At 38.5% G+C, this 144,179-nt stretch overlaps 1 protein-coding gene and 1 pseudogene across 1 annotated transcript; one reads left to right on the forward strand and one right to left on the reverse strand.

Annotated features, from left to right (window-relative positions):
- The first annotated feature begins 10,490 nt into the window (after positions 1 to 10,490).
- On the forward strand, positions 10,491 to 86,084 carry kita (KIT proto-oncogene, receptor tyrosine kinase a). Its single transcript, XM_028802231.2, has 21 exons — positions 10,491 to 10,597; positions 37,421 to 37,687; positions 39,808 to 40,092; positions 42,095 to 42,234; positions 46,709 to 46,871; positions 47,867 to 48,053; positions 48,766 to 48,881; positions 48,966 to 49,080; positions 55,340 to 55,536; positions 56,110 to 56,216; positions 56,316 to 56,442; positions 56,897 to 57,001; positions 57,277 to 57,387; positions 62,986 to 63,121; positions 71,430 to 71,542; positions 74,589 to 74,716; positions 74,945 to 75,067; positions 75,329 to 75,440; positions 75,612 to 75,711; positions 83,125 to 83,230; positions 83,944 to 86,084. The coding sequence occupies exons 1-21, from the start codon at positions 10,534 to 10,536 to the stop codon at positions 84,106 to 84,108; spliced, it is 2,967 nt and encodes a 988-aa protein (XP_028658064.1). The 5' UTR covers positions 10,491 to 10,533; the 3' UTR covers positions 84,109 to 86,084.
- Positions 86,085 to 88,054: 1,970 nt separating this feature from the next.
- On the reverse strand, positions 88,055 to 115,562 carry LOC114652824 (uncharacterized; annotated as a pseudogene).
- Between the last annotated feature and the right edge of the window lie 28,617 nt (positions 115,563 to 144,179).

Here is a 144,179-nt window from a genome sequence, read left to right on the forward strand (position 1 = left end):
CGTGGACGAAAAGCAGGGATTTATGAATGCAGTACTGACGCAACAACATGGAGATAAACAAAGACCGGTGACTTATTTTTTCTAAAAAAAACTGGATCCAGTGGCCAATGGTTTGGGTGATTTTGTGTGTTATAGAGTGTATTAAAGGGATCCCTATGAGTATCAGAATGTACTCTGTACTTTGTCAAATGTTACAATTGAAAAATGGAGCGCCCTCAACCAGTTACGCAGTGGTCCAAGGGGACCGCCTGCTGGAAGCAAATCAAATTTCATCAAGCTAAGTGCACAAAACAGCTGAACTCGTAGCACTCACTCAAGCATGTCAGCTGTCCGAAGGGAAGATCGTAACAATTTATACAGATTCCAGGTATGCTTTTGGAGTCTGCCATGATCATGGAACACTATGGAAATTAAGGGGATTTAAGACCAGTACTGGAGAGCTCTAACTAAAAACTGAAAAAGATAATTATCGATTTGTGTAATTGGTTTAGCGCAAATGAATGTCTCCACTTTTGTTTAAGGCTTGTAAATATACAAAAATATTTTTCCTTTTAAACCCTGATCAAGTTTGAAGGAAAAATACTCTTTTAATAATATTACATGAGAAGGGAGACAAGTTTTTTGGCGATAAGTGGAATGTGTCTAATTGTGATATGAATGGAAGTTGTGTATTTTAGGTACTATAAAGGAAGAGCATGGTGACGCAGTGGTCAGCACACTTGATACGAATAAAGGTTCAAGCACGTATGTTTTCCTTGTTAATAATAGATAACCTTTAAGCACAACTTAAGACCAGTACTGGCAAACCCATCCAACATCAGAAATTGATCGAATCTCTTTTAGAAGCTATAACCAAACCATCGAAGCTAGCGATTGTTAAATGATAGCTCACACAGGATCCTGTTAGCAAAGGGAATGAATTAGCTGACCACTTTGCTAAAGAGGCTGCATATAATAACACACCAATTTCTTTATTCCAACAGAGAAATGACCAGGACCCTGATAATCAAATTATTTCTTTACAGAGTGCAGCCACGGATATCGAAAGGAGAAAATGGTCCAAAGAAGGGTCCCTCTCTGATGGAGTCTGGACTCATAAACACACTAACAAACCTTTTCTCCCAAACGCCTCTTTCCCAGGAATGGCAAAAATCGCCCATGGCCTCGATCACGCAGGAAAAGATGCCATGGTTCGAGATGTTGAAAAACATTGGGAAGCTGTAGGTTTCTCTACATATGCAGAGCAATTTTGCAGATGCTGTGCAATATGTCAAAAGTTTAATGTGGGAAAGGGTACCCAGGTAAGTCCCGCCGTTACCCCTAATCCAATGGGTCCGTTTGAACACCTCCAAATGGATTTCATTGAACTAACCCCGTCTAAAGGGTACCGATATTGTCTTGTGATTGTCGATGTGTTCTCCCGATGAATAGAGGCTTTCCCTTCAAAACACAGCGATGCCAAAACAGTAGCTAAAGCACTAATTAAAGAGATTATTCCAAGATGGGGTATCCCTCAAAAGTTACAAACAGATAATGGCACTCATTTTGTGAACTCCATTATAAATAAATTAACCACCTGGCTATTGTGAATACCATCCCCAAAGCGGAGGCATCGTAGAACGATGCAATGGCACTTTAAAAAGCTAAACTCGCAAAAATTTTGTGAACAAACTAATTTATCATGGCCGGATGCACTACCCTTAGCTTTAATGGGACTAAGGGGACGGACACACCGACAACTGGGACTATCGCCGTTTGAGATTCTGACCGGACGTCCCATGCCCGTTGGCATGGTTGTAATGTGAATTTGCATACTGTGGACAATGATTTTCTCTCTAGTCTTGCAGGTTTGCAAACCTCGTTGAAGGAAATCCACCAGCAGGTTCATCAAGCCTGGAGGACCAGCCCCCTTTCCAAGGATTTACCAATTCCTTTGGGCACCTGGATCCTGGTTCGAGATACTCGGAGGAAACACTGGCATCAGCCTAGGTGGAGAGGACCATTCCAAATTCTTCTATCCACACCACACGCCGTGAAAGTTGAAGGACTGCCTGCCTGGATTCACGCCTCACATTGCAAGAGATGGCACCCTTGATTGCTGTGCTACTATGTTTTTCTTTTCCCTTGTCTACTGCCCTGGTCACCTTGACTTTCCCGTTGGGAATTACCACATCAGTGCAGTTTGATTTCTGCTCTATTATCAACTGTGGGACTGGTCGACAAGCCCAGTGGACCGGATCTGACAAATACGTGTGTATGAGGGGAAGTGACTGCGACAACTGGCAATGGGTTTTTGCTAACACTGGAACTGAGGACTGGGGTTATCAACCTTTTGAGGCCCAAAAATACGGTTTGAAAAATCGGTTTTCTATCATAAAAGGACATGCCTCTCATGAATGTGCTGACAACCATTGTAACCCTTTGATCATCACTTTGAAGAACCCCTCTTTACATGACTCAGGTATCTATGTATTAGGGGCATATGTATCTGGAACAGACCCTTTAGGGAGATTTCTAATTAAGATTGACAATCCTGTTACTAACGCCCCTCATTCTCTGGCACACACACCCATTTCCCCAACTTTTGGTTCAGATTTTTCTCCTGTTTATGATTATGAATATTTCCACCCTTTCATCCACTTTTTCAGTAGAAACTGGTTATGGAGATCAGAATAGATGGTTGCAGTGGGTTCTCTATTCAGCTAAGTAAGTTAATCGTTCTCATTGTTATGCGTGCGCTGCAGCCCGTCCCCATTTAGCTACAGTCCCTTTCCCATTATCTAACATTTCTGACCCCGTGGGGTTGCCCTGCCTTCTGTACTTATTCACTACTTCCAAGACATCCCTCTCTGGTTCAAAGTGTTCTAATCTATCTATTCTTTTTCCCCCCACCCGTCACATGGATACCCCTATGTTTCAAACTCACGAAGGAAATTATGCATGTTTCAAGTCTTGTGGAGCAACATGGGTGGGAGAATTGCCATTTTCTTTCTGTTCTCAGACTTTTCAGGTTAACTTTTCTCTGAACACCGTTCTGTCTTCCTTTTAGACTTTTCAGGTTCCTTTTAGACTTCTATCCTTACCTCCCTCTCACTCCCCATATTATTCCACACCTCCTTTTTATTTCCGACATACCCGCTCCCTTTTCCATACGCCTACTAATATCTCCTTACATGGCCCTGGAGTATACATAGATGCTATTGGAGTCCCTAGGGGTGTCCCAGACAGATTTAAAGCTAGGGATCAAGTCGCGGCCGGTTTTGAATCTATCATACCCCAAATTATTATTAATAAGAATGTAGACTGGATTAATTACCTTTATTATAACCAACAACTTTTCCTTATCTTCACCAAAGATGCTATTGAAGGCATACATGAACAGCTTGATCGTACTTCTCTGATGACTTGGCAGAATCGTCTAGCCTTGGACATGTTACTTGCCGAAAGGGAGGTGTCTGTGCTATGTTTGGTGATGCTTGTTGTACATATATTCCAAATAATACCGCGCCAGATGGATCAATAACTCGTGCATTGGCAGGCCTCACTGCTCTCTCTAAAAGAACTTTCCACTAATTCTGGCATTACAAATCCTTGGGATCAGTGGTTTACATCCTCCTTCGGATCCTGGGGACAATGGATAATATCTGTTTTCATTTCTTTGGTTGTGACATTTTGTCTCCTCCTCCTGTTTTGGTTGTTGTATTATCCCTTTGTTTCGCTATATAAATACTTTACCGCCTCTATGGAAAGGGCATATATGCTACATGAGGAGCGCATGTCTCGTATAGTTTCTTCCATTTTCTCTCCCCCTTCCCCTTCATCAACCATTTCAAGATAGAATTATATAGGCCCACATCATTTTTGTTCAAAAAGGGAGGAGTGTGAAAACATAAAAAGATGTAATTGAACAAAATGTATGTGTGTACAGAAAATAGGACAGAGTGATGAAACTTGTTTGTGTTTTGCGTACGTGACAAGAAGCATGTATACTTTCTGGAAGTTTTCTTTTGATGATGTGTGTGACAAGAAAATATACCTTTAGGGTAATGACTTTACAAAATTGGAAAAGTACAATGAGTCAGGATGCTATTTTTTGCTTACGTGGTCAACGATCAGGAGATTAGAAAGGTATAAAAGAGCAAGGACATCTGCGCTCGAGGCAGAGGAAGCGCGGTGTCCTAGGACTGTGTTTCTCTGACATTTTACCCTTGCCTGGTATGTATTAATAAAAGGTTTTGACTAATTTTAATTTTCTTCTCTGTCTTCAGTCACAAAAAGTGTCCACAATACACATGTGGAGAAAGTTAAAGGATATGAAAGTAGGAAAATTAGAAAATATAAAAAAGTAAAGATCGCAGTAGCGCAAACAAACAAACTGCCTCATTTAACTATGCACCAGTCCAACTTTGGTTTTGCACAATAATTACTATACTATTGCACCTTAACACTTAATTCTACTTTATTCACATAATTTTACTTATTTATTATGTTCTACTATACTGTTATCTTTCGATCTATGACTTTTTGTTAATCTAACTGATATTCTTCTAACTTTGCACAGTTTTTGATAAGCGGATCAGGATGCATTTCACTGCGTATTGTCCTGTATAACTATGCATGTGACAAATAAAGAATCTTGAGAATTTCAAAAACGGAGTTTACCGCACATGCATTTATTGGTTACTTTGTTAATGTATATATATTTATCTGTCTGCTTATTTAAACACCTAAATTTACCCCAGGAGTCAAAAACGTTCTGTCTAGCCCTTGTACAAAAACCTAGACAAAAGCTGGGGTATCACCTTGGTAAACCCATGTACTTTTGGAACTGAGAGAGGAAAATAGCACGACTTTACAGACAGGAGTCCAATGCAGAACTCTACTTACTTTGTTACTTTGTAAAAAAAAAATATTAAATGCTGATGATGTAGATTGTTTTGTCTATGCTGAAATTCCAAACAGAGAAACCTATCCTGACCTCATTAAAAAGATTCAGCATATTGGGACTCGCAAAATTACAAATATTGTTTTAACAAAAGTTCTGAAATAAAAGTGAAACTAATGAAATAGCAGCAATTCAAAGAAAAAACAATCTTAAAAGTGTGTATCTGGAAAACCAAATACGGGGGTTGGCGAGCGAAGCAAGCAGGGGGCGAAGCACCCTAGTTTTAAAGAAAACAAAGACACCATACACCATACAATTACAGTACTCATTTATGTTATTAAATTGTGACTGCTTCACAACAGAACAAACAAAACTCCAGCAAAAATAAATTCCAGAGAAAATAAACCAAAGAGAGCTCACTGTCTCAAGTAAAATGTAAAATTTCTTTGTCCTAGACTAAACTGGCCACCTAACTGCTTCCCGGGAAATCTGTAGTGTATTATAGTGGAGGATGTTATTTTTTGTGTTTAAGATAAATAAACTCAGGTCAGATAGTGCAATTATTGTGTTTTTTCTCATCTTTCAAAACTCATTGTACTTTGATACTATGAACGTTTTGACTTGCTTGCAAATAAAACACTAACAGAAAGGCCCAAAAATATCATGGAATCTAAAAAATGACAGCAATAACATTATGGTGCAGATGATTTTATTCTTATTTTTATCTGGATATATCTTTGGTAATGCTGATGTCTCCTGTCTACTCCGAGGTCAAGCTCCAAAATCAGGGAGGATAATCTGATCATACTGGGCATAGTGCCATGTGCCCCCAAAAGACACCAAGAACTGAAATATGGTAAGCAAAAGCCAAGTGATTATCACAATTCTTAAATAAAATAGTAGCCTCTCCTGCAACTCTAATAAAAGAACACTCTCATAAATCAAAGTGTCTTCAGGTTTTGATATAAATACTGGAACTAACTGGACAATATTTGCAGACATATCATTCCAAAATTTTCATCCTTGATCCCTGGAGAGGTGCCCCATCCAGTGTTGCTTCCTATCTTGTGCTCATTCCTGCTGATATAACCTCCAGAATGGATTAAATGGGTTGAAGCACATTTTGTCATTTTTTTGTATTTAAAATGAATAAACTAAGGTCTGATAATACAAGTATTGTGTTTATTCTCATTTTTCAGAATTCATTGCAGAATTAACTAACGGAAGAGCCCAAATGAATCATGGCATCTGAAAAGGGCAGACAAAACATTATGGCGCAAATTATCTTATTCTTATTCTAATCCTGACGCCTCTCAATGAAATCATTACACATTTTACATTAATGTATTGATAGAACACTTACAATTGCATGGAATTTGATTTAGAAAACATTTAAAATTTCAACATAAGCATATAACATTATGATAACTTTAACCATGGTTTTCAAAGAACTAACCGATGCTAACCCTGAGAACAAAAGGGAGTATGAATGGGAGTCTTATTCCTCTCCTGAGGTGTTTATCATGGTTAAATTTCTATAAATTAGTCAATCAATTGATCAGTCAATTTGTTAGTCTTTATTTTATACAGAACACATCCTCATCCCAGAAATATGCATGTTAGATTAATCAACAAAACTAAATTTGCCCTATATGATTGACCATAGATATGTGTATGTGTGTGCGTGTGTGTGTGTGTTTGCTGTTGATTGGCATCTTCTTCATTATTGTTTAGTGTCTTCCACCCACTGCTGCTAGGACTGTCACTTGTACTGTGCAACCCTAAACTGGATAAGCACTAGATGAATGGATAGATGGATGAACTTAATAGTGCTCACAATCGGAAGGTGCTTTAAAGAAGTACAATGAAATGTTGCAAAATGCATCTAACATTCACACCACATACATTCTTCTTTACCCTCCAAACTACTCAAAGTAAAATGAACAATGCTGATTATTTTGGAATCCAGAGGCATATGTTGAAAATGCAGAACCAAAAATGTGCTTAAACAATTAAAGACATGAGTTATGGAATTAATAATAACTCAAATGAAAATTAGAAAAGGAAGACCCTACAGAGACCATAGTTTATGAAATGATTCATACAGTTCTATTGTACAAGGATAATCACATCTATTGGCTATTGGGGAAACAAGTCCAGTTTAAATAAGCTTTCGAAAAGCACAAATATGGCACTTGAACAAGTTTTTTGACAAAGTCTTTAAAAAAGAGACTGTTTGTAAGCAGACACACAGCCTACAGGCTACTTTGCACTTTGTTTCCAAGGTGCTGCAGCTGATCTGACCAGTCTTGCTTGCATACATATGAGCAATGTTTTTTCTGCTGCCATGCCTTCCTGCAAGAACACTGTAAAAACCTTTTTTTAACAATACACAACAAGCTGGAAAGAAATCACATTTAATAAGATTATGAGATGATGACAAAGTGCCACTCTGCAAAACAACAACAGAAAAAGGTGACATGGCATTCATTCAAGCAGGTGTTACTTTTTGTCTCACATATGGCTTTGGATGAAATATGATGCACTCTGCAAGCTTTGTGTAAACTGTAATTCAGCAAGAATGCAAATTGTGATATCTCTGGCTCACTACATTCTAGAGCTGCAACAGGTTGTGTGTGACTTGCATAGAGAAAAATAGTCCAGAGTTGTAAATTTGGAGCCTATCCAGACAATATTTAGTACGAGGCTGAAACCAACCTATGTTTAGGTGCCAGTCTCTCTAATCACTTATACACCCACACACACAAGGCAAATATGGAAAGGCATATTAAACTAAAACAAATTTTTTGATGTGGAAGTACTGTACCTGAAGAAAAGCTCACACTGATGTGGAACGAATATACCTACTCAACACAGACAAGAACAAGGTACAGGATTCAAACCCAGGATTCTGGATCAGTAATACAGTAGGAGTAACCATACCCAGTTAACAACCTGGCCTCTTACTTTTTAAAGGAAACAAAGAAGCATGTAATTAAGGCTGCATTTTGTCCAGGTTTCAAAATACAACAAGTACCATATATTCCCTAATTAAATTAAATTAATCATAATGCAACTTGAATGATGCAGGATCGTTTGCATTGATAAAGGTCAAGTGAAATTTTCTAGTTCTCACTTGTTTTTATTATCTGTTGTGACATCCTTCAACCTATTTTCTTTCACATTAAAAGTGGAATGAGGATGAAAGTTGAAAACAGACTGTTGTATATAAGCCTTTATACCATAGTCCCCCTGCAAACAAAGCATTTTGTCAGTTTACAGTATAGCCACTAAATTAATAACTGAAAATGGAAATGATCAGATCTTTAGAAACTTTGGAGATTAAATTAAATGTGCCCATTTTTTGAAGGATGCCCTGAGAAAATACTAAAATATCTGAAATATTCCACTAAAGTTATTGAATTGTTTCAGTTTGTGAAATTTTCTTGTTCTCTACATATCTGGGTGGTTCAGTTTCCTTTCACTGTCTAATGCTAACTTGGCCCAGTATAAATCAGTGAATGCCACCAAGGTGCCACAATAGTTAGCCCTGCAACATCACAACTCCTGTAGACTAGGTTCAGATACCAGACAACTCAGTGTTCACAGGAAGTCCACACATATTCCATATGTCTACCTGGGTCTTCTCCAAGTACTCCAGTTTTCATTATTTATTAGATGAATTGTGACCTTGGCCTGGATAACTGAATGCATTCCCTGTGATGGTACCCCTAGAGGCTGGTTCCCTCCTGATACCAAGAATTGGAAGGGTGGTCTTATTTAATATATGTATTTATTTAACTTTAATATATAATTCATTCTTAATTCATAATTAAAATGTAGTTGTACATATTGCATTACTTAATAAATAATAATGCATTAAAGGTTGTGATGCAAAACCCTTTTGATATTGTATGTTGTTTTTCTCTTCCTCCACTTATATTTTGGTCAAGCTCCTACACATGAAACAATGCTTTTCCGACCTATTAATTATGTCATCTAAAAATATAAGTGCAATGCACAGGTTGTGCCCATCGGTTATGTGGCAGAACTTGCATCCAAGTTTTTAATAGATATATTGGGCGTCCTAGACAGTTGAAACTACCATTAAAAAACTTCAACTTAATTGATGCCTGGAATACATCCATCCCTTTTCTTGTCCTGCTTACCACGGCTAGGTTGCGGGGTAGCTGAAGTCTCTTTCAGCAATTATCGGGCACACAGCAGGAACAATCCCTGGACAGGGTGCCAGCTGATGCCCAAAATATTCTGTAAAAATATATCGATTTTAAAGGAAAAACAGAAAATTGAAATGTCTTTTCCACTTTTGTTATTAAAAATTAGTATGGTAGTCTAACGCACTATTGATATTGTGGTGCAACTGTAATACTCCTAATCAACATGCAGCCTTAATTAAACCAACACATGGATCATCTCCTTTAAAATATGTAAAAAGGAACTTTGTTGCATGCCATTATTATGCACCCACTATAAGGCATCATTACAGATTTGTGACTCAAAACAGACAAATTATATCAAGCATTTGTCATTTACACTGAAAAAACTTAAATCTAAGCAAGTGAAATGTTTGTATATCAAGCCATTAATTAATCTTGTTTTCTTTATTGTAAGATTTGACATATCAAGACATGTGTTTAATAGTATGTTGCCTATTTAAAGAAATAAAATAAATTTTGCTTACCCCATTGGCAGAGTCTCTCTATCTGTTTTATTGGCTAAATAAAAGCAAAACAACTCCTTTTATCATATTTTTTTCTTGTTTTTCCAGGTATATTATTTGCACTGTGTAGGTGTTATGTTCTTAGCTGACTTTTCATGAACAGCACTGCACATTAAAAATTGGTACATGTTTGGGAAATTAATATTGTGCAGTTGGTAATTTTGTTACCTGCTCACAACAAAATTGACTGTTAAAGTAACATTTACCAAGTATACATATTTTAAATGTACACTTTTAATGATTAACATGATGATTTTTACAGTGTCCTGCCTAAAGAAATAGGGGTAGAAGGACAGGCAGAAGCATATAAAGATTAAGATAACTTTTCTTGGTTTTATGATTGTATTTTTTAATCTATCGTACACTCATTGTCATTGACACGTTTATAATAGTTTGATAATTATAAAGCTGGCCTCAACAATCACTTTTAAGGTAGCAGTTATTGCCCAACGCTTGAAATATTTTTGTAAAAACACGTTGTCTTTCTTTATTTTTCAAAAATTAGACAAAAGACTTAAAACACTCTAAAACATACTCTGTTTATCTTCTCGTAATTTATTAACCTTTAAAAGCGATGTTCAGCACTTTCGTATTTAATTTATGTCGCATGCTGTGGTTTCAAAGTCATTTTTAGCTGGGCTCGTTGTACGAATAAATGCTTACAAAATCTGCAATAAAAGTTTCGTAAACATTTGCAGTATTGTGAGTTGTTTGATCAACGGTCACTGACATGATTCTTTGCTTTCAGTTTTCATAGCTACGCTAATCAACTCCGCCCCTTTGATATGCTAATACGAACGGCGAAGAGCCACGCGGTACTTGTTTTTTTTTTTTTTCTTTTCTTTTTCCAGCCCTCTGTAGTACTGGCTCTCACAGTTCCCTCAGTTTGCGAGTGCACGTCAATGGGATGGTAGCAATGAAGTTCCCTCTGGGCTTGATTCTTTCCTGGACTCTGATAAACCTTTACAGCGGTAAGCGTTGCAATTTTTATTATTTAATTTATTTATCTTTTCAAAGTGTTTACAGTACAGTTTTTTTCTCTTTTCTTTATTGTGCTGGTGTTGTTTTATGCACTTGTGCACGTTATGTCGACATTGGCAGTCAGAGGCATGGGGGGTGACTATTACTGAGTCTTCGTGAGGTATGGAGCACCGAGTCACTACTGCCGAGTCTATGTTTGGGTCTTGGACATTTGGACACACGTGTTATTAGCCACTATAATAAAAATATACCGAGCTAATAACGTCAATGTTTATTTCGGAAAACGCGTGCAGATTGTACACTCAGGTCCCACTCCACCAAACTTTTGCTATTAAGTGTTATAGGAATACGGCGCTTGTCTCGGTGGTGGTTTCGCTGTCCGTTTGATAGCCTTTTGCCTTATTGTTGAATCTTACATTTTTACAGTGTCTTCAAATGTTGCACTGGGACTGGAGTTGCAAAGAGGTATCGCCAGGGAAGTTAACAGATCAATTACAGTTAGTAACATGATTCAGTGACTGGGTGAAGTGATGGTGCTCGCTGGGATCGTCATAAACGAATTGTTTTATTATTATTATTATTATTCCGACTGGAAACTTAACAGGGCTTCTGTTGAACCGCTGCAAACTGCACTAAACGGCGCGTGCCACTCTTTGTTTGTGTTGTCACAGTAACGGAGAGGCTATTCCGGGTTTGGGCCAAAAGGCGGCGGTGCACGAGCGCAGTTTATCACTATCCAGCATTCTCGTCGTCCCGCAGTGGTAGTGATTTGCTATGGACACTTTAACCCCTCATTCTCATCCACTTCTTTCCGCTTAACATTTAATAACAGTACACTTTGATGCCAAGCGCTGAAAACAAAACTTAAATGGGTTGAGTAAACCCATTATTTTGTTAAGTAATTATTTTATTATTTTTATCCAGTATTTTGCATAAGCGAATTGAAGACAGTGGCATCTATGATTAAAGTGAAACAGAGTTGGCATATTTTCAATGTTGTTATTAAATAATACCTACGGAAGGTGTGTCATCACAAATCTACTTTGACCCCGTCGTAATCAGCCCCACTTCAAAGCGATCATTGGTAACTAGTTTAAATCCTGTGCATCACATCATCCCGGGTCCGAGTATGAGTCCTGCTCAAGTCATTGTCTGTTTGTCTACGTGAGTTTTCCGTGGGGGTTCTGCTTGTCTTCCACATAACCAAAGCCAGAACAGATTGAGTACATTTGAGACTCAGATTGGCCTGTCATAAGTGTATGTTTTTAAATATGATTCACTGCGGAGTAGCACCATGCCAGATTTGGTTAGTCTCCAGACAAGGGAAGACTGCAAACTCCTCACAGACCAGACTAGGATATACAATGCACCTGCCCTAAATGCTACATCTCCATAGGACACCATTTTAAAACAGATCAGCAAAAATCCTATCAAATGAAATAAGCAGGTTTAAAAAGAATGCCTGGATTACATAGAATAAAATGTATTGCTGGTCATTACCCAAGTAGAAATTTGTTTGAATTAATGAATCTTCTTAAACTTTAACTATTTTTGTGGGCAGGGTCTGTATTCTGTTAATTATCACTCTTATAAAACGAAGAAGAGGCATTCTAAGTGAAAGTAAATATCTTTATTAAATACAGAATTAATATATATGTATACAGAACAAAAACTAGTAAAGGGTGCTTCAATGACAGAAATAGTCAAATAGTTATGAAAGTAGTTTCACAGACTGAGGTCAACCTAAGATACATCCTTGTGTCCCATAGTTACATTTCAGGACCCTGGTATTGCAAATAAAATTGAATGTGTTTATATATAAAGTAATGGATGGCAGACAGGGACTAGTGCTCCTGCTGGAATGGACTCCTTTTCTCGGACCTGGCAAATAGATATTAACAAAGGCAGGAGGTCTCCTGCCTACATAAGGATCAGGGCATAGGATGCTATATGAAGAATGTGTATGCTGGGATCTTGGCAGGAGTCAATGGAGGAACATTACCTTGCCGGGAGGCCAGTTTAAAGGAAGGATAGGGGGAGCTAGAGTATTACATGTTCCCCCAAACTGCTAGATGGCAAAATCCGTGGATGCATGTACATCAGTAGACACCTGCAGGGCATACTGGGAGATGTAGAACTGTACAGCTGGCCTGTGGAGGTCCTGGGTACCACCAGGGAGTCTTTAGGACTTATGATTGACCTGGAAGTACTTCCATTGGGCTGCGCCATGGTACCGGAACTTCTCCCGGGTCCGAGATGAAAGGAACCACCTTACCACATCCCGGTGAGTTGAAGTCGGAAGAAAAGGGGACAGCGTTCACTTGGCGGTGTGGAGGAGAACAAAAAGAAAAGAGGTATTACATGTTTCATCAAGTTCTCATCTGTGCTTAATCACATTAAGGATTGCTAAGTTTTGGAGCCTACCACAGCAACTGTGAGTGCAAGGCAGGAGACAGGGCAGGGCAGCACTCCATCACAGTGCCCACTCATGCACTCATCCATAGTAAGTGTCACACTGACTCGGAGAGAATGTCTAAACACCACACAGATGTCTGTATATGGGATTCTGTGCCACCAACAATTTATACATATACTGTATGTGTATCTAAATTTACATTAGATGGATAGTTTTGAAATCTGTTATATCTTAGATGAATTTAAGTTTTTGAGCATTCTATATATAATTATACTGCGTCTCAATCTAGTTTTTTTTCAGGATAGTTATCTACTGCTTTTTATGAGTGAGTAGAAGGACATAATTAATATCTGTGTGTTAATATTACTTTTGATTTTTAAAAATATGTTATAATCACATATATTATTGGGGGAATACATAGATAAATTAAATTGTGTGTTTTAGCACGTTACTTGTTAATTTACTGTAACTGTAATTTTGTGTAGGCTAACATTAAGTCTTGTCATCGGTTCATTTGTTAATTATAGTTTTTATTTATTCTGATTTTAAATGAATGTGTACATTAGTGTTTTGGTAACTAGGCACTTAAAACTATGTATGCATTCTACATTCTATATTTTCTATTAACTGTTAATAAGACATTCCCAATTTTGTCATTTAATTTGGTCAGTATTTGAGATAGATTTTGTAACTATGATTACTTGGCCATGGTTTATGTCTGGTTGCTAATGATTGCTGAAATGGTCATGTTTGTGTTTGTACAATAATACAAACTGCATTTATCTTTAGGAAAGTGTAAGATGTGAGGTTGGGCTTTTATAGTGAAATGCAATGACTGGTTGAATTAGCACAATAATGAATTGCTTATGCATTCCTACTTACGTATTTGCTTTTCTTGCTGTGTTAAGCCTAATACAAGTTACAGTAGTTGATAAATTTTATAAAATGATTGTATAAATTCTTAGAGCTTGCTAAACATCTGAGATGCAGAGCTTTCTTCATTTTAACTTTGTCTTTATTCTAGACCCTTACTCTTCTCTCCTACATCAGCCACTTATTCCTGTTTTTATTTCTGGTTAGATAATTAAAAAAATTCCCATAACTGTAAGAATAAGCTTGTTTGTATTTCATTTACTAGCTCTGTATTGTGTAGAGCTTTTTGCCCAGTGAACTGACTCGACTGACATTTGATATTATGGATGGTAGATGTACCATCGAAACTGTGAAACATCCTTCGGTTCAAGCTATTAATATTTTAGAGAGTGCTGGTCATCATTTATTAATTGAGCTGATCGCTAAAAAAGTAATTATCTTTTTTGTTTCTTGTGTCAGAAGGATAAACGTTTACTGAAACAATGAAGAAGTAATTATCTTTTTTATCTTGTATCTGAAGATTAGAAATTCACTAAAAATAGATGATTAAGATATTTTTTACATCTTAGATGTACTTGGACAATGTGATTTCTGTCTCAAAGTAAACTCAATGATAAGCAGCTGTCATATGCATTTTTACACTTATTTTGCTGCTGATTTATCACATTAATCACATTAATCGTGATTTTGATTTTGGTTTATGAAAGGCATGTCAGATGCTGAGAGGTAGAGAGATTTGTGTTTCATTTTGATAGATAGATTATCCTGATTCACTAAAACCCTGTTTGTGCCTATTTTATTTGTATAAACCACAAATTAGAACTGATCCATTATTTTGTTGGTAAGACCACCGGTCCACTGCCTTAGGAAAATGTAACATTTGTGTTCAAGAAAGAGGAGCAATATAATGGTCTTGCATGACTGCTTTCCTTTCCATCACATTCTAGAATTTCAGCTTACAATGAACCCAGGTCTTGTATTTCACTGTTATTGAACCACTATATATACGTCTCAAACAGGTTGAAAAAACGTGGACTGATTTTAATTATTGTTTCTACTGTGATGTAAAGTATTAAGTTTTGTTTTTGTTTCTGAGTGCTAAAAAACTAATAGAATTGTACATGTTCCACTTCTACACAAAATGCCTATCTTTCACAAGCTAGACATTTTCACTCCTCAGTGCCCATATTTAAGTCTTCCCTTTTTGAAATAAAATTGCAAAGAACAATGTACACCATCTATAGTACCCATAGCACAACATTCTGAGAATCCAGTGTAGCAGCTTTGGTGGTGAAATCCATATGGGAAAAATTGATTAAAGAGTAAATGTGAGCAAATGTTGTGAAGAGTAGTGAACAAGTGGCAAGCAAGCAGTTTCATATAACTGAAGAGGAACTAAGTAGGAAGGTAAGCAAGCACAAAGGTAGTGTTTTGTTATGAGCAATGCAAACTAGTTGGACTAGTTTGTGCATAAAATTATCCCAAAGTCATATATGATCTTTTGAAGGTTTACAATCAGAAACATTACAATAGGGTTATATATTATCTCAAGTATTAATGCTTAGAACACTCATAATAAAGGAAAAAGTGAAAATAAAGTTGTTAATAAACTATAGTACTTTTAAAATAAAAATCCTCATCAAGCCTGCAGTGGACAAGCTACTAAACAGCCTGCATCCATTTATTTGCTAATTGTGGTCAGGGCCAAAGAGGGTAGGTGACCATCCCAGGATCAATGGCAATAAGGCCAGAGTCTATTCTAGACTGTCACAAAATCAGTAGGTTTCAGTATTAGAAATACTTCTTACTTTGGGTTAAGCTTTCAGCTTGAATTACTCTGTGTAGTTTAAGCATGTTCTACTAGGTGAGTTAACCTCTGCACTTACATGAATGAGGAATAAACCTCAGAGGAAGCAAGTTTGAGAGAAGATAGTTTGGCAAGCTAAGGATATAACATAGTATTAGTATAGTAATACTAGCCATGTGCGCCCAACTATGTTGCGCATGTTAAAGTTGTCTGTGAAGGGTTCCCTGTTTAAACGCGGCTGCCAGTCGTGAACTGGGCCCTTCGTCGCACAGCATTATGATTTTTTATAAGGGAAACAGAATTACAAAACAAAACCCTTGGACATTGATTCGATAGGAACAGCCTACTCAGAATCACTGTCCGAATAGTAATTATGTGGTGGTGGAGGAGCATTTCTGCTTCTCTCCATTCACAGTCCGTCTCGTTTTCATGATGCTGTCGTTTCCTCTCACGATCTCTTCTCAACCTTTCTCCAATCTGGCAGGTTGTTTTGTGGCAATCCAAAGAGTAAGGCAATATACACGGAGCAATGGTTATAAAAGGGGGACACATAGGTATCCAGGCTCTTTAAAGCATAAATAGGGATCACTTCACTGACATGTGAGCAAGCCACGGTACAACTGTGAGACGCGCAGCACTCGCCGGCTACAACATAACAATAATAATTTCCGGAACGTGCTGTTACGTTGTCATTCATTTTACCCACTGTCTTTCTTTCATTCATATGTTACGTAGGCACGTACCTTTTATCTTCGGCAATCTCATTCTCTAACCAGGCCTCAGGAGCTAACCAGCGTAACACTGTCCACCACCCCTTTTGTTATTCCGGCACATTGTTGACATCCGTGAGTAACAACAACGTACTAAACTGGAAGGTGGTCTACGCATGCGTGGAATTCGCAGACAAACAAAGATCAAGATCCAAATGAAGATTATATATAAAGATTAGTTAATTTAAAGCACAACAATATGTTTAGTTTGAATGTCTGTGTTTTGAGGTGTGACTGGAGTACTACAGTCTTCAGTAGTATAAGCCTGGAGGAGATTCTTAATGCAATGCCTAAGTTTTAGCTGTCTCTCTACTGCCATCTAGTGCTTCTTCTTCTAATTCATTTGCGGACAAACAAAGATCAAGATCCAAATGAAGATTATATATAGAGATAAACATCAGGTGTTAAAAAGCAATTAATCATAGCATAAGAGCAATTAAAATAAAGAAAACTTAGAAAATACATTTGAAATTGTGCACTTTAAGCAATGACACATTGTAATATGTTTCAGACAAGATAGTGCCACAATTAAATAGTAATGGTACATTAATGTGTAGTATATTTTGTAATCTTTGACTGTTTACATCTTATAACAGCTAATCATTTAACAGTATACTTTAATATAGTCAGTTGTGACTGTCCTTTTAGATGTACTTTAAGCAGCATATTTCAGTAAACGTACGTAAGAAAGGCATCAAACCAACTGGTAATAGTAGCTGTACTTAAATTGTGTTAAGCTCCTTAATTAGCAGTTGACTAACTTACAGAAATTGCTACCATGCCTACTGTGGTGGTTTGCTTAGAACAGTGCTTTCCTAGTTCAGTCCTGATTGACCCCTGTAGCTGCACGTTTTTGTTCTAACCAATTACACAATTTGGGTCTTTTATTTCTACAATTGATCTCATTGTTTGATTAGATGGTCTTTTTTCTTTTTCATACTTTGCATTCAGAAAAAAATTGATCTCATTGTTTGATTAGATGGTCTTTTGTCTGAATGCAAATTATGAAAAAGAAATTGAGGGCAAATAACATAGAATGATGAAGGGCAGCAGCTCCCTCGGTGTCAGAGCCACTAACATTCTCATTTGTAAATAATATCTTAAATTACTAGAACACTTGGAAAAGTAGAATGAAAATCACAATAATGGTAATGATGATGAAAATCTTAAAATTTCTCAAAGTAACATGCAGAAATGCTTTCTGCATTCAAATAAAAATTCAACAAAACTAATTCTAACTAATTTATATGTTTTTCTATACCAGATCATAGAAGCTGAAAATAACAGTTTGCTTAATTGAAGTTGAGTTTAATTAAAAAAACAGAAATTGTTTATAATTGATCCTGCAGCCACAGGGCTTACACAAGACAGAAGTTGGGAACCACTGTACTCAAGGTTGCTAAGCCCTTCTGTGGTGGTAGCTACCACAACACTTGGCTTACCCTAGATGGGTAGTACTTTATATGGGAAGTACTTTAGTTTTGTAGGTTGAGAGCATAAGTGAAATCTGATATATGCTTTCTTTTCCTTGGGAATGCCATGTCTAGAAAAAAAATAACTGATAGACATGGTACTAGTGTTGTATAAACAGAGTATAAGAACATAATGACCTAAGACACAGCGAAAGAACATACTAAAATTTCTTTTATCTTTCTCAATGACACTGCTAAACCATGTATTTTCTTAGCTTGTTTTCTTTTAAACAAGGTGCTGGCACTTTAATACTTCACATTCACTTAAAAAGGGGGCTTATGAACCACTGAGCTAATTGTACAATAATAATGACTGCAAACAGATTGAAATCAATGACTGATCAAATGGTGCTCCTATTGTGGTGATAAACATATGATGATCCTACTATATACTAACATAGCTTGACCACATAGATACCATGGAAAGTCGTATCTGGGTAATTGCAGTCCTAAACTAACAGCAGAATACAGTAGATGTTAGCTTGTGGTTACATATTGCAAACCGTGACATGGTCTTGTACTTCTGTAACACAGGACACACAAAAGCAGAGCTATACATGCTAACTTGGTTGTGCTATTTAGACATGCGGCAGCATATTTTCAGATTCTGAAGCTAGTTATTTGAACTTACAGAGAAGACATACAAGCTCTACAGAGGAAGGTTCACAGCTTGGAACTGCAACTGGCCCGGTAGTTCAAATGCTAGAACACTAACTTTGACTCACTTGACAGTTTATCTGCTTTAAGAAGCATGTTTTCTTAAAAGTTGTTGATGTTTTTGTTGGCTGTCGCTCAAAATACAGTAGGTGACGATACAGAGAAGACCAGTTAGAAATACGCTCTTCAGTGTTATCCTGGGCAGCAGTTCCAATCTTCATGTCTGTGGCTTTTACTTTGTTGTTGTGATTGTCAAAAACTGGTAGTCTGTACATTCAGATCGTTTGTGGTGGTTTAAGGAGACCTACTTCCCTGTGAAAATATATAAAGGAAACTACTATATTGCAAAGGTTCCTAAAAGCTAGTATTTATGTATTATTAGAACTAGCCAGGAGTTTGTGAAAATGACAGGTTTGCTAACTGATTACTTGAGTAATTGAGTCTTGTTTTACCATTCCTGACTACGTAATCAGTAGTTCTACTAGTTTCTGTTTACCCTAGTAACTATGGTGCTGGACTGTAAATCACAATGTTGCTGCCTAGTCTAGTCCAAACCACTGACTCATTGTCCGACCCTTAGCTTATCACTTAAACCCCCAATTCTTTAGTTGTAAATACATATTGAAATTATTTCCACCATTATGATCTGTATTTCAAGGCAGATAAATGGAATGAAAATAACATTCATATTTTTATTTCCAGACATATGCCTTCTTTTTTTTTTGTTCTTTATTTCGCCTTATACGATTTCTTGTATTAGGAATTTGTTAGTTTTCGCATACCCCTTGGAGTCAGAGCGCAGGGTCAGCCATTGTACAGCGCCCCTGGAGCAATTACAGGTTAAGGGTCTTGCTCAAGGGCCCAGCAGAGTAGGATCTCTTTTGGCAGTGACGGGGATTTGAACCGGCAACCTTCGGGATACCAGCGCAGATCCTTAGCCTCAGAGCCACCACTCCACAGCTGTTTGCACTTTTATACCTGTAGCATGGATTATAATGAGACAAACATTTCACATCACTGTGTTAAAATGTGGCCCATCCTTCTTCATCTATTTCATTTCATACCTCATTAAACACGTACAAAATACTCTTCATCATTTCATTATTTGTAAAATGCTGTAAATTGGCAGTATCTTGTGAGTATTTGGACATAAATCCAGCTGACCTTCCATTACTATAGACATATTTTAAAAGCAGCATGATTAGTTTGTTAAACACTATGCAACATGGTGCAAAAACTACATTTGTGGTGTTATTTATGAAGATTTGTGATTAGATTGTCTATGCATTAACTTGATGCATTTACAGTTTCCATCTAAATGGATGTTGTGTATGAAAACAAAGTATAATTCCATCTTCATTTTATCTTGCAGCAACATAAGTGTTGCTGTTTTTATTCGCTGTAATGATTGGGTTTTTCTAGAAAAGCTAACAAAACATAGCATTGCTTGTTTTATCCATTTTATACACTGCACATTTCCAAAATACTGTCCTCAAATGCAGTGTGAAATGGATCATTATTTTGCTGACAAAAACATTTCTTATTGTTTCCTTATAGCATATTTTGTTACAAGGTTAGCAGTGTCTGAATTTGGTAAGGAAATGGTAGTAACTATGTTAAATAGGACATCAGAAGAAACTAGGGGATTTTTTTAAACATCGTTTTTGTTTTGTTTGTGTCTTTTTTTACATGCGAATAACTGATATCAGTCAAATAAGGTACACTCTTAACATTATAACATTATTTATTATCAGAGCCATTATAAATACATTTCTTATTTGGATAGAAAAAGAGCCGATGTTTACAGAACGATAATCTGTGCTTTCCTTGAAGATTCTATGGAGTAAGCATAGAATACAATCCATTAAAAAACTTTTTGATAATTTCTCATTATTTTGTATATTATCCATAATCATTCACTAACCAAGTATGAATTGCCATTTTGCAAATGTAAGCATTTTTAAATCTATCAACTGAAAGAAAGTAGATCATTTTAATTTTGCAGAGTTGCAGGCTTACTGTACGTTTCAGCTTACAATTTAGTATTACTGCCACAACAGCAGGTTTAGTCAGCTCTACGTTCATTTTAGTTACTTGTTGCAGGAGACTGAGGCCTTTTCATGCAGTGGTCCAGGGGCACAGTGAAGTGTAGGTTAGGTTTGTGGTAATTAATTTATTGCTCACTCACTATGTTTATTTTACTTATAATTGATATGATTTAAAACCTCATTTTCTATCTTACTTTAGTCTGATGTAAATTACCTTTTATTATGAAACTCAGTTTACTTAAGTGTATATAACAAACTTTCCCAAAGTAGGATTTGGAAGCATTCATCTTGTTTTAGCATTATTGTGGGTTATTATATTTAATGTAGTTTTATATGATGGAAGAGCAAACAAATCCAGTATAACAAAAAAAAGAATATATGAAGGAAACTTGGCACTTAAAAATAAACACACAACCATTTGAAAGTAACTTTGTTCTCTGTATATGGGAAATTAGCTATAAGAAAAAGCACATCTTTAAATTTAATGTAAACCACTGGGGCATTTCAAAAAGATTACTAATTAGTTATTGTTACTATATAGGCATGACCAGTGGTGAAAAAATTAAATTGTGAGCCAGGTGGGTTTATGTTCTATTACTGATTAATTATCTAAATCCCTAAGAAGTACTTCATAGAGCAATTAAAAATACTTTAGTATGGAGCTGACTGTGCAAGGTGACATATTGTTAGTTGCATGAAAAATACTATAGATGCAGTTAAAATATATAAATTGAGCTGACTGTTCCAATAAGGAATTTTGGCAGTTGTTTGTGAACATGTCATATTTCATAAGGTTATTTACACAGTTTGTTAAAAAGAACCACTTTTGTCTACATTTTCAACAATATGACCTGTTGATGAGAAAGCTAGGTTTGGCACTGAAAGCTGCATTCAGTTTTTTCCACAAGAGCATAGTAGATTCTTTAGTTTTTAATGGATTGTGAGCAACCATATTTTTGTTCACCATATAACTGTTTTGTGCCATTTCAACATGCTTTCTCTCTGCCTTTACCACCTTTTTGTTTAATGGAAAAAAGGTTAGGGTAGCATGGTGAAGCAATAGTTACCATTGCTGCCCTGCAGCTCCAGTGGGCCTAGGATTTTATCTCCTGCCAGATTTCCATCTCTCTGGAATCAGCACATTCTCTCTGTGTCCATGTGCATTCTTCCCTTATGACCCTGATTTCCTTCCATGTTTCAAGGATGTTGACTGGTGTCTTTGTGTTGTTCCCGTTTGAGCGATTTTGGCCAATAGTATTAGTGTTCTCCACAGGGTAGCAAATAATTTTTAAGGAGCATTTTTTACCCCACTTATTGAAATAAAGATACATTATATAACCAAATAGGGGCATTGTGTAAAGCATATAAAATAACATTTTACCATATCAGAATAGTGAAGGTAAGTTATCTAAATTTGTTAATAGCTGAACAAATTAAAAATTAAGAACTGTGCAGACTCAATTTCCTTTCATTTTTAAGAAACAATTTTTTGAAAGCTTAAAATAATATATTGGTTCCATCCATCCATTCATTCATCCATTGATTTTCCTAACCCTCTTATCCAGGGCTGGGATTTGGAGAAGCAGCAGCTTATCCTAGCAATCATTGGGTGCAAGGCAGTCAATCAGAAGAAAACATGTTGTTTCATATAAGTTGATAATACTTAAAGTGTTTCAGACTCAGGACGAATTTGCTAAAGTCAAATACAGTGCACCATAAACGGTCAATTGTCACTTGATAGTTTTAATGCACATTACAATTACCACATTAATTTTGCTAAAGATACACTATTTATTTTAAAAGTGCTAAAGTGTTGCTGGCTTTGTGTTTAAAATGCCCACATTTCAGCCAGTTATCCACAACAGTCCATTAGACATGAAGATACTATAACAGCGGGTGGGATGACAGCAGTGATGCGCTTTAAGTGGCACATGTCACTGGCTGCATGGAATTAAAGGACTACAATGACCAGAGTTAGTCTCTCCAGGCTGACATCAAGAGGGATAGTGAATGGTAAAGGATGAAATGAAGAAAGAAATAATTTGAAGGCGTGTTGAGTGAGAGGAAGAGGGGGCAGCATAAATTTATTACTTGGCAGCATGAATTTATTACTAAATAGGAAAGTAACTACACTGAACAATGCAGCCACTGTGGCCTTCCAGTATCTCAGTTTGACTCCCCTATTATAGAATTGTTTATAGTACGGCATACACATTTACTATAAGTAACATTAGAGTGTACACCATACTAAAAAAATTATAGTAAAACAGAAATGATCTGTGAGCCTGTGCCTTAGAAGTGGATTAGAAAGTATGAATATTGTTTTTCATTATACCTGTTAGCTCAGTTTAAAACCTTTATATATGCTCACATACAACAAAGTTAACGAAACACTACAAGTTACTGTCTACAAGAAAGTGAAATTGTGTTTTTCATGGTTGTAAATTTAGACGCATAGCTGTGATCATTTAGCAATGTAGATGTCAGGAAGCACCCTGATTGTTATAAATACATAAAAATATATTTAATAGATTGACATATCACTTGGCTGTTACACTGCATGATCACTGTCCTTTTTGTGATCCTTTTGCCTAACATTTTTGGACCACATGTAGTCAGTGGATCATATTTCCTTAACTATTGATGTAAGTTTTGAACTTGTTAGATGTGGAAATTAACCAATTCATAAACAATTGACATGTAATACTTGAAAAGCTACATATCCTTTATATTTTCCCCCTCCACTACATATCCTTTACCAGCAACCCCATGATTCTCGAAAGAATCGCAAATCCAAGACTGGCAATCACTTTCTGTTCCCTCCGATATTTGTAGGGATGAAATATCATGGAGGGTGGGTGCGTCCACAGTGCCACTCACAGTATGGTGGCAACGTTGACGTACGATTCTGCTAGTCATGAGGCGTGTTTCAGAAGCGCGTTGTAGGCGCCTTCGTGTATTGTTTTTATCCATGCAGTCTCGCTTTTGGCAGCGGTGGTAGTGTGAACGACTTGCCTGTTGCCTCTGGCATCTGTGCATATATACTGTACAACCCAGCGTGCACGCGGCACTCATAATAAACGCTTTTCCAGCAGGGTGATCTACCACGTCCGCATCACAATTTATGTACTCCATCAGCGACTTGTAGTTATCAGCCCTCAGTGCAGGTTGGTTGTTTTTAATCCATTGGAGATCATGTGATTGTGCTCGAACGTAAACATCACCTATGTATTGTTGAGTTAGCTTTCCCGCATTGATTAATGGATTAAACTCGTCTCTCACTGAGAGTCTGTAGAACAAATATCCTTTCATTGATACCAGTGATCTTCTCTGTGCTTGATTTGTTTTATATCTGCAAATTCCAGCACTCCATCCTTCCTGGCCAGTTGGAAACAAAATGGGGTATGTCAAAGTATCAAGTTTAGGTTGGTTGGTTCCATCAGGACATAAATGCATGACAATATCGCGGCGAAACGGAGGCTCACCGTCTTTACTTTGAGACACAATTGCCACTTCATTAACGATGGGAACATTGTATCGTCTTGGATCCTGTTCTTTGTCCTTTATTAGCACTACAGTCATCCCTCACCTATCGCGGGGGTTACGTTCCAGAGCCCCCCGCGATAGGTGAAAATCCGCGAAGTAGCGACCTATATTTATTTTATTATTTATACATATTTTAAGGCTTTATAAACCCTTCCCACACTCTTATAAACCTTTCTCACTCTCTTGTTAACCTTTCCCACACTCTTATAAACACTTCCTATGCTCTTAAACACTTTCTACATTCTTAAACACCGCAGACCAACACTGCACACTGCACGCAGCGATCAGACGTCGGTGTGTCTGCACTCGCTTTGTGAAGGGGGGCAGCTGAACTCACACTGAGCAGAAATGGACTTTGTGCTGCTTCTGCCAAAATGCCTGCTTGTCGCTCTGCGCGTTCAGAAGGAGGAGGAGGAGTGTGTATGTGGGGGTGTGAGGGCTGAACGCACTGCACGTTCAGAAGGAGGAGGAGGAGTGTGTGTGGGGGTGTGAGGGCTGAACGCACATTCGCTCAAACCCCCCCACCCCGGAGGCGCAGTACGCTCCTGCTACTTCGCATTGTCAAGGGGGTGGGGAGCTGAATGAACGCTAAGGAGAAGTGTACTTTGTGCTGGCTTTGTGCTGCTTGTCGCTCTGCGTGTCAATAATTTTAAAGCGTTGTATTTTCCTGTCTCACTGTCTTGTCTTGCGTGAAGTTAAAATGTTTTATAATAGTGAGATGTTACTCATATTCTTAGCCCGACATCCACATATCATATGTGTTAACAAAGTGTGTTTTATAAGTTTACATGTGTTTAAAGCATGTGGGATGGGTATTTTAAGGCTTAAACTATAAAAATGTTTATTTATATGGTCTTTCTATATTGCGGATTTTCTCCTGTTGCTGATGGGTCTGGAACATAACTTAAGCGATAGGCGGGCAATCACTTGTATTTAAAAACCCGCGAAGTCGTGAATCCGTGAAAAGTGAACCGCGAAGTAGCGAGGGATTACTGTACGGCAATTTTAGTTGGTGCCACACTGTCCGCCCCTGCTTTTGTAATGGCTTCTTTTTCAACCTCATGTAGCATTTTTATAGAGTTTGCTAATGGGTGATTGTTTATGACTTCAGCTACGTTTCTCATTATTAGCTCTGTGCATTGCTTGTTTTCAGGAAGGTTCATTCGTTGATAAACTGCGTCATCTAGATCTAACACATACATTTGGGCACATTTGCGGTGGCGATTTGGCTCAGGGTGCACTGTTTCAATCGGATGCAATATTTGTCCACACACGCGAAAGCAGTATGGGCCATTCCCAGGTGGTGGCTTGATATTTACCCCGGTAGATGCAAAGGCAAATGAACTATTGTAGGATGTAATGCATTCCATAAAGCTTTTACTTATCCAAAAGGAGGCAGCTTAACTTGACCTTTTTGACAACAACGTGTAGCCCTTCTGCAGTTTCTTTTTGGATCCGTGCCTCTCTTGCATGTAGTGTTTCAGAAGCGCGTTGTAGGCGCCTTCGTTCATTGTTTTCATCCATACGGGCTCGGTTTTGTGTTTCGTTTTGGAGCCGTGACTTCTTTGCTTCTGGTGTTTGTGAGGCGCGTTGTAGGAGCCTCCGTTTATTGTTTTTATCCATGCGGTCTCGTTTTTGTTTCTCTGGTACTGAATTACCGTTATGTGATTCAAACATGCCACACAGACTGCAGGCACAGTGGATTAGAGCAAGTTTAGTTTACAGGTTGTGTTGTTTGGGCGCCACCTACTGACTCTGGGAAACCGCTGCGTTTGACTCTGGGGCGCCACGGCGCAGTGCGCATGCGCTTCGGTGCGTCCGCCGTGCATAAATTAAACTGTGGTTTAGTAATATAGATATTTTTCCTCTCCTTCCCTTCAGAAAATCACCAGAAGGACTGGTTGTACTGAGAGGGCAATCTTGTAGCTAAGTACAGCTCTAACACCATCCTCAAGTTTGCTAACGATACCACTGTAATAGGTCTGATCAGCGAGGACGATGAGATGGCCTGCAGGGAGGAGGTCAGACTTCTGGCACAATGGTGTCAGGACAACAACCTCACTCTCAATGTTAGCAAAACTAAGGAGATGATTGTGGATTTTCCCAAACAGGCAACAGAACACAGCCCCATCTACATTGGGGGTGAGGCTGTGAAGCAGGTCAGCAGCTTTAGGTTCCTCAGAGTCACCCTCACTGATGACCTTAAATGGGCAAGTCACACTGCGGCAGTAGTCAAGAAAGCCCAACGCCTCTACTTCCTCAGGAGTCTGAGTAAGGCCCGGATGTCCCCCACACCCCGGTGCAGATTCTACAGGTGTACTTGTGGAATCCATCCTGACAGGATGCATCACATCCTGGTACTGCAACTGCTCAGTTTAGGACTGCAGAGCTCTGCAGCGTGTGGTGAATACAGTACAGCACACAGCTCCCTGCGATCCATGACATCCACACTACACACTGTCTCAGGAAAGTGAACCGTATCAGGTGGGACCCCAGCCACACTGCACTATCACTTTCACCCTCCTCCCATCTGGGAAGCGACTAAAGTGAATTCGGATGCACACCTCCAGGTTCAGGAACAGTTTCTCCCCAACTGAAATCAGATTCATGAACAATCAGTAACCTTGTGTCACCTCCACTGCTACCTGCACATATACTTATGCCACTGTCTCTATTTATTCCTAGCATTCTGGTTTTATTTATTTACTTATTTATATTTATTTATTGTGTGTTTTTTTGCTTATGTTCACTGTCTGCGGGGGCGCATGCAAGCAAGCATTTCATTTTACATGGTACTTGTACTTGTGCACATGACAATAAATAATTGAATTGAATATACTGTAAGCCCTGTAGTATATTCAAGGTAATTTTCAAGCATGCATCTCTATTTTGAGGTAATATAACTGCAGATCTGTTTAATTTGGGGCCATTTGTGCTGTTTGCCCTTGATCACTTGTGACAGTGGTTCTCTAATCATTGACTGGTATCCCATTTGGGGAAAGGTTTTGCCTTGTGCCCAATACCATTGGTATAGGATGAGGTTTCCTTCAACCTTCGAACAAACTTAGAAAGTTCCAAGGACAAACAGACTGAAGTTGAGAATATAAGACGCTTTTTGAGAGAAGCGCATTGTAACATGAGTATTTTATAATGAAGTTTATTAAAAGAGCCAAATCATTTATAGTTTACTACTCTTTACAGCCAATTGGCCATCGCAGTATTAAAACTGAAGGAACTTTCTGAAACAATGAAAAAATAGTTTTGTCTTTTTTTTTCTACCACATAGTTGTATTTAAACATTGTGAAAGTTAGGGGATGCCACTGAGCCTCAAACACTAAACACACACACATAAAACAGTCAAGGGGATAAAGGGGAAGTTTATTACAAATACCTTAAATAAAATTGACAAACACGTGGTATTCTTCCTTTTCTCTCTGTTTCTCTCTCCGCACTACTACTCCTCCAAGATGAGTGTTGCCTGTCTCCGCTCCCGGCTCCGACTCGCCTGGATAAGGCAATGTGGTCTCTTCTATGGAGGACTCAGGAGTATTTCTGGTGCCAGGGCTTCACCCACTGGAAGTACTTTCGTGCCTTACAGGAGTCCCAAGTAGTACGGAGTGTAACTCCCTGCAGCACTCCCTAGCGGCACCCACAAACCCCGGCAGGGGTATGCTACCAGACTACAATTCCAGGTATATTAAACAGGAACTATTGCTCTCCCCTGTCCTTTTTTGTTATGGACATCTCAACCCGATAAAGACTCCAAACCAATTTCCGGCTGGAATATTGGTCCCAGCATGTTGTCCCTTTACACTTTATATGAACCCTGATTATTGCTACAATCTGTAAAGGTTAGTTAAATCCTAAATTATATACATAATCCAACAAATTTAGTTAATCTCCAAAACAATGTATATAGATAGATAGATAGATAGATAGATAGATAGATAGATAGATAGATAGATAGATAGATAGATAGATAGATAGATAGATAGATAGATAGATAGATAGATAGATAGATACTTTATTAATCCCAATGGGAAATTCACATTCTCCAGCAGCAGCATACTGATACAATAAATAATATTAAATTAAAGAATGATAATAATAATAATGCAGGTGAAAACCAGACAATAACTTTGTATAATGTTAAATGTTAACGTTTACCCCCCCCCCCCCCCCCCCCCATGTGAAATTGAAGAGTCGCATAGTTTGGGGGAGGAACGATCTTCTCAATCTGTCAGTGGAGCAGGACAGTGACAGCAGTCTGTCACTGAAGCTGCTCTTCTGTCTGGAGATGATACTATTTAGTGGATGCAGTGGATTCTCCATAATTGATAGGAGCCTGCTGAGCGCCCTTTGCTCTGCCACAGATGTTAAACTGTCCAGCTCCATGCCAACAATAGAGCCTGCCTTCCTCACCAGTTTGTTCAGGCGTGAGGCGTCTTTCCTCTTAATGCTGCCTCCCCAGCACACCACCGCGTAGAAGAGGGCACTCGCCACAACTGTCTGATAGAACATCTGCAGCATCTTATTGCAGATGTTGGACGCGAGCCTTCTAAAGAAGTATAGTCGGCTCTGTCCTTTCTTGCACAGCGCATCAGTATTGGCAGTCCAGTCTAATTTATCATCCAGCTGCACTCCCAGATATTTATAAGACAAATATGATCATTTGCCACATGTCATTCAACACATAATTTAATTAACGTCGCATACAGATTATAGTTTCCAGATGTTCTTTGGGTTATAAACTTAATCCCAGTTTTTGGACATTTTTAATTAAGGATTTCTGAAAAATCATTATTAAAAGCTAGGGAAATGGAATTTCTTTCTATATCCATTTAAAACTAAGTGAAGTATCTACAATAACAACTTGTGTTCATGGTGATAAAAAGAATTCAGGAATTTCTTTTATTTGTTTCTTGTATGTATTCAAACAAACACCAGTGGTTTGGTTGTGTTACCTTTTTGCATCTTTCTCAATTCACTTTTCTCATCTGAAAGAAGTGTTTCAATCTGAAAGATGTGATATGTTTAATCTACAGTCACATACAGCTAGCTTCAGTTTTGCTCATCTCCTCTATCTCAATTTTGATTGATGCAAAACAATGAGTGTTTGTAAAGATCCCTTTTTTCTACCACAGTTAATCTGTGTCATTATGGGAAATTATCCTCCTTAGCTCAAGCTAAGCTCCTCACCTTGTTATGGAAAGAGATCTCATTAATTTGGTCTATATTTAAAGATGTAAATGGTGAGTAATTATTAAATTGAAAGCATACTCCAAGGACTTGACCTTACTTCACTAACAAGGCCCTAAACAATGTCCGCAAAACTGTTGTTATTGCTGTCAGAGTTGGTCAATCTTGCAGTCACCTCCTTCCTGAAACATAAAGAAAACCCCAAACTTGTTGATCACTTCTCCTAGGGCAGCTACACACCCCACACACTAAAGGAACTAGCCAGTCTTTTCCAAAAGAGGACTTTGACTTCAGAGGCACTTGTTACTATGTTAGCCATATGCAGTAAATCACAGAGATCACAGTTGGCTAATTCCAAAAAGATAACAATCAACAAACAGCGGAGATGAAAACCATAGGATCCCTATACTGGATAAAAAATCATGAAGCAAGAGAAGAGACAAGGCACAACTTTGGTGACTTCCAGTATTACCAATTTTATGGTTTTGACTTACATTGAGAATACAGATACAACCCTTGGTCCACAAATACAGTGGCCAAAAGATATACATTAGTATCTCTGGAATCAAACTCGCTTGAAATATCTCCCTCAGTATACTACAGGATACATGGTCAGAAACTTCTTCTAATTTCATAAACCACATGTAGACAGCATTGGGAAATTCTCATTATTCCGCAGATATCTGTGTAAGGGTAAAGAGGTGATCTGGGCTAGGGTGGAATCCTCATTGTTCCTCCTGAATCTGAGGTTTAAATATCAGTCTCTGTTCTAGTACACTGGAATAGGCTTTTCCAGAGACACTGATAAGTGTTATACTTTGCAATCGGAACACTTTCATTTCCTTCTTTTTGAAAATGGTAGCCACCACTATAGTCTGTCGGGCCTACCTTCCATGTGACATTGAAGAAGGTTATTAGCCAAAACACCCCTGTAATATCCAGTGCTTTCAACATTTTAGGTTGAATCTCATCTCATGAGGTACGGTACCCTTTTTTAAGTATTCAGTCAGTTAAAACAAAATTAGCAATTTTGCTGAGCAGTTAAAAAAATAAAGAGTGGTTTTATTGTAAAGACTGTGTTCATAATAATATCCAGAAACAAAACATGGTCTTCTGCAACTTTGCCGAACTTTTAATGTTTTCATATACAAAGGAAAAATCCTAATGCCTACTTTTATTCACTCTAAGTACTTATGATATGGAGTGCACTGTATGCAGTTTATTTTTTGTAACCTCTGTTGTTTCTGGTGTGAGTAACTTGTGTTAATAATCCAAGACTGCCTGGACTACAGTAGCTTTGTGTTCGGCTATGTCTTGGCAAAAATATATAAAAGAATGAGAAAATCATCTTTAAAAGCAGTGTGTGAAATGGTATCACAGGGTGTGTTCATTACATATGACATAATTTTATGCCTCCAGATATAAGGCAAATTGATGCCACGCATGACATCACCTTCAAGATTCTACAAACAAAAATGTTCCAACATCACTAGTTCATGTACATATGTAATGAAACACTGGGTGTAAACATTTAAAAATCTTAACTTGTTTGACCTATTTCATTCCACATTACTAATTTTTTAAGCCTCTTACATTTTTAAAAAGTGTTTAGATTTTCTAGAAAATAAATTAATTAGATGCTGATTATTTATTTTTCCTAACAGCACCACAACTGATTAAATACAATGAAGTGTGTTAGATTGGTAAAGGTTTGCTTGATGGTAATATTTTGAAAATAATTTGAGTTATGGGTTATTTTGATACAGCTTTCAAAGACCATTTTTAACAACCCTCACTATACAATAAGCTGTCTTTTTTATATCTGAACAGCTTGTTTTCATTATGCTGGGTTTTTACACTGGTTGTTATTTGTTATAGTGGTGTCATGCCTAATTTCAAGCTTAAGAATCTGTGTTGTGGTTTCAAAAGGCCATTATCTTTCTTCTGCTAAGTGTAAGAGATCAGACCACGATAAAAACTTCGGGCACCCCCCCATATAACTGGAATGCAGCAAAAATAAAAAAAGGATTAATTGCAAAAACGCCTTTTCAGATGTTGGTTCCAAAGTGAACAGCCTTCAAAATGGCAGAACTTCTGGTTGTAAGTCCTTCTGGTAGGAAAAGGCGGGTCCAGGCAGTTGCATACTGGAAGTGACATCAGAGATATTACAGCTGTCAATCATTTAGTCTGCAGAGAGAGTAATAGAAAAGGCATTAAAACATAGCACCAGCCCCTGAAGTGGGGGTAGGGGGAATAATTATAATCACCAGAGTCCTTGAGCCATCCATCCATCCATTTTCCAACCCGCTGAATCCGAACACAGGGTCAACCTTATCTACAAGCAGTTCATGCTGTCATATTAAGTACATGTATCTAAACTACTGCAATATGTTGACACCACTAAAAGACTAACCTTATCTACAAGCAGTTCATGCTGTCATATTAAGTACATGTATCTAGTTAGTTGCGGTAATAAGAGCGTAGAAAGCACAACGTGTCGAGCGTGTGGTCGTCCAAGCGAGAGCGCACCTTCATGCAGAGTACACCAGCTGCTGAGAAAGCACGCTCTGCCTCCACTGAAGTAGGCAGCACAGTCATCAGATACTGATACACTTGTTCTAAACAATGCCCGCGCTTGCCGTTGCTCTGAAACACCGCCATTTCAGCTTTTACTGATGCATCCAGTTTCTTGTCATCATTCTGTGATGGCAACTTTCTTGGCACAGATAATGCGGATGCAACAGACTGACGCATTGCAATTTCAAGTTGCTGTTCAAAGCTGTTGTCTAATGAAGTGCAAGCTGCAGCAATGGCGCCACCTTAATTATTTTCAACTATAACTTTGTTACATCTTGATCGATTTTTACACTTTTACACGCTATATATGCGAGCTTGGCCGTTCCCGTTCACCCGGGAATTTCAGCAGTTTCATTCCCGGGAATGCCCTAATTAATAGAGCATGAGTGAAGCAAAGAACTTTTATGTGACATTTTAAAAATCATATATAAGGCTGTATTTGTGGCACAGTGGCAGTTAGGTTCTTAGGGACTTGGGTTCAGTTTCTGTTGCTGTCTGTGTAATGTTTGCACCAAACTCTGGAGTTTGGTATTGTGTTTATCTTGGTATTTTTATTTCCTTCTGCATCTCAAAGTTGTGCATCTGTATATTGACCAAGTATGGAGGAGTGTTAACTGTTCCCTCTGATTGTCTAGTGTCTGGTGCAGGGATTGGTTCCTTTCTGTAACCTTACTAGCTAACTGCTTAATAGAATCGAAGGATGAGCATTGAGGTATGGTATCTTGTCTTGTAATATGAAAAAATATGAAAACATTTATCATCTTTAATCTAAAAGTCTATAATATACATGCTATAACTTAAGCAGTAAAATGTTAAAAACATATCTGATAAAAGATTTAACTTAACTTTGTAATATTTAACTTTTACCTCTGCAGTTCCTTTGGTCTTTTTGATGATATTCTTTTCCTGACATTACTACAGTTCCTTTATCTTCATATAATCATTACTCTGCTACTTAATTTGGATTTAAGGTTATTTGCTTTGCATTGTATAGAATTGTATAGAATATTGTGAAAGTACTCATGAAACATTTTAAGACTTGATAGTTCTGTTATTTATGTACAGTCAGGTACATAAGTATTTGGACATTGACACAATTTTCATAATTTAGGCTCTGTACACCACCACAATGGATGTGAAATAAAGCAATCAAGATGTAATTGAAGTATAGACTGTAATCACCTTTAATTCAAGTGGATTAACAAAAATAATGTATGAGCTGTTTAGAAAAGACAGACATTTTTATACATGGTCCCCATATTTTCAGGGGCTCTAAAGTATCTGGACAAATGAACATAATCATAAATATAATAATCATTTTCAATACTTTGTTGAAAATCCTTTACAGTCATTGACAGTCTGAAATCTAGAACTAGGGTTTGTAGTAAATAATCAAGCCACAACACAATAAAAAGGTTTGGGGCAGCCTCCCGTATAATTGAAAGTTGGCTGGAGATACAAAAAGTTTAAGGAAATGGTCTTTACAGACAAGAGTCCAAAGCAGAACTGAACAGGTTAGGAAACATGGCGGATATATTGTTGAAAAACAGGAAGATGAGGGATCTTGGGACCGGAACTGGATATGAGGTTATCGGGCTGTGACTTCTTGAAATGTGGAAATTACGTCATTAGGAGGTGGGCTCTTCTGCTGGTCTGGAAGTGACGTCTTCTGGGGTGGAACCGAAGTGACATCATGGGAGCCAGACGGAAATTCCTGCATTTTGTCTGCGGGCAGATAAGGGAAAGGATTAGTGAACTCTGCCGCCCCCTGGGCTGACCGGGAATTACCTTTGTTTGAGCCCTTTAGCTGCCTTCCATGTGGACGTGTGTGATAGGATATATATCAAAAAATGGTGTTAAATTACAAAAACTACTTTTTGCTAATCAATACAAGTACACTGCAACCAAGCAAAGCAGCACTGTCCATGTACTGGCAGGCATCTCCATCTCTGCTCGCTGGCTCCTTCTATATGTTATATATAAAAATATAAAATTAAAGATATAGAAGGAGGAACTTTGGCTGAGAATAGGGAATACGGATAGGACTTACTGCCCTTAATTTAAATCTTGTTTATTTGGTATTAATAGTTGCGCCCCTCACCTCCCAGAGCGAGGGACTGGGTTGGACGGCAGTCGTGCGCGGAGGGCAGAACGGGGTGTGAGGGGAAGGACGCCCAGTGAGGACGATGTATTGATGGGTGAACAGTCATCTCTTAGTCATCGTTCAGTACGCACTGTCTGCTCATGTGCCCGCCCCCAACTCCTCACCTGAATTGCTTTCGTCTGTGTACAGTCCACATGCACTTGTGAGTCACATTGACTATTCATTTTCCAAACACTGCCTCAGTCGGTTTCGCATCTGCTACAGTCCACATGCACCTCTGAGCCACGTTGACTTTTCATTGTTCTGTTTGTCCGGGCCGGGTGAGGTTTCCCATGTTGAGTCTAATTAAGCCAAAGGCTCCACACCTGGTGGTGCCCTTCCGTCAATTCCTTTAAGTTTCAGCTTTGCAACCATACTCCCCCTGGAACCCAAAGACTTTGGTTGCCCAGTGGATCATGGGAATAACGCCACCAGATCGGCAGTCGGCGTTGTTTATGGTCGGAACTACGACGGTATGTGATCGTCTTTGAACCTCCGACTTTCGTTCTTGATTAATGAAAGCATTGTTGGCAAATGTTTTCGCTCTCGTGCGAATTGTTGGTGGGCGGGGCTCTGTGAGTTGGTGGGCGTGGCTGTCTTGCGTGCGTCTTGCTTGCCATGGACTTAGTGAATTATATATATACAGTGATCCCTCGCTATATCGCGCTTCGCCTTTCGCGGCTTCACTCTATCGCGGATTTTATATGTAAGCATATTTAAATATATATCGCGTATTTTTTGCTGGTTCGCGGATTTCTGAGGACAATGGGTCTTTTAATTTCTTGTACATGCTTCCTCAGTTGGTTTGCCCAGTTGATTTCATACAAGGGACGCTATTGGCAGATGGCTGAGAAGCTACCCAACTTACTTTCTCTCTCTCTCTCTCTCTCTCTCTCTTGCCCTGACTTTCTCTGATCCTGACGTAGGGGGTGTGAGCAGGGGGGCTGTTCGCACACCTAGACGATACGGACGCTCGTCTAAAAATGCTGAAAGATTAACTTCACGTTGCTACCTTCTGTGTGCAGCTGCTTCCTGAAGCGACATGCTGCACGGTGCTTCGCATACTTAAAAGCTCAAAGGGCATGTTTTGATTTTTGACTTTGTTTTTCTCTGTCTCTCACTCTCTCTCTCTCCCTGCTCCTGACGGAGGGGGTGTGAGCTGCCGCCTTCAACAGCTTTGTACCGGCGGTGCTTCGCATACTTAAAAGCCAAACAGCCCTATTGATTTGTTTGCTTTCCTCTCTGTTTCCTTTGAAGAGGAATATATGTTTGCATTCTTTTAATTGTGAGACAGAACTGTCATCTCTGTCTTGTCATGGAGCACAGTTTAAACTTTTGAAAAAGAGACAAATGTTTGTTTGCAGTGTTTGAATAACGTTCCTGTCTCTCTACAACCTCCTGTGTTTCTGCGCAAATCTGTGACCCAAGCATGACAATATAAAAATAACCATATAAACCTATGGTTTCTACTTCGCGGATTTTCTTATTTCGCGGGTGGCTCTGGAACGCAACCCCCGCGATGGAGGAGGGATTACTGTATATATATATATACAGTAGATGTTTAAGTTTAGCTTCTGTTAGTGAAGCATCACTACTGGAATACAGGAAATGCAGGAAGATTAACTTGCTATTTTTGAAAAAAGTTATATTAAAACTGTTGAATCTTTTCACATCTTGTCATGTCTTTGTTTTTTGCATCACATTATGAATGTAATATCGATAAGAGTATCAATAAGTATCAGTATCAATATTGATATCAATAAAATCTTAATGATACTCATCCCTATCTGTAACCCTTTTCTATCTTCAAGTGCTGGGTTTCCACCCTAGTGATATTTTGCCAGACTTTCTGCCATCAATTTTGTCTTCATAAAGTGAAATGCATCTCCACTTGGGTTGAGGTCAGTTGATTGACTTTGTCTTTGAACAATATTCCACTATTTTCTATTGAAAAGCACTTTGCTTTTCCAGTTTTTTGCTCATTGTCCATTTGTTCTGTGAAGTGTTGTCATATCAACTTTGCAGCATGCGGCTGAATTTGAGCAGATAGTATAGCCCTAAACATTTAAAAATTCATCCTGTTACTAACACCAGCAGTCCTATCATAAATAAACTTCCATTCACAACCATGCACTATCATGCCATAAAACTGCCTCCACCATAGTTGACAGATGATGTGCTATTCATTGGATCATGAGCCATTTCTTCTCTTCTCCATACTCTTTTGTTTCCAGCACTCTGATGTATATTGATCGTAGTTTCATTTGTTCCAAGAAATTTGTTCAATAACTGGACAGGCTTTTAAAAATGTTTTCCGGCAAAGTCTGGTCACACAAAAGGAGTGTGTGGCGCTGCTGATATTTTTGCAAAAGGGCGAAAGTCGAAATCTTTAGAGTCCTGGTGCTTCCTGTTTTGTTGCATGGTTGTGAGACATTGACGCTATCGATACCGCGTCTCTTCGGACAATTCGTGGGTACTGCTGGTTTGACTTTGTGTCGAATGAGTGGTTGCTCGTGGAGTCCTGAATGAGGCACATTACCTGGATTCTGAGCGAGCGTTAGTTATTGCACTACATCCATGTTTTGCTGATTCCCAGAGGGTGGTCCAGCTTGCAGAAGCCTCATTATTGAGGACCCAAGCATCCACACCAGGCCAAGGGGACGCCCACCTAACACCTTTCTGTGGCAGATGGATAGTCATTTCCGGAGGGTGGGACTGGATTGCGTGTCTTGGATCCCCAGCTGTTTCGTTGTGTAGTGGGTGCAGCAACGTGCTGTACAAGTGCATGCTCCTCAACCTGACCTGACGATAATCAGTTGACATACTGCTAAAATTCTATATTGTATATTGACAAGATTAATTTTAAATAATTATCGTTGAAGCTTGTCCTTGTTTATCTGTCTTTTCATATGTACAATATTCTTGCCTTTGTCCTAAGTGAAATTAAAGGCTGAATTGGAAATGGCTAGAAAGTCAGCTCATAGGTTTTGAGAGTTCGTGCTTCATTCAGATAATCCAGAATATTGACAGTTGTAAATGCAAGTATATTATGAATCTCACAGTCAGTAATGCAGCTTATTTATAGTGACAAGTTGAACACTGAACTTAAATCATGTTTTATTATTGTTTGAGGTGTATGTATGGTGTATTTTTAGTTGTTTGATTTTTTTTTCAAGTAAGTGTATGAGTTTATACAAATACAATTTGTGTCATACTTATATACAGTATACACATATACATATACATATATATATATATAAATATATAAATGCTATAATTTAGTTTTTCCTGTTTTTTTTCTCAGTTGTAGGAAAACCTGTGATTGAACCTGCGTCATCACAGATTGTTGTGGAATTGGGTAGAACTTTCATACTTAAATGCCGGAATGATGCTGGTGTGAACTGGTTCCTCGAAAGAAGTCAACGACGAAAGCTGTCAACTTGTGTAAAAAATAGCAACAGCAGTTACTGTGAATATGTTATCAAAAATGCAACAAGCAAAAATATGGGTAGATACATTTGTGCCAGTAAAAATGGTACAGATGAGAGTTCAGTCTATGTGTTTATAAAAGGTAATTTTATTACAACTTTATTATAAAATATAATTTGTCTTTAAAGAGTATGTATGTATATATCAATTTGTTGAATTTGTGCTGGATAATTTAAAAGAAGGCATTCTTATGGCACTTTCAAAAATTCCTGATTTGAAATTCTTTCTGTACTTCAAATATATTTCAATATTAATCAATCATGATGGGTTTTGGCTGACAATTAATTACCCAATACTTAATAATGCAGATTATGAAAAATGGTGAGTAAAATGAGTAAAAATAAATTAAAAAGTAAAATTTTTATTGCTGGCTATGTGTGTATGACTTTAAACTGGCACAATACTAAACTATATACCTAATAAAATTAGTGTTAAAAATTAGCACTTTGCTGTGCATGACACATGGTGTTACAGTGGTTGACATTTGGAGGTTATCATGCCATTACCAGGTGCAGGTAGAATATAACCTTGGACTGATGAACAGTCCTCTCACAAATATACACCGGCAATTAAGAGGTCCAAATTAACATGTGGGCATGTAGCAATTTGTGCTTTTTTAATTTGACCGAAGTCAAACCTTACATCATTATCTCTATAAGTAAAAATGTCTTTCTGTTGCATCTAATTAGAGAAACCTTTGATTCAGTCTAACCCACTTAATTTTATAGAGCAAATGATTTTCAAGTATCTCAACATTCTTTATAGTTACACTGGGAATATTCAGTAACATTAAATAAAATGCATGTAAGTGACATAGCACATAATTAAGATTGAAATGTTTCTTGTTTTAAATATTCTGTGAATATATGGAGTTGTGCCTTTTAAATTATTGTGACCATATATACCTGTAGAGGTACAGTCAACTTGCTGTTTCTTTAATAAATTACTAAACTTTCAACAAGTACAGAAGTGTTGAATATTACTAATGCTCAAATTCTGATAAAAGTTTTTTAATTTACTATTGGGGGAAAAAATGTCCATTAACTTTTTATTTTAAGGTCATTAGGCCTCTTTACTTTTGCTCGTGGATCTTTGAAGCATTGTTTTACTTGAAGGGTGGTTGAAATTTGACTAATCGGGACAGGAACAACCAATATGTCCACAGAAGGACCTTGCATACTGTGTGTGTTTCAAGGTTTAAGCTGAGGTTTCTTGTTTCTGTACTTTCTTTTTGATCAATTTGTGAATTCTAAATTCAATATACGTAAAATCAGGCTTCAAGCACTCCTATCAGCTGTAGGTGGAGAGATAGACATAGTGTGCCAGATGCCTAATTTTAATGTGGCAGTGTATGCAAATTGCATTTTTCAAATTTCTTTGCTGTAACATAGTGAAAACAAAACGTAGCACTCAGCTTAAAATGAAACAAGTTATCTGAGTAAATGAGATATTAAATTAATAGTAAGAACTAATGTTAAATTAAGAATGTGTTTGGAGTAAAAGCTTGCAATCATTTTGGTTTTCTAGTAACAGGATTTTCTAACCCAGTACCATTGAGGACAGCAAGCTGTGTGTTACAAAATTTTTATCCCTTAGTCTTTTTAAGTAACTTGTTAAAGGAGTATTTCTGTCTTAATTATGAACTTTTAATTCTAAAGATCATGTTTGCACTAGGGTGGCACGGTGGCGCAGTGGGTAGCGCTGCTGCCTCGCAGTTGGGTGATCTGGGGACCTGGGTTCGCTTCCCGGGTCCTCCCTGCGTGGAGTTTGCATGTTCTCCCCGTGTCCGCGTGGGTTTCCTCCGGGCGCTCCGGTTTCCTCCCACAGTCCAAAGACATGCAGGTTAGGTGGATTGGCGATTCTAAATTGGCCCTAGTGTGTGCTTGGTGTGTGGGTGTGTTTGTGTGTGTCCTGCAGTGGGTTGGCACCTTGCCCAGGATTGGTTCCTGCCTTGTGCCCTGTGTTGACTGGGATTGGCTCCAGCAGACCCCTGTGACCCTGTGTTCGGATTCAGCGGGTTGGAAAATGGATGGATGGATGTTTGGACTAGATACCTGGAACATCCTAATATGTGCATTATTGGTCATGGGGCCAACTCCATAAAATGAGGAAAACTATTTCTTTCTTTACTTAAGGAGCTACTGAGATTGATATCTTTCTGTTTCCATAAGCTTACTGGTTAATATTTTTATTTATTTCCAGATCCAATGAACATATTTCACAAAAGTGAAGTTAAAGACATTATAAAAAGTGCTGGTGAAAATGCTACTATACACTGCTTTGTGACAGATCCTAATGTTACAGAGTACACACTTCTTAAATGTGATAAACAGCCAGTTCCTCAGAATCTCATGTTTGTTTCCAGTGTGGAGAAGGCAATCATTATTCAAAACGTGCAAACATCATTTTCGGGTTGCTATTTATGTTCTGTAAAATATAATGGAGCACAACAATTTTCTCAAAAATATGACTTGAAAGTACAGGAAGGTAAGGACCAAAATTTTATTTGAATGCAGTTGGTCAATTTATGATTGATGTGCTAAGACATTATTAACACCCATGTTGCTTATAAGCTAAGTATCTCTTAAGTATAAATCATGCAAAATTGTTATTTATGATTTGTTTATTTAATGATACTTATAAGCTGTAACCTGTAAATATCTGTAACAGAAAGATCCCTGGTTATCAGTATGCAAATTTAAAGATGTTAAGCCATGTTGTTATTTCTGTGTGGTGCTGCATATGTGATTCTCTTTAGCTTCCATATTAAAAGAGGTTACTTTTATTCATAAATCTATTTTCCTATTCTTTAATCAGTGCAGTGTTTTTGGCTGCCTTTTTTCCTGTCATATTACTTTAGATTATCACATGAAAGGCCAAATATTTAGAGGCCTTAAACACTATAAAATTGTTACTTTTTTAAATCATGACTTAATCAGTGTGGTAGGGTGGCGCAGTGATAGTTCTTCTGTCTTGCAATAAGGATATCAGGGTTTGCATCCTAGATGCTTCCTCAATGGAGTTTGCATGTTCTGTGCTCCAGTATATTCCCACAGTCCAAAGGTTAGATGAATTGGCATTGCTACATTGGCATGTGTGCGCTTGCCCTATGATGATGGACTATGGATAGTTGGATTACATAACCAGGACAGCAAACCTTTTACTAAATATATTGAAATGAAACTGAACAGTGCTGTAGGAATCATAATCAAGCTTAATTTAGCTCAGAAGGTACACATACTTGCCTTTACAACAATAGAAGAGTTAACAGAGGACTGTAAATTGCTCGTAGCATGAGCAAACACATTTCTGTATTTTAGAAGTCTAAATTTGCTAGTATGTTTTTCTTTGTTTAAGCACCTGTTGTTGCTTTACAAATAAAAGGATTTTTACATTGGATAGATTGGAAGAATTTTTTTTTATTATTCTAGTACAAATAAAAAGCAATTCCATTTTAGAATCCTTTCCCATTAGCTGTACAAAATCTCTGAATTTCTTTTCTTAAATTGCCTCTGGCATCTTCAAAAATGTGCTAATTGCTCTATTGTAATGAAGGACTGAAATAATTGTGGTTTTAGCTAGGTTGCAGACCAAAACAACTATCAGGTCATTTTCCAGTGAAATAGCTTGATTTGTTATATTCTAGAACTTTACAGAAGCCCTCTCATATTTTGTAATCACACAAGTAATCTGGCTGTCCAGGTTTTATTTACAGATTACTTAGAAGGTGACTTTATATGATAATTGCAAAAAGCTATGTAAAACTATTGAAATGTATACATACAAAAAATCTGAGCATTATTTTCAGATGTTTAATACGGTGTATAGGAGTTTTACTATCACTGCTAGGTGGTGAATATGAGTAAAATTCTTCGTGTACCTCATTCGTGCACATTATTTACAAACTATGCCTTAGCAGTTGAAGGAATAATCAAAAATGCATGTAGTTTTATTTAAAATTAATCTGTACTAAGGTATAATCAATAATGTAAATTCAGGAGGAAACTCAATGTGTGGACTAAAAAATTGATGACTGGATTAGTGTAGGTTAGAGAGATTTAATTCTGTATTGTGTGTGCCCATTTTTTTCAGCCTGCAGTCAACATCATACGGTAATAAAAATTTGTGCTTATTGTCATTTTAATTTACAACAAAATAAAAATATTAATTGAAAAACTATTAAATAGGTTTAGAACACACCCAAATCTATATTGCATTATATTAGTGCTCGAAAAGGAAGGTGAATAGCAAGCCAATAGCAATAGCTACACAGTATAAGTCCTCCATCACTGAAGTAAATTATTTATATTAAATAACTTGACATGGAAGCAGCATAGGTATATGCACTTTTTTGGGGTTTTGCATATTATTAAATAGAAAATTACAAAGTAAACACAAGAGTGATTCTTCAGATACTTATTATTGTAAATGTTTTATTACTATACCAGTAAAACCTTGCTGTTACGCATTTTGTTTTCCTGTTTTTCAGTCAGTGTCCATCCTCCTGAAATTAGTGTTTCGACTACTAGATTAATTGTTGTAAAAAGTGAAAAATTTGAACTCAAATGTAATTTTAAAAACTTGAATTTCAAAGTGGATGGAGAATGGATAATCCCAAAAAATGTTAAGGTGAGTTTTTATTTTTAATCGTTTGTGTGTGCTGTACAAGTTATGCTATGTTAACTATTGTACTGTTCAGAGTCTGGCTTTTAGAGAAGCTTTAAAATCTTACAGAATACACCAAGGATTATCCAGGCAGAAAGTAAAGGTGGAATAGCTGGATGATTATACATTTTCCCGAAGTTTACAGTTTTTAAAATGGGTAAATGTTACTTTTATGAGAATCTATACTAATAAAAGCAAAGCCCTCACTGACTCAGTCATCACTAATTCTCCAACTTCCCATGTAGGTAGAAGGCTGAAATTTGGCAGGCTCATTCCTTACTGCTTACTTACAAAAGTTAAGCAGGTTTCATTTCGAAATTCTACGCATAACGGTCATAACGGTCTACAACGTCCGCCATGTTAAACTTCCTTATTTATGGCCCCATCTTCATGAAATTTGGTAGGCGGCTTCCCTGTGCTAACCGAAACTGATGTACGTACTTATTTCGGTGGTATGACGCCACTGTCGGCCTCCATATTGAACTTTCCAACAGTCTTTGTTAGTTATGGGCCCATCTTCAAGAAATTTGGGTACGCGGGTTCCCAACGCTAACTGAATCCTACTTACGTACATATATGCGTCCATAGCCTGCAGCTCAGTCTCTCCATCCCCACCCCTCCCACGTAGTTGGCTGCCTACCTATATAAGGCCGTCCGGCGCTCTGATCTCTTCATTCCCTTCCTTGCTTCACCACGATATTCACGTCTCCCTGCTGATAACTGCAGCCTTTTTATTTAATCCATGGCTTCTCCGCTGTTTTATTGTTCGGTTTATTGTGTATAGGTATTTTAGACTTAGTTTACATTGTTCAGGTACCCATTTCCTTTATCGTTCCAACCGTACCCCCATTAACATGTCTATCGAGGTGATCACCATCGATCAAAGAACTGTCACTTACCGAGTGGTTTCCATGCCCGGAGATGGCGACTGCCTTTTCCTTTCTCTGTGTTACATATTGCATGGCCATATCAGGCTCACTCTTGATATCCGGAGGAACATTGTGTCTTATGTATTGAATGACTGGGACAGGTTCAAGGTGTGGACTGATGACGGTACAGGAGCTAATTATACTACACAGGAGCACTATAAGAGTGAAATGCTTAAGCCCTTCACCTATGGTTCCGCATGTGAGTTGATGGCTGCCGCTGAAGTGTTCGGTTGTCACTTTCAAGTGTACCGAAATGGCCAAATATTTTACACCTTTGGACAACCGCCAATGCCTCTTAAGCATCTTAGATTCACAGGTGACGATTTGAGTAGTGGACACTTTGATGTTTATGAATGTTTAAACTCTCAAAAGCTGGATGTGAAGTTATTGATGAAACCCATTTCAATTCAAACGCCTCCAATTTCCAGTAAGGCTCTGCTTCACAATGACAATTAATAAGTCTCAGGGACAGACCCTACAAAAGGTTGGCATTGATTTGAGGCAAGATTGCTTTTCACATGGCCAACTATACGTTGCGTGCTCAAGAGTAAGCTCAGCGCACAACTTGGTCATATTACAACTGGAGGGCCGAACTGACAAAGTGGTATACAAAGAGATCCTTAACAAATAATTATTGGTATATTTTCCTTCAGTTTAAAAAGGCTTTTCTTCTTAATAAAAAGTTTAAAGCAGTACTTCGTCGCTGTGAAGCGTGGGTATATTGTTAGTACAAGATAAATGAAAAGGATCTTTATAAGTTAAAACTTTCCTTTAATGTCATACCTTAATAGATTTCAATATGAACACTTAACAACTTTATTAGGAGCAATAACCAGTTGACTTCTCAAAGGGTGAGGATTTAAAGTGATAAAGTGAAGGATAGGAAGTCTGTCCTTAATTATTTAATTTACACTTTTCACTGTCAGTATTTGGCAAACATGCTTTTGAAGAACAGGGATAGAAAAATGTTAGGCTGTTCATCCTCCATTTTTTCTACAAAGTGAGATGATAAAAAATTTAAAGTACAATGGGGTAAAGCTTGCTGTTCCCTTTTTAAGAAAGTGTTTTTTTGAAATGATGGAGATCTTTTTGATCAACTTGTAGAAACTGGGAATCCCATAAGGAATACATAAATAAAGTATAACTTTGCACCTTGTGAAATGCAGTCCAAAAACTATTACAATATAGATCTATGTGTTATAGAAAAATTAGCTCACAGGATGTCTATTAAATCTTTGTGGTGAAGAAAAATCAGCTAAAGAAAAAGACTCTGAAATGAATGTGATCAATTGTAAACTTTATTTGCAAGAAACATTATTTATAGAAATTTAACTTGATGGTACATACATACACAGTCACACACACACACATACAGTGCATCCAGAAAGTATTCACAGCGCATCACGTTTTCCACATTTTGTTATTTTACAGCCTTATTCCAAAATGGATTAAATTCATTTTTTTCCTCAGAATTCTACACACAACACCCCAAAATGACAACGTGAAAAAAGTTTACTTGAGGTTTTTGCAAATTTATTAAAAATAAAAAAACTGAGAAATCACATGTACATAAGTATTCACAGCCTTTGCTCAATACTTTGTCGATGCACCTTTGGCAGCAATTACAACCTTAAGTCTTTTTGAATATGATGCCACAAGCTTGGCACACCTATCCTTGGCCAGTTTCACCCATTCCTCTTTGCAGCACCTCTCAAGCTCCATCAGGTTAGATGGGAAGCGTTGGTGCACAGCCATTTTAATATCTCTCCAGAGATGTTCAATCGGATTCAAGTCTGGGCTCTGGCTGGGCCACTCAAGGACATTCACAGAGTTGTCCTGAAGCCACTCCTTTGATATCTTGGCTGTGTGCTGAGGGTCGTTGTCCTGCTGAAAGATGAACCGTTGCCCCAGTCTGAGGTCAAGAGCGCTGTGGAGCAGGTTTTCATCCAGGATGTCTCTATGCATTGCTGCAGTCATCTTTCCCTTTATCCTGACTAGTCTCCCAGTTCCTGCCGCTGAAAAACATCCCCACAGCATGATGCTGCCACCACCATGCTTCACTGTAGGGATGGTATTGGCCTGGTGATGAGTGGTGCCTGGTTTCCTCCAAACGTGACGCCTGGCATTCACACCAAAGAGTTCAATCTTTGTCTCATCAGACCAGAGAATTTTCTTTCTCATGGTCTGAGAGTCCTTCAGGTGCCTTTTGGCAAACTCCAGGCGGGTTGCCATGTGCCTTTTACTAAGGAGTGGCTTCCATCTGGCCACTCTACCATACAGGCCTGATTGGTGGATTGCTGCAGAGATGGTTGTCCTTCTGGAAGGTTCTCCTCTCTCCACAGAGGACCTCTGGAGCTCTGACAGAGTGACCATCGGGTTCTTGGTCACCTCCCTGACTAAGGCCCTACTCCCCCGATCGCTCAGTTTAGATGGCCGTCCAGCTCTAGGAAGAGTCCTGGTGGTTTCGAACTTCTTCCACTTACGGATGATGGAGGCCACTGTGCTCATTGGGACCTTCAAAGCAGCAGAAATTTTTCTGTAACCTTCCCCAGGTTTGTGCCTTGAGACAATCCTGTCTTAGAGGTGTACAGACAGTTCCTTTGACTTCATGCTTGGTTTGTGCTCTGACGTGAACTGTGGGACCTTACTGACTAAGGCCCTTCTCCCCCGATCGCTCAGTTTAGATGGCCAGCCAGCTCTAGGAAGTGTCCTGGTGGTTTCGAACTTCTTCCACTTAAGGATGATGGAGGCCACTGTGCTCATTGGGACCTTCAAAGCAGCAGAAATTTTTCTGTAACCTTCCCCAGGTTTGTGCCTTGAGACAATCCTGTCTCAGAGGTCTACAGACAATTCCTTTGACTTCATGCTTGGTTTGTGCTCTGACATGAACTGTCAATTGTGGGACCTTATATAGACCGGTGTGTGCCTTTCCAAATCATGTCCAATCAACTGAATTTACCACAGGTGGACTCCAATTAAGCTGTAGAAACATCTCAAGGATGATCAGGGGAAGCAGGATGCACCTGAGTTCAATTTTGAGCTTAATGGCAAAGACTGTGAATACTTATGTACCCTGTACATGTGCTTTCACAATTTTTTTATTTTTAATATATTTGCAAAAACCTCAAGTAAACTTTTTTCACGTTGTCATTATGGGGTGTTGTGTGTAGAATTCTGAGGAAACAAATGAATTTAATCCATTTTGGAATAAGGCTGTAACATAACAAAATGTGGAAAAAGTGATGCGCTGTGAATACTTTCCAGATGCACTGTATATATGATATTTAATTAATGTAAATATTGCACAAATGTGATATATGATCTCACCATAACTTTCCAAAGAGTATATACTGTAGCTCTCATTTTAACATTTATGCCATTAGCAAAATCTATATGGCTGTACTTATGGTCCTTATTTTTAGGGAATATTGTTGGTTGATATAGATTAGGCTGGAAAAAGTGTCAAAAATGTTTTATTTTGAGATTTTATTATTTTTGTGCTCTTTTAGGATTCTATTCAGATGCGCCGCACAGGATACGTTGGAAATTACTTTGAGGGTGAGCTAACATTAGTTATTGAGTCTGCAAAAGTCACTGATTCTGGAGTTTATACTTGTGAAGCCAAGAATACTTTTGGATCATCATCAGCTATTGTATTAGTGGATGTATTAGGTAAGTTTATTTGTAAAATGTTTTGTTTCACATTAGCTTTTCATTTCTGTATTATTTTTAATAAGCAAATTATTCAATTAAATTAACTAAATGCAATCTCAGTTTTATGCAGTATGTATCATGTAAATATATTATTGTTGAAGAAATCTTAGCACACCCTGAATAAAGGATACTTAAAACTGAATGGGATGGTAGATATTTGTATTAATTGCATTTATCTTTTCTTTTTGTAAAAAGAAGTAATATTTGGGAAGGCATAGTATATATTCTCTGTGTAGCAAAACTGTACATTTTTCACAAAGAGTTACAGAATGTTATAAAATTATATATGAGAATGTATAATATTTATTGAAAAGAATGATGCAAATGGTTAGTGCCTTTTTTATTTGGCAATTCCTAAAGATAACATGAAATGGAATATACTTCCATTTAAATGTAAAGTTAAACATTGAAAATGCTCTGCCACTCAGAACAGGAAGGATATTTAGTAGTTATTTAATATTCATCGGAGCTTGGAACTTGCAGCTGTATAGACATTCAAGCAAGTATAGAATATAGTAATACAAGTCCGTGGTTAATACATTTGTTATGTGTACCTGTTACGTATTTATTATTTTTATGTTAACTAGTTAACAGTGCAGTATTTTAAAGGGCTTTCATCCCCAAAGGGTAATTTAGGTAATTTGTACTGACAACCAATTGAACAAGCCACATGTTCATCACAGGGCACAATCACGGTCCCTTGTATTGGGCCAGTTTAAAGTCAGCAGTTAACCTAGCATGCATATCTTTTTAGCCATGGGAAGAAACCTTTACTACTCAAAGTATATGCAGAACCAAGTGTAAATCCAACACATGTGATGACTGAGCCAATTCACAAAGTTACATCTTTCCATCATCCATATACAAATTTTTTAATACTCTTACCTTATATACATTCTGTACTTGACTGAATGAAATATATATATATTTATATTTTTTTTTTTTATTACTAGAGGCAGGATTTATTAATATATCCACTCCTGAAGGTCAAGTTTTACAAAAAAAAGAAGGGGAAAGCTTAAATTTATCAGTGCAATTTGAAGCTTATCCAAGACCTGATACAATGATATGGATGTTCATGAATGAAATAATACAGCACACAGCAGACCGCGTCATCATTTTGGAAGAAACTGCTTACAGGTACATTTATAATATTTAATTTGTGAATAATTTCATTATATACTGTCATACAGTAGCAGAATACTCCAGTACATATGAAAATAACGGGGCGGCACGGTGGCGCAGTGGTAGCGCTGCTGCTTCGCAGTTAGGAGACCCGGGTTCGCTTCCCAGGTCCTCCCTGCATGGAGTTTGCATGTTTTCCCCGTGTCTGCATGGGTTTCCTCCGGGCGCTCCGGTTTCCTCCCACAGTCCAAAGACATGCAGGTTAGGTGGATTGGCGATTCTAAATTGGCCTTGGTGTGTGGGTGTGTTTGTGTGTGTCCTGCGGTGGGTTGGCACCCTGCCCGAGAGTGGTGCCTGCCTTGTGCCCTGTGTTGGCTGGGATTGGCTCCAGCAGACCCCCGTGACCCTGTGTTCGGATTCAGCGGGTTGGACAATAGATGGATGGATGGATATGAAAATAACAGGCTTTGTTCCAGTTTGCCTTGACCTTTCTCTTGATGTAGTGCTTCTGAGGAATTGTCTTCTCAGGAACCCTGCATAGTTGCAGGGCTTACATCCCACTATAGCTTTTAGCTGCACACACTTGCATGTAATGTAGTTGTCCCATTCTCAGAGCTCTTCTAAGCCTTTCTTGTGTCCTGGGCCAACCTAGCACCTCTTCTGCCATGCTGTTTAACCTAGTGATGTGCACTGTATATTCACTAATCTTAAGTGTTCTTTAAAACAGATTCACTATCTACCTTAATCTTGTTCGCCTCAAGAAATCAGAAGGAGGAATATATACATTTCTGGCATCTAATTCAGACATGTCATCAAATGTAACATTTGTTGTACATGTAATAAGTAAGTTGTTTTTTTTTCATCATGTAATAAAAAGGGTAATGAAATGTATCATTGCTTATAATAATCTTTCATTTGAATAATTAGGCAAGCCAGAAGTAATCTCACTAGATGAGATAAACCCCAGCCAAGTTCACTGCATTGCAGCTGGTTATCCACCTCCAGAAATATCGTGGTATTATTGTTTGGGACACCAAAAGAGGTAAATTCCACTGATTTATAGTGAATCATGTTCTTAGAGAGCACTGTATGTACAGTAAAACCCAGATCCTGTCTGTGTGTTTAAAACTCTGCAAATCCATTAATCACCCTTAGACAGAATAAATAGAATAAAAGTTCATATCAGTTGAATTGATAAGTTTATTTTATTTTTTTTATTTCCTGGATTAATTTCTTGCACAAATAACACAATCAAGAAATCAAACAATTCTTACAAATAATTAACTTTCATAAAAATTAAGAAATGCAATAAAAAATTTAATTTCTTGATGTAATGATTACTTGAGTTTATAATTTTAACAAGGCTAATTAAAAATAAATTAATTTTTCTAGTGAAAGACTAAAGATTTGGAATTTTAGTTTCTGCTACTTTGAAATTTATTTAGGATGAAAACTAGCATAAATGTGTTTCATTTCTTGAAATGGTAGTATATGTAAATAGTAGTTGTAGTAGTAGCAATGGCAGTAGTCTTATCACCTTTTTTCATGTCTAAGCAACATTTTAGAAAATATTTCAGTTTTCATCTATTTGAAATCTTCTGTCACCACATTGGAGTTTGTCAATTCCTGTCTTTAACATAAAATCTTGAAAGAATCTAGTAAAGTGAATAGTAGGTTCTCATTTTTAAATTTATTTATTTCTTTCATCCCCTGGAAAAGTTCAACTCCAGCATTCATTGAATTCTGACTAACATTTGCAGCACTCTGTATAGTTGTAGTTGTGCAGTCATAAAAAATGACGAATAGAGCAATGGAGTTAAGCAAATGACTACAGGTACTCGTTTTCCTTCTGTGTGCAAAAAGCAGAATCTGAATTGAGATGCCCAAGTTAGTTGACGGGCAGCAGAAATATTGACCGTGCACAGCAAACCCTGTTATGTACAGAAAGATTTATGTATGTATTCAATACTATATGTTCTTATTTGAAACAACTGCACAGCACCATATCCCTATATAAAACCTGACTAAAATTCAAAAGTGCTCATATATTCAGTTAATACTGTGACAGGAGTTTCATCTTATTCTCACATTTTCATCATCTTGATCACTGATCAGGATGGGAGAAGACTGCAAATACTGTATTGATTTATGCTTTAAATCCTAAAACCCTGTCTTCTGCACATTTGGCACCAAACACACCTCATTCAAATGGGATATTACTACAAAAATGATCACTGCAAAATTTTGTTTCTGCTGGTAGCATATGTAACCATACTTACCAATTCAGTAGTAGAAGTATTGCATAGATAAATACCTTTTAATATTTTTAAGTATTAGAGTATGAGGGTGAGTTCTGTTAACTTCACTGAGCTTAAGAGTAAGGGTATACTTTGTTGATTCTGTTTTTTTAAGTTGAAGTCTCCACAGACCACATGTCAGACTGACTGCTGCTTAATCAGTTCAGGATTACTAAAGCAGGTGTTGGGGTTTTGAGAATTTGTAGCAGACTCCCACTTGAAAACCTTTCAGATCTACATTACTAATCCACAGTTTTAATTTATGCACGGAGGCACCGACACGCATGCGCAGTGCGCCGCGGCGCCCCAGAGTCAAACGCAGCGGCTTCCCAGAAGTCAGTAGGTGGCGCCCAAACACCACAACCCACAGTCAAATGCAGCGGCCTCCCAGAGTCAGTAGTATGTATGTGCCAGCAGTCTGTGTGGCATGTTTGGGATACAAACAATAAACGGAGGCACCTACCACGCGCTTGACAAACACCACAAGTGAAGAGGTCACGGCTCCAAAACGAGGTGCAGCGTGCATGCCGAAACCGCTTTAGTTCAAACCAGAGTCAGTAGGTGGCGCCCAAACAACATGGATAAAAACAATGAACGAAGGCGCCCACACAAAGAAACCGCTTTAGTTCAAATGGGATTATTGAATTAAATGGATACTTTACCATTCCTACGACCTGTGAACTATACCTGAGGTAAAGCGTGCACGCCAGGTTGTACAGCCGCCCGGATGCGACCGGCCACACCACCGCATATATGACGACACAGCCATAAAAAAACAAAAACGAGACTGCATGAAGAAAAGCAATAACAGAAGCGCGTTGAAATGAACTGTCCCAGGACTCACCCACCCTCCATGATATTTCATCATGCACCGGCTTCTCCCCTGGGAATGGCCCATACTGCTTTCGCGTGTGTTGACAAATATTGCATCGGATTGGAACAGTGCACCCTGAGCCAAATCACCACCGCAAATGTGCCCAAATGTACGTGTTACATCTAGATGACGCAGTATATCAACCACAGAGCTAATAATGAGAAACTTAGCTGAAGTCATAAACAATCACCCATTAGCAGACTCTATAAAAATGCTACATGAGGTTGAAAGAGGAGCCAATACAAAAGCAGAGGCGGACGGTGTGGCACCAACTACAATTGCCTTAGTGCTAATAAAGGACAAAGAACAGGATCCGAGACGATACAATGTTCCCATCGTTAATGAAGTGGCAATTGTGTTTCAAAGTGATGACGGTGAGCCTCCGTTTCACCGCGATATTGTCATGCATTTACGTCCTTATGGAAACAAGGCGCCTACAACGCGCTTCTGAAACACCACAACCACATGAGTCACAGCTCCAAAAAGAAACCGCTAAATATGTTTATTTAATTAAATGACATTTCCCAGGACGCACCCACCCTCCATGAGGTGATTGCCATTCTTAGATTTGCGATTCTTTCGAGAATTGCGGGCTTGCTGGTTGCCCCCCATAAAAGAAAGTATTCATGCTTTTACCATGAAAGATTATCTGTCAGTCATGAGGTTGCTTTAATTATGATAGCCTATAAGCAATAAATATATTGTTTAAAGTAAAATAAAAATTTTAGCTGATGTGAACATAGTCTGGTGTAAAGATTTGTTATTTTTTACATTAATGTTCATCTACATTATACAGAGAGGTCATGATCTGCAGTATATACTTAATGGTAATAATGTCTTAGTTGAATTATTTTATGACAAGATATGGTTTGTTTGTGCAAAGTGCACCCTAAAATGAGTGGGCCCAGGATTTGAAACCAGTTTTCCTGATCTTAAAGATAGTAGTTCAAAAAAAGCTGTGCCATCTGTATACAACTCTGGTCCTATACAAATAGTGTAGAAAATATTCCCTACTTTACTATCCGAAGTCACTTTTCTGTTTTAAAATAACGTGTCATGCTTGAGATAGTTTTTGGCTGTCTTAATTAGTCCTTACTAGCTTTTAATCATCTTCTTAAAAGGTATTATAGAAACATGTTGTAAGCTAGAATAATCATCAAACATGCCAGAAACTGTATTTCAAAGCTTAGGCCATGGGATAAAAGGTGGCAGAGTCAACAAAACTAGTCCTACTAAGCAAACAAACATTATTTCATATCCTTGTGTGAAAGGGATCTAGCCAAAGGGAATAAAATTTGCATATTTTTATACTATTATGCAAATGTTTAAAAATGAAAAATGTAAGCCTTAGTCTGTTGTTAAAATAGTATATGCAAGAATGAGACTATATACTTAATAACAAGGTGCAATTTGCAGCTTTAAAACTGTTAAAGAAATTAATTGTGTGCTTGTAGAAAATTGTTAATATTTGTTTGGATATTTCACCAGCCTTGTGTTGAAGAGTTAACATGAAAAGTATACAGCAGATGTAGTTCAATTTTCTGTTACAAGCAGACTTTTCCCAGCAAAGTAAAGAATAATACTTGCTTTTCGTATGCAAAGGAATCCAGGAAAATATGTTACATAGACAAGGAAAGAGTAGATCCAAGTAATTGTAACTTGTTCTTTATGTACATACTGTACATCTGTTCCTCGATTTAATGAAGATTTGGTTATTTATGAGTAAAAATGTCTGTGAAGCAGATTGTTTTTGTGTGTTAAATATGGCAAAAAAGTGCACATGTGGAATAAAAAATGATGATTATCATATAAGCAGCTTTATAAAAATGATAAAAAATTGATTAGTGTCTTATGATCTCACATGGACTACAGAAACTTAAGAAGTTTTGTTTAACCAACACATGCAGAAGGCTGAAGCAGTGTCTGACATTTTAAATACCAAATCTTCCTTCAATGTGCTCTTTAGCACAGCGATATTGCTATAGCTTTACGAAGTAGATGACATGTTGAATGTTCTTGAAAAAGTACAAGAAAATACAACTGATTCATGACTGAAAAATTAAAAAAGCTTTGTTAATATAACTGTATGATGATAATTTAATGCAAGGATAAATTCAAATGAACATCAGGTCTCAAAATGAGTCGAAAAAATTTAATTTCCATGTTCATATGATCAGTAAAATTATTTTCCTTAACATAAGTTAATAGAAAAGTTAATCATTAACATCTCACCACTACTTCCCTAATTTGTGAGGAAAATTGTTTTTAGAATAGTAATCTTCCTATGATAATTTTAGTAAATGTGCACTTTAAACTTAGAAATAGGATAGAAATTCTTGTTTGTTGCCAGACATAATTGAATAGGACCCATATGTTAGTTCACAGTCAGTTTTGAATAATCATGCTTTTCAAGTACTTATTTCATGTACTTTTTACTTTGACTATCATATCATGCTTTTCAAGTACTTATTTCATGTAACTTTTTACTTTGACTGTCATAGATTTTTGAAGAACACACATCTCCCACTCCAGTTTGTTTCTTAAAATGCAAACAAATCTTGAGTATCTACATTAAATGTTTATGTATTTTGTCAAAAATGCAGTGATCCTTATTACTACACAGCTACCCGTTTTGCACTTGCTGTTTCTTTTATATTTCTCTAGTTTAAAACATGTGCAGTAGTGAACATTACCAGCTATGGATATGGAATTATCATTCATGTTGTGAATAACCCTATTTTTAATACATTTGTATAAGGAAAGGGCTTGCACCTCCCAAACACAGTATGTCCTTTAAGCAGGATCTGGGGTATGTGTTTATTAGATTCTCAAAAGCACAGTTTTAAAGTAAGGAACACTTTCAATTATATAGAATTTTGCCTAAATGTTTTGGAATAAAAAAACAATTTCCAGACAGAGTTGTTGTAAATTTTACATTTCTTTTAGACTGAAAGCTTTCTAAAATTAAACAAGTTGAATAAATCTATATATATATATATATATACCGACTTGTTTTCCTTGATGATGGAATATGAGATTGGCAATTTAGTTTTTCGTCCTTTATTTATGATATCAGTGTTTCTTTAACCTCTGCATGCCAGCATACTATCCAGGCTTGTTCCCTGCCTGGACTATGATCCTGCTTGAATAAAATCTGGTTCTTCAAAATCCTGTATTAAAAAAAAAAAAAAAAACAGGTTCTGGATAAAGTTTGCCATACTAATTAAAATAATGTACAATAACATACTGCTTTGTAAACTATTATTTATCAATCTTAATGGTAATAAAAATTACAAGAATCTGATTATCTGATTAATTTACACCATATTTTAAAGAATATATTGCTGTGTTTCTTGTGAAGATTCTAAATTTATAAAGTTAATATTTTCCACATGTGCAGCTTACAGCAAAATTCTTACATGCATGTATTAATCAACATGTAGCATGCAACATGTAGCATGAGCAAAACTACCGTACTTCAAATCAGCTGTTTTCCTTGCCAGAAAACTCTCAGAACACATTTGTCATTAACTGACCGGTAGAATAAGGAAATTTATATTCTTCATAACAGGATTATGTGTTGTTCTTATGGTCGTACTGAAGATTTATTAATCAACCTCTTCCATTTTTCATTGTAATTGTTAACTCATTCATTTTTAGAATCCCCTTAGTTTAATGAAGACTCAGAGCTGAAGCATATCCCAACAGCATTATTCGCAAGACTGGAAGCAGCTTTGGATGGAATGCCTTTTCATAGTAGAATGTGCTATGAATATACCCCCAGTCATTCATACAAGACAACTTTAAAACTGGCAACCTAATATGCATGATACTGGAATATTATAATAATAATAATAATACATTTTATTTGTATATAGAAGGAAACGAGGGTACTTGGAGAAAATCCACATGACATGAGAAATATTTGCAAACTCCACATCCGCAGTGCCTGAACTGGGATTTGAACTCTGGTTGCTGCATCTGTGAAACAACTGCACAAACTAGTGCACCAATGTGTTTCTGGTCTTTTGCTAATATAGTTTTATATTATTTCATATGTGAACTTTTGTTAAAAAAAGATGTCATTTGCTGTATCTAATGTTAACAATGCCTCTTGTACTTTCTTTTAGTCAGTGTTCTGATCTTCCTAATGCTACGAAAGAGGAAAGAGCAATTATTAACTACATTTCAAAGAAACTGGACTTCAGTAGAACTGAAATTCAAAGTATAATGAATGTTTCAAAGATGTACACCAACATTACACTAGAATGCTTAGCTCACAATGATATTGGTCAAGATCATAGATTATTCAGAATTGGAGTTAAAGGTATAAATATATATTTATTTTTTGCATGTGTTTTGTTTTTTCCTTCACTTGCATATTTTTGACAACAGCAACATTAAAATGCAGAGGTTTTTCTATGTTTATATGAAATATTATGAAAATAAATTTTTAACTGTTAATGATTGTTTAGAAATGTTGGTAAACTTTGTGCAATTGAGATTACGGTTTCATCTATTAAATTATTCTTCATTACACTAATTACAGGACTTTTTCATTGTTATATGCTTGTGTCAAATCTACTCTGCTGCACAGAAATGCATTTTAAAAAGGCATATGCTTATCATGCTGCCTAAACAAGGACATTCAGTTTAGTCCATGTCATAAGGACATCTTAAGTATTTAGCCGTGTTTGTGTGCTGTTTATATAGAAAAGCCTCAACTCTCTTTTTTTTTTTTTTTTTTTTTACAAAAGCAATGAGTAGTAGTGCATTATTATTTTGCCAGAAATTGAAACTTCAAAATATGCATTAGAATTGAGATTTTAAACTGTATGTAAGTTTCTTAAATATTGCATGAAGCAGCCTACATTTTTTACTGAATTTATTTTTGTTTCAGAGAGACCTGTGACCCATGAGCTGTTCACTCCTTTGTTGATTGGGTTTGTAGCCGCTGCTGTGGTACTCTGTCTCATCTTAGCAATCCTTGTGTACAAATACATTCAGGTGAAGCCAACTAGTCATTTTGTCATGTTTATTTTGTTAAGTCATCCTCTACCTTTTTGCATCTACTTATAACATATAAATTAACATTTTTATTCCTAGAAACCAAAGTATGAAATTCAGTGGAAGGTTATAGAGGGGATAAATGGAAACAGTTATGTCTATATTGACCCAATGCAGTTACCATATGACCATAAATGGGAATTCCCAAGGGACAAACTTCGATTTGGTGAGATTTATTTTTTTTCTTTCTTCAAGAGGTTTTAGAATATTAAGTACTGTAGTTTGTTTTAAATGGGTGTTAATTTGCATCCTACAACTGATGAACTACTTTATAGATGTCTTAAACTAAAATATGTGATTGCATGAATACATTGTTACTGATCATTTCTGGATACTACTACACAGCACCAATGGCCAGTAGCTTTGAAAACTGCCTAATCATGACTACTTTACAAATAATGCCAGCAGAAATTATGTTGCTTTTGCTGTTCAAACACTCCACACAATAGTCCTGCATTTCATCTGCCACAAAGTAGCAAAAACATAGCATGTTATATCACACTGAATGTAAAGTAAGGGGAAATAAATCTGCACATTATACAATTGAATCTGTTTTATGTTATCATTAACCAGTTGCCTTCAAGTATATATTATTAATACATAATAATTATTTTTTTCAGGCAAGATACTTGGTTCTGGTGCATTTGGAAAGGTTGTAGAAGCAACTGCTTATGGCATGTCAAAAGCTGACACAGTAATGACTGTTGCTGTTAAAATGTTAAAACGTAAGTCAAAGTAAGGCTTCAAAATAAAATGTATCAATAGTAGGAATTCTTAATCATTTAAAGTAGTTTAATATAACCGGTCTACTTGTAATGTGCTTTGGTCAAAGAACTATACAAGTGATTGCATTCATATGGTCTACACAATGATTTCACCTGTTTAAAAATGGTTGCAGTTAAGAAACTGCTGTTTCTTATTTTATACTAAATTATAAATTGTATATTACATTTTTTGGCTTTGTCAAATAAGCTTTGAGGACTGTATATCTCTTTTCCAGCAAGTGCCCATGCCACCGAGAAAGAAGCACTCATGTCAGAACTGAAGGTTTTAAGTTATCTTGGACACCATATGAACATTGTAAATCTTTTAGGAGCCTGCACAGTTGGAGGTTAGTTATTGTTTTAAAGCACAACTTGAAGTCTTTGCAGTTTACACATGTCCTTCACTATCACACTATCATCACACTTGTCATGAAAAACATGATCATTTGAGAATATTTGCAATTTATCTGGCATGCCCTGGATTCATCCAGTATTGTAAATGAATTAAAATTTGATTCATACCTAATTTTGTCCCCTTTTCTGCTTATATAAAATGTAAAAATTTTATTTACAAAACCTGCAGTTCAGCAGGATCAATAAGCCATTGTGACTGATTTTTTAAAATTATTTGAAACACTGCTTCGGTTTTACCCACTTATGTATTTATTAGCATATAATTGTTTAAATAACCAGAAATTATTACATTATCTACTACATTTAAATATCTGATTCTTTCAATAAAAATATAGCACAACCAGTTTGTAATTTCCAGATGGTTAGAAAAAAAAACATAGAAACTAGGAAATAATGGCTTCCTTAATTAAGCTAATTAGGAGAAGTTGGTGGGGACAAAAAACTAAAGCCATAGGTTGCTCTGAGGATTAATTGTTGAGAGACACTTGTATAGTTCACTTCTTAAATTTAAACTTGCCTTTTTAAACAAGATTTATTTATAAATAAACTGGAAAAAGTTCATTTTGTATTTTTTTTTTTTTAGAAAATGCTTATATTTGCAGTTGCAGAGTGCTTAAATCTAATACTTCAGCAATGAATTTCAAGGATGGGACATTCTGATCATAAAACTATAAACTGTAAATTTTTTTAATTGATTGTACTGGCACATACTATAGGTTTGTATTTAATATTTAGTCAGTTTAATCTAATTTAATGTTAGCTGAATGAATTAAAAACTACAAATTTTCACACTGTAGTATTTTCTACATTATATCAAATAAAACTAAATTAAAGTTGAGAGTCCCAGATTTGGTCAGTTCAAGAATCAAGATAATGTCAGGTGTGTGTTAGTTTTTTATAAGGCATGCAATATTTGGAGTGTTGGTCTTGTATAATTTTGAATGTAATATAGAGGAAGGAAAAATAGTTAAGGGGTGAAGGCTACATTGTTTCTGTAAAGTGTTAGAACACCTACTCCAAAGTTGAAAGAAAGACAAAATATGTCTGTATCTGATGGAGTTAAGAAGGGTTGGATTCTAGGAATATTATTTATCTGTTAAGTATACATATAGTACTATGGGATGTGGAAAGAGTGCTAGTGCAAACAACAGTTCTAGCAAGTAAAAACTGATGCAAGCTTCAAAATAAGTGGTTTTGGCTTGTTTACACCAGGGATATGAGTTGCTCCACATATCAAAATAAAATGTATTTAGTGTTTGAATGCTTTGAAGGACAAGGCATATCTCCCTATTAATACAATGTATACTTGTTTAACAAAAATGTATAATCGCCGAAACACGCATTTAGCAGGACAATCAAAACAGCATACAATATTTAATTGCTAAATATGAATCTTCACACACTACATTTGTGTTGTTCGTTTGGCTTTTGAAGGCAAACATAAAGTTCATGACTATAATCCATAAGTAAACGCATTAATCATATATTTGAATGATACATCGAGGAAGGTAATGCTGTGTCACAGCTTTAAATGTTGTATCGGGGAGAAATGAGGATGCAGGACAAGATAATTTGTTAGGGGTGCCAACTGGGCAACAATACCCTGTTTAATTTGAAGAAAAAGGCAGAAAAATAACAAAAATTAAACACTTCCATGTGAAGCTTTGAACAGAATGTAGTTCTCCTAGCAGGACGATCACAGAAGAGATTTCAGGCTTGTGTCAGCACAGAAGCCAGTTCCTCATCAAAATGAGTTGCCATCCTCTGTGGTTGCTCTGCTTGTATACTGTGCAGAACGGAAGGTGCAAGGCTTCTTTTGGTTCCTCAAGGGGCAGTTTCTAAGGGTTTAGGGGAGGGAGAAAAGTATGTTAGCGGCAGCACTCCCTCTCATCCCTGGGTGGTACTATTTACATTAGGTGAACCCGGAAGGTTACCCTGTGGCACTCATGCTTGACAGTGTACAGAGTACAGGTAATGACAGCCTAAGTCATGTTCAAGCTTTGGATTTGTAAACAGCCATATGCAATAACAAAGTCTGATCACTCATGCATGAAACCTTGAAAAAAGAAAATCAAAAGCTGTTTAACAGGAGTAATAAAAGAGTAATGTAAAATTGACAAGTTTGATATCACACATGAAGTTGGGACAACTATTAATACAAAAAGTGGGAAGGCTTTGCAAAATTAAAGCACCATGCGTTTCTGATATTTTATTTTTGAATTAATTTGACAAACCAGCTAATAAACAACAACAACATTTATTTATATAGCACATTTTCATGCAAGCCAGCACCAAAAGGACACCGGAAAAGGAAACAGAAGAGAGAGTAGGGGTTAGTACAGTAATAAAGACAATATATATCTTACAATGGCAAATATAACAAACCTAACCCATTGGTCCACTAACAAATAGATTTTAAAGGCATGTTGTTATAGAAAACAACTTTAAAGAGTTGGTTTAAATGGAAAAATCTGGAATTTTCTATTAATTCACTAATTTAACACTACATATGTATTCAGTGGTTTAATTTTTATATTTAGAGTGGATTTTAAGCAGTATTTTTCAGTGATTGAACTGAAAATGTCAGAGAATAAATTTAAAATGAGTACATGCTAAGTAAAATCCAGTAGTTTGTGATATTCCTTTTTTATTGACCCTATACTGAAATCCCCCCAAAATTTAACACCCCATTTGTTGTTACACTGTGGTACCTCTGCCACACATTAAGTTCAAGCCCTGCATTGTATTTTGATATTAATGAATGCTAGTATTTGTTTCCTTAATTTATACATAGATGGCTACCAGTATGTTAAAGCTGCTGTTACTGTTGGTATTTATATATACTGCTCAAAAAATTAGAGGAACACTTTTTAATCAGAGTATAGCATCAAGTCAGTGAAACTTCTGTGATATTGATCTGGTCAGTTAAGTAGCAAGAGGGGGTTGTTAATCAGTTTCAGCTGCTTTGGTATTAATGAAAGCAACAACAGGTACACTAGAGGGGCAACAATGAGACGACCCCCAAAACAGGAATGGTTCAACAGGTGGAGGCCACTGATATTTTTCCCTCCTCATCTTTTCTGATGCTTTTTTCACTAGTTTTGCATTTGGCTACGGTCATTGTCACCACTGGTAGCATGAGGCGATACCTGGACCCTACAGAGGTTGCACAGGTAGTCCAATTTCTCCTCCAGAAGGTTTGCTGAGTCTCTCAGCACAGTCTCAAGGGAATGGAGGAGATTCCAGGAGACAGACAGTTACACTAGGAGAGCTGGACAGGGCCGTAGAAGGTCCTTAACCCATCAGCAGGACCGGTATCTGCTCCTTTGTGCAAGGAGGAACAGAAAGAGCACCGACAGAGCCCTACAAAATTACCTCCAGCAGGCCACTGGTGTGAATGTCTCTGACCAAGCAATCAGAAACAGACTTCATGAGTAGTAGGCCCTGAGTTCACTAACTGGCACCGTGGAGCTCGATTGGCATTTGCCATAGAATACTAGAATTGGCAGATCCACCACTGGTGCCCTGTGCTTTTCACAGATGAGAGCAGGTTCACCCAGAGCACATGTGACAGACGTGAAAGGATCTGGAGAAGCGGTTTGGTGGTGTGTCAGTGATGGTCTGGGGAGGCATATCCATGGAAGGACGCATAGACCTCTACAGGCTAGACAACGGCACCTTGACTGCTATTAGGTATTGGGATGAAATCCTCAGACCCATTGTCAGACCCTATGCTGGTGCAGTGGATGCTGGGTTCCTCCTGGTGCACAACAATGCCCAGCCTCATGTGACAAAAGTATACAGGCAGTTCCTGGAGGATGAAGGAAATGATACCATTGACGGCCCCCACACTCGCCTGACCTAATTCCAATAGAACACCTCTAGGATATTATGTTTGGGTTTATCCGACACAGCAAGGTTGCACCTTAGACTGTCCAGAAGCTCAGTGATGCCCTGGTCCAGATCTGGGAGGAAATCCCTCGGGACACCATCTGTCATCTCATTAGGAGCATGCCTCGACATTGTCAGGCATGCATACAAGCACGTGGGGGCCATACAAACTATTGAGTATGATTTTGAGTTGCTGCAATGAAAATTAGGCAAAATGGACTAGCCTGCCGTATCATTTTTTCACTTTGATTTCCGGGGTGTCTTTGAATTCAGCCCTCTGTAGGTTGATAATTTTTATTTCCATCAAAAGATCCTTTCGTTCCTAACACATTACCCAGTCCATATCAGTATAGATAGCATGATTTTTTCCCATTGAGATGTGATGTGTTTTCAAAGTGTTCCTTTAATTTTTTTAGCAGTTTATTTTATTTTGTATTACAGAAGAAGACACACTATTGTTCACTTCAATGGACTGAAGTTATTTAATAAAAATCCATGAATGGGATTTATGTTTTTGCCATTGTATTAAAAGGTATTGAGTATCTTAAAATTTCACTGGTATCAGATTGAATACAAAACTTCTGGTATTATTAAATTAAAAAGTTTCTTGAGATGAATCTGACATTACACAAGAAAAACTTCAGTTTTGTTTGTTTGGCTATAGTAAGGTGTCAAGATATTTTTTGCTGTGACTGCCAGTGAATTTGCTTATTTATATCTGATATGTATTCAGGAGTGATCTTCATCCAAGTTATCAACTTCATTAAAGTCAAAAATTATAAAATGCAATATCCTCAATTAATTAAATTATTTAATTATATTATTTCTGTTTTAAAGAAGCCATTCAGTTAGGCAGTTTCAAATCAACTTAATTCAAGTAACTGGGCACTTTATTTCCCATTGATACTTACCTTTGACATTTGGTAGGTTTATATGAATACTCTGTTTTGAACAAGCTATTCTACAATCTGCTTCTAAAAAAATATGAAAATTAAAAAGTGGGAAAAAGAAGCTACTAGCTCTTTTGACTTTGTGGTCAATATAAACAGATTTAGGGTATTAATAAAATCTGAGTTAATGCCAGGATTTATAGGTTAATGGTAAAACACAGATCTAGTTAGATTCAACACTAGTTTTGTTACTTGTATTTTAGTTTAGAAGCAAAACCTATATCTAAATTATTTGAAATGTTAATTTCTGTTTTTTGAATTATTGACCTACTGTTATTCTAGGATGCTAAAAAATATCCATCCTTTTGTTACCAAACATACTGAATCCATTTTAGTGTCATGGGGCTGAAGTCTATTTTGGGCAAATAAAATGCAAGTCAGGAGGAAACCAGATGTGGACAGGGAACAGCAGACTTCAGGGCACACACAATTTATTCTAATGATAATTGTTCAGAATGCATTCTAGTTAAGTGGTGAGTTAACTATTCTCTAATGTGACTGGTTTCTGCTTTAGATTCTTCGTACTTAATACGATGCAAATTTGATTAAAATATAATTATCGAGATTTTTCTGTGATTTAGTAAACTTGTACACAATTTACTATTGAAAGCCATTTGTAATAATTATTTTGTCAAAGTACTTAATTATTACCTTTTAGTTTACATTCCCTTTTTCTCTTCTCTAACTAAGGTCCAACCCTGGTAATTACTGAATATTGCTGTTTTGGAGACCTGCTGAACTACCTGAGGAGGAAAAGGGACTCATTTTTTTGTTTTAAGTTTACAGAAGATTCACCCTACAAAAATATTTTATCTGATACAAAAAGGTGAGAGTGCAACAAGTATTGTCTATGAAGACTAGTTAGGAATTATAGCATATCTTACAACTAGGAAATCACAACTATGGTTTTATTATAAAGACTACCAAGCATCCATATTACTAATCGAGAATGGTAAACCGGAAGGCACGGACGCAGGTACACGGCGATGGACCCAGGAGACATAGTGCGCAGGCGCCTACAGCGCACGTCTCATAAACCGCAAGCGAAGTCTGATCCACCGCGAACGAAGGAGTCACGGCTCAAAAACGAAAGAGCTCAACTAACGTAAATAAGACATGAAGCAACAACGCGCCCATAGCTAATGACTAACGACACAGCCACACAGAAAAGAGGATTCTGCACTGCACCCCAGAGTGAAACGGAAGACACTACGGAGTCCGCAAAGGTCCACAAAGATAGTACGGAAGGCGCGAGAAAGTACGAAAGGCACAGGCGCCTACAACACGCTTCTGAAATAAACGTCCACACTACACAGCGTGGTCCGGGTAATGAGAATAAACTAACTCTCCGTATTAAACGTACGGCATCCTCACACGTCCAAACCATATAGCATATGTGAATCACATTACAGTGATGCATTATTAACAGTACAACCACAGAAAACGCTCCGTATTAACAGTAAGTGCAGTTATCCATGTTACTAACGGTAGACAACGAATAACTAATGGAGTCACGGTCATGGGTCCAAAACGATCCAGCTCAACTAACGGAGCTACAAAAACGAGCCCGCATGGATAAAAAAAATAAACGTAGGCGCCTACAACGCGCGTCTGAAACCGCGGAAGCAAAGCAGGCACGGGTTCAAAACGAAAGACCACAACTGACGGAGATACAAAAATGAGCCCACCTGGATAAATACAATGAACGCAGGCGCCTACAACACACGTCTGAAATGCCGCAAGCAAAGCAGGCATGGCTCCAAAAAGAAAGAGCTCCACTGACGGGGCTACAAAACGAGCCCACCTGGATAAAAACAATGAACGCAGGCGCCTACAACGCGCTTCTCAAACAACGCAACCAAAGGAGTCACGGCTCTGAAACGAAACATCTCAACTAACGGACATACAGAAACGAGCACGCCTGAATACAATTAATGAACGCAGGCGCCTACAACGCGCCTCTCAAACAGCAGAGGCAATAGATAAACGGCAAAGGAAGGAACGACAAACAGCCCCTAAACAATTCCGCCAATTAGCTGACAACGCATTCTGTAATGAGTCCACTATTAATGAACATTCATTAGGATTAATTAATATCATTTGCTGTCATTGTCATTCACTTAACTTTCCTGAAGAAACAACTGGCAATACAACTAATGAGTTTACACGTTGTTGTCAAAAGGGTCAGGTTAGACTGCCTCCTTTAGATGAATATCCTGAATATCTACGGAAGCTTCTAACTAACAATGTGCCCGAAAGTAAAAACTTTATGGACTGCATTAGATCCTACAATAGTTCATTTGCTTTTGCATCTACCGGGGTAAATATCAGGCCACCAGCTGGCAATGGCCCATACTGCTTTCGCGTATGTGGACAAATATTACATCGGATTGGAACAGTGCACCCTGAGCCAAATCACGAACGCAAATATTCACAGATCTACGTGTTAGATCCAAATGACACAATCTATCAACGAATGAACCTTCCTGAAAACAAGCAATGCACAGAGCTGATAATGACAAACGTCGCTGAAGTCATAGAGTTCGGCGTTCATCTGACATTAAAGTTAAAGTTATAGATACTCCATACCAAGGAAAACTCATTCAAGGACAACTCATCATCTTTACTACAAATGTTGTGTATAAAGAAATATTCCAATAAATCTTTCTAATGTGCCATGCTATGGGTTCTTTACTTCCTTTGTTCGTCATCTACACCTTTACACTCCAATATATCTCATACATACATCACTGTATTTCAGGTTACCCAACACCAGGGGTTGGCGAGCGAAGCGAGCAGGGGGCGGAGCCCCCTAGTCTGTAATATAAATGTGCAAATAGATTTTAACAACATTGTAAAACCAACTTTTTTCATTTGCAGTTTGCTTATAGTCTAACATAGTGATTTACAGTACAACACACAAATATTAAGGTGATAGTACAGGTAGTCCCCAAGTTACGGACATACGACTTACAAACGGGGCCACAGCTGCTCCTTCATCTGTCTGAGGGACACAACGCGGGCTCCTCAGTAACTACCGCTCCGTCATCTTCGGCCTGGGGACGCTGCAAGCGTGGCGATTTCGTTGCTCGCGCAGTGTAGTGTTCCTAGTGCGGCTCCGATTGATAAATGGGGCAGTGGGAGCCACATCCCATTCATTCTTAGTGGGCGGCTGGGTGCGCAGCAAGCGGTAACCCAGGGTCAATAGTTGCCAGGGCCACAGCTACCACTCATGTGCAGGACGGAGGCTTGATGGGGTGGTTCGCTGCCCTCCCACCACGCCACCGCAGCTACTGATCCTGACTGCCCCGTTTGTTCTCGGTGGCCGGCTGGTGATGCTGTAAGCGGTGACCTGGTTGAGGCTGAACGGAGGCCATTGAGGGTGAATGGGGTGGTGGGGGGCAGCATTGTATAGTGTGCCTCGGGTGGCTGCCTGTTGAATGGGGGGCGGTGGTGGGCGATTCACTACCCGCTTTTGGCCACACCCTGTTTGTTCACGGTGGGCAGACGCTACAGGCAGCATACTGTATGCAAGTGGAGGTGACTGTGTGGTGGGCGAATGGTGAATCGCCCCTCGCCGCCCCCATTCATTCTTAATAGCAAGCCTGCTTGTACTGTTCCATACATAGCAGGAAGTTGTCTCTCATCAGTACATCAGATGTGCTGACAAGGGATGCCTTCCTGCTGTAATAGCGTGTACAGTGCTGTGCTGAAGAGCTCATCTTAACCTTTTGTCTTCACCCTTCAACAATGTCTCTGAAACACAAACCTGATGCAAGTGCTGGTGATACAGTAAAGAAGAGAAAAAACCATTACCATGGAAAATAAAATAGAAATAATAAAAAGTTCAGAGAGAGGTGAAACTCCATCATTCATTGGCGAAGCACTTGGTTACAGTCGGTGAACAATAGCATTTATTAAAATAATGTACCTGTTCCGACTTGCATACAAATTAAATTTAAGAACAAACCTACAGTCCCTATCTCATACATAATCTGGGGACTGCCTGTAGTTAATTCAGCTCATGCTGGTTCACATAACTTTTCTCTCCTTTTTCTTTGTCAGAAGTATCTTACAAAACATTAGACAACAGGAAAAAGTGGGTAAAAAAATCTGGGATTCCAAATGTAATAAAATGTGCGTACTTCCTCCTGGATGCATTTAAACCATAAATTCAGTGTTTTTATAAACTTGTTCAACCATCCAAGTTCTGAACCCACTTTATCGAGTACATAATGTTGAATCCTGTCTCAGTGGCATTTGGTGCAAAGTGGAGACCATTTCTTAAGTAGATGCAACTCCAATGCAAGGTGCACAACCACAGTCACTCACACAGAGTTGATTTAAATTGAGCAATCAGCTAAAAATGTGCAGTATTTCCAAAGTTATTTCATGTTATATTGATTTTCAAATGATATTCTGTTTGCAAATTACATGCTCTTGCCTACTGAAATACTGTATCCAGCATAATTTAACACTTTAGGTACTGCAGAATGCCTTCTATGACTCATTTACTAATATGTAACAAGAATATGCATTTATTTGGGTCTTCTTTGTTTACTCATCTCTGTAATGTAACCTAACACTACTTCACTTTGGAGTAGTCTGTAGTGGCTTAACTGAGACACATTTTACTTGATATTACTTATTTAGTATAAGAACTGCAATTCCTTTATATTAACAAGTACTTTTACCATCCTGACAATATTCTACACAGCATAGAGATTTTTATAAGTGTTATGAAGTCAAAAGAAGCCTTTGTTAATGTCTTGTTATATTTGAGTAAATGAGTAATTGATGCCTTTTTGCACTACCTAAAGTGTTAACCTATTTTTTATATAAACAGTATGCTATACAGAAGGATTCGATCATTTTAAATTGGAAGATAGTATGATACTTGATTTATTATCATCCATTTTCACTTGGGTCTGAAACAAGAAACATAAACTACTGTACAAACCATAAAAGGCTTAAACCTAAAATTGGCCTGTTTTAGACCACAAGAGCTTTTTTTTCCACTTCTAAAATCAACACTGTAGAATATGTCTTTCAGGTTTCAGATCAAATATTATTTACTTCCTAATGCTAGAGAAAATTATGACTTTGGATATTCATTCTCACCTAGTACTTGTACCATCTCATAATGATCTTGTAGCAGAACATCATTCAAAAATGAGTCAAGGTCTAGTTCATGTTTTCATTGACAACAGAAGAAAATAATGCCACCTAGGAGTGAACCACAATGTTATAGATAGAATGAACAGTTTAACATGGGCAAGGTCTGCCAGTAAGTTCAGTTGAGGTTGTAGTCCTAATTGAGTCCACACCTGAAAGGTCCATCATCCAGTAGTATAGTGCTGGTTTACTATATGCTGCAGTCATTCAGGGAAAAGCTTCATTAAAGCTATTGGGCATTAATGGCCATCCTCCTACTTACACTGCACAGGCTGTAGAAGCTGCTCTGCAATTCTGTGTTCTTGAACAGATGCCACACCCACCCCATCAGGAACTCCATCTGTTTTCCTAATCTGAATGTTATGCCAGTGATGAAGACGTCAAATCAGCTACAGAAGGGTTGTTGCATAAGCTAACCAAATGTTGTATTTGAGTGATATAGAAAAGCTGTATGAATGTTGATATGTGTGCATGTTGAAAAATCAAACTTGGTTTTCCTGGCATTTCTCATGAAAGATCGGGAAACAAAACATTTTTATCACCATTTGTGTTTGACTGTTATGTTTATATATAGAACCTTGCAAAATATTCAGACCATTGACTATTTCCCAAAATTGAATGAATAGCCAATCCAGCATTGAAATTTTGTTCTCTGTCATAGTTTTATTTCAAAGCAGTGAAACTCAAAATTATTGAGAATCTGTGTGTTTCAACTAACCTGATCAACATGGTGCAAATCAGCTTGTAGGAATGTGCCAAAATTTGACTCAAACAGTGTGCAAAGCGGCATACAGTAGTTTTTGTTACTTCAATAGGTGGCTGAACAAAATATTAAAGTATGTAAGCTTGAATATATCCTTTTTTATTTGTATTTTTATTCATACATAAAACAGTGACACATTAAAGAAATTAGCTTTAGCAATAGGTGGCTGAACAAAATATTAAAGTATGTAAGCTTGAATATATCCTTTTTTATTTGTATTTTTATTCATACATAAAACAGTGACACATTAAAGAAATTAGCTTTAGTACGTTGAAATTAGAGGATTGGGCAAAGGACTGAACACTTTGCATATATACATTTTTTTTAAACACTGTGTTTGTCCCAGGTTACCAAAGTTGAGCAGCTACTTAGATGGCAAGGTAGTGTTTAACATTAATAATGAACAATAGTAACAATAATTCTTTACATTTATATAGCACTTTTCTCATGACTCAAAACCCTTTACATATTGAGTGGGGAGGCACTTCAACTGTCACTAATGTGTAACATCCACCTGGATGATACAACAACAGCCATTTTGCCCCAGTACACTTACCACACATTAGCAGTTAGTCAGTGAAAGGGTAGAGATAGTTAGCCAATTAAAGGCGGGGTCATTTGGGCCCAGAAAGACTAGGCCATGGTGGGCAGTTTAGCCAGGACATTGGGATTCGCCCTATTTTTTACGAAGGATACCTAGGGGTGTTTTATGAGCACAGAGAGGAAAGACCTCGATTTTACGTCTCATCCGAAAGACGGCACCATTTCTATAGCACAGTGTCCACAACACTGCATAGGGCATTGAGATTCACACTCGGACCACAAGTTAAGCTACCCTGCTGGCCTCGCCAACACCTCTTCGAACAGTCATCCAATCTTTTACTGGTTAGTCTCCCATTCAAGTACTGGCTGGGCCTGAATACACTTAGCTTCAGGTGGATTGCCTGTTCTGAAGTTCATGAGTCTAAACATGAGGTAGAAGCAGAAATCTACAGTATAATATAGTGAAAAACAAGCCATACAAATTCAGGAAAGATTTCATTACACATACACTCTCACACACACCATTTCTTCATATAGAAGTTTCTTTTACATGGCATTAAAGATGTGTAAGTACATATATTACATATAAGCCTTGATGTCTTTCTATCTGCAAGGCAGAGCTAAGAATGTCTGAGCTTCTAATCAAAATGACAAGAAAATAAGATTTAACATTCTACAGTATTTACATATTAGGGTTTAAATTAGAACTAGTGATGAGCAAACCCTGCTGAATTTGCTTTGCCTAGAGTTTGGAGAAATCGCAGAAATGTTCTGTAACTTTGCATTAAAGTCATTGTGGAAGGAGAAACTAAACTAGTTTTGAGTGGATTATGAAAGTGTGATGGTCTTTTAAGGGTCCCTGAGGGCTAGGAAAGTGACTGCCCCTGAAATGAAGGGATTGTGTTAAAAAGACGCCCTAGTTGCCTCACATTTTTATACAATCGTTTTGTTCACCCCAATGAATTAAAGCTGAAAGTCTGCACTTCAACTGCATCTGAGTTGTTTCATTTAAAATTCATTGTGGTAAAGTACAGAACCAAAATTAGAAAAAAGTTGTCTCTGTCCAAATATTTATGGACCTAACTGTATACTATTTTATCATGGAAAGATAGCCTCGGGTACTGTAGGTAAAGTTTTACATTGTTTCTAAACAGAATTAATATATAACTGATACCTAAAAAGATAACTGTCCTTTTTTTGCTTTTATTTTGGTTTCTGACTATACTGTTTATAAAAATAACCTTTTAATTTGTATGCAGTTCATTTTCATATCCTATCTTAGCACAGAGTGTGCATTTCTCAGAACAAAACATATTTCATACTTGTGAATAAAAGCATTTTAGTGTGCTATTTTTTGAATTTATCCAAGGCACAGTCTTAAGTCAAATAACAGAAAGATTGTTAACATACAACAACCATGTGCTTTATTGCTATTGACTACACTTCCCCTGGTTTTAAAATGAAATAAATGCTAACATATAATAATTAAAACATATAAGATAGCCTTTTACCCTCAACTAATGTTACATTGTTTTTGAAAATAACAATAGTGACAGATTACCATGTAACCCTATTTAAATACAGTAAGCTATCCCATGCTCTGTACTTTTTGTTAGAAATGCTTCAGAGTTAATATTTAAAGTATTCTACATGTTTAATAACTAAAGAAAGGAAAGTGGTTTTTTAGTGTCATTTACTTTTTCCAAGTATAGTTCCAATGGTTTTTACTCAAGCCATTCCAACTTCAAATTTAAAAAAGACAAATGAAGTAGATGAAAATAAGTGAATTGTTTGCAGTTCCTGAAGGAAATGAAAAAAGTCAGAGTAATAGTAGACAAACATCTGTCCATCTTCCTGCTCCTCTGTTAGAGAGGAAATGGTTTTGAAGGGTGCTTTTCAGCAAGCTGTAACAGTTTCCTTTGTATTTGTGGTGTAAAACAATTCAGTAAGTTAATGAACCAAAAGAATTCTTTATAGCATTTTTAATTACAGTATTTAGTAGATTCCTTGCATGTTTATGTTCCTTATTCTATAGATTTTCATCAGAGGTAATGGAAGTGTGCATCCTAATTATTGCTACAACAATGAACATTTGCCTGTTTTTTTAAATCTGTGCCATATTACAGTACTTGGCAGTAGAATTTAATGCATTGAGAATGTGCACGGTCACTGCTACTTATAATTTAGTGCTTTATATTATGTCTAGAAGTAAAAAATTCTGGTTGAGTGTTCAGATTAGTGTTTAATTTAAACTAATATACAAAAGAAATGTATGGGAAGCGATCATTACTTGTGTTACATGATTTGAAAAGAGCTGATCCAGACTGTCATTTGTAATTTTAAAGACCTTTTAATGAACCATGAGCCAATTTCTTGGGACATTTGTTTTGACTGATAGATACTGCTAGAATCAGTTTTTGGCTCTTAGGCTAAACAAGCTGAAAATATATAACTTTTTTGTCCTTGGATGTAAATATTTAGATCAGTCCATTGTCATGAATAACTTCTTTTGTTTATTATCAAAACTGTGTGTGATAAATCAATTGCAATAACTTTTATGTAACAGTATTTGAATGCTTCTGTGTTGTCTGTCATACTTTAAAAGTCTCTCCTTGTAGTCCATTAATCTGCTAATTATTTAATTTGTTTTAAGATCCACAAGCTACACTGATGATGCTAAAAATGGCTACATGACAATGAGACCGGGTGTTACAGTTACAACACCTCAGATTCCTGTCCTAGATAAGAGGCGGTCTATAAGAAAAGGTAAGAAGAGGAAGTTTTGATAAATTTAACAGTTTTATAAGAGATGTAGAGATAGCTTATATTCACAAGTAAACATACATATTTGCTCCTAATTCAGATAAACTTAACTAAATCAGTAGTATGTAAAAACAGGTTCTAAACACCTTACAAATTGAAACAGTAACATTAACATTTATTTATTCCATTATAGTGTTGCAAAGAGACAAAACGTGTTATGATAACTATAAAATTAAGGGAGGAACTAGCCCTGAATGGGACATAAGCTATTGTAGAGTACACTTACATATACACATCAATCACATCTATCCAATTTTGAGCTAACATGTACTGTACATTTCCAGGATATAGGAGGAGACTGGGTTGTTCAAATTATGCAACTCAGACCAGTCTTGAAATTGAACCCATATATCAGGAGTTGATAGGTAGCATGGCTATTTACATGGGGTTTCAGATTTCCCCAATAAAATTCAAAAAGCCAACATGCATAAGGAAAAACTCTGGAGTTGCCTGCTATTATCACTTTATCATGTGAAAGGAATTGTCTTTGTTTATACTACTGACTGGACAATACCCAAAAAAGTCTGAAAAGAAAGAACACGGAGACTCCTTACATACAATGCTTGTACAGTGGAACATCAGTTCACGAACGTCTCTGAACACGTACAAATCGGGTTACGACCAAAAAGTTCGCCAAACTTTTGCATCTGTTCACGACCACACACTCGGTACACAAACAAGTCAGTATCCCTTCCGGTTCGTACACGCAGATGATTTCCGCACGTGTTCAATCTCTCCCTGTGCATTCGCTGTGAACTCTTTGTGCTCTATTTTGTTTCCCTTCCGGTTTGTACGCGCCGGTGAATTATGCATGTGCTCAGTCTCTCCCTGTACAGTAAGTACATTGTTGTCGGTCAGACGTGCATCGCGCAGAGGGACTTTACCTCAAAACTGTAATTTCCTCTCCACCCAGTTCCTCTTCACTTCCTTCATGCCAGAACTCGACTCATGCAAGGTTAGTTTTTGGATAAATTAAGGATTTTTCAAATGTTCATTTTTTTTCCCTGTGCTTAAAACGCATTAAAAAAAGTGTTTACAGCAATCGGTTCTTAAGGCTATTAGCGTGAACTCCTGCAATGTTACTTTCTTGGTTGTTTATGGCTGATTTTTAAATAAAGTTCGGATTTGTTCAAATGTACCTTTTTTTCCCCCTGTGCTTAAAACTCATTAAAAAAAGTGTTTATAGCGATCGGTTCTTAAGGCTATAGCGCAAACTCTTGCAGTGTTAGTTTTCTCTGTTGTTCAAGGTTTTCTCAGTGTTATACAATGTTTTTACATTTAGTTTACTATTATGATGAGCATTCTATGGTATAATTAACTGTATTTGTGCTTAAAAGTCTTTAAAAAATATATTTATATACAGTTCGTACGGTCTGGAATGGATTAATTATATTTACGTATGGTCGTGACCCGAGGTTCCACTGTACTTTAAAAAAATCTCCTGCAATTGAATCAAAATCACGGCACCCACACAACAATGTCACATATGTGTAACATGCAAGAAAGTTTAACACAGTTGCTAATTCAGTATGAAGCTATCTGGCTTTTACATCTTTTTTTGAAAATTCAGGAGGATACTTTGAAGATATTTTTTATTCTACCAAAGCTGACTTTTCAAAAAAATATTTTAAAAGCACATTTTGCTTAGATTGTATATGAAAGACTTTTTAGATATTTCCTTTGATCAATTTACAAAATCCACAATTTCAATACAGACATAACCAATAAATAACTTAAATTATTTGCTTAATAACTGTTAAATCATTGGGTTTTTTTTTGGATATTTAATATTTTTCAGGGTCCTCTTCTGTTTATGCTATATTTTATCTATTGTACCTCATACGGCTTTTTTGCATTACAGTGCAATATCATAAGAGGTTTAAAATCAGAATACACAGGTATTCCACAGAAATATTCCTTCAGGTTAGATGAATAGCTGGTAGAATTCTTCTTTTTTCTTCTCATCTGCTCGCTGCTCGCTACCCTGTCTGGCAAAGAGATGAACCTCTAACCAGGTCTGTGGAATTCTTAAGAGAAAATAAATCATTTTGATCACAGCAAGTAGCCAGTTTAAGAAGAAGTTTTGCCACTTTTTAAAGGTTTTTATACATTAATCTGAAACATTCATTACTTGAAATGTCTTTCTCAACTCATTTCATTTTTCTGAGTTTCAAACAGCTTCTGTTTTGTGTGAGGGTGAAAGTTACAATTGTCTGTTAGTGGAGCTATATTAGCTGACCCACTAAGGATGTCTGATGTGCTTACTTAGTTATTCCAAATGAATCTGAATAATGATGGCCTTTTTGCAATTAAAGAAGCAAGTCAAATGTAATCCAATACAATACTAACCTTTATTTTGCTTTTTGAAAGTTTTTTTTTTTCACTGAACTTCTCTTGCATCTTAAAATGAATACCATCAACATAAGCTCAACCACATTGTTATTGCTCTGTGTTTGAAAGATGTGTTAAGTATTCAGCATTACATTTAGTTAATGTTTAGATTTAATATTCAAAACATGATGATTGCAGGGCGGCACTGGGGCGCAGTGAGTAGCGCTGATGCCTCGTAGTTGGGGGACCTGGGTTCGCTTCCCGGGTCCTCCCTGTGTGGAGTTTGCATGTTCTCCCCGTGTCTGCGTGGGTTTCCTCCGGGTGCTCCGGTTTTCTCCCACAGTCCAAAGACATGCAGGTTAGGTGGATTGGCGATTGTAAATTGGCCCTAGTGTGTGCTTGGTGTGTGTTTGTGTGTGTCCTGCGGTGGGTTGGCACCCTGCCCGGGATTGGTTCCTGCCTTGTGCCCTGTGTTGGCTGGGATTGACTCCAGCAGACCCCCGTGACCCTGTGTTTGGATTCAGTGGGTTGGAAAATGGATGGATGGATGATGATTGCTTCCACTGAGTTTTTATAGCAGGAATACATAAGACAGACAGTGAAGAAAGTGTAATTTTAACGGTTTTGCTGTTCTTATATTTTTGTGTGTGCTGCTTAGGATCCTGCAGTGATAATGACATTCTGAATGAAATACTGCAAGAAGATACAATGGCTTTGGACACTGAAGATCTTTTAAGTTTTTCCTATCAAGTTGCAAAAGGAATGAGTTTTCTTGCTTCCAAAAATGTAAGTTTTGCTGATACAGTATTGTTACCTTCCTTTAAACTTTAATTGCATGCACTGCAAATTTAATCTGTTACTGGGCCTGTTAACTTTTAATGTTAATTCCTTCATTAAAATACAGTTAATCATACAGTTTAATTCAAAACCTAGCATTCTGTTGTCATGTCATTTTTACTTACTGGTTATGTGTCTAGCTAGCTAACTATCCAAATAATATTTGTGCTTATGTAGTGTATCCACAGGGATCTTGCAGCTAGAAACATCCTTCTTACAGAGGGAAGAGTGGCCAAAATTTGTGATTTTGGTTTGGCTCGGGACATTAAAAATGACTCCAACTACGTAGTTAAAGGAAATGTAAGTGTCTCCTTAAAATATGTAAAATATAACTCTTTAATTGTACATACTGTCTTGCCAGTTTAATTTTAATTTGTTTTATTACACATTTGGATAGTCTTCATTATATTTTGAAGAACAAATATTAGTGTGACATGGTAATATTAACACTTGTTTTTACATGAATGATAATGTCTCTTGCTAACTGATTTGGTACAATTAAAATATTATTTTCCTTTTAGAGGCTTTCATTTGCTTATTTCCTATTTTTGGTGATTCTAGGCACGTCTACCTGTAAAGTGGATGGCACCAGAGAGTATTTTTGATTGTGTGTACACATTTGAAAGTGACGTTTGGTCTTATGGTATATTACTCTGGGAAATATTCTCTTTAGGTACGTACTTGGATTTTTTTTTTCAGATATGTTATAAAGAAGCATTAACTTTTTTGTTGTATTGCTTTAATTTACCCAAAGTCTTTGTTGGGTTAGAGTATGTTATTTTATACTATATTATGTTTTGTTATATATTAATTTAATAAAGTGGCATTTGTTTAATGAGAACAGGAAGCAGCCCTTACCCAGGAATGCCAGTAGATTCAAAGTTCTACAAAATGATCAAGGAAGGCTATAGGATGGTTGGCCCTGAATTTGCCCCAGCTGAAATGTAAGTTAAATAAAACATTTTTTGCACGAGTTTGAGATGTAGAAATCATAAACTAATCAATATGAATATTTTATCTTGCTATGTTTAGATTAATTATTTTAAGCCTGTAGTTTTAGTCATGTATATGCACTTTTAAGTTTGCAGTTAACTAGTGTGCCATGCGAAACAATACTTCTATGATTATTAATAATGTAATTTTTTCAGTCTTCCTGTTTATTTAACAAAAAATTGAATAACATTTTGTAAATTGGTTTTGCTATTATTTAGATTATTACTAACTATAACTTTAGATTTAACTCACAACCTTGGATCTCAGTAAAGAGTTACAGCTGTCCCATAACTAGCTTGCACACCAGATGTTTTAAGTTACACAAACGAGATTGCAAGGAGAGAACCACACACCCATGTTTACAGTAATAAAAGCACTTCATCCAGACCAGCCTTACTATTTACAAAACTTCAGTGATTAATCACTAGTACAGTGCTTGAGCTACAGCTGACATGCAGACACCTTTGTAAATTCATGGCCCACGCCTGCTACCAATTTTTAGATATCATTTTGAACATGTAGTTGCCTAAAACATTATGCATACAAGAAAACAGAGGGCCATCTGTTTTATACAGTATACTATATCTTAACAGTTTGGCAAAGAGTACAAGGCAATCAGCTCATGACAGGAATTAAGAGGTTATGCACATAGTTAAAAATAAAACTATATTTTTTTAGTTAAACATTGTCTACTTATTAACCTGTTTGCCTGACTAGACATGTTTCAAGTATGCTTTAAATATGAAAAAAAAAAAAACAATTAGAAGCACACATTCTTAAGGGAAATTTAGTCTTCTTTCCTTTTTTAGTAAAAAATATTAGGGGGGAGTTATACTGTTGTTTTGAAATACGACATGATATACTGACTTGATAAGCGTTTCAGAAATTTGTCAGGAATTTTTAAAAGTTTTATTTGATGCTGTGAATCAAACAAAGAAGTTGTCACACTTCAAGTAGACTTTTACATGCATCAATTTATCTTGAACTTTAAAAAAAATACATTTTCAAACTACATAATGGGGAGGAAAAGTTAGAATAGAATACCACAGAATAACCCTAATACATTATATGTTTCAAGTTTTATTCTTTTACATCATTACCAGTATGCAATATAAAGGAGAATGCAATGGTGATTTGTTCTTAACTCAAAAAACAAAAATGAGAAAATTTCCATAATACTAGCTTCTTAATGTTGCTGTTTTGTTTCTGTATGTTGAAATTGTTGTCAAGGAACTTCTTATTGGCATACTTGTAGTCAGTGTGTTGTGAGATAAGAATAGCAAGATATTGCTAAGAGTGGGGCATCCTTAGAATGATACAAGGATAGTGGAGGTTTTTCAGGAGACTCTGAGGGAAAAGAGAACCACTCAGACAGCAGGAAAGATCCAGTGTGGGAACATTGTTAACATTATTATAGGACACTAGAGAGCAGGAAAACAGAGACCAAGTAATATCCCATAGGTGGAAAAATGTAATATTCCTCTATGACACTAGAATTAGGAAACTATCAATGGATGCCTGATATTATAAGGTTGAACAAAAAACCAGTGGAGGTAGACTCCTATGAAGTGTGCAAATTAAAAGAGTGCTATTGTTATGTATGGTAAAACACTTTGTTATAGGTAGCACAGTTACTCAAGGACTATAATTGCTGCCTCAGGTTGAAATTATTCCACTCTGTAGCACCTGCATGTTTTCTCTAGGAAAGATTTATTCACATATTCCAAATATATACCGGTAGATTTATATATATATATATATATCTTGTAATAAAGAACACAAACAATCATAAAGGTGTGGGTTTTTTTCCCAAAGTTACAACAGACAAAGATGGTAGTGACAGGCGGACAATTTATGGGGTGGGACCGGGAGCAGGCAGAAGGAATGCTGGGAAGGAACCATGGTGGTTGATGGGAGTAATGACACCATCAGAAGGGGACCAGAGGGAAGGAAGGGACCCGGAAGTGGCTGGGTTTTGTTAGCGAGTCCGGGTGAATTCACGGCGGTGGTGATTCGTTCTTTCTGCGGAAATAAAGAAAGAGAGGTTAGTACCCTGTCGTTGTCCCCTGGTACGATATGCTGCGGTGCTCGTTGGGTCTTTAAGCGGCTCCCTATGCGCTCGTACGTGACATGACCCCCCCCCATCAGGTCAGGTGGCCCGAACCGAGAGGTCATGAACCCAGGAGAGAGCATCAGCGTTAGCCTGTAGGTTACCACGGCCATAAGTGACGGTGAACTTATACGGCTGCAGGTCTAAAAACCACCTGGTGACTCGAGGGTTTGACTCCTTGTGAACAGCCATCCACTGGAGGTCTGTCTGATCTGTCTCCAGGGTGAACCCAACAAGTAATACCGCAGGTGAGTTAAGTTGATGGCCAAGGCTTCCCCTGCACTTCCGCTGCATACCTTGTCTCCCGGTCCAACAGTTTCCGGCTCAGGTAAATCACGGGGTGTTCGACACCATCGATGCTTTGGCTCAGCACAGCGCCTAGACCTGTGTCCGAAGCATCAGTCTGGATAAGAAAAGGAAGAGAGAAGTCAGTAGTTCTCAAAACGGGTGCCGTTGTGAGGACCATCTTTAAGTCACTGAATGCCCATTCTGTCAAGTCATCCCATACCACATGAAAAGGGGCCCTTTTCTTTGTTAGATTTGTCAAGGGTGCGGCTCTCTTGGAAAACTGAGGTACAAACCAGCGATAGTAACTCGCTAATCCTAAGAAAGCTTGCGCCTGTCTCTTTGTTATCGGACGGGGCCATTCAAGGATGTCTTTGATTTTTGAACATAGTGGTTTCACCAATCCTCCCCACCCCCCACCAGGTAGCCTAAATATCTGGCCTCGTTCAATCCAAAAAAATATTTCCGGGGATTGATACGGAGCCCCGCTTTCGCTAGCGTTAGGAGGACGGCGTAAACCTGCAACACATGCTCCTCCCAGGTGCCGGAACAAATGACTACATCATCAAGGTAGGCGGCACAGTAGGACTAGTGGGGCTTTAGCACTCTGTCTACCAGACACTGAAAGGTCGCTGGCGCACCATGCAGTCCAAATGGGAGAACCTTGTAACCCAGTGTCCGCTAGGGGTGCTGAATGCTGTCTTTTCTGTTGCGGATGCCATTAAGAGAATTTGCCAGTATCCCTTAGTCATATCAAGAGTAGTCAAATAATGTACCGTCCCCAGTCGCTCAAGGAGTTTGTCCACGCGGGACATTGGGTAGGCATAGAATTTGGAGACTTGATTGAGACGCCGAAAGTCATTACAAAATCTCTAAGAGCCGTCTGGCTTAGAAATGAGGACCATGGGCTGTGACTCTCTTCAATAATGTCCATGTCCATCATCCGTTGAACTTCCAGCTCCACATCTTTTTGCATCCGGGAGGCGATAGGGTCATTCTCTGACTACCATCCCAGGGTCCGTCACGATGTCATGTTCAATCAGTGAGGTGCGGCCTGGTGCCTCACTGACCACTTTCAGGATAGACAGGATCGCACTTTCCAGCTCCTGTCGCTGGTGGGGAGTCAGATTGTGTTCGAGGTTAAGGTCTGATTTTTTCGAGAAAAGAGAGAGGGTTGGGCTGGTGAGAGGGTGGTCTTCCCTATCCCTCCACGGTTTCAGCAAGTTAACATGATATACCCTCTTGCTCAGTCAACGATTCGGTTGTTTCACCAAATAGTCGATGAGCCCCTTTCTCTCTTTAACCTTGTATGGGCCCTGCCAATGGGCCAGTAATTTTGAATGGGAAGTGGGCACGAGTACCATCACACGGTCCCCCGGCTGGAATTCGCTGGGAGGTGTTTCCATTATAATTCCGCACCTGCGCTGCTTGTGCTTCTTTAGGAGGGGTTGCATTTTAGCCAATCTATCGCGTAATTGTGCAATATATTCCAAAATGTTGGTGGAGGGAAGAGCCTCCCCTTCCCAACCCTGTTTTAGGATGTCCAAAATACCATGGGGTTGACGTTCGTATAAAAGTTCAAAAGGGGAGAAGCCCATGGAGGCTTGTGGCACCTTCCGATAAGCAAAAAGCACTAGGGGTAAAAGTTGGTTCCAGTTCCAACCATTTGTGTTGACTACCTTGCGGAGCATCTGTTTAAGGGTTTGGCTGAACCTTTCCACCAACCCATCCATCTGAGGATGATAAACAGACGTTTTAAGATGCTTAATATGGAGTAACTTGGCAACCTCCCTGAATGTATCCAAAGTAAAGGGTGTACCTTGGTCCGTAAGGACTTCTTTAGGTATACCCACTCGGGGGAAAAAATCCCTACTAATTCCCGTGCAATATTTCTTGTATTAGCGGAGTGTAGGGGAACCACCTCTGGGTACTGAGTCGTGTAATCGGCCATAACTAATATATATATATATGGCCACGCGTCGAAGGTTCTAGGGGGCCTACAAGCTCAACACTGATCCTCTCAAAGGGGACATCAATGAGCGGAATTGGAACTAGAGGAGCATGGTCCCTCCTGGGAATCTGACGTAGCTGACACTCTGGGCAGGATTGACAGAAATGTCGGACCTCCTCATTGATTCTGGGCCAATAGAAATGGAGTTTTACTCTCTCTAGGGTTTTTTCGGCCCTGGGATGGGCGCCTAGAAGGTGGGCGTGAGCCAGTTCGCAGACCTCCCGCCAGTAGGTCCATGGAACTAACAGCAACTTCCGTACCTCACCTTCGTGTTCCGCTGCTCGACACAACGGATCGTTTTCTAAAACAAAGTAGGGTCCCAGTGGCAGGGAATTTTCTGGTGAAGTGCCGTCAACGGAAATTCTGGCATTCCTGGCAAACTTCAGGGAATCATCGTTCCACTGTTCTCATTTAAAAGAAGCCAGCTTAGGCCTAAACTGGTAATCTATGCCGGCAAGCAGATCTTGTGGAAGCACCAGGTTAGCGGCCCTCCGACCCGGATCCTCACCCGTTTGTACTTCCGGGTCAAGGTCCGTCGCCGGAGAGTCTTCCCCTTGGTTGTCCACGTCATCACTAGTCGCCGAAGAGCACAGCGTAGGAGCAGCTGGGATGGTGCCTTGTTCATCCATAGCTAGGTTTAGGAGTTGTTCCTGAGCTACCGCGTTTACTTTCCGCCCAGTCTTGTCCTAATATAACCGGAAAGGGGGGCTCGGGCAATACAGCGATGAGCAGTTGTTTCGGATTACCCAGGTTATAAAACACTTCGCAGACTTATACGATCTGGTCTCCCCATGTACACAGGTCACGCTTGTTTGTTGAGCTACCCACTGTCGCGGTAGAACATGTGAGCAACAATGGTAATGTTACTACAAATAACGACACATTCACCAACACCACTCCCATATTTGGAACAGCCAGGGGACTCGACAGAGCACAGTACCTCCATCCTTTGGCCCAGGTGCAGTCCATTGGTTCAATATTTAACGGGCAGGTGGTGAGGATATATATGCTCTACCTCGCCGCACTTGAAACAGCGCAGCTTTTCCGGTTTAACCGGAGCCTCCACAGCGCAACAGGTGGGCTCAGGGGTAGCGACACATCCCCGCAAGCAGACTTCTAGGACCCCATGACTCCTTTCACCGCCAGTTGGCACTCCAGAACCACCAGAAGGCCATTCATATCCTTGTAAGGATGTCTACGGACCTGCTGGGTGAGGTATTCCGGCATAGTGTTTACGAACCCCTCACAGGCCACCTGCTCCACCACCTGGCGTGCCTGGTTGATATCAGGCCTTAGCCAGCGCCCCAGCTTGCCCCAGAATTCGAATGCCTGGCCCCTGGCTGGGCGATCGGGGTCAAATTTCCAGTGCCGCCATTCCTTCGCCTGCTGGCCCGAAGTTACGCCGTAGCGGTTGAGAATCTCAGCCCTCGGGAGATTGTAATTAGCGGCTTCCTCCTTCGAGGAAGTCATGATAGGCCCACTGCGCGACACCCTTCAAGTACGGCACCAGTATGGACGCCCATTCCGCCCATGGCCACTGATTTTGAGAGGCAGTCCTCTCAAAAATCATTAATCTAAATATCACTGATTCATGCAGTTTGCTTTTGTCCTGATGAGTTCAAACCCTCTATGGATATTGTGGTCATAAGATATATTATTCAATACACTTGAACATTTATTTGAAAGTTTGTACATTTCTACGCTAAAGAAAGCAACTGGTCAAGTACAACTTTCCTGTTTTTTCACAAATGTGCCCAAATATTTCTTCCATTCATTTGAGCATCTAAAATTATTTGGGTATACAGCATGGGACAAATTTGCTCCTTAAAATACAAGAACAGGGAAAAAAAAAAACAAAAGTAAACATAGAATTATCAGTGATTAACTGTGAATGACTATTGTACTGAAACTCGCTTTTTTTAATGCTTTCCACTTAACCTGCCTTCACATGCTGAATGTGAAACACCCTGTAAACACTGTTATTGTACGACTATCCATCCATCCATTTTCCAACTACCTACTGCAAAACTTTCTGCATACATGAAATATAACACCGCCAACAACATAACTGCCCATATCTATTAAAAGGGTCAGTTTACCTACTGTTAAATTAAGGAAGTTATCAGTTAATGTTTACCACCCAATGTTTCTCAAAAGATCAAAAAAAATGAAAGTTACTTGATGTAAGAGCCAAGATTTGAAGGCTGGATGGTTTAATACCTCCCACTCAAAGTATTACACTAATTCAGAAGTAGTAGTTTACAATTTATGCTCTGACATTATTAACAAGTTGACTCCTTTGTGGAGAGGCCCAGGTAATTTCTGACAAATAGCCTGCCATATGCAGTCCAAGGTGTAACCAGCACACCTCTAGAGTTGACGATATTTTGGGACATTCATCTTCAGAGTTACATACACAACGGTAGATGTTTAATCAAATCCTCTGATGACCTCAAATATAACTTTATAACCTTCAGAGAAGGCTCATGGATGAAATGTTTAATATAAGCAGACCAGTCACCTTACTTTTGTAAATTGTCTCATATGTGTAAAATGATGATTTTGGGTCCTCTAGTCAACTCTGGCTTAAATATTAATATATTTTGCCTATTTTAGCCTTGGGTTAGAACTGTAATGAGTCTATAATCACAGATGTTTTTTCTCCTTGTATATTGCAAAAGATGTCATTTGAAAATTTTAAACAAAAGGACTTTGAATGTAAAAGAAATGTGCAGTACCTATTGGCCCTGTTCCTAGGCTAGGCCTGCTGTGTTCAGAATATTTTTATCTGGTTGGGTTGATAAATTTAAATTAACTTGGAACAAGTGATCAGGATATGAGAGCTAGGGTATAGGATCTGCTGTACTACCTTGAAAAATAACAAGTCAACTTGTTTACAAGTTATAAAATATTGTTTCTGATTTTAAAATGCACTTTTGATTCATTTTATCATTCCAGGTATGATATCATGAAAGCATGTTGGGATGCTGATCCACTGGCAAGACCGTCTTTTGGGCAGATTGTTGATATGATTGAACGACAACTCTCAGACACCACCAAACATGTAAGTGTGCAGGATGGCTGTTTGGTTCAAAAAGAACTTGCATTTGAAATTTACCTTGAAATCTATCTAATTTTAAAATACCATCTGACTCCCACTAAAAACTACAAATTAAATACAATTGTAGACTAGAATCTACTAGAACTATTGTAGTAAAGTAGAAATTGTGTTTAATGTTTTAAATATTACTGGCTTCTAATATCTTTAGTTATTACCTTCCCCTTGCTATATCTTTGGGCGTTGCAGTGGGTAGCGCTGATGCCTCACAGTTAGGAGACCTGGGTTCGCTTCCTGGTTCCTCCGTGCGTGGAGTTTGCATGTTCTTCCCGTGTCTGCGTGGGTTTCCTCCGGGTACTCCAGTTTCCTCCCACAGTCCAAATTGTCCCTTTTGTGTGCTTGGTGTGTGTGTGTGCGCGCCCTGTGGTGGGCTGGCGCCCTGCCCGGGGTTTGTTTCCTCCTTTGCGCCCTGTGTTGGCTGGGATTGGCTCCAGCAGACCCCCGTGACTCTGTAGTTAGGACATAGCAGGTTTAATAATGGATGGATGCTATATGTTTATTTTTTTTTACTTTTTGCCGCTGTGAATTTTTAAATGTCTTAAGCGATTAAATTATAGTTTTTTAAATAATGATCTTTTATTCTTTTCTAAATAGACATTTTGTCATGCAGCTTATATACAAATGTTTTATATACTCTATATTTTTATTCTTGCTTATAGATCTATTTGAATTTTTCAACCAAATTTTCAAACAGAGAAGACCTGCCTTTCCATTCTAAGCGACTGAATTCTGTGGTTAGTAACACAGCATCTACTCAGCCTCTTCTTGTCGCAGATGATATTTTTATAGAGGACGAACACAGAAACAAGAGCTTAAACGTGTGACTTTTCTTTATATGTCCTCGGAGTGCAACTGCTTTTGAAGGGTGATTAGAAGAAGATTTGGTGGGATTACAGTGTTTAACAAATATGCTGTTGATGCTGTCAAACTTAATAAATCTTCACAGCATATTATAACAATTGTTATGAATAACTGTTCCATCAATGGAATAGTTCTAGTCACTGTGATTTGTGTAGTGGGAGGTAAAGGTCATTTTCATGAAGAAGTTGGTTTTTAAAAATCAGCATGTGAAGAATAAAAAATATTGCATCAAAGAAAGCTATATAGATATAAGAATAGTGAAAAACTAGAGTTTTTGTGTAGTATTATTTTTATTTTAGCACTGCTTTATTCTTTGTGCTGAATATAGGAATTAATGAGGCAGGTAGTTTTTCATTTTTTCTAGCTGCATTTATAGGTTTTTGTTCAGTTGACAGACATTAGGAAGTCATGATTTGGTTTGTTCATTTCAACATTTTGAGGATGTTTTATATTTACAGGTTCAAATGTGCCAGGTGTTTATCAAGTCTTACAGTTGTTTTGGCTTTTCAGTACATACAAGAGTTTTTAGCTCAGTTATTTTTGTCAGAGTTAACAGTTTGGGGTGCATAGGTTGAGGTCCTTGTACTTCTCTATGTCTTGTTTACCACATCAGAAAGTGTGCTGCTTGTTTACCCCCTTCTTATTTATTGGACTTGCTGTCATGTTCTTGTTTTGCATAGCATTCCAACTTTGGCTTAAGTGGAGCCATTTGCATAGAAGCCTGACTTCCTGAAAAAAGCTTTATCATGTTAATCACTCTTAAGGACATTTAGGCTACTGAAGGAAGAAAGTAAATTCCCCATCTACTTGAGCTTTCAGTCTATGAGGCAGAATCAAACTTGTCAAGAGGGCATGATTTTAGGATGCATATTTATCATTTGAGCTTTTTGCACTTATCAAAGGTATTATATATGTGTGTGATACATATACTGTACATATAAATACATGAGAGAAAATCCAGTATTTTTATATATTGTGTGGATGTGTATTTAAAAGTATTTGGTCATACACAACAAAACCATTTTGGCTGTTTTGTTTCGAGTTCTCTGGATTTGCAGTAGCTAAGGAAAGAGAGAGAGAGATCCTATTTAACCGCTATAAAAGCGTCACTGGGGCATACCATAAGCACTGATAACACCGTATTAAACTCATTACAGCAGCATTTTGTGAATGACTAAACATATTTGTCAAAATAAAGTAGACAGCTGTTTTAAATCATTCCAAATTATGATTGGCACCTTGCACCCAGTATGCCTCAGATCTTGTAACTTTATAAACTGCCATTATATTAATGGTTGCAGTTACTGGTGCTTGAAATGTTTTTGGCCCACTGAAACATGTCTCATTGATGTAATTTGCACATGTATATTGTTGTAAATCCTTTTTGTGATGGCGGTTTGAAGTTTCTATACACTGATTAATCAAATCAGTGCAAATCATTAGAGGTCTGTTTTTCCGTTTATCTTTAGGGCATTGCTTCAGCTCTTTTCTTAATGTTTAGCTTTACATTTCAACTGTCTAACTTAACAAGATAGAATTAATTGCTTTTGTTTAATTCACTAATAATCAGTTTTTCTCTGAAGCTAATTTAAATGAATAAGTGATCTCACTATCTCAATATCACAGACAGATAAGTTACCATCCTCTTAGGGAATATTGCAAATGTGATACCGTGCAGTATGTTTCATTGGTAATTGTAGATAATTGTGTGGTTGTTTTATTTTAACACTGCTCAGATCTTGAAACTATGTATAATTATCTTACTATAGACTGTTAATATTCAGATTTTCAAATCATAAACATCAACCTCTACAGTGTGAAATCAGCAAAACTAGTGTTTATGGGTTAAAACCACAGCCATATAGACACTGCTATGTTAGTTTAAATCTTGTACAGTGAGTTTGACACTGGCAGTTTTTTCCTGTAGATTCTGTAATATCTACCATAGACAAAGATGTTAACCTGCATAACCTTAGCTGAATTAGGTATCTTTTTTGTTATTGGACTTATATCAACATAAAGCAAGCCTTGTTAAAGTGCAGAAGTACATTATGCTCAGATTTTTGTTCTTTAAATTCTGAGCGACCATACTAAGAAAGATGTCTTTGTGCTGAAGTGTATACAAACAAAAAGTACCATTGAATGTTTTTGGTCTGTAAAGTCCATAAAGTGTTACTGTAAGGTGAAGGTATAGCTGCCATGTAAATAATCGTCAGTACATAAGTAAACCTTTAGAGTGTACATTAAAAGGTCCATTTACCAAAATCTTTCAAGGATGGTTTTATGATCCCATTTTACCAATATTACAAAGGATTTATTTCTTTTACATGGGTCAAAAATTACCAATGTTTTCTATAACTGGACTTTCAAGCCCTTTTATACTATTTTCTTCAGTATTTTTTTTTGTTGTATATAGAAGTAAGTTGTATAAAGTAAAAGCTTTTTACTAAGATGTATATATTCTCAAAGTCTGTAGACATTCTGAATTCTATGTATATTTTGGGTTTTATGTTAATTTTCTTATTTTGTTGTATATTGGATTGATGTTACATTTTTTATAATTTTAAAGAATGTTCTGTCCATTTATTCATTTCGTTGTTTAAATAAAAAGTATTTATTTCTGCAATTTATGAACGTATGATTATAGAAGTATAGCCTGCTTTAAAGATGTATTTAATTTTAAGGATACTTTTCTTTTCTAATGTTCCTGTTATGTTGAATTTCCATTTGAATTTCAATAAAATGCTAAATGTAAAATTGCAGTGTCTGAATTATTTCTGAAGGAAATATTTTCCCCTCTTTCTAAATAAATGACATTTTTTAACCCTCCTGTTTCTCGGGAACAGCAATGATGTTCCTGGGTCAGTTTGACCCGGGGCATGTTTAATTATCCAAGTGTCAGAAACCAAAAAATCCCAATAAACATTGTTTATATCTCATTATTAACTCAATTCCATCCATTTCAATCAATATTTAGTGCAGTGGTGTTCTTAATCTCTCACAGATCATGATTCAATGAGGATATAATTCACTCATTTTTGATATAAAATGCATTTTAAATGTTCTTTTAATGTACATTGGAAAGACCTACATATAAAATGCAATAGTTTTACATGATACTGATTTTTTTTTTTTAATTTTGAATGTTTTTCTTTTTACAGAGTGATGTTGATAAATGGGTGGCACGGTGGCGCAGTGTTAGCACTGCTGCCTCGCAGTAAGGAGACCCGGGTCCTCCCTGCGTGGAGTTTGCATGTTCTCCCTGTGTCTGCGTGGGTTTCCTCCCACAGTCCAAAGACATGCAGGTTAGGTGGATTGGCGATCCTCAGTTGTCCCTAGTGTGTGCTTGGTGTGTGGGTGTGGGTGTGTGAGTGTGTCCTGCGGTGGGTTGGCGCCCTGCCCGGGATTGGTTCCTGCCTTGTGCCCTGTGCTGGCTGGGATTGGCTCCAGCAGACCCCCGTGACCCTGTGTTAGGATATAGCGGGTTGGAAAATGGATGGATGTTGATAAATTAACCCAAGACACCTCTTCTGTTCAGAGTCAAATTGGCCCACTGACTTAAAATCAAGACAAATGAGTCATGAGGATTTATTTTGAAAGTAAACTTTATTTAAGCACTGTTTTTGAACCAGAAATTAACAAAATAACAAAACAACAAAATAAGAGATTAGCAATATGAACACGGTGCTGTGTCTGTGAGTCTCCATGGCACGCAAGTGTCATGTCATCACGTTGTAATAGTAAACACTATGCAATGTTTAGAACCAGAAATATACAAAAATTAATACGTGGAAATTAACAAGGCGCATGTTTGTGCATCTACACAGCACACGAGGGACATGTCATCACAGTGTGCTTTGTGCAAATGAATTTTGCAAATTTCACGCAAGTCATGCTCGTCTGACATCATCAGATGGCTTGCAGACTTGGCACCTTGTCCTCTTCCTTTTTCCCCCAGCAGCAACCTAAAAAAAAGAGGACAATGATTACTTTGTTTTTTGCTGAACCCAAGACACACACAACATCCTCACACACACACCTCACGTACTAGGTGAAGTCCTGTCCTGGTTCTCCCTCACTGTAGCTGCAGCAGCTGGGGTCCTTGGCATGTGCTGCCTCCGTTGTATATGCGGTACCACGAGCGGCTTCCCCAGCTCCTCAAGGAAGATGCCCTTCTTGTACAGCTTGGACACGTTCCATTCAGGAAAGATCTCCGTCCAAATGACAAATACGTTGTAGGATGATACATCAATCATGTTGAAAAAGATGACCAGCAGCCAGCGCGCAGTCATTCGTTTGGTGCTGTATGAACCCATGACTTTGTCCAAGTTGTCCTCATCCCGTTGGTGGCATTGTAGTTTAGCATCACAGTTGGTTTCTGGTCCTCTCGTGTGCTGATTTCAGCATTTTTGTGCAAAGTGCTCATGAGCACATTTTTCTTCTTTTTGGGTCAGTAAGACACCAGGGCTGTGGTGTCAGTGAAGGCAAACATGGAAGACTGAGGGGCTCTGTTCTTCGTTACCAGCAGGAAGTTCAGCCCTGTTCTTTCGGACAGTTCTGACCATTGTGAGCTTTATCTTTAGAAGCTCCTGACCCAAGTTGTAGCTTGTGAAAAAATTGTCACAAGTTATGATGTGCCCCCTGAGACTGAGACCTTGTGTCATATCAAGCACGACCCTTGTACCCTGATTCTTCTCTGGGGCTCCTCCAGCTGGCTTTCCAGTGTAAACCTGCATGTTCAATGCATAGCTAGTGGTTGAATCACATGCTGCCCAGATTTTTATGCCGTATTTAGCTGGTTTGGAAGGTATATTGCCTAAATGGGCCGTGACCTCTGAATGCCACTAGCCTTTCATCTATTGTCAATGTCAATTTATTTATATAGCACATTTAAAACAACATAGGAAGGCTGTGGCCAAAGTGCTTTACAATAAAAGAAAAAAAAACATACAATTAACACAAATGACAAATAGAAATAAAATAAATGAACATAAATAAAATAAATAATAAATAGAAGTAAGATTACATAATCACAATGAGGAAACATCAGTATTACTGAAGGTCACGGAATGCAAGTGAATAGAAATGAGTCTTTCATCTTGTTTTAAACAGTTCAATTGTAGACGACTCCTTTATGCAATGAGGTAAAGAGTTCCACTGGTGAGGAGCAGGAGCTACAAAAGCTCTGCCCCCGTTAGTTTTACACTTGGTACAATGGATAACAAGAGACAACTGACCAGAAGATCTAAGCGCTCTAGATGGCTGGTGTAAAGCACACAATTCAGATAAATAGGCAGGAGCAAGCCCATGTAAAGATTTAAAAACTAGCAACAAGATTTTAAAATCAATTCGAAAACTGACAGGGAACCAGTCTAAAGAAGCTAATATTGGAGAAACAGAATCAGACTTTCTTGCCCCAACCAGAAAGCGAGTGGCAGCATTCTGGACCAACTGTAACCTGCGTATCAGGGATTTGCTAATCCCAGAGTACAGCAAATTGCAGTAATCAAGAAAAGATAGCATAAGTAGCTTTCTAAGTGATTAAAGTGATTTGCTTAATCCTTCTATTCTGCTTTGAGGCTGAGTGTAAATGCTGGACATTCTGACAATGTGGTGACTTGTGATACTAATGATCTGAGTTAGTAAAGTGAAGTACAGTTTTCACTACACATATTTTGAGATATAGATTCAGCATTAGTAATATTTGTTCAGAAAGAGCAACACATAATATATGCACTCTTATTGTGACATTAGGGCCTGGGTTATAGAGTAGTGGAAGTTGCTCTACCCACTTGTCCCACACTGTTCTAATAGTTGCCAGCTTGTCTCTCTCCAGTCAAACAGCCCTTGTCTCTCGATTATCAAATCAGATTACTCTGGAGAAAATATGAAAAGTCTCCAGAGACATTGTGGCACAAAATATAGCCCTGCCTGTCTCTGCATCCCACAGACTGGCTGTTGATTCATCCCTTGACGTATAGACCCCAGCCAGGATGAGGACACCCAAATATGCATGTAAAATCAATTTTATCCAGTTCCTTCCACTTCTCCCCAAAAACATGCCTTCCTTCTAGATTAGTCATTTCGAGAATGATTTTCTGTATTGAGTTGGGCATGACCAGCTCAAAAGCTGACTTGATGTCTGTCACACGGGTCACTGCCATCCTAATGGACCCTGGCACATTCTTTATTATATTTTCAGCACACAGTTTTGCCTGACGTATATTTGGGGATGAAGACCACTGTATTTCACCATTTTGTGATTGGAATGTCTTGTTTGGAGGAATATGAAGAGCAGCTTCCTCATTTTGGTTCATAATCAGAATCATCAGACTCAGAATTGACCTCAAGATGGTCTTCATCGTCAGACACATCCTCCTCTATTTCACTGTCATGATCAAAGATGAGTTCCAGAGCCTCCAGGGTTGTCACCTGTTTACTTCCGCTGCTCATTTTCTAAAGCTCTGACAGAGTGTATATCATACGTCGCTGCAGAGTGTAATGTTGGTAGGACTCCTTTTGCAGAGAATCTCTATATGTTTTGCTCCTTCCATGCTAAGTGTCCAATCAATGTGATGGAGTTTGCCCACTGGAACAGAAAAATTCCTGTCAAAAGTCATAACACCTGCATTCTTGCACTTTACAGATGAGGTCAATAGAATAGGGAGAGGGTGTATGTGAATGTATGTGTGTGTGTGATTGGAGTGAAATATCTCTCACAGTTGCAAAGGAACAAATAGTATTTGACACTTCTGCCCCCTTTAACCTCCACTTTGACTGCCGGGTCAAATTGACCCAAACAGTATCTCTGTAAAATAAACATGCGGGAAATGAACAATTTTCATTTTTTATGTTGATTACACTTATTAAGCCAAGCAGAAGTTTCATACTGAAAAAAATACTTTTAACTGTTTTTTTTTTAGATTTTTAAAATGGGACAATTTGACCCATAACATAACAGGAGGGAACACAGATAGCAGTATTGCCTCACACAATGTTTAACATTGGCTCATTCCCCAAACGGTGTGTCAGCTGTAGTAGATGAGGAGTTTGGTGAAGCGAGAAAGGGTGTCCTCTCATTCTCTAAAAGCATGCAGCTAACATTACTAGAAACTTTACATTGGCCTGATAAGAATGACAGATTGGAATTGGTATGTGCAGGAGTGTCAGTGTGTCCTGGCATATACAGTACAGCAGTGTTACACACAGGGCTAGCTCCTCTATTGTAGGCTTCATTACTGTAAGAGTGTCCACCCCCCTAGGACTCTAATAAGGAAAAGTGGCTGTTAAACCTGTATGAATTCAAGAAAGCTTTTTATCCCATCAATGGGATGTAACAAATCAGCTTTGGTTACTTTTCTGAATTTGATATGTGCTTATGGAAACTGGCTAGATAAACAAACACTGTTTTCTCATTTTATATTTAAACTATTTCCTTCTTATGAGTTTTAATTGAACAATTAATATGAAGAAAGAAAACAAAATATAACCATGCAACAACAATAATATTTATTTACTAGGGGGTTACCCCCTGTTCATTTCGGTCACCAACCCCCCCGGCCTGTGCTATGCGCCAGCCACTTCACGTCTCTGCTGCTCGCGTTTTGAAGAGGAGGGTTGAACGCACCCAAGGAGACATGGTCGCTCCTCCGAAACCCCCTCTTAAACAGTGACACAATGCTAAACGAATAGTTTTTTTTTACCTCCTCTTTGCTCGATCAGCTGCTGGCTTGCTGCTGCTGCATACCATGTGATCTGCATCTCGCGCAGCGCTTTGAACATTTAAAAGCCTGTACAGCAGCTGTCCTACTCTTTGTCTTTTATTTCTGGCCCCGGGCGTGGTTAAATCTGTTGGCACAAAGTCTCGTCTTGCGGGACGTGAGTTCTTGATATTTTTTAGTTTATAATTTAAAAACGGAATAAGACTCTGAAAATCTAACAACATCACATTAAAGTTCAATAAATTCTGAAAAGAATTATACCAAATATATATATGTAGGTTTTAAAATAAGCCCAATTTAAAGCATGATAAAAACGTGACATAAAAACGTCAAAATCGTTGCACAAAATCGTTGCACTTTTAGGCTTAGGATTTTATATATAGAGAGAGTAGATATAGTACATTTTCATACAAAGGATGTTGTTCAAAGGGCATTAAAACAGGTCGCAGAAGTAGTTACATGCCAAAGAAACAAAAATTAATTTAGATAAGAATACAGTAATAAACAGTACACAAAAGATATAATGAAGAGAAATAGTGTCCATAGATAGATAGATAGATAGATAGATAGATAGATAGATAGATAGATAGATAGATAGATAGATAGATAGATAGATAGATAGATAGATAGATAGATGATAGGGGTTTTTGTGCACTCCTCCAGTGAGGCAAAGACTTATTTCTTTTTATGATGTGCTCCTTTTAATGGTAGTGAAGTGTTACTGTTGAGAAATAACTGCAGAACAAACACTGTAGCATATTATGTCTGTGCCCAGCATCTTAGCAGAAAGTGCACAATTTTCAATTACAGGGTATAGTTAGGGGCTTCTGTGAGACATTGCACTGAATTTATGTGATATTGAAGTGGAATCCTGTAGAAAAATGGTGACAGGATGCTTTAACATAAGAGTAAATCAACCAAAACCTGATCTACTGTATATTGAGTCAGGAAATGGTGTATTGGGTAGTAGATTTCCTGCTAGCCTCAAATCAAAGGATTTGGAAGATCATGGCACTTGGAAAACTGAATTGTGTATAGGACATTGTATGTGGTGTGGCAGACGGACCTTGCCCCACCGGGACGCCTGAAGAAGGGAAAGACCGGGAGGGGGGCAATATCTTCCCCGGGGCGCAAGAGGGCAGCCCCCCTGGATTACATCAGGGCCATAGATAGATAGATAGATAGATAGATAGATAGATAGATAGATAGATAGATAGATAGATAGATAGATAGATAGATAGATGGATGGATGGATGGATGGATGGATGGATGGATGGATGCTTTATTAATCCCAAGGGGAAATTCACATACTCCAGCAGCAGCATATTGATAAAAAACAATATTAAATTAAACAGTGATAAACATGCAGGTATAACAGACAATAACTTTGTATAATGTTAATGTTTACACCCCCGGGTGGAACTGAAGAGTCGCATAGTTTGGGGGAGGAACGATCTTCTCAGTCTGTCAGTGGAGCAGGACAGTGACAGGAGTCTGGCGCTGAAAATGCTCTTCTGTCTGGAGATGACACTGTTTAGTGGATGCAGTGGATTTTCCATAATTGATAGGAGCCTGCTGAGCGCCCGTTGCTCTGCCACAGATGTCAAACTGTCCAGCTCCATGCCAACAATAGAGCCAGCTTTCCTCACCAGTTTGTCCAGGCGTGAGGCATCTTTCTTCTTAATGAGGCCTCCCCAGCACACCACCGCGTAGAAGAGGGCGCTCACCACAACCGTCTGATAGAACATCTGCAGCATCTTATTGCAGATGTTGAAGGACGCCAGCCTTCTAAGGAAGTATAGTTGGCTCTGTCCTCTCTTGCACAGAGCATCAGTATTGGCAGTCCAGTTTATTATCCAGCTGCACTCCCAGGTATTTATAGGTCTGTACTCTTTGCACACAGTCACCTCTGATAATCATGGGGTCCGTGAGGGGCCTGGTCCTCCTGAAATCCATCACCAGCTCCTTGGTTTTGCTGGTGTTCAGTTGTAGGTGGCTTGAGTCACACCATTTAACAAAGTCCTTGATTAGGTCCCTATACTCCTCCTCCTGCCCACTCCTGATGCAGCCCACGATAGCAGTGTTGTAAGCGAACTTTTGCATGTGGCAGGACTCCAAGTTGTATTGGAAGTCCGATGTATATAGGCTGAACAGGACCGAAGAAAGTACAGTCCAGTTCCCGAACTGCAGTTCCCGAGACGCACATACTGAGATCTGTCTGTAAGAGAGTCCACGATCCATGCCACCAGGTATGAACCTACTCCCATCTCTGTCAGCTTGTCCCTGAGGAGCAGAGGTTGGATGGTGTTGAAGGCGCTAGAGAAGTCCAGAAACATAATTATTACTGCACCACTGCCTCTGTCCAAGTGGGAGAGGGATCGGTGTAGCATGTAGATGATGGCATCCTCCGCTCCCACCTTCTCCTGGTATGCGAACTGCAGAGGGTCGAGGGTGTGGCGGACCTCTGGCCTCAGGTGGTGAAGCAGCAGCCGCTCCATGGTCTTCATCACGTCTATCTACGTTTTCAAAATGTTTCTGATTAGCCATCAGAGCTTAAACGTATTGCTTTTTTTTTTGCATATGGTAACCAATGCATATTTTTAGTCTCATTTAAAGCTTACAAAATTATAATAAGCAGAATTCTTCATTATAATAAAACCTTTTGTATAACAAAAAGCTCAATGCAGCAGTTCTGCTTTAGAAATAAAGCTTTTAACTACCTCCAGTTAAACTAGCTCTGATATGTGATGTGGAGAAAGATGGTGCCATCTGATTTTTATCATGATGTACTTTTGAATTTTTAAAAATGATTTAAGATCATCATTTCAAAATTGCTTTTGCAATCAGTTCCTTACATGTTGGAGAACATCCAGAAAGTGTTTATCACGATGTCCTTGGAGCAGTACAATTGTACAGATTAATTGTACGAAGGTACCAAATGACAATGGCACGTTCAGTACTACAAAAATTGCACTCAGTAACGCAGAGGCTTTCAATTCTAGAGGAGGCAGTAATAGCTAAAGGTGACCCTTGAGTATCAGAAAAGTGAAGACAAATTAACATTCATGCCAGGCACATATACTGTAATAACATTTATAGGTTGAAAATGGTGGAAATAAGGGGTGGGGGTGGGGGTCAGAAAATCCATTACAGCAGTATTGGCATTGGTCTTTTAACTTCTTCTTCTTCTCCTAGCTATTCCCATTTAAATGGACAGTGTGCAATCACAATAGACTCAAAGCCACTGTAAAGACACCAAGTTCCTATTTTTTCAGATTATTTCATCAAATTTATTTTTGTTTAGATTATGATTTATTTTTATCATTATGTCAGTAACGTCATCTTGCCACCATTATTTTGGCATGCTTTTGCTGAACCACAGCCATGTTGTTTATAGCAATGGCACCTCATTACCTCATTACATAATGTCCAGCATTGTGGAGTGAGATGTCAGCTTGTTATCAATATTAAAGAGCGTGAGGTCCAATAACATTTTACAGCAGGTACTCCGCTGCTGAAACAGAAAAACACAGGTATGGCATACCAATGTGCTCTACCTCACATGAAATTCTGCATAGTTATGTACCTGCTTAGTAAAAATTAATTTAAAAAAATTATAAAATGTGTATATACAGCCAACATGCAAAAACCTCAGTTTGACAGGGACAAGCAGGCCATGTCTGATACCTGCTGCATGTAAATATTGTTTAATCTGGTGTCACATACGTGTGCTTGGAAGACAACTTCAAGGCTTGCCTAAATGTCATTATATGCCGGGTCAAGGGTTGGTGTTTTTACCTAATGCCTTTCTTCATCTTTTAACATCAGACCAGAATGAAGGCGCGAAGGAAGCCTGACATCACTTCCGGATTGGACATACCGGAAACTGCCTCTTCCAACTGGAACGACTTAAAATTACCACCAGTTCCATATTATGGCAGTCATCGGGACTCATATCTGAGAAGACGTTCATTACCTTGGCATTCCTGTTAAAGACCTTAAAGACATCAATTTTTTAAACAGGGTTTGCCTTCTGGTGCCCCAACACATAATCTTGTCTTGTGTGCTCTGTTCACAATGGTTACAAAAGGCTTTCTTTTAGCAATTGCTGCAGAAAAGTTCAGAAAGATATGAATTTAAGTATTCACAGAAAGGATTTCTTTCTTCTCTCTGATATGGAGTAAAACTTTTTTTTACTCACAGACTTTATTGAATTTGACAAGGAAAGCTGCAGGTGAACACTTCTTAGGTAAACAATAAGTTCTTTCTAACTCTACTTTTCCAGTAATAATGACTCCAAATATTGTACCTAGTGCGGTCTCTGTGGCCACAGGATTCACTTCGTAAAGTACCAGTTATACTGAAACTAGCCATGGTTATCGGCGTTCTGTTTCTGAAGTCACGCTCACTCTTCCAGTGTTTCTGATTATCTTCCGCTCTGTCATGCCTTGTCTCTCTCCATAATCCTCCTCCTTTATCTTCAATGAGGCCATACTTATCCAGTTCTCTGGGAGTCTCTGCCTGCTGTCTGGAACCTTCCTGGGCTTTTAAGGAGTAATACAAATGTTTCAGGGCTTTACAGAATGCAGAATTCAGCATACCTGTTGGATATTTCCCTGTCAACCACCCATCCTGCTCCACCTGTATTCAGGGTAATATGCTGGCTACTGTAGTACAGTTTGCCTCCATGACTCTCTGTGTGTTGATACTGTGACATCACATGTGTGCTCATTCACACTTGGGGCAATGATTTTTAATGTGTGTGTGCGCTGATTTGCTTGAATGGAGTAGTGGAGAAATGTATAAATCTACGTATTGTCTCACACTTTGTAAGCATATTCAAAGTTTGATGCAAAATTTGAGAAATGGTTGGTTGTGACCTACCCAAGTCATCCCTGTGGCCAATAAGTAACATTACCGACTCTTTCATTTTGGCTCATGGCTTCTGCACATACTGCAGATACATCAATCACGTACGGTACAAGATTTGTAAAGAATATTACTCCATCTCTGTCCAATCTGTATCTTTTGACCTTTTGACCTCATTGTTGTCCAGCACTTCCAAAACATTCCCCTTTTCTGTAATGTGTGTGTCGATCTTTGCCTGATTGTCACCTTTTATTCTTAGCGAGTTAGACGAGTTCTCCTAAATCCTGGTTAAGTTAGAAGTAGTGTCCTAAATGAGGATGCTTTTACCCCTACTCTGAATTTTTTGAACCAATTAGGTCCGTTTTCCTACTGTGAGACACTTGATAAAGACAGGCACAAATTGTGATTTAATTTCTGACTTTTATTGTCAATTGTTCTTCTATATTAATTTTCTTAATTTCGTAACATTTTCTGTATGTTCTTTAGATCTGTGGTGCAAAAGGCCACCTTGTTTTTTAGAACTCATCACTGCTAGCTTCATTCTCAACAGACCCAGAATTTGAAATAAAGCTGGTGCCAGATGTGGGTTATGCCGATGGGTTCACTTCCACAACTTCACATTTCTGAGCAAGGCCTACGTACCTCTGTATCCATCTCCACTGTATCTGTGTGGCCTGCCTCAGACCATAATGTGTTACCTGCTTTAACACAGATTGATCTTTGTCTTTCTCAGCTGGATTTTCCTGGAACATATCATGCCTCAAAGTCATGAGTTTGCTTGTACTATTTTAAAATGAAATAATACCCAAAATTATAATAAGGTGAATTAAAAGTACATCTCATAAGAGAGTCTGTCTCAAGTATCCAAGCCCAATAACAGATGAGACCAACACAGGTCTGGTGTAAATTATACTCTTCTGACAACAATGATGTGTCTTTAGGATTCTCTGGTCAACAAATGACTAGAAGAGATGGGCAGATAGGCAGGAACCCAACATTATTTGCTTCCAGGCTAGTGATGTCCTGGCTGAGTGGGAAAATGAAGAAGGAAATGGAGAAGCCCATCAACTGAGGAACTCTGCTAAACAGCCAATTGGATTGGACATTTAACCCTAACCCTAATCCTAACCCTGGTTTACTCGACAGTTATTTATTATAACCCTTCCACCACCCTAATCTTAATTATAGTCTAACCATGCATATCGAGTAACATCACTGACATATAATATAATAATTACCCAGATGCTTTTTTAAAAAACATTTTGTATTAGAGAACTTTATGGTTGAAAGGTTTATCTTAAAGACAAATCACTGTATTAACATCATATCTTGTGTGTACTCAAGAAGGCAATAATGGGATGTTAAAGCCCTCATTTTCACTGTTAAACAATAATAGTGAAAATTAGGAGGAAGGGCCTAAACCAAAAGATTGCAGATGTTTACATTATTTATTCTCAAATTAATGAGCCCCTGATAAATCAAATTGTTATGAAATTCTTTTCATTTCATTTTTGCATAATGCCTTTCAATGAGCACTGGTTCAGAAAGCTGTAACAAGTTTAAGTTAATAATGCAAAATGCATCATTTACATACATAAAAATACAAACTAGGTAAACGATATGTATGAACCAATACAGTTAGAAAAATGAGCAAATTCTGCAAATGACACAGTACAGAAATTTGTAAAATAAAGCCACTTTTCTAGCACTAATATGATTAGTCTTATTTTATTTTGCTTTTCATTGAAACAGAAATGCAGATTTATTTGGACTTTACGCCTCAAGTACTTGTTATGGATCTGAAGCCCAGCTACAATCTCCATTTAAATGTTAGGGACCAACATACGTCATATGTCATTGTAGCTCTAAAACACTAGCGTGTAAATGTTTTCCTTCGATTTGTGACTTTGATTACCCATAAATCCCACTAAACTGTCTACACTTATCTATCAGGAGGAAATGCATTGTCAGTCTTTTCTATCTGCGGTGGGTTGGCACCCTGCCCAGGATTGTTTCCTGCCTTGTGCCCTGTGTTGGCTGGGATTGGCTCCAGCAGACCCCCGTGACCCTGTGTTCGGATTCAGCGGGTTGGACAATGGATGGATGGATGGATGGAATCTTTTCTATGGCAACTATGTTTCTGCATGATTTTCTTTTTTCTTCTGTACACACAGCAGAACACATGACACTAAAATGTTCAAATCAGATAAAACATTTAAACTATCATAAGCATTTGTAAGCACACTTGTATCTATGTCCTTTGTGACAGGTGGCCAGAATCCTTACCCGGCCAGGACGCCCAGAGTGTGGAAGAACCAGGGGAGAGAGTAGTTGTGGGACAGTGTCTCCCTCGGACCGATAGAGGGCAGTCCCCCTTGGTTTCCAGTGGTGCATGGACTTTTCCAGGGCCTTATTTAAGTGTGGCTGGAAGAAGCTCGTTAGGCACCTGAAGTCCATCCAGGTGCCCTATAAAAAGGAGCCGCCTCACTCCATAAGTTGGCCAGAGTTGGGCGGAGAGGACAAAGCCTGAAGAGGAGTGGAGGGAGAAGGACTGGCGGCAAGAAGGGACTGAATGGTATTGGTATGGTGGGTTGTGTTGTGTTGACTGGTATTTTGGGCAAGTAAAACTGTAAATGAACGTGTGTAGTGTGGTAAAGCCTGTCTAATGTCTGTCTGTGTCCGGGTTAGGGTGGCGATATGCCCCCTAATAGCTCACACCTTGTATTGTCTTATGTTTACAAATGGCTTTTGATATAAAGTGCACATCGGGCATGGTAGACATGGTTCTAATTGTGATGTGGAGATATAAACCAGTCAGCCACAACACTAAAACCACTGAAAGATGAACTGAATAACATTGATGATCTTGATACAATGGCACCTGTCAATGTATAATAGACAGCAAGAGAACACTTCATTCTTAAAGGTGATGTGATTGGAAGCAGGAAAAAATGGGCAAGTGTAAGGATATGAGCAACTTTGACAATGGCCAAATTGGGATAGCTAGACAACTGGGACAGAGCACCTCCAAAACAGCAGGTCTTGTGGGGTGTCCCCTGTATGCTGCAGTTTGTTCCCACCAAAGGTGGCCCAAGAGAGGACAACTGATGAACTGGCAACAGGGTCATGGGTGCCTAAAGTTCATTGATGTAGGTGGGGAGTGAAAACTAACCTATCAGGTCCAATCCCACTAAGATCTAGTATAGCACAAATTACTGAAAAAAAGACGTAGTGCTGGCCACGAGAGAAAGGTGCCAAAACACACAGTACATCACAGCTTGCTTTGTTTAAAGCTGTGTACCTGCAGATGGGTCAGAGTGCCCATGCTGAATCCTGTCCACCACTGAAAGCACCAACAATTGGCACATTAGCATCAGAACTGGACCACGGAGTAATGGAAGAAGGTGGCCTGGTCTGATGAATCAAATTTTCTTTTAGATCTTGTGGACCTCTGGGTGCATGTGCATCATTTATCTGAGGAAGAAATAGCAGCAGGTTACACTATGGGATGAAGGCAAGCTGTGGGAGGCAGTGTGATGCTCTGGATAATGTTCTGCTGGTAAACCCTGGGTCTTGGCATTCCTGTGGATGTTAGTTTGACATGTACCACTTACCTAAAGATTGTTACATACTACTTTAACCCCCTAATGTCAATGGTAGGCCTATTCTCTGATGACAGTGGCATATTTAAACAGGATAATATACCCTGCCACACTGCAAAAAATTGTTCAAGAGGGATCTGAGGAACATAACAGACAGCTCAAGGTGTTGACTTGGCCTTCAAATTCCACAGATCTCAATCCAATTGATCATCTGTAGGATGTGCTGGAAAAACAAGTCTGATCCATGTAGGCCCCACTTCATAAACTGCAGGACTTAAATGGTCTGCTGCTAATGTCTTGGTGCCAGTATACCACAGGACACCCTCAGTTGTCTTGTGGAGTCCATGCTTCCACGGTTCAGAATTGCTTTGGCGACATGAGGGAGACCTACACAATATTAGGCAAGTGGTTTTAATTTTGTGACTGATTGGTGTATATCTACTCAAAAAGCCTGCTATCATTTAGGAAACAGGTAAACTAAAGTCTGTACCTTATCAGTTCCAGTATAGTGGACCTAATCATTTAGTGCCAACAGATTGCAGACAAATTCTTTGATTATGATGGCAGATAATCTTAAATGTTTTTAATTTGCTGGCATCTGTGATGCATGACACTGTTAAAGGGTCACAAATGAAACAATTTGAACTCCTTCAAACTTAAATGCATCATCCTTAGCAAAAAGTGCCCAGTATGATGCCATTGCAATAGAGATGACTTCCTTCTTAGAGCTGCAGCACTCATCAGAAACAATACCCACTGTATCATACTGCATTTTTATATAGATAGAAGCCATTTTTCATGCCATAAAGTCGACTTGGAGTCAATATTAACAATCTTCCATCCATCCATCCATTATCCAATCCACTATATCCTTGTAAAATTCATAAAATGGAGTATGCTGCATTACATTTACATTTTACATTTATTTGCTTAGGAGATGCTTTTGTCCAAAAGAGACTTACAGAAGCGGTCAACATAATCAAATAAAAGTCTGGCTGGAGGACTGTATGGGAACAAGTATTACAGGACAAGGGTACAAAACTGATCTTCAAAAATGAAGAGCTCAGAACAAAATACAAGTGAGTTATAATTTCTTGGTTACAAAACCCTAACAGCTAATATCAGTTTGACAGGAATTCATCAAACCGCAGAGTGTACAAACACTCCTTAAACACGTTGAGGGAGGCAGAATTTTGAATGTAAGTGGGCAGCTCCTTCCACTAGCCAGGAGCTGCATATGAAAAGAGTCTGGACTGAGATTTGGTGACATCACCAGACACCATTCATCAGTAGACCTGAGTTGGTGAGAAGCAACAATGGACCTCACAAGTGTCACTATATATATAGGTGCTGATTTACTGACTACTCTGCAGGCAAGCATCAAAGATTTGAACTTAATAAATGTCACTATAGGGAGCCAATGTAATGATCTGAAAAAAGGAGTAACCTGTGTCCATCTCAGTTGGTAGGACAACAGATGTGCCACTGTGTTTTGAATTATCTGCAGCAACTGGGTGACACATGCCAGGTACTTCTGCCAGCAGAGAGTTACAGAGGTCCAGACATGACAAGACCTAAGCTTGGACCAGGAGTTGTTCTGCATACTCTGTCAAATATGGTCTGATCTTGTTTATATTGTATAGCCATTGGATATATGAATCATTATAAGCAACCCAATCATAGCTCATCCTAGTCTTGTTATTGTGTGAGGAACACCAAACTATAACTATAACTGGTGGTTAGTCTTTAGTTGTGTGTAAGGGCAAGGTCTTCAAACAAGCTCCTCAGCTGTCTGCTCTATCCATCCCATTATGGGACTGTGTGCCCTTTTAATAGCAATGAGAAGTTGCCTCCAGTGGAGTTTCTTCCATGACCTCACTTTCTTTACATGGAGAAGGTTGGGTTGTCCCTAGTATGTGCTGGATTGATTACTAAAAATTGTGTCATGGCAGCATTTCTTTGGCTGCAATTGTCTAAGCCCAGGCCAACACCCTTGTCTATAGCCCTTCTGGCACACACTGAATACAAGACAACCTGCATCAGTGTGCTGGCACTGTGTTCCTCTCTTTTTCTGTCCTTGTATGCTTGGGGATGTATGCCAGCACTCATGCTCACAGAAAGTTACAGTAGTCCAGACATGACAAGACCGAAGTCAGGACCAGGAGTTGTGCTGCATACTCTGTGAGATATGGTCTGATCTTGTGGATACTGTGTAGTCATTAAACATATGAATCATTACAAGTAACCTTACCACAACTCATCTCAACCATATCACACTGGATTCCGAAATATTTTGTTATGTGGATAAATGCTAAGCTATGAAACCAGCGATGCAGAGGTCTGTGTGGGACTGGCAAGTTTCTTGAATTTTTGGACGATCTCTCCATTTTCAATGGTGTTTCTCAAGTGCACAGTGAAGATGATCTTTGTCACATCAAATGGAGGTGAATGTTCCACACACTGCATTTGTTGCCGGTGGCAGAATTCCACACTTGCAGAAGAAAAATACATTTTTATTTTCAGTGTATGCTTTTAATGATTGTCTTTGCTGAAAATTGTAGTTACTATTTTTCCCTTTTCAAAATAAGTTTTGAAAATTTGCTTTTTTAAAAAAAAAAATAGTTATCGCTGTTTTTCCTGTTAATTCACGTTTCTCACGACACTTCAATATTATAGTTTATGTCTTTCATATTTTATGAGATGCTTATTTTCATTTTGAAGTGAGAATATGTCTTCTTACATTTTTCTGTGCTGCTTTTGTTGTTCTTGTTGGCTTTGCCTTATCTTACAAATACATTTTTTTAACATGTACTGTAAATCACACGTTTCAGATTTCACAAAACGATGTTGCAGTGGTTTGCTAGAGTTAGTTTTTTTTTTTGGACATTTTTGCACAATGTTCTCTGCATTTCTGTTATGCTTTATGGGCCTTTCAAGATTTCATGTGGTTTTGTGGTTGATCCCTTATAGCAGCGATGGAGACAGGGATGCCAGGCTTCCAAAGCAGACCAGTAAAACATGTGGTTAATGTGTCAGAAGGAGGATAGAAGTGACATACAAAAACAAAAACAGAGATGAACTTTCTTCAACCTTTGTGTTGAAATGTTCCCTCATAATCCTGAGCGTGTGTGATAAAGAAGCAGATCCCTGATTATGAAAATGTAAGCATAAAACTTGCAAAATAAAAGACTGCATTTTTTATCCGTTCTGTCCAGCACTTTATTTTGTGAATGATATGATTTTATCTATTCTTATGAGTCAATAGAATTGCAGGCTGGTTTTTCTGATTTAGTATTTTACAAAGTTATCTCTTATACCTGTTTTCCTTCAGTTCTGTTTGTTAATTTTGATTACTTTCTCACAAATGTATTCTAAAGAAGGGGTCCCACCTCACCCAGAGCACTTCACAGAAGGCAAAAAGAATACAACACTATGACATGTTTATTAAAAAAAAAGGAGAGATGATCACAGTCAGCACTCAAAGCACAAATAAATTTAATAGAGCAAAATCTGCTGCCTGCCTTTATAGATCAAAACTTTAGTGTCTCAGGTTGGGTGGCTCACCCACATGCCCACCACAATACTATAACAATGCCCTCCTCACTTTTCCTGCCTCTCTACTACTCTCCTCAGATCCTTGCCTCTGTTCCTTCTGAGTGTTCATTACCACTATCAGATTTAAATCTTATCCCAGAGTCCATCTAAGCCCCAGAATCGTTGTAAGATCCAGACGTGGCCTTGTTATTGTGTGAGGAGCACCGTGCTATAAGTACAACTGATGATGAGTCTTTAGTTGCTTGTAAGGGCAAGGTCTTCAAAGCAGCTCCTGGGCTTTCTGCTGTGTTAGTCATCTTATGGATCTGTGTGCCTTTTAACAGCAAGGAGGTGTTGCCTCCTCTAGAGTTTTTCCCATGACTTCACTTTCTTTACAAGGAGAGAGTTGCATTTCCCGAGTATGTGTTGGATTAACTACCAAAAATTGTCCTGGAACAGCATTGCTTTGCCTGCAAATGTCTAACCCCCCAAGCCAAAGCCCTTGTCTATTACGCTTCTGGCACACGTGGCATACAAGGCATCTGGCCCCACTGTTCTGGCACTATGTCTCTTTCTTTTTCTTTCCTTGTAGACTGAAGCAGGGCGTTGATAATGTTAGCATTGCAAGACGCCTTAGTCCACAGTTTACAAGTCAATGAAAACGACTGAAGAAGATGCAGAACACACCAGATTATCTGTCTTCCTCTTGCAATGGTTACAAACCATGTTGTATGGATTTCCTCGTCATTTTAATTTCTCCTTAGTGACCTACTCCCAATTTTCATCCTCTTATAAACTGCTGCCTTTAAGACAAGTCACAATCCTACCCCTTGCCAACCTTTATCACCTGTCTTCAAATATGTGCAGTAAATGCTGAACAGTGTTTACATTTTGTTTATTTTTTCACTTTCTTGAAGTTGTGTAAGTGTTCAGCTAAGTTTCTCTTCTGAGAAGAGTATTTAATACAAGTACATTGAATTAGGACATTAAAACAATCCAGATGAGAACAGGCCATTCAGCCCAACAATCCTATCCACTTAATTCTTCTAAAAAAACATCAAGTCTAGTTTTTAAAGTCCCTAAAGTCCTTCTGTCTACCACACTACTTGGTAGCTTATTCAAAGTGTCTATGGTTCTCTGTGTAAAGAAAAACTTTCTAATGTTTGTATGGAATTTACTCAATCAAAGAGCTGGGGTACTAGAAGTGTAAACCCTTTTAATGTGAAGCATTTCCTTGAAAGAAAAAAAAGGATGCAGTGTTGGTCCATAACAAAGGTCTGTCTTAATACTATGGTTCCTCTATGTCTTTGTTGGGAGGAGAGTCCAAAATGAACTCCAACTCCCAGTTGTTCATCTTGTGATATAGGGGCTTGACGTCCAGAGGTGTAGTAGATGTGAAGTCAGTGTTCTTCTGCATTGTAATCCACCCATTTTACTGACTTACTACCTGGCACCCTAATAAACTTGTAACAGTTGTGAAGGATTGCCGGCTTTCTACTCCGGCCCTCACCCCCAGGCCGCCAGGAGGAGCTCTCCCAGCAGCGTGGATGTGCCCCGAATTCCAGCAGGGCATCATGGACTCTGTAGTTTATATGCACAGCCCTGCTGGATACCATGGGGGCCACCAGGAGTCGCTGTAGGGAGGCTGTCGGACTCTTACGTGCCCTATAACCCGGAGGTGCGTCATGATCACATGACAGGAAACGACATGCCTCCGGGGTGAAGAAGAGTTTTTATATAACCCGGAAGTGTTCCTAGTCATGTGGACAGAGAGGGCAAAACACTTCCGGATCAAGGACTATAAAAGGACTATGGGAAATCCCAGACGTCGAGCTGAGCTGGGTGGAAGGGTGGCAACGCGTCTGGGAGTGGAGGATTGGTTATTGTTGGTTGTATTATTGATTATTATTGAGTATTGTGGAGTGGAGGGTGCTTTGTGCACTATTATTATTATTATTAATAATAATAAAACTATTATTTGGACTTTTATCTGGTGTCTGACGTCTAGTCTGAGGGTTCAAGGGGTCACGGAGACCTCAATCTATCACACAGTGTACCACTTGAGTCAGGCCATTCAGCCCCAAAGGCTTGCCAGAACTATCCACTTGAGTCTTCTAAAATAACATCAAGTGTAGTTTTAAAAATCCCTAAAATTCTACGTCTACCACTACTTGGTAGCTTATTCCGAGTGTCTATGGTTCTTTGTTAAAAGAAAAACTTAATGTTTGTGTGAAATTTAATCTCAACAAGTTTCCAAATGTGTCCTTGTGTTCTTGATGAACTTATTTTAAAATAAAAGTCTCGATCCACTGTAAAAATTCCCTACATAATTTTAAACACTTCAATCATGTCTCCTCTTAATCTTCTTTTGCTTAAACTGTGAAGGTTCAGTTCTTTTAATTTTTCTTCATAACTCATCCCCTGTAGCCCTGAAATCAGCCTAGTCGCTCTTCTCTGGACCTTTTCCATCACTGCTATGTCCTTTTTGTAGCCTGGAGACCAAAACTGCACACAGTACTCCAGATGAGACCTCACCAGTGCGTCATAAAGGTTGAGCAGAACCTCCTTGGACTTGTACTCCACACATCGTGCTATATAACCTAACATTCCGTTTGCCTTCTTAATGGCTTCTGAACATTGTTTAGAAGTTGATAGTGAAGAGTCCACTGCAACTCCTAAATCCTTCTCATAAGGTGTACTTTCAATTATTAGGCCTCCCATTGTGTGTTCAAACCTAACATTTTTACTTATGTGTAATACTTTACATTTACTGACATTAAATTTCATCTGCCACCAATCTGTCCAAGCCTGTATGCTTTCCAAGTCCTTCTGTAACGATTTAACAGATTCCAGATTATCTGCCAATCCACCTATCTTGGTATCTTCTGCAAACTTACCCATTTTATTAATTATATCTCTATCCAAATCATCTATATATATTAAAAATGGTAGCGGCCCTAACATTGACCCCTGTGAAATACCACTCTTAAAGTCAACCAATTCTGATAAGGTTCCTTGTACCCTCACCCTTGTCAACCTTTGTACCTTTTACACCCACAGCACCCTGAACTCCCACTTCTTTTAGTTTGATTCCCCAGCTCTCATGTGGCACCTTATCAACTGCTTTATGAAAGTCAAGATAAATAACATCATATGCTCCACTTTGATCATATCCTTTTGTTGCTTACTCATAGAATTTCAACATGTAGTCTTCAGAACCCTTGCTGACTGTTGAGTAAAACTATTGTTCTTGTCATGTGTTGCCCGGTCTTATCTGTCTTGTTTTCACAAACTGTGAAAAATGAAATGATGGCAAGACTTTCTTTTTAAGTATGCAGGGGAACTTTATTTATCACAGCTCTTACATCCACGGCATCCGTGCTCTAAATTAACTCTAAAAAAAAAATTGAGGTCCCTTTTTCTGGTGCTTCCTGATGACATAGGTGTCTAAATAATGCCTAATAATAATAATACATTTTAATGACATATCTTAATATTTTGCTGACACATAAATATTACATTATCCTTAATAATTCCTTCCATTATTTTTTCCTGTGATGCACTTACCAGCTTATAGTGGCTTGTATCTGTTCAATCACCCTTTTATATATGGTGATAATATTTGGCGTTTTCCAGTCCTTCGGAATTTCCCATGTGTGCAGTGACTTCCTAAAAATACGTATCAAGGGTTTATATATGTACTTTGTAATCTCCTTAAGAACTCAAGGGTAAGTATTATCTGGTCCTAGAGATTTGTATAATTCTAGCTTATTTAATCTAAGCAGTACTTCTCCCTCTACAATTTCCAGAACACTTCCTGAGTAGTCCCGTTTATCTCTGGGAGACTGGAAGGTTTCTTCACATGTGAAGACCTCAGAAAAATGCAAGTTTAGAATTTCACTGTCTGTATTTTTAAATTCCCCTTTACTATTCCTGATGCAGTTCACCTCCTCCTTGACTGTTCCTTTAAAACTAAAATACTGAAAGAATTTTTTTGGGTCATCATTCGCTTTATCTGCTATATTCCTCTCTAACTAATTAAATCTAATTTAATTTAATTCAGTTCCTCTCCAGTTAAAATTATACGACAGACATGTAGGTAGCCCAGACTATAGGTGCTCTTCATACTGTTTATTTCACTTCCTTTACACATTCATTAGTGAGTTGAAATTGAACCAGAGTGGGTGTAAGAGTGTGTGTGTTTGCGAATGTGTGCGTGTGAGCTTTGTGAGATTAGCCTTCCATGCATAGTTAGTCCTGCCTTGCATTCTCTATTGCAAGGATGCACTCCAAATTCTTACAGCCCGTTATTGGAACTGATTTTTTTCGAATATGGATGAATGGATGAATCAGTAAGTTTTATTTCATCAGATTTTTCAGCTGCTTTCTGTGTTTTCTATACTCCTATAAATATGTTGGTTATATATATTACGACTACTAGACAGTGCTCTGGCCACTAGGAATATGATGCCATAACAATGACATTTAAAAGGTAAAAGGAATGGGGTTATTTAGGAGTAGCAAGTATTATAACCTTTAACGTTTTTGTAGAGCTTATTTGTTCTCTTACAGAGCAGTTCAAATTCTCTTTTAATGGGCTATTTGTCTTCCAATTTCATTTCCCTTTAGACTTGATCTCATCATAAGCAAATTAAGCACCTTTCAACAGGTGGGGTTCTTCCTTTTCCTGTAGCTAAATTATAATTGGTAACCTCTTTTGGGGGTGCTCCTTTTAAAAGTCTCTGTTGAGTCATGTGATCAAAAGAGGTGGTGCCAGTTTATCCGCTAGTAAATTTCATTAGGCATGTCCTTCATCGAGCACCATTAGGACCTTCCTGGAATTCTTGCACTGTCTTTGGAACTATTTCTGACAAAAAAAGCAGACATACTTCTAAGATGCCTTCCAGAGTTCCTTTTACTAGCAACTCAGAGGTGGTAGAGTGAGTTGTGACTATATGCAGTATTAATATTTTGACTTTGACTTTTCAGGTTGACGTTTGTTTGTGTGTATATGTTATCTCAAAAATGAACCACTCAACCCAAACGAAACATTACACAGTTATTACAACTGTAAAATGCTAGAAGCCTATTGATTTTCTGGAAAATTGCTATAGTGGATTTTGTTCTTCAGGGAGTACTACATACAGGCAGGTCTTGGATCGTAATTTATGGCAATTCCACAGGTAAGAGCAAGCATATAAAACGCAAGCTCCCCTCCCCCCAGCCCCCCGAATTTCTCTTGTGAACTAAATTTTTATTCATTTTCTTTTAGTAACTGTTTTTTACCTATTAATGAAGTGAACTAGTCTTGGTGTGGATGAATATGTAACAGCTATCACTAACAGTGAGGAATCATACTGCACAGTGTGGACTTTGACATCACTTTGCGATTACATGTGTCACTGAATGGAACTGACAAGACACCCGGCCACACAATAAGCTCAATCCCAGATGAGCAGCTCAATCAGGCAAGTAGCCAAGTGATAGAAACCACTCCTTGTAGTTTCCAGAGGCTTCAGTACATGTCTCAGCCATGCCATCTCAGGCAGTACAGCTGCTTGGAGGAGGAGAAGGTGACACTCTGGCCAGTCACTTACAAAAGATGGTACATCTCTGCTGAGTGATCAGGTGTCAGATAGTGCTGGGTTTTCATGCCATCATTATTCCTTTTTGAACTCTATGAATTATTGTGTCATTATCAAAAACTGTAAGATGTTTTAGCATAAAGTTAATATAATGTACACACTCGACTTTTATACCAGTTTAAATCATGTATGTTTTATGATTTAAAGAACAGTAATATTGCTTCACTCTTATTTTAATAATATGCTTGAAATGTTTTTTCTGTGAAACTGGTAATAAACCTTTACTGTATGTATTTTGCCAATTTTTCCATTAAAAGGAATTTTCAATGCAAGCCCTGACTTTTAAACAAAATTGGATTACTAAGGTCCACAGAAGTTCTCATCTTGGGGCCTGCTTGTATACAGCAAAGGTTTCCTGTAAAGAAAGAGATTATTCAAGGAAAGTCATGTACTAAGAACATTGTTTTATAATGTGTGACATTCGGGTATCTTGTATTTCTTCTCCAAAATACTGATGACAATTGAGAAATCCATACATTTACATCTACTGGTTGCTATTACAGTCTGTTTGTTGCCAAGATTATAGCATTTAAGTACACTGAGCACTATTTTATATTAAATTTGATCATTGTAATTTTTTTACACATTATGGGAAGAGAGGTTGTTAGGCTGTCAAGCTTTATTCCTGTAAGGTTTTACTATTTTGAGTAATCACAATGTATTTGGAGTGTGTTCTAAAATTTCATTCTTCTTCTTATTATTATTTTTTCGGCTGCTCCCGTTAGGGGTTGCCACAGCAGATCATCTTGTTCCATATCTTCCTGTCCTCTACATCTTGCTCTGTCACACCCACCACTTGCATGTCCTCTCTCACCACATCCATAAACCTTCTCTTAGGCCTTCCTCTTTTCCTCTTAAATGGCAGCTCTATCTTTAAAATCCTTTTCCCAATATACTCAGCATCTTTCCTCTGCACATGTCCAAACCAACACAATCTTGCCTCTCTGACTTTGTCTCCCAACCGTTCAACCTGACCCGACCCTCTAATGTACTCATTTCTAATCTTGTCCATCCTCGTCACCCCCAATGCAAATCTTAGCATCTTTAACTCTGCCACCTCCAGCTCTGTCTCCTGCTTTCTGGTCAGTGCCACCGTCTCCAACCAATATAACAAAGCTGATCTCACTACCGTCCTGTAGACCTTCCCTTTCACTCTTGCTGATAGCCGTCTATCAAAAATTACTCCTGACACTCTTCTCCACCCATTCCACCCTGCCTGCACTCTCTTTTCACCTCTCTTCCACAATCTCTGTTACTCTGTACTGTTGATTCCAAGTATTTAAATTCATCTATCTTTGTCAACTCTACTCCATGCATCCTCACCATTCCACTGACCTTCCTCTCATTTACACACATGTATTATGTCTTGTTCCTACTGACCTTCATTCCTCTCCTCTCCTCTCCAGAGCATACCTCCACATCTCCAGGGTCTCCTCAACCTGCTCCCTACTCTCACTACAGATTACAATGTCATCAGCAAACATCATAGTCCATGGAGACCCTTGTCTAATCTCGTCTGTCAACCTGTCCATCAACATTGCAAATAAGAAAGGACTCAGAGCCAGTTCCTGATGTAATCCCACCTCCACACTGAATGCATCCGCCACTCCTACTGTAGACCTCACCACTGTCACACTTCCCTCAAACGTATGCTGTACAACTCTTACTACTTCTCTGCTACTCCCGACTTCCTTATACAATACCACAACTCCTCTCGGAGCAGACTCTCATATGCTTTCTGCAGGTCCACAAAGACACAATGTAACTCCTTCTAGCCTTCTCTACACTTCTCCAACAACACCTTCAGGGCAAACATTGCATCTTTGGTGCTCTTTCTTGGCATGAAACCATACTGCTGTTCAATAATCATCACATCCCTTCTTAATATAGCTTCCACTACTCTTTCCCATAACTTCATGCTATGGCTCATCAATTTTATCCCCCTGTAGTTACTACAGCTCCGCACATCCCCTTTTTTCTTAAATATTGGCACCAGTACACTTCTTCTCCACTCCTCAGGCATCCTCTCACTTTCCAAGATTCCATTAAACAATCTGGTTAAAAACTCCACTGCCATCTCTCCTAAACATCTCCATGGTTCCACAGGTATGCCATCTGGACCAACGGCCTTTCTATTCTTCATTCTCTTCATAGCTGTTCTTACTTCCTCCTTGCTAATCCTTTGAACTTCTGCATCTCCCTGACTATCCCACTTCTTCTTCGCCATCCTCTTCCTCTGTATACTCTCCTGTACTTCCCCATTCCACCACAAGGCTTCCTTTTCCTCCTTCCTCTGTCCAGATGTCACGCCAAGCACCCTTCTTGCTGTCACCCTTACTACATCTGCTGTAGTTGCTCAGCTGTCTGGTAACACTTCACTGCCACCCAGTGCCTGCCTTACCTCTTCCCTGAACTCAACCTTGCAGTCTTCTTTTTTCAATTTCCACCATTTGATCCTTGGCTCTGCCCTCACTCTCCTCCTCTTCTTGATCTCCAGTGTCATCCTACAGACCACCATCCTATGCTGTCTAACTACACTTTCCTCTGCCACCACTTTGCAGTCTTCAATCTACTTCAAGTTGACTCTTCTGCATAGGATGTAATCTACCTGTGTACGTCTTCCTCCACTCTTGTATGTCACCCTATGTTCCTCCCTCTTCTTAAAATACATATTCACCACAGCCATGTCCATCCATTATCATCTGACCTTCTTCATTCCTCTCCTTAACACCATACCTACCTATCACCTCCTCGTCTCCTCTGTTCCCTTCCTCAACATGTCCATTGAAATCCACTCCAATCACCACTTTCTGTCCCTTGGATACACTGTTCATGACTTTATCCAACTCACTCCAGAAATCATCTTTTTCATCCATCGCATACCCAACTTGTGGGGCATATGCACTGACAACATTCATCATCATACCTCCAATTTCCAGCTTCATAATCATTACTCTGTCTGACACTCTTTTCACCTCCAGAACACTCTTGACATACTGTTCCTTCAGAATAACCCCTACCCCATTTCCCCTCCCATCCACACCATGATAGAAAAATTTGAATCCACCTCCGATCCACTTGACCTTACTTCCCTTCCATTTAGTCTCTTGCACGCACAATATATCATCCTTCCTTCTCTCCATCATTTTGGCTAACTCTCTCCCCTTACCAGTCAAACTGCTAACATTCAAAGTTCCTACCCTCAGTTCCACTCTCTTTATCTTCCTCCTCTCCTCTTTCCTCTGAACAAGTCCCCAGCCCACTTCTTCTTCTTCTTTGGCCAACAGTAGCCCAATTTCCACCCGCACCCTGTTGGCCAACAGTACTGGTGGCGGTCGTTGTTAACCCGTGGCTCAACCGATCTGGTATGGAAATCTGTCATGTTGTCTGCAAGTTGATCTAGCAAAATTTTACACCAGACGCCCTTCCTGACATAACCCTCCCCATTTATCTGGACTTGGGACCAGCACGAAGAAACACACTGGGTTGTGCATCCCCTGTGGCATGAATTTGCAATGTTCTAAATGATAGCACTACAGTGATACAATTGGTTAGATTTGCTGCTTTTTTGACATCTCAAGTTGAGGTCACTGTCACTGTGGAATTGCTCCCAATGTTGGGGTGAGTTTAGTTCATAAATCTCCAAAAAATGCTTCTTATGAAAAGCATACATATGTTTATATGAATGAGTGGACCCTGTTATTAGGCGGGCCCTGTTTGGGCTCAGTTCTGTCAGAATAAGCTCTGGGCCCCGAAACCATGAGCTGGATTCAGTAGGTGTTTGATAATATACTGTATGTGTACCTATATGCAGCTCAAATGAGGGCAAAATTAACACTCCAGCCTTACAGATCCAGTCCTGGCTCTATTACTGTCTTTCTGGTACTTTCATATTCTTCTCATTGCAGCATGGATTTTTATCTAAGGTCCTTACTTTCCTCTCACCTTCCAAAGACATATGTTATGTTCATTCAAACTCTCTAGACTGGCTGTCATTTAGTAAGTGTTCCCTGTAATGAACTAGCGCCTGAGCCAGAGTTGGTTCCCAAAGCAACTGTGGCCCTGAACTGACATAAACAAGTTTGATGATGGATGAATAAATGAATGTGCAATCATTACTAGCCTGGAAAATATATGTCCATTTTCTGAACCAAGCCTATTGATTACAGGGTAGCAAAAACTATATTTTAGAAACATCGACCACAAGGCAGAAACCAATTATGAATGGATTGTGGTCTACGATAGGGCATGCCCACACACTCACACTCACTAGTGACTATCAACATCAAAGATCTGACAGAAGGCCTGGTGACTGTGAGAGGAAACATGAGTATCTGGGAAAAATCTCTGGGGAAACATGTGGACTCCACACAAGGTGCTGTCACTACCTGCAGTGCTGCCCTCATGGCTAATCCTATGAGCATATCATTTTCCTGAGGTCAGTAATCTTGCTACCTATATAGAGGAACCTTTCAAAAACTGACCCAGAAGACAGATATTTTAGAGGAGGATACAACTTTTTACCATTAAGCTCACCCCCTTAGGACTGATTTGAGACTTGCAGCAGAGGACAACGCATTTCAAACTGTATTATAGAAAAGGAAAATTATTTCAGTGATATAAAAACAGTTGTAATCATTTTCTTTCTGTATATATACACTATTTCCTCTGTATTAGACAAATGTGTCCTTTATCTGATTAACACATCAGGCTGACACCTCTTTTAAATGTGACAGAAAAACAGGACGTGGATTGCAGCACTTAGCTGGTGGTAATTGCTTTTATTTTTGCCCATTATTTTTTCAAAAGAGAAGTGTAATATAAACTTCTGATCTGGTTGAAATCAGATGTCATTCTAACAAAGTGGGCGAAGCAATGCAAGTGTACTGTTCGATTGCCTCAAAACTATAGCAAAACTATGAGAAGAAGATCATCACTAGAAATAAAATGTAGTAGAGCACACTGTCATGCTTTTAACTGAGTTGCTATAATGTACACAAGACCAAAACTGAAAAATGAAAACAAAGTACATGAAATCGCAGGAAAATGTCATTTGCATTTCTACACAAAGAAGAAAATAGTTATGTTAACATTTTAGTTAACACTTTGATAGATTTCCTGGATGGCATTGATGGCACAGGACACAGTGTGTCCCCTGGAGGGCAAGAGAGAGGACACTTTCACTGGCACCAGGGATTCAAGGAAAGGCACCAATAGACAGTGGCAATTGTCAAGAGAGCAACAGACAACATCATGATCACACTACATCGAGAGAGCTGCATCCTGGGAAGAAAACAATAATACTATAATACTCTTCTGCAGGCACTCCAGAATGTCCTAGTGGTGTAACACTTTCCATCTAGAGCGTGTGTGAGGCAGAAAGAGAGAAAGAGAGCAAGACCACCGATGTTTATCAGGAGGTCACACGTGACCCTCAGCCTGAGTAAGTGGGTCCACTAAAAGTAAGTGGACTACTGGAGGAACACTAGTCATAAATTTTATCCTATTTTGTAACTTACCCAAAGTGCATAGACAGTGGTAGCAACTTCAACCACCATCAATGTGCAGCAACAGCAGCCATTAATGTGCCAGTACGGTCACCACACATTTTTAGCCAATAAGGGACAGGGAACGATTAGGGGGCCAGAATGACCAGGCTGTAATAAGTCATTTAGCCAGGACATTTGGAAACACTCTATTCTTTTCAAAAGATGCCCAGAGATCTTTTATGACCACAGAGAGTCAGGACTTCTGTCTTACATCTCACTCTAAGGATGATGTCATTTTTTTTAGCACAATGTCCTCATCTCTGCACTGGGGTATTGAGATCCACACACAGACCACAGAATAAGTGCCATCTGGCCTCACCAACACCTCTAACAGCATCTTTTTCCTGCATGATCTCCCATCCAAGTACTGGCCTGGCCCAAATATGCTTAGTTTCAGTTGGATCACCTGTTCTGAAGTCCAGGTGGTATGACTGCTGGTAGGGGTAGGGCAGGAGCTTGAGTGACCCAATGTCCTGAATTTCCTTGGGTAGTCCCATTTATCAGCAAATTTCATGTCCTGACCTCTTCTTAAAAAATACCATTGTAGACGTAACAAATTTATCACTGCTGTAACTTATTCAGTTCAATTCAGTTTATTTTTGTTCTATGTTCTTCACTGAGTGCAGGTGCAGAGTGCTGTGACAAGTTCTCAGGTAGAATGTGAGTACTGTATACATTTTCTAAAGTTGGTAAATCCAGAATTAGTATACATAAAGATACAGATTTGTACACACAGAAAAACAAAGTAGTTTAAAACAGATTAACATAAGTTACAGGCATTGCACAATTACGATTTTGCGCACAGCACCTTACTAGATACAACACACTATCTTTAATCAACAATCTCATCAGTTCTGTTCAAAACAGACAAGTTCTGAGCAATCAGATAGATGCCTTGAGATTGTGAAACTGATGCCTAAGTCAATGCAAACACTGGGCAGATTACTTTAGTCATGTATGCACCATGTGAAAGTTCACCTCAGCTGAAAATAGGACAAACCCAACACCTTCAGTTCAGAAAATAAAACATTAAAATAATCTGTTTTTGCAGATTGAAATGCAATGCTCAGTGACAGTGTTAGAAACATTGCTGAGTGGTTTAAATACCAAGATGTAAGAGTTTATGATTAGTGCCTTTAAACTTTAATGGTGATTTGCTTTCCTTTAAGTTGTCATCGGTAGCTTGAGTGAGTTGAGGGGCAATATAGGATCTCATCCTACTTTTATATTATGATTGCATTTGTCTTATTTACTGATGGCAAAGGTGCAGACTAGGTCAATATATAACATGGCAGTTCATTATCATCTATGTCCAAGTTTCTTGTCACATAAAACAAATCCTTTCTACATTTAGTCTGAATCAAAACCATTGAAGGGAGTCAGGATTTTGTATGGTTATTTTGACTTAAGTGTTTATTTTGTGCTTTGAGAATTGGTGGTAAGGCACTTGCTGCTTTTCTAGTTTTGACTTTGGCGTGTTCTATGATTTGCCTTTCTAGCTCATCTCCTTATCTTTGTGACAATAACTTTCACTGCCATGTCCATCCTAGTGGCAATATGGAAAGAGAGAGAGAGAGAAAGAAATGGAAAAGGAATGCCTGGTGGTACTTTGCAGACAAGGCAAGCAGACATATTTTCCTCTCTCACAAACAGACAAGGACCCAAAGGTGATTGGTAAGGCCAAAAGGAGCATCAGGTTTCCTTGTTTTGTCTTTTCTCTGTGATGATTTATCCTTGCTTGTATTTGATTGTAATTGTTCTGGAGTTTGGGAGAGGCATTCCAAAGGAGTCCTCTTTTTTGTACCCCTAAGATCTGACATATAAGAAAGGCATCAGTCTAATTATATTTTATCTCATGCACTTCATTTATTATCATAGATAGCAAAAATCACAATTGTAAGATTGTTAAACATTTACCTTTTTTCTTCATTACATGATCATTTTGAACAAAAACATTTTCCAGAAGCTTCAAGTACAATGCAAGACCCTTCCTTATGAACTATGCAACTCCTGCAATTGAACTATTGGATGAACTCAATATTTGGTAGGCTAGCTATTGTTCTAAACCAGTGGTCCCCAAACTCAGTCTTTAGGACCCCCTGTGGCTGCAGGTTTTTTTTTAAATAGATTCACAATAGGAGATAATAACTGATAATAACTTATCTCATTTTGTTAGCTGGTCTTTTTTTCTTCTCTTATTCTACATTGAGAAAAGCACAGCAGTATGATTCTTAAATTATAAGACATTTTAGAAATATTTTTGGCTTTTTTGCTATAGCTTTAAATGCTTTCCACTTTTTTTTTGTTGTTTTCCTATTATTTTTCCCTTATTCGATGTAGCCTGCTCCCTTCATTGAACCTTAATAGTGAGAATTAAAAACAAGCAAAGCAAACAACACTAAATGATGAAAGGCAGCAACTGCTTCAGAGACAGACCCACTAATTAGTGAATAATGGAGGGGCAGAATGGAAATTAAGATGAACATAAATAAAAAGCAAAAAAATGCATTATCCACATATAACTGCTTAATTTTTATTAAAATATATTAACACATTTACTTTTTCAATTTCCACATTGACCCCAAAACGCAGAAACTGGATAACAACAGCTCACTTGAGTGAGGAGTCCAATTAAAATCAGAAGTTGGTGAGAACAAAACCTGCAGCCCAAGGGGTCCCCAGGAATGTGTTTGGGAACCACTATTCAAAATAAATATTGAATAATTCATTAATACTATTGCCACCTTTTAATTTCTGTTAATAACACAAAACAAGCTTTGTAGAAAGCTATGTCATACTTTTTGACTTTTTGGTTGCTTGCAGATTTTTGGCATTCTGATTTAAGAGAGTGGGTTTAATGTCAGTGTCCCAATTCCTTTGCCTACAGCACATTTCTACTCAACCCAGCAGATGACTCTAATTTTAAATCTCAAAAATCAAAAACAACATACTATACCAAACTCATTCATTCAGTTTCTCAGTCTTCTCATTACAACAAAGGGATGCAATGAGCCAAAGTTAACCAAATAACTTTAGGAATAGGGCAGGAGCCAACTGCAGACAAGGGGCAACAGTCCATCACAGGGATCATTTACACACACACCCGCAGTCACTCAAGCACTTCTTATTTACACAATCTAATCTGCATGTTTTTGAAAACCAGAATATGTAGAGAAAACCCAAATGGATACATGGAGAATATGGCAGCTCCATATAGATGGTGACAAAGTTAAGATTTTAACAAGGCATCGCACACAACTCCCCTCACCTGGGACTAAACATCCAGTGAGGGATGTGGTAGAAACTAAAGAGGATATATATTAAAGAAAGAAATCTTATCCTCAAGAAAGAAATCTTTTCCTCAATTAGAAGGAAAAAAGAGGGAGCACTCTGCTACAGCAATTTACTAAGGGACAGTGCCCAGGGCAGCGGTTGTCAGCAAATGGTCCCAGAACCGAGACAGAGAGTCATTCTTATAGATAACTGAATTTGCATAACTGTTGAATTAATGCTTCCTCTGATTGGTTCAATGGCTTATATGCCCAAATAACCATACCCAAACAAATTTGCATTGCTTCTTCATTCTTGTCTTTAAGTATCTCTTAAGTTAAGTTCTTATTCTTTTATGGAAAACTGTATACATGACGGTTTGCTTCCCAGGTCCTCCCTGTGTGGAGTTTGCATGTTCTCCCCGTGTCTGTGTGGGTTTCCTCCAGGTGCTCCGGTTTCCTCCCACAGTCCAAAGACATGCAGGTTAGGTGCATTGGCGATTCTAAATTGCCCCATGTGTGTGCTTGGTGTGGGTGTGTGTGTGTGTGTGTGCCCTGCGGTGGGCTGGCGCCCTGCCCGGGGTTTGTTTCCTGCCTTGCACCCTGTGTTGGCTGGAATTGGCTCCAGCAGACCCCCGTGACCCTGTAGTTAGGATATGGCAGGTTGGATAATGGATGGATGGATGTATACATGACAACTGGTAAGTCTTCCTGTGCACATGACACTTAGTCACTTCTTAAACCCCCTAGGGCATTTTATCTGTTTACCCAGCCATTGCATTCATCTCTTCATGCTATTTCTAAGACAAAAGCTATATATTTATTTTTTAATGTGTATTGCACTCAAAACACTTCATTTACAAAAGCTATGTTACCCCTTGATGGTTCCTTTTATTCTCTCACAGGGAAGAGCAAGGTTCTCAAAGTCAACTCTGTTGGTACATCCACAATCACATTAGAAGACAAATGCTAGAAGAGTTGGAAAGCTTAACCTACCTTGACAGCATTTTTGACAGGCAGGAGGGATAGAGACCAATGTTAGAGCCAGGATCAGCAAAGCTAGGCCAGCTTTCCTCCAACTGAAGAATGTCTGGGGATACAAAGACCTATCCATTCCCACCAAGATCAGGCTTTTCAATTTCAATGTAAAGTCAGTCCTACTCTATAGAGCCAAGACATTGATGACCACCACCAACTGTCTATTAACACCTGTCTGAGAAGGATTCTCTGGCCTGATACAATCAGTCACCAAGAACTGTGGCAGCAAACAAGACAAGAGCTGGTAGAGGACCCACTCTCCATAAGCCAGTCGCAAATACCACAAAGGAAGCCCTCACATGGAATCCCCAGATAAAAAGGAAAAAAGGCTGGCTAAGAAACACCTGATGGCAGAACCTGAAACCTATGTCAAGAAGATGGGCCACAACTAGGGACAACTGGAAAAACTGGCCCAAGCCAGAGAAGCTTAGACAGTTCTTGATGGTGGCCTATGCCTCTAAATTGGTAACATGCATAAGAAATTATAGTAAGCTAATCACTGTACTGCTATAACATATAGCAGTTGCAAAATCCTATAACATAGTATTATATATTAAAAATATTCCAAAACTGACTGACAAATAAATTGTAAAATCAATGTGATATTAATTAAATCACAAGTGTTACTCCCAAGGGCCCTGTAATGGAAAATATAGATATAGAAAATGGATGTATAAATATACAGCTTAATAAAAGGGTAAACTGTCAGTATGTCTGCTGGTTGCTATATCTCTGTCATTCCAAAGGATGGTGCACCATAAACATTTGTAGTAATAAAATACATTGCATTTGTTATTACAATCAATGGCACGCCACAAACATTAACACTGCTCTTACAAATCCCATACCAAATGGCATATAACTGAGACATATGTGTTGCTCTGTGCACTGCAAATATTGACACTGAGGTCTACGTTGATTACTGAGATTTGAACTCCATCTTAGACAGGTAGCACAGCTAGTACGAAATGTATTAGTAACAGAAAAATCTCCCAGGATAAGAATAACTGAAACCTGCTTACAGAGGTAACATAATGGTAAATACAGAAAAAGGGCAATTTTGAAGCCTGTGTGAAAATATATAACTGATTTTCAGATTTACAAAAATAAAGGCCAACATCAGCATTAAACATTTGGTGTGTGTGAAACTTTATGTTTTATGTTTAAATGCATCCAACACACATGCATGATAATGATGACTGCCCAAAAAACATTAAAGAAGATAAACCATTTTTTGGTTCCCTCAGCCAAATCCATTGATTTTTTGAATTGCAGACAATTATCTTCATTGTTATTAAAATGGTTAATATATAGGGTCATTATTGTCACATCTTGCATATGTTAATCATTTACATTTACCTTTACATTTATTCACTTAACAGATGCTTTTAGCAGGGGACTGTTTAGAATCAAGTGTTAACAGGACAAGGTTGCAAAATTGATCATCACAAGTGAAGAATTATAAAACAAACAGAACACAAGACTAGCTAATCTGTAATCTATCAAAGCCTTTAGGAGCTATTCACAGAGCAAGAGAGTCTTCAGATGCTTCTTAAATATAGTGAAGAATTCATCAGAGGTGGGCAGGCTATTCCTGCAGATCGGAGCCAAACACTGTAATGATAGGATAGTTGATGTTGATCTGTGAACTTGAAAGCTAATAGTGATGTCTGAATTCATTTACATACAGGAAGCGGTAGTAGGAATTGGTGTGTTTGTTGTACATGTCTACAATTGTTCGAGTAAAGAGTTACTGTTTTCCAAAGAACGTGTCACTGAGTTATTGGAACCCACAATTAAAACAATAAAAACGTAAAAAGAGTCTGGATTGAGACTTGATACCGTTTAGATGTAGCATCACCAGACACTGTACATCAGCAGATCAGAATGGGCAAGAAGGAACAGAGCATAGGACATCATGAGTGTCTCCATATACATAGACGCTGATCCGCCGACAATTATGTAGTCCAGCATCAATGATCTGAACTTAATATGCGCTACTACATGGATCAATTGTGGCAACCTGAAAAGAGAAGTGACATGTGACCATCTCGGTTGGTTGACAACAAGCTGTGCTGCTGCATTTTGAGTCATAGTAAGTTAAAGTAATCAAAGTGTGGCAAGAGCAGAAATTGTGCTGCTTGTATAATAAGGAACTCGGCCTGTTCCAGATTGACCTTGAGGAAGTGTTCCTTCATCCAGGAATACCAAAATGTAATCAACATCTAGGGCGGAGTGGTGGCTCTGAGGCTAAGGATCTGCGCTGGTATCCCGAAGGTTGCCGGTTCGATTCCCTGTCACTGCCAAAAGAGATCCTGCTCTGCTGGGCTCTTGAGCAAGGCCCTTAACCTGTAATTGCTCCAGGGGAGCTGTACAATGGCTGACCCTGCGCTCTGACCCCAAGGGGTATGCGAAAACTAACAAATTCCTAATACAAGAAATTGTATAAGGCGAAATAACAAAAAAAACATCTAACTTTTGCCACTTTCTGCCCAATGATTAGTGAGAATGACTATGAAAGCTATTGGGCATAACCCTCCACTCCTCCAGCAATGTCTCCAGCAAGTTTTAAACTGGGAAACATCAAACTGACTAAGGAAATAGGGCTCTAAATATCTATAATCAAAAAAATCAAATGGGATGTCCAAAACATGGCACGCAGACAGACATTTGCTGCTTGCATACTTCTAATTGTCATACTAAGAGATTAGTTCCTCTTTTCTCTCTACGTAGGAAAAAACGCCCTCTATGTTTAATGGCATAATGGCATAGTTTACCTTGATGAAGGGTGGGAAAGGTGAGGACAGGTGATTATTGTGTTTGAACCTGCTTAGGGTGATGGACCTTTACACCCATCCCATTTGCTTCAAGCATATTATGTACTTTAATCCTTCTGCCATGAAACTAAATACCATTAGTAGGTAAAAGGTGCAGGTCTGGTTCACCAATGCCAGATTGTATGGCCACATTGCAAGACTGATACAAGTTTAATGAGAGGCCGCTGCACAGAATCTCTGGATTTATCAAGTGAATTGCAGTCTTTACTACAGTCTGCTACAGAAGTGCATTCGGTCTATGATGACAAAGCACGCAGGTTATTATTAACACTATGGAAATAGAGTTATGGTGCAATGCAAATTAAGGTTTGATTGATTTCTGTAGATCTTTAACCGTTTTATTTCTGCTGACTGCATAAAAGGTAACAGGTTTTAAGTGTACACTAAGTGTGCACTTAAAACACTTGGGATTTGATTAGGGATATGAGGCCCAATCATTACATCTACATGCATTTTCAACATTTGACTTGTTCTCAGAGTGCTGCATGAGTATGTCATTTATTTATTTTTTAGTCTGTTCGTTGTTGCTTCAATTCCTTGTCTTTTTATTTGTATGTAAATGTCATATGTTTAAAATGAATTTCTCTTAATAATTAGTGGGGGAGCATGGAGTTTGCATGTTCTCCCCGTGTCTGTGTGGGTTTCCTCCGTGTACTCCGGTTTCCTCCCACAGTCCAAAGACATGCAGGTTAGGTGCATTGGTGATCTTAAATTGTCCCTAGTGTGTGCTTGGTGTGTGGGTGTGTGAGTGTGTGTATGTGTGTGTGTGTCCTGGCGGTGGGTTGGCGCCCTGCCCGGGATTGGTTCCTGCCTTGCGACCTGTGTTGGCTGGGATTGGCTCCAGCAGATCCCCGTAACCTGGTATTCGGATTCAGCAGGTTGGAAAATGGATGGATGGATTAGTGGGGGAAGACAAAGATTGACAGCTGCTGAATGTCATGAGTATTTATGTGGTTTTTGATTCATTTTCACATAGTTATAAATTTTTAATAACGTGCATAACAAGGTATTTTTTGATTTTTATGGCTCATATTGTTTACGTTGGCATGTAGGCTGCCACTTCATGACACACATTACAGTTCTTGTGATGTCAATAATTAAGGTGGCATTGTGGGAGCACGTGCTATCATAGTTTATGGGATAATGAAGAAGAACTAACAATTCTGCTTGTAATTCTTTTTGTTTGGGATCGCTTAGCTATTTAGAAAGAGAAATTTTGCACTTTGACAATGCTAAGTTGACACCAACTTATATTTGTGTCTTAGGTTAGTATTCTTCCAATAGAAGGAACATGGCAGTTTTTTTAAAGGAAAAAGAAACAAGAAGATAAAACTTATTCAGAAAATAGTTAACATTTGTTACTGAGAATCGTATTAAATTGATATGTCTAAGCCAAAACACAACACTAAACTGTAGTCGAAATTCAGAAGTTAAAGGTCAAAAACAAACAACTAGAAGTTAAAGGTGAAAAAAGGTTTGATAGTATCCTTAAGTAACCAAATTTAAAAACAAATAATAAAAATTACTTCTCTAACATAAACCCCCAGATAGATAGATAGATATCAAGTGGTGCAGTGGTAGTGCTGCTGCTTTGCAGTAAGGAGATTGTGGGTTTGCTTCCTAGGTTCTCCCTGTGTGGAGAGCGCTTTGAGCAGTTAGAAAAGCACTATATAAATGTAAAAATTAAAAATACCTCTGAATAAGCAATAGGAAACCTGGAAAATTTTTAAAACAAACCAGATCATAAAAGTTTGATGCTCGGCACATGAGGATTTCCTTGTAACAAACATCTGCCTGTTTTTTATTCACCTTTTTGGTTACCTCCTCAATTCCTGATCACCTAAAATATTAGCCTTATGCCTGCCAGTTTTAATCACGATTCTACACTGAGCCTTTGAGGTAGGACATCCTGTTTAAATAAAGTGTTTCCAGGTCATTTCTACTTACACAGACCTTCAGAATCCATTTCTTCTTCTTGTTGAGCTTCGGCTGCTAGCCACTTCTGCTTCATGTTTTCAGACAACCACTGTCAGTGTCAGGATTACACCAGCTACAGTTCTTTATGATTGTAAGTTCTTCAGAAAGACAATGTCTCACTTTAATTTGGGAAATCTCTTTAAGTCTGTAAGGACCCAATCTTTCTGGTAAAAATATTTTGATTATTTGGGATAGCATCCTCAGATGACAAATTTTTATTCAATATTCTATATGCATTTTCACATTATTGCTATTTCACATTCCCTATCACAGGTTATTTTCAGCTTCAAACTTGTGTGTGTTTGGCTTATGGCAGGGGTGCCCAACTCCAGTCCTGGATGGCCGCAGTGGCTGCAGGTTTTTATTCTAACCCTTTTCTTAATTAGCGATCTGTTTTTGTGTGAAGCAGCGGGCTTTCTTTTAAGTTAAACCCAGGAACTGCTTGGTCTCCTGTCCAAGTTCCCAGCAGCACCCTCTGGCAGTCTTAAAGACCCAGACAGGGGAGCCTCTCCAGAGTTCAACTCTCACGCCACCCTGTGGGTTGCCTGATTGGGTTTAGCTCTGGGAACACTGCCACCTGCCGTACAGGGGAATGAACAGCTCCCGGTGTGACCATTCACCCAAATCTTCCATTATGGCCTCTGGGCCAGGTATGAATCCTTCCTTTATCCTGGCCAAGATGTCTGATCTTCCTTCCTGGCACCTATAATAGATAGATAGATAGATAGATAGATAGATAGATAGATAGATAGATAGATAGATAGATAGATAGATAGATAGATAGATAGATAGATAGATAGATAGATAGATAGATAGATAGATAGATAGATAGATAGATATCAGGTGGTGCAGTGGTAGTGCTGCTGCTTTGCAGTAAGGAGATTGTGGGTTTGCTTCCTGGGTCCTTCCTGTGTGGAGAGCGCTTTGAGTAGTGAGAAAAGCACTATATAAATGTAAAGAATTATAAAAGAAAGAATTATTAGATAGATAGATAGATAGATAGATAGATAGATAGATAGATAGATAGATAGATAGATAGATAGATAGATAGATAGATAGATAGATAGATAGATAGATAGATAGATAGATAGATAGATAGATAGATAGATAGATAGATAGATAGATAGATAGATATTGTCACACATGTGCATTGGATTACCTTCTCACAGGCTCAGTCAAGGTATGTAATAACACTTTCATCTCCTTCTTTACCCACAATGCCGAGAAGCCGCCAAGTGAAGACATGTAGTATGTTCATTCCAGTTCTGCTGCCATAATACCCCAGGTGTCCCAGAAGTAGGTGTCACTTTTGGCCAGATTAACCCACGAAATGGAACCTCACTAAAGAACAATGATAATTCAGCATTTTCTTTGCTTTGATTTCCCGTTGAAGAGACATGCGCCAACAAGCGCTCTTTCTGCTTGTTGTGTTTGTAATTTTTTTTCTCTCCGGACAAATAAAAGGGACGACCTGGTTGGCACCTTAAATTTTTTTTTTCTCTTCTGAACTGTCAATCCCCCTTCCAGCCACAATATATACAGGCATACACTCTTTTTTTCAATATATTGATCTTTTTTATTTTATTATTTACTAGCTTTAGCCCACCAATTGAGGAATAAGAGAAAAACTTAGAGCATGGTGTTGACTTGGCTTAGTCAGAACATTTTACAATCCTTCAGCGTGGAGTGTACAAGCCAGTCAAGTTAAACCTAGATGGTTATTACATAATGAATGAAAAGGTGAATTGCAAAAAAATGTAAAAATACAAACAGAAAAAAAGAAAACATAAACAAAAAGTGAAAATGCAAACAAAAATCTTCAAAAAAAAGTCAAAACAGATATGACCTTACAAGTGAATAAAATTAAAACTGAGCCTTGGTTGTTGATGTTTTCATTCAAAATTGCTAGCCACTGCTCTACTATTCCACCAATAAAAGAAAGAACATTCAGAATAAGGCTGTTAATTACAGAAAGGAAGACAAAAGTCTTGAGGTAAGGTAGTTATACATTTTAATCATGGTTACCAAAGACATGTTGCATGTTGATTAGCACATATCAAGTAAGAATTTCTCTGTACTCTGTAAATCTGTATATATGGAGGTTGCACCTTCTCCTCATATTTATGCAGGTTTCCAAGGAGGTCCCAAAATTATGAGCCTTCTCTGGTGAAAGTTTGGGTTTTGACACATTCCTGATATGATTTGTTGAATAGTGACCGGGTAATGTAAATTTTTTCAAGACTGATAAAATGAACCTTAAGAATTCCAGGAGCACTGAGGCTGTCATAGCTTTGCATAAATTTAAAAGGGAAAGATTAATCAAAAAAGATGAAAGTCTTAGGCCAACTGTTGGTATATTCCCTTCCCCAACCACCTATTCAAAAAATGTAGTATCACAAAAGTAATATTCATAAATCCAGATGAAATTATTACAGTAACACAAAATATTTGTAATATTTTCAATACTCCTCAAACAAACAAAAAAAAAATTAGTCAAACTGACAGCTAACTGTATTTACATAGACCCAAAAAAGTCCAATATAGCCGAAGTGATGAATACTGTAGATCAGATATAAATGAATAATACTTTTTAGATGATGCTGGTTAGTGTTCCCCAGACAAATCAGCTTCCCAGAAAGAAACAACAAACAGTCTTATCAACAAATCTCAAAGTATGCATATGTCTCTGAGGCACATCTCTGCCAGAGGATGAGTGACGTTGAACAGATAAGTTGGTGAAATGCATTCGTATGTCCTTTGCTGATTCTGTAGAAGGGGATCATTTGGCATGGAAGTACTGTTTTCTGGCTGGTAACTCTTCTTTATTATTTATATAGGAGCAAATAGAAGGTTGAACAAAAAAAAAACTGTCCCAAGCATCCCTCTTCATGGATTTATCCATCCATCCATTTTCCAACCCGCTGAATCCGAACACAGGGTCACGGGGTCCTCTGGAGCCAATCCCAGCCAACACAGGGCACAAGGCAGGAACCAATTCTGGGCCGGGTGCCAACCCACCGTAGTCATGGATTTATCTTTCTCTCAATTGCCATTGTGTCATTGTTGACTCATTGAAAGTTTAGGTGGCATCACTACAACCAGGGTATCTGGAAAAGATAATTGTAACTGGCCATTCACAACAATTTGTTTGATATTAAAACACAAATAAAGAGATTTATTTATACATAACAATTAATAAACATTACTATTGCTTTTGTTAAGGTGGCATGGCAGCATGCTGCCTCATGGCCCTAGCAACCTCAGTTTGAAACCAAATATCACTTTCTGAGGTGTTTGCATGTTCGCCCTGTGTATGTGTGTGTTATTCTCTCTACCAAGTTTCTTTGTAAATTTCCTAAAAACATGTTGCCCACTTTGCAAATGTACTACAAACATTATGGCATCTTATTTTAATGTGAAATGGGGAAGAACCTGGAAAACTCCAGAGCAAACATCATGACGTCATTGTGGAGATCATTAAGCTTTTGGCGACACTGTTGTTTTTCTGGAAGCAAATCTAGCTGTAAACACCCTTTTTTTGCATCCTTTCAATAAATGGGGCTTTCCTCCTGGGTGCCATCACTTTTTTATTCACCTTTTGTGACCTTTCCTCAGTGTTTTAGGTTATATGACCTGCTGTGAGTAAATAAGTGATGGTGTGCACACGAGAGTCTTGTGATGGATTACGCCTCATGTTGGTTTGGTTTCTGCCTTGCAGCCAGTACTTCAGCTACAGTGAATTAGATTAAGCAAGTCTGAAAATACTATTATCTTTAATGACTAAACATCTAGCAAAAAAGTGATTACAAGGAAAAAATAGAAAGTGAATTTAGCTGATTGCCAGACAAGTTTGCACACCATCTCATAGCTAAAGCATAAACGAAGGTGATCCTGTCATTTAATATTTTTTTATTAATATGGTTTAATTAATTAAGTAATTAATTAATAATCTTTAAATAATCAAATATCAGTATCAAAAGTACTTGCAGATAATATACCTATATGGAAATGAAGTGTGCAATATAAATAGAACTTCATTAAACTGCAGTTTCCCAGATGTTGAATGCATAATCAGGCAAATAATATCATTATATTTATCCCTATTTTTTAATTTAATTTTAAGAATCATGCAATCGTTGGTTGCTATATTTTTGGATAAAATGCAGCATGATTTTTCTTTCTTTTCTAACTGGTATTACTTGTTCATGGTTAGAAAGGGAAATCGGGGGCACCCTAAATGCACCTTGTAACTACTTACTTCCCATGAAGCACACAGATGCTCAGGAAGCTGGCACTTCTTTGTAGTATAAAATGGAGAACTGGTGTGCTACGGTTGTACCTCAGAATGACACAAATACTCCTGGCAGTTTTTACTGACGTGAAAAACCGCAGAAGGAGCCCAGAATAACTAGAGAATTTATCGATGGTACAACAAAGCTTCCTTCTGTTCTGCAAAGTGATTTAGCAAGCTCATGTCACCACCCCGACTCACGTTCATAAGGGTGCAAAACAAACATTCACCCTCTCACAATGCACATTGTGATTTCTCAACTCGAACGCTTGCACAATAAAAATGCAAAGATGATTACACTTACTCACTAACCGGCTTATCTTAAACATGGTATAACATAACATTCTCAAACTTGTTTAATCCAATTTAGGGTCCCCTGGACTGGACCCCATCCCACCTATTGTAGGGTTCACTTTCACAGGGCCAGTTTAGAGTCACAAGTTAGCCCAACCTGCGAATCTTTAGGATAAATAGATGTTTACATACTGTGAATAAAATTTCTGAGGAGCAGAAAAATAAAAAGAGGCTGATACTGTAAACTATTTCATATCTGAATGCTCCTATTGTGCTTCTTTATTCAGATCCTGGAGGACATGTTAAATCATGGTAGTAAATCTATCTTAGTCTAAAGGATGTGCCAATGAATAAATACTCATGGCCATACTGACTTTCAAAGACGAATGACATCAGCGTATTTGCAATTTCTGACACCAATACAGTACAACAAAAGTATTGCCAAGTCAATAAATGGGGGGGTGGGTTCAGCAGAGACTGTGGTGACAGAAAGGTCATTAACAACTGATGGAGCTGAAGAAATATTCTATTTCTATGGTGCTGGTATGGACGAGCAACCAAAAATATCACTGGAATCACAATGAGGAGGAAGCATGGCCTTGAGATGATCCAAGAAAACGGAGTCTGGCCTCATTACTGAGTGATGTTTAAAAGTAAGTGTGCTGTTCCGTCAATCTTCTGTGAAACTTTCTAATTTGAGATTGGGCCTTGGATAAAAATTGACTTCTTAAGCATGAAGTAAACCACAATGAAAGTGTCTGTCTGTTGAAGATCTAAATTCATACACACCTAAAGTCTTAGTAAAAATTTATCCTAATGTGAAATAATACTATTAGCACATTTAACTGCTGTTTTTATTTATATTTTGCTGGTTTATGTAGTTTATTTATTTCAATAATGAAAGGTTCAATAGTTGGGAAGAAATATGTTCTCTGGATACAGTACAATAAATAGCTAAGAAAATGTTCTAGAAATCAGTGTTCTTAATGGGGTTCTTTGTTTGACTGCAGTGTTATGAACAAGTAATGATTGGGCCATCCTGGTCCATTAACAGTAGCCTTGGCACATCTGCAACAGACATTCTTACACCATTTTTATTGTCTTGTTTTTAATATCTGGGTTGTGTCATTGTTTGTTATATTTGAAAATAATAAACAATTTTTAAGACAAAATCTCATGTTTCAAATTGTTGGTCTTGTTTGGTTTTGTGAGAGAATAATGTAACATTGATCATAGAAACAGCATAAAGAGTTAAGCAAAACTCTACTAGGAAAACAAGGAAATAAAATACCCTAGGTGGTTTAAGAAGTGTCTGAATGTTTCATGTACCCAGAAGCTTTCATAAAAGAGCTGAACTTGATTAATATGGAGAAGAATAAGAATATAGTGGAATGAGACTTTTATTTTAGGGTATGTAAGCTGGTTATGCTCTCTGCTGAAAACATCTCATGTCTTTTAACCAATCAGAGTAAACATCAGGATTTATTTAGCACTGTTATGCAAATTCATTTGCCTAGTGTGTGCTTGGTGTGTGTATGTATGTGCCATGTGGTGGGCTGGCACCCCGCCCAGGATTTGTTCCTGCCGTGCGCCCTGTGTTGGTTGGGATTGACTCCAGCAGACCCCCCCGTGACCATGTGTTAGGATATAGCGGGTTGGATAATGACTGACTGACTGACTGACTATAAATATGAGTGTTTAACTTTGCTTACTGACCATTCCATTGCATATTCCTCTTCATGAAGAGAAATTAAAGACGCAATGAACAAGCTTCCTCCTGCCTGGTTCTTCAGGTTGATCTATTATTTAAATACCCAAAAAAAGGTCCTAGTTGAGGACATATTTTTTTTCTTTAATTTGTTTCTTCCACATTTGGCTTCTGTTTCGTATCCCAGATCTGCTTGTTAATTCCCACAGGCTTAAAGGCAATGGCTACAGTCACCCACATGCTTTGCTCCAACCTTCTCTAGATCTTCACTCACCCTGGCCCAAAACCAAATAAACAATAGACTCTTCACCAAACAACAGAAAGAGCTTACCAAGGGCTAATATCATTTGCAGGCAGTGTGTTGTGGTGGTTAAGGCTTTGGACCTAGGACTTCAAATTCTGCAACTGAAACTGTGTGACCATGAGCAAGCTTCAATTTAAAAACAAATCAAATATAACCAATTGTATCTCAAATATTGTAAGTCAAACTGCATAAAAACAAATAAAGTCAAATAATAAGTAATAAAAATATTATTAGGTCTTGAGCTGCTTACTGTTCATGATGCTATATATAATTGTCCATTAGTACAACGTTCTTGCATTAGATCAGCTTCTGCTTTTCTTACTGATTTCGACTATTTTATAGGGTGTCTTTTTCCATTATTGATACAGTGCAGTTTCAGCAATGCCCCTTTGAAATACAATACGGTCTTGTATATTAGTGAACTCTATGCCGTAGTTCTGTTCAGTTCAGGGATGGTTCCAGCCTTGCACCCATTTTTTAATAACTCCTTACAATTCGGTATTGTATTGCTTCTGCTTTTCTTAGTGATTTGTTTTGTTGACGGTCATTGTAAAAACGCAATTTTACAGGAAATTGTATTCTTTTGAATTTAAACAGATATTCGTTAGGAATTATATGAAATTTCAATATATAATATTATCATCATTAGATGATTTTCATTTCTTTGCGTCCCTCACTTAGGTATTTTTTTCATGTTTCTCATAACTTGTATGTGGATTTTCTTTAAAGGTTTTCGAGTCGGCAGAATGTACTGTATATATAAAGAACTTTGGAGAGCTGGGGGCATTTCTTTTCAAATTAAGCAGATGTGCATGTGAATGTAACCAATTTCAGAGGGCAGGGTGAGTGTCCTCTTTCCAAGTGTGTAGATGCAAATGTATATTACGACAAAGTAGATCTCAGCTTGTCATGGATTGAAGGACACCACTTCTGCCTCTACTTCTCTCTCCTCTCATTTTTTGCTTCTAGTAAAGCAACACCTACGCTTGCTAACCAATCAGTTTTGGCGAACTTTCTCCTTACTCTTTACACCTGACTAGATATGCCGAACGTCACTACATCTTATTCCTCTCTTCGTACATCCAATGTCTTGGTTAGGGTGCTGTTTACATAGCTCATCAATTGCTTCTTCTCCATCCTTTGTTTGCATAAAGGAGACTCTCGGCACACCACAGAGCATTAGGACATTAGCATGTTATTAATAAACTAGGGGGCTCCGCCCCCTGCTCGCTTCGCTCGCCAACCCCTGGTGTTGGGAATGACAAAGAGCGTGATGTATGAATGAGATATAGAATAGTGTGAAGGTGTAGATGATGCAAATAGAAAGCAAACAATAAAGTGTGTGGCACAGTGTAAAGGTTTATTGCAAAATTTCTTTGTACACGCCGTTTAAGTGTAAAAGGTAATTCCAGCTCAGAACTTGTAAGGTCAATGAAGATGGTTATTGTTGTGATCAGAGTCAAGTTTGTCAGAGCTTAGAAAGAGTTGTGTCTCTCCAGGAAGTAATGGAATGACTTGGGTATTTATGTTTTCCACATTAATATTTTTTGGACATAATATAGTGCGTTGTGTTAAAAGGGGCATTTGGTCTAATGAGATTGCTGTTCCAAATCTGTCTGTAACTAAGTCGTCGCAGATAAAGGCTTGAGGAATTGTAATAATATGTGGGTGAAGTCCATCTGTATTGGTGAGTGTACCATCTCTCAGTTGTAATAAGCAATTGTTATGATCTGGTTCTGGACATCGTATCTTTTTTACTAACTGTATCTTTTGAAAGCAATGCCAATTGTCTGCGTATTTTAAGGTGCACTGAACAATAGCTGAGTGCATGGCATCTGGAAGAATAGCTAATCACTGTCTAAAATCTCCTCCTCATAAAAGTACCTTTCCTCCAAATCGAATATTATTATTCATAAACGTTTGTAGAAGTTTATGAATGGTGTTGAGTAAGTGACTTCATGCCATTGTACATTCATCAATAAACAACATTTTTTCAAGACGGATGTCACGTGCAGTGCCACCGTTAATGTCCATAGTGGATACCGATTTGTAGGATCTAATGCAGTTGATAAAGATTTCACTTTCAGGTACATCGTCAGTTAGAAGCTTCTGTAGAAATTCAGGATATGAATGTAAAGGAGGCAGTCTAATTTGACCCTTTTGACAACAACGTGTAAATGTATTACTGTACTTGTATTGCCAGTTGTTTCTTCAGGGAAGTGAACTGAATGACAATGATTGCAAATGACATTCATTAATCCGAATGAATTTTCCTGGTGTATGTTTTGCTTGTGCCGTTTGAGAGGCGCGTTGTTGCATGTGTAGTATTTGGGACGTGTTGTTTTGGAGCTGTAATCGATTTGCCTGTGCTGTGTGAGAAGCCCGTTGTAGCCTTCGCTGCCGTTAACATGTTTTGCTTGTGGTGTTTGAGTGCCGCGTTGTTGCATGTCCATTATTTGTGACGCGCTATTTTTGATTTTTAATTGATTCGCCTCCGCTTTGCGCAAAGTCTGTTTCACTCTATGTCGTGCATTGTTTGTATCGTGCCTTGTCCGTTTTTGTATGTCGGTCAGTTGAGCTTTCTGCTTTTGGAGTCTTGCTTGCTTGTTTTCTGGCCGGTCATATGCGCGTTGCTTTGCTCTCTTTTTTGTATGTCTGAGACGCGAGCTCTTTCTTTTGAAATCGTGCTTGTTTCGATGCAGCACTTTGAGACGCGCGCTGTATGCATCTACGTTCAATGTGTCTGTTCATTTGGGCACGTCTCTGTAACGGGGTTACTTGAGCTTTGCGTTTTTTGATCCGAGACATTTTTTCTCACGTATTTTCCGAAGCGCGTTGTATGCGCCGCCGTGTCTTCTTTTTGTTTCATTCGTGTTCGTGTGTTTGGTCCCATTATCCGATCCGAATCGTTTTGTACCCGTGACCGTGTATGCATGACTTGTTTGTTCCTCAGCGTGCGAAATATGTATAAGTATTAAGGAGGATCGCACTCACTGTTAATATGGAGCCTTTTCTCCAGTTGAACGGTTAATAGTGCTTTATTTTAATGAGATCCACCTATGCTGCCTAGTGTGAAGGTTTTGAGATGACGTATGTTTAATATGGACGTTTCCTTTAAATATGTGGCTTTGGGTGTCACTTCTTATTGATTTGGGGGGGGGATTGTTGTTGCGCGAGCATCTTCTTTCTTTTTGTGTTCCTGTGTCTTGTTTGAATCCCCCTCTTTGTGTGTGTCCCATCCCTTGCTTGTAGGGTCTGTGGGGCGGTTTTGTGTTCTTTTTTTTTGTCTTCCATGGGCTTGTTGAATCCCCCTCTTGGTGTGTGTCCCGTCCCGTCCCGTCCCGTGCCTGTAGGGTGTGTGTGTGTGTGGGGGGGGGGGGGGGGGGGGGGTGTGGACGTGCCTTGCTGTTGTGCGCTCGTCTGTTCTTTTTTTTTGGTGTGTTTAGTTTCGTGTGCAATGTGTTTCGTGCTTTGCCCGCGTTTGACTACTTTTTTATGTGCCTTTTCCTTTTTTCGGTGCTTGTTGCGACTCATTTCTGTGACTCCTTTTTGTATGTGCTCACTCCTTTTTTCTGTGGTCTTGTCCGCCTCTCGCGGCCCCTCATCCGCCTTTGTCGCCCTCTTTTGTCCGCCTTTCTCCGACTCTCGCGGACTGTTTTTGCGCCTGCGCCTCTCGCGGACCCTCATCCGCCTGTCTCGCCCTCTTTTGTCCGCCTTTCTCCTCATCCGCCTCTCTCGCCCTCTTTTGTCCGCCTTTCTCGGCTCCTCAGCCGACTCTCGCGGACTCTTTTTGCGCCTGCGCAGTACGTCTTTTTGCAGCTACGGCCCATTGCCGGATGTGCCTGCTTCCATCATCCGGTTTAGCATTCTCGGTTAGTAATATGGATATTGACTAATAAAAAATTTATAGACAAATAAAAAACACAACTCAGCTAATTTTTCTATAATGTCACCAAATTTTAATCAAATTATTCAAAGGAATTTCAAAATTTTTTGGTATTTAGTTTTTCTTTTGAGGAGATTTACTCCAAAATATTGTTACATCAAAATATCCTCTCTTAGAGAATACCTAGTGCCCTAGATGTACCATCCTGACAAATTTCAGCTTTTTACCTAAACGGGAAATAGTGGTTTTGTTGATAAGTGAGTCAGTGAATCAGTCAGTCTACTTTGCATTATTTTGTGTAAATCTGAGAAGCAAAACAGGTATCATGACCAGGATGGAGGATAGTTTCCTGCACGGAACAGAGGTGGGAGTGGAAGGACAGGCAGGTTGGCTAGCTGGACGAGAATAAAATAATGCTTGAACCAGTGGAAGCCGGAAATTGGAAGTAATTCCAACCTCATTATGATAAGTGGCAGTGGTCCACTTATGACAGCCCAGTCGGAACACCTGCAGGGGTTCCTGGGAGTTGGAGTCCAGAAGTGCAAACCTGTCGGGATCCCTGAGTGCCGATAGAGGGCACTGGCAGGGGAGGACCTTCCTAGTTTCTATATGACCTGGAAGTACTTCCAGGAAGACACAGAGCTACTCTGGAAGCATTCCTTGGGTTCAGCTTAAAAGAAGCCTGCCACCTCACATCAGACAAGTCAGAGTCGGGAGGCAGCGGGCAACATTCAATGGAAGAGGGAAGGAGGAAAAATTGGCTTTATTTATTGTAATTTTGCACAATCTTTATGAAGGATAATTTTGTGATGGTATAGTGGAAGAATAAATATCTTTTTTATTATCCTATGAGTGTTTGGGTATTACTGTGTGTGTGGCTTGGGGATCAGTGGCACCCCCTGGTGGTTATAATATAATTTGTATTGCAGCGTTTCTCATCCTTTAAGTATTTGTGACCCGAGTTTTCACAACAGTTTTAATCGCGCCCCCCTAACGTTTTTTTGAAACCCCAATAAAATTTATTCCTATATTTTTTGCTGCTGATACACCGCTACAAGTTTAAAATTTCCCTACGAATAGCAAAATGACACCACATATGGCAACATTCGCACCCCCTTTTTTGTTACTTCTAGGGGGGAGCGCCCCACAGCTTGAGAACCGCTGGTGTATTGATTAGTACCATTTTAACTTCAATTTACATATTAATATATTCACATTATTATTTATTGCCATCACTAAATGAATACTCATCTGTTCATCTATTTTCCAAACCATTTATACAAAAAAGAGTTAAAAGGAGCTATCCTGGCAGCATCACGTGCAAAGCATCAGTCTACCCTGAATGACATGTTGGTCCTGAACTACACACAATTATAATGGTGAAATTGTGTGTCACAAACTGACCTGTTGGTTTGTTTTTGGAACATGGAAAGAAACCAATGCAAACTGTGTAATCTGAGCACATTAAGAATTTAACTGTCTGAGATGATCTTGTGGCCTGAAGAACAGTGAGGCATCAGCCCTTCCGATTGTACCACCGTGATGGTCCAATATTTTATATGGTGTCTTTTTTTCATTATTGATGCAGTGCAGTTTCAACATTGCCCTTTTGAAATACAGTGCAATCTTGTATATTAGTGAACTCTATGCCATAGTTCTGTTCAGTTCAGGGATTGTTCCAGTCTTGCACCCATTTTTTAATAACTCCTTATAATCCGGTATTGAAGAAGAAAGCAGGAAGGGTATCTGAATCTGATCTGATCAGATCTGAGTAAGATGTTAGTGCAGATCTTATTGACTGAGAATGCTTTCTTTGTTATGAAACCCTAAAATCAATAAATCCTTAAAAGGGAAAAAAAGAGTCTGTTAAATGTGTAGTAAATGAAGTAAATAAGAAGGAATGGAATGTGCAGCAGAAAAGATTCATCCGTTCATTCTCTGACCCCGCTTATCCAGGGCAGGGTCATGGGGCAGCTGGAGTTTATTTCAGCCACTATTGGATGCAAGGTAGGAACAATACCTGGATAGGATGCCAACAATGTAAAAATAAGTTTAATATTGCATGCTAAAGTACTTGCAAGAAAGGAAAGAAGATAAATAATGATATGACATTACTTAGAAAAGACAGGTTGAAGATACGGAGGGGATGCAAAGTGGAAAAAGTAACTTTGAGAAAAAAAATTAAGCTTTCTGTATTTGTTAAATTAGGTCCTCATTGCATTCTTCTTCTTTTTTCTATCCAAGCAACCTAAACAAATAAGCTACTTAATGCACCACTAATTGCAAAACAGCAAAATGGGGAAGATTAAGGTTTTGGGTACAATTCCCGATTAACATGCATTCTAATTTCTAAGTAGATAAATGTTTTGTGGCTTCTTTATTTAGAAATTAGGCATGTAAAACATGCAAATACTTCCTTTTATTTAGTCCTTTCTTATTAGACCAGTTCATTATTTACCGTAGCTGCCCGACTGATTTGACAAGTCTGTAATAAGGCTGAGAAGGGAAGAGATATCTTCTGCTAACTCAGTCATACTTTGACAGTGTTATTTACAGGACTGGTTAATTAGCTCTGCATTAGCAAAAGCTGCAGGAGTATTTATGGGAAAAGGAACTTTTGTGGTGTTCAACCATTTACAGTAAAACTGTATTAAGATAGACACATGTGTTGAATTTAATCATGACTTTCCCAATCTTTTAGCACACCATTTGAACAAAATAGTTATCACTTGGTTTGTCTTGTAAAGTTAAGTTTGCATTGATTTTATCATTGTGTTTGTAAAAGATGGAAGAAAATGGGTGTAAGATATCCTCTCCATATAGAGCGATAGTTTGATCTTAAGTCTGATGTAAATATAGCCATTCACTGCTTACACATTATCATCTGACACAGTAACCCATTTTACGAATTACTCTGGAGGAAGAGCCAAATGGGCTCTGAGGATGACTCACTGTAGCCATTTTGTCACAGACGCATTATGACAAAAAACTGAACACATCAATATGCAGTCACGGGATAAGATAGCAGCTGAAACACAAGAAAAAAAAATATAGCTGTGTGCCAGAACAAGATCACTTTAATAAGATGCTAGTGTATTTAGGGAGTCACAATGTGTAGTACTGCTGTTTCCCAGCACCCATACCAGGAAGATCTGTAGAAGTTGTAGATTTAGTCACTACAAATACTTGTGTGAGTTTGTTCTTTCTTGACGTATCTGTGGGGTTTTTTTTCTCTAGCTACTCCTGTTTCTTTCTACATCCCAGTGTCATGACTCCTTTATAAATTAATGATAGAATTTGTGTGAATGTGTCTTGTGAAGAGCTGGCACCATACTAGGTGTGTTTCTTATGCTGAATCCTGCCGCTAATACTCTGAAATAGGAAAATAGGTATAATAATGCTTGAGAAAGTAACTTTTGTGACTAATATAGATAATAAGTCTAATCCTGAAATTTTCTGTTTGTATAGGCAGTATGTAATACAGTTCCATCAGCATCCATTACTAATCACTGTTAAACATGTGGAAATAGTGAGTATCTTACTGAGCCTGAGTTACATGAACACAGGGGACTCAACTGGGGGTTATGCTGTTTTTTTGTAACGGTTTCCATTCCCGGACCACACCAGAGCCACCTAAGACAACTGATGCCACATCTACTTCTACATAACTCTGCCCCAGCCATGTGTAAAATAGACAGATCAAAGAAATTGTCGTCATTTAGGCTATAGTGACCTCAGAGTGCACATCTCTATAAGCATGCTGCTATGACAGTATGACACAACTCTTTATCTCTTTGAATTTCAAACACCTTCACCTTTACCATATTCACAGTATGGGATCCCAGCTCATTTTATATACCTCGCTTTACCTCTTCACAAAACATAACAGCCACATAAAGGGCAAGATTGTAACAAAAAATGCAGTAAGAACAGTTCTGAGCCACAGTCTTCAGTGCTTTTTTTTCTTCTGTGGTTGATGAACCAAGGCAGGATCTTCCTTAGATCTGCACGTCTGTTGCTAATTTTTAAAGTGAAAGAAAATGAAAGAAACAACTTTGTAACAGATTTATTATAAGAACGAGCATTGCTTCCAGCAAATCATCCAGATCAAACAAGGAATGACTTTGTTTAGGAAGATGTTACTTGGACTTCCTTTCAAACTTTTTATAGGCAGTCCTTTGTTTCACTTAAGTTTATGAGTTGATCATGAGACATTTAAAGATATGGCAGTTTCTTCTATTTTGGTGATTTTATTTGTTAATCCTGTTCTCAGTGTCAGCAAAACATACCAAGCCGTATATGAAAAATACATTTATGAAACTGGTTGTTGTCACAAATGAAGATAGTTCAGAATTAGGGTCAGATGATTCAAGCCAAAGGGACTTTAACGATTAAAATTTGGGAAACAAATCCTGAAATGATAGTGTCTGGGTGTACTTGGATTCCGCAAGAGTTATCTTTCTACCCTTTATTAACTTTCTGAACATGCTTTTCTAGCACAGTGTGTTGCATGAAGTCAGAGTCTGCCCCAACTGCAACAACGGAACTGGAATGGCTGGTGGTCCACCACAGGGGGACACACTCAGGCACAACACTGACATTCACAAGCCCTTTGCAAATCAAATCGCGGCTTTGGGATGTCTTTGCGTGAATAAGCAATTCAGGTGTGTCTTATAACACACACACAGGCTGACATATTAAAGAATAAATTTGGCATTTTCCAGTTTCTTAATAAACATGCCATATTTACATTTACCATGCAAAATTGTGTTCTAAAGTTTATCACTTTCTATAAATTTAAAAAAATATCCTGCCTGCTCTGGTGCTTTACAATGGAGGGTACTGGGGACAGAGGAAAAGCTTAAAAGCTAAATACGTTCATTTTTCAAGCCAAGTAAAAGGGATCTGGTAATAATCATTTTATCACATATTCCTCGTACTTTTTCACTTGTGCTAAGGATACATTTTTTATTTGCTTGCGTGAATCAAAAGAAAACCAACCACATTGTTGCACAAGAAGACTGAGTGCTGAGCTGTCACACACAGCTGGTCTTGTTTTAAAATGGCCGAATCTCATAATATTCATAATTTTTTGCTCAAAAATGACATGTATAAACTAGTTCACAATGTGTGTTTAATCGCAAGATATGGATCAGTACTCAATATCTGTCTTAGCTTGAAAAATGGACGTATTAGGCTAGTTTTTAAGCTTTTACTCTGTGCACCATAGATTTGCAATGTAAAGCACCAGTGTGCATCAAAATATTTTTAAAAAATTTATAGAAAGCAATTAACTTTAGAACACAATTTTGTATGTCAAATGCATATCTTATATATAAACATCTACACATGAAAGTGTATGTGTGTGTCTGTCTGGCCTGAATATGAGAGGTGGAGTCGGGGTAAGGAAACAGAAAACTCACTTAGCCGCTAATAACAAGCGAGGCTAGCATGTCAGCAAAACGAAGAAAGAAAGACAAAGCCACTTAGCCGCTAACATCGGAAAAACGCTATCCCTTTTAGTTTTCCTCCCCCCGTTAATGCACAAGCGATGCGAGAACGTCAGCAAAACGAATCCTCTTGGGAGAGCAATAGTTTCTAGGATCCGGGCTTCTGCCAAACCTACCCATCATACATGCTTTTGAAATGTGGCGAAATAACTTATTTCTTGACCTGGAGGTGGTCCTCCTGTTTCGTCTGCCACACTGGGACCACAAGGAGGTGGTCTTCTCGTCTCATTCGTCCTGTCGGGATTTCCAGGAGGTGCCCTTTTTGCCCCATCTACCATGCAGAACTCAAGTCTCTTCTTCTTCTTGTATGATACAATATGTAGATTTAATGGAAAGGGTTAGGATGTCTGGAAGCCTCCCATTGAGGCTTCTTATATTGGTATATCTATATATATAATTCACTAAGCCAGAAGACAAGTAGCCACCCATGGAAAGCACGCCGGAAGGGGCATGGATTCACTAAGCCGCCGACAAGTAAGACACCCATGGCGCACGCAGGAAGGAGCCACGCCCACCAACTCTAAGAAAATTGGATACGATGACAACTCGCAGAGCCACGCCCACCAACTCGGACGCGACGCCTCGGAAAACATGCCGTCCTTTCTGTTTGTCTGTGCCACAGTCCACATGCAGCTCTGAGCCACGTTGAATTTTCATTAGTCAACCTCAGTGGAACCTTGGTTCACACAGAGGCAGCGCCAGAGAGAGGCAGAGGCACACACAGGCTGCGCGACAGAGAGAGCCGCGCAATCCTTTAAAACTGAGGTTAAAACACAATGAAGGAAGCAGTCTTTAAAAACCAATAAGCCCTGTGCCTCTTTTTCATTAGCGTCTCACCTGCTTCACCGCCCTGCAACAGTCGAGACGCTTTCTCAGCAGCTGACCTTCTCTGTGCCTGACTCCACTACTGTCAGTCACCTGATTAAAAATGGTGAACTCCTGCAATGTTACTATCTTGGTTGGCTTTTAAATAAAGTTCGGATTTGTTCAAATGTTCCTTTTTTTCCCTCTGTGTTTAAAACTCATTTAAAAAAAAGTGTTTATACAACTGCTGCAATATTACAGAGAGAGAGAGAGGGCTCGGGTGCTTCTGAGAGACAGAGGGGGAGGGGGCTTGCGTGCTGCTGAGAGAGAGGGGGGGGGGGGGTGGGGGGGCTAGCGTGCTGCTGAGAGAGAGAGAGAGAGAGCTTACGCATGCAGCTGAGCAGGGAGCCTGGGTTTTTTTCCCCCTGTGCTTAAAACTCATTAAAAAAAAAGTGTTTATACAACTGCTGCAATATTACAGAGAGACAGAGGGCTTGCCTGCTTCTGAGAGACTTTGGGGGGGGCTGGGAAGGCTCCTGTGCTGCTGAGAGAGAGCCTGCACATGCATCTGAGCAAAGACAATTTCCTGTTAGATTTGCCTTTGCAATGACAATTAATAAGGCACAGGGCCAAACTTTCAAAAAGATGTGAATGTATTTGCCAAAACCAGTTTTCAGTCACGGACAGTTGTATGTTGCTCTCTCCAGAGTTCCATCTTTTCATTCACTTACTGGTATGCCTGCAGGAACACGTGCAGCGAGCGAGAGAGAGCGAGCGACACACACACACACATACAGGTGCGCGCGAGAGAGAGCGCTGGACGCATAAGAATAATAATACTTCATTACATTGATATACCGGTGTTTTCAGTATTCAAAGCGCTATCCACACAGGGAGAAACCGGGAAGCGAACCCAAAATCTTCCACAGTCTCCTTACTGCAAAACAGCAGCACTATCATTGCGCTACAAGGCAGTTAAAGAATGCACTGGCCTCGATTTTGTTTTCACTTCTGTTTACAGCGATCGGATCGTAGCGTGTATTGTTGCAATGTTACTTTTCTTGGTGGCTTATTACATTACGGATGTTTCACATGTTAATTTTTCTCCCTGTGCTTAAAAGACATTAAAAAAGTGTTTCTCAACTGTGACTTCGGAACAACTCAGTACGCAAGCTATATTAAGTATCAACAACGAAGACTCACTACACCTTAATGAACAAGTGCTGAAACTTATCCCTACCGACGAAGTAACTTTCACCAGCGTGGCCTCCATCGTCACAGACGATCCCGCTTTCAGTCACGGACAATTGTATGTTGCTGTCTCCAGAGGTCCATCTTTTCATTCACTCACAGTGGTATCCACAAACCCACCCCATTTGGACAACTGTGTTGTTCAGCAAGTGTTCACCCATCAATACATAATTATGTGGCGTATGTTACGCCGTGGGTTGGCTAGTTATGTTATATTTCAGCCAGGGTTCATCCCCTGTCTGGAGTTTAAATGCCACTTTTATGTTTGTCTTATTTATTTATGATTCCTTTCTCTATGTTAACATTGTTGAATATGCCGTTTTCTTTATATTTAAGTATCTTGTCTTCAGTATCAGTGTTTTGTGAGTGGTTCCCCAAGACATGAGGCCACCGGCCCATCATTACATGGGACTTGGCTCAGCCTTTTAAAGGTGGGGGCAACCTAAAATCCCTTCTGGTTCATTCACATGCACTTGGGAGTTGGTGAGTGATTTTTGTTATTATACTTTGTGATTAATGGGAACTTTTGACCATTTTACTCTATTTTTGACTTTGACTTGGATTTTGTATTGGGATTTGTTTTGGTTAGGGCTGCCTTTATTATTTAAGGAAACACCTTTCTGCTTTTTGGTACTCCATGAATCTTATTGCTTTTTCAATACCATTTTTGAATAACAAATATTCTTATTCATAAAGATCCTGCATTTTTTTTCCCTTGTTTTGATAGTTTCCCCCTTTAGTGTGCATTTTTGTGATATTTTGAGACTCTTTGTGCTTAGGAACTCAAACTCATAACAATAAGAAAAGAAAATGGGACACGGCGGGTAAGTACAAAGTCCACATGTACAGCGTTTAACACAGGATCCAAAGTTAGGACTCTGAATCTGTTAGGCTACATCATTAACCACTGGGCAGCCGTGTCTTTCATAAGATTAATTAAGTGGTCTATTGTTTATTATGGAAACTAGCCATGTGCGCCCAACTACGTTGCGCGTGTTAAAGTTGTCTGTGAAGGGCTCCCTGTTTAAACGCAGCTGCCAGTCGTGAACTGGGCCCTTCGTCGCACAGCATTATGATTTTTTATAAGGGAAACAAAGTTACAAAACAAAACCATTGGACATCGATTCGATAGGAACGGCCTACTCGGAATCACTGTCCGAATAGTAATTATGTGGTGGTGTAGGAGCATTTCTGCTTCTCTCCATTCACAGTCCGTCTCGTTTTCACGATGCTGTCGTTTCCTCTCACGATCTCTTCTCAACCTTTCTCCAATCTCGCAGGTTGCTTTGTGGCAATCCAAAGAGTAAGGCAATATACACGGAGCAATGGTTATAAAAGGGGGACACATAAGTATCCAGGCTCTTTAAAGCATAAATAGGGATCACTTCACTGACATGTGAGCAAGCCACGGTACAACTGTGAGACGCGCAGCACTCGCCGGCTACAACGTAACAATAATAATTTCCGGAACGTGCTGTTACGTTGTCATTCATTTTACCCACTGTCTTTCTTTCAATCATATGTTACGTAGGCACGTAACTTTTATCTTCGGCAATCTCATTCTCTAACCAGGCCTCAGGAGCTAACCAGCGTAACACTGTCCACCACCCCTTTCGTTATTCCGGCACATTGTTGACATCCGTGAGTAACAACAACGTACTAAACTGGAAGGTGGTCTACGCATGCGTGGAATTCACGGACAAACAAAGATCAAGATCCAAATGAAGATTATATATAAAGATTAGTTAATTTAAAGCACAACAATTTGTTTAGTTTGAATGTCTGTGTTTTGAGGTGTGACTGGAGTATTACAGTCTTCAATAGTATAAACCTGGAGGAGATTCTTAATGCAATGCCTATGTTTTAGCTGTCTGTCTACTGCCATCTAGTGCTTCTTCTTCTAATTCATTCGCAGACAAACAAAGATCAAGATCCAAATGAAGAT

Source organism: Erpetoichthys calabaricus, chromosome 5 (assembly GCF_900747795.2).
Source record: "Erpetoichthys calabaricus chromosome 5, fErpCal1.3, whole genome shotgun sequence".
NCBI lineage: Eukaryota > Metazoa > Chordata > Cladistia > Polypteriformes > Polypteridae > Erpetoichthys > Erpetoichthys calabaricus.

Bases quoted from the DNA above. Each gene is read 5' to 3' on its own strand.
- kita (XM_028802231.2), top strand. From the start codon at position 10,534: ATGGTAGCAATGAAGTTCCCTCTGGGCTTGATTCTTTCCTGGACTCTG. The intron at 48,882-48,965 runs GTAAGTTGTTTT...TTGAATAATTAG, and splicing joins ATTTGTTGTACATGTAATAA to GCAAGCCAGAAGTAATCTCA. The intron at 63,122-71,429 runs GTGAGAGTGCAA...ATTTGTTTTAAG, and splicing joins ATTTTATCTGATACAAAAAG to ATCCACAAGCTACACTGATG.